The following is a 133,192-nucleotide window of genomic DNA, read 5'->3' as shown; positions in this document are numbered from 1 at the left end:
GAGACCCTGGGAAAAACCATCAGTTGGGGTTCAGATTTGGATTCTCGAACTGACTCTGTTACTGTGTTACTCTCAGTTCTTCCATTGGGTCATCAGTGTTTAAATTCCTACTTCTCTCTTTACCTCTTCTTGGCCCCCTAGACTGCAAGCACTATGCTAGTGAGTGTTGTGTCTTACTTGTTGCTAGATCCCTACAGCCTAGCAGTGTCTGGAATGTTGGGTGTCAGTGAATAAATGCTCTAGGACTCAGGAGGTTTCCATTAATGCCGGTGTCTTGGGGGGTGATCTCCTTTATCCTCTGAGATTGTTTATTTATTCATAGAGGAAAATGAGATAGCAGTGATGTGTTCTGGGAGCATTGCCTCTCTGCTTCCCTTCCTAGTGCCTGCCACTGTGGACATGCAGCCCAATCCATGGGGCTTCTCATTGGCTCAGGGCCCCACTCCCAAACTGATTTGTGCAGGGTGAGCCCCAGAGCCCCTTGCTTGAGTGTCTGCCCAGTGCTGGTCGCTGGATGAAAACCTCTCTTGTTCCACTCAGCACAATGTCACCATTATAGCCCCTATCCAGGGAAATGACACATGGCTGTTGGTCCACCCTGGGCCCCAGAAAGCAGATAGAGGTCTGAGTGGTGGCTACTGGGGAAGGAGAGTTTCATGGCTGGATGAAAACCTCTTCTTTTGTTGCACTTTCTGGTTTTTGTTCCAAGGCGCCAGGCTCCTACCGGCACCCAGGCCACAGGTTTGGTGTCAGCTGTCACAGAGCCCAGAGCACAGTTGTGTCTGCAGGAAAAGGAGCGTTTGTTCTTATGCCCCAGTGCTGCACATCCCCACCCCTAGGATCCTTCAGGAAAAGAGCACCCTTGGCTCCTTAAGTGAGGCTCACAGGCAGAAGTACCCTCAGAACCAGTCAGGGGAGGTGTGTATGTGAGCTGACCACCTGGAAAAGCAGAGCACTCTTGTTCCATCTGAATGCCAGGAGCCATCAATTCAGTGCAGTGTGGCCAGGGGAACATGGGCCTGGAGTGGCCAGCTCTTCAGACTTTTCAGGAAAACCCAGGAATCCAGATTTCAGCTTTTGATTTTAAAATATTGGTAAACAAGTCCAATGGTTTTAAAACATTGCAGGGGCCAACTAAAATACCCCTGTGGGCTTAAAACTGGCATACAGGAACCCTGAGAAAAACTGTGGGCCTATGAAGACTTCTAGAGAGTCTGTCCAGCTGGGTGCCTCTACCTGGGGGCCAAGGTGATGCCCATCTTTTAACCCTGCAGCAGGGACTAATTCTCTTTTGAAAGAGTGCACTGCCTTTCCTCTCTTCATCTCTAGCATGCAGGCTGATGCCAGGGTGCAGAGTGCCAAGTGAATTTCTTAGCCTTGGAACTAGAAGAACTTTAGAGCTGAGAGGAGCCCAGGACTTTAGCCAGGCTGGTCCCTTTGTTTGTCCAATGAGGACTGAAGCCAAAAGGGGAAGAAAGCTTGCCTGGAATCACAAAAGATCTCAGAGGCAGAACTGGGGAGTGGTGCCAAGGGCTCTAGACTTCTGTGACATACAGCTGTGAAACCTTGAATGAATTATGTATTAAGGGCTCAGTTTCCTCATCTGTAAAATGAGGATGAAAGTAGTACCCAGAGGATTAAGTGAAGTTTGTAAAGTGCTTAGTGTAAAAGTACAAGTTATTGTAATCAAGGTGCATTTCCTCTGGAAACATTGTCAGATGCTTATGGAAATATTAAGGAACACTGAACTCTCAGCCGCACATCCAGGCTGCCCTCTGCAGGGTCTATGTAAGCCAGACCGTTGGAAATGGGGTAAATTCTGCCAGCTTCCTCCTTCCCTGTGGGGACACACCTGATGCCCTCGAATACGAAGACTATGGCGCTTTCAGCTCCTGTTACCCACAGAGTCTGAGAAAGGGTAGCAATTTGTAGTTATGTTTTTTAAAATTAAATAGTGCCGTTACTTTGTCAGAAGGACGAACTGTTTTCTCCTGATCCAGGTAGGCAAGACCTGAGTCTTGGGCGCATTTCTTTTGTATGACAATAAAGTCTTTATCCAAAGGAGGGCTTTGGGAGCAAATAGGCCTTTGGTCCAGGTCCTACAAGCACGTTTCATGACTGACTGAGGCACGTTTTGACTCCTCACAAGTGCTTCCTTAGTGAGTCACATGGCCTATCTCTTGCTCCTGCAGGAGCCGATATAGGCACTACTGAAACTGGGATCGCGTAATTTCCCTAACCCAGCAAAGCTGATGTGATTAATTCACTCTGGGAGCCAGTGTGTTTGTCACAACTCCTTTGATGGCAAGTGATATAATAACAACTCAAACCAGCTAAAACCAGAAAAGGAATTAATAAATTATTAACTCAAAAGGTAACTCGGGATTTGAAAGGTGAAGTTGGATTTAAGATAAGCTCAGATTCAGGAACACAAAGCGGTTGCTACTTTCTTTCCATCTCCTCACTTCACCCTCCTCTGTTCAGTTTTCATCTTCAGGTGGTGCCTCAGTCTGTGGCAAAGAAGGCCCCAAGGCTTGAGGTCTGCACACCTTTACTGCTGGTGGGAATTCAGGTAAGGGTAAAGCACCTGATCTAAGAGTAAGGGAGATGCTGAGAAACCGCCCCCCACCCCTTGCAGCCAGGTACTGTGCCTGAAGCACATCATTCAGTCCTTACCGTCTAATGAAATAAGTGCTGTTACTCCTGTTTTGAAAGTCTCATTTCATGTGGTGTATTAGTTTGCTATTGTTGTCGTAACAAAATACCACAGACTGGGTGGTTTAAACAATGGAAATGTATTTTCTTCTGGTTCTGGAGGCTGGAAGTCCCCAAGCCAGGTGTCAGCAGTTACTCTCCTCTGAGGCTTCTCGCCTTGGCTTGCAGGTGGTGACCCTCCTGCTGCCTCATCACATGGTCTTTCCTCTGTGCACCTGCATTCCTGGCATCTCTCCCTATGGCCTAATCTTCTCTTCTTATAAGGACACCAGTCAGATTGGAATAGGGCCCATCCTCCTGCCTCATTTTGACTTATCACCTCTTTCAAGGCTCTGACTCCAATACAGCCATATTCTAGGGAACTGGGGGTTAGGGCTTCAACATATAAATTTTCGGGGGATACACTTGAGCCCATAACCCTCCAGGTAAATGGGGAGGCTGAGGTTCATACTCAGGGAGGCTGAGTCTAGCCGCGGTGCTGTCATGCTTCTGCCACAGCTCACAGTGGTGCCCAAGCAGGCAAGTCTTCACAACCCAGCGCAGCAGAGATGTAGCAAACAGGAAGTCCTTGGACATGATGTCCTGGGAACAGGCTTGTGGAATACGTGAGTTTTGGCTCCCTGAGGTGGGGTGGGGTTAACTCGGCCCTGCTTGATTGTCAGAGTACTTGTGTTTTCTTTTCTCTGAAGCATCTTCAGATTTTTTTTCCTTTGGTTTTCTAAAGAACAGTCATCATGAAGAGACTGAGGGAATACATGTCTTTCCTCTGCTCTCACTTATGTTGAAGGGAACAATAATTGGCAAAGTGGAATTCAGGCTTGTGGTGAATATGTAAGGTAGGTTTAGATGTGACTCAGGCCAACATCGGAGAAGGCAATGACACCCCACTCCAGTACTCTTGCCTGGAAAATCCCATGGACCGAGGAGCCTGGTGGGCTGCAGTCCATGGGGTCGCTAAGAGTCGAACACGACTGAGCGACTTCACTTTCACTTTTCACTTTCATGCATTGGAGAAGGAAATGGCAACCCACTCCAGCATTCTTGCCTGGAGAATCCCAGGGACAGGGGAGCCTGGCGGGCTGCCGTCAATGGGGTCGCACAGAGTCGGACACGACTGAAGCGACTTAGTAGCAGCAGCAGCAGGCCAACATATTTGGAGAGTTATGAATTGATCTGCATTTGTATTAAAAGCATAAAGTTGGTCTTTATTTGATACTGATAAATAGAAAAGTCAGGAATAAATCAATTGAAAGAAAAGTATCACATAAATAGCATTAAGTAAATATTAATAAATGATGAAAATTGTGGAGGTGGTGTTTGAGTGACTGAAATTTGGGAAACACTAGGACAGCTTCCCCCAAGGAGGAAACACTTTTGGACATGGGCATAGATGTCACCTTAATTTTTTGACCTGATTCATCCGTACATTTGGCCCTCACTTACCTCAAGGACTAACCATGGGCGCGACTGCAAGCCTTTGGTTTTTCTGCCTGTGCTCCTGTGCCAAAAATCACATTGGAGGCCAGGTGAAGAGGCATGTAGATGCTTGGGTGATAGAGGCCAGCCCTAGTCGTCACGGCTTCTGGATTTTATTTATTTAGTCTTGCTTTAGGGCTTCTGAATAGCTTGGTAGTGGCTCGCAGCTCTGTACGTAAAAGCAGATGTTTATCACTGTGTGATCAAGAGTTTTAGCAACTTGACATCTGATGTGGAATGAAGTATTTAAAATTTAATTACACATGGGGCATTAACAGAATTGGCATAACTTTGGAAGCTCACTTCATAATTGCTGTGAATTTTAGCAGTACTTTGTTGCCCTTGAATTCCAAGCCCTTCTTCTCCACATTTGGCTCCATTCAGTGGCCAGCTGCAGCTGCTGACACCGTCCACAGCCGGTCCTCGGGTTTCCGCACCAGGTGACGAACAGCTCTGGGCGCAGGAGAGCTGGCAGCTTGTCCTGTTCTGCTCAATGCTCAGTGGGTCTGTTTCTGTGGCTGCAAAATGCAGCCATTGCCTTGTCTTTAAGCTCTAACCTTCTGTGATTTCTGTGGTCCCTAGTTTTGAGTTCTGCTTTATTAATGTAAGGTTGCCCTCCAGTGTCCAGAGAAGTCATGTGCACAGGGAAAGGGCTCCCTTCTAGAACTTCAGGAAGTCAGACACAAAATGTTGCCATCCCTGTCCAAAATAGAAAGATGGTTTAAAGCAGGACTTCTCAAACTTCGCTATGTGTGTGAAGCACCCAGCGGTCTAATTAAAATATGGGTTTGGATTGAGTAGGTTGGGAGTGGAGCCTGAGATTCTGCACTTGACACAAGCTCCCTGGTGGCCCCAGTGGTGCTGGTTGGGGACCACACTTTGAGCAGCTAGACTTAGAACATTTCTCCCTGCTTCTGGTAGGTGCAGTCACAGTGCAAGCCAGATGATCTTCATGTAGCCTGCGTGACTGAGAGGTGTCCTTCCAGGCCCGTTGCATGTTCTGGTCTCTGCCTGCCCTCCAGCTCCCCTTCCTTTGCGTCTCTCCGTTGTATTTTGGTTCTAGATACATCAAGCTCTTAGTCACCTCAGTGCCTTTACATGCCCTGCTCTCTGTGCCTAAAATGCTCCCATCCCCGCTTTTCCCTTGGGCACTTTGTTGTCATCCTTCAGTCAGAGCATGAAGTGAGTTCCTTTCTGCTCCTATTTTCTGGTGCCCTGTTTGTGTCTCTGTGGCAGTTAACCTCATGTGCCATCTCTTTTTCTGTTCACTTGTTTACAGTCTTGTTACCTCTTTAAGACGAGCTACAGGAGAGCTCACACCTGATTTGCACACAGTTGTGTCCTTAGTGCTCCTGCCTCACAGCAGATGCTCCATAAATAAATACTTTCTGAGTGTGTGTGTAGCCAGGGGGCAAGGAAACATTCTTGAGTTTCCTTTTATACATTTTAGCCACCTGTCTCAAGGGGCTGTGATGGGGGTGATACTTAGAGGAATCATAGAATGAGAAGTCAGGAAAGGAGCTCCTTTTAAGCCACATTTCATCATCATAGACGTCTAAATGTGAAAAAAAGTTTATATCTTAGAATGGATGAAATAAAGTAAGTCTAACATTTCTTACTTATGTCACAAAACAAACTTCATAGAACTTCTTGTAATGTGCATTGCGATTCTCTGAGGGGAGAGAGTGACTGTGGTTGAAGCCCTGTGATCGCTTAACCCAGAGGCCATTCCCCATCTGCCCTGTCTTTCTTCTTTACCAGAGGGCATCAGCCTCCTACTATTGAGTCTGAAATGCAAAAAAACAGATATCAGCTGTTTTTTGCTACAAGAGCATGGGCCTGTCTTGTAGGTCTGCCAGCAGAACCTGCAGAGAAGCCTACTGAGGACTTCTGGGAAGCTTTGTCTGCTTAAAAGAAACACACAGAGGGAAATTTCTGTCCTGTTTCTCAGTGTGATTGTGGCAGGACATGATGCCTGGCACCACAGCAGCCTCTTCTAAACCTGAGGAATCACACCTGAGGATGATGGAGTGGAGCAATGCCAAGAATCTGGGCTCCCAACAGTATCACTGAGCTGCTGAATTGACTAGCCCTGCACCTGGGACCTCTTTCTAGTTGGCAAGGTAATGTGTTCTCATTGTTAAAGCCACTTTTAAGAAGGTACTTAAAAAAAAAAACGTATTTATTTATTTAGCTGCATCAGTTCTTAGTTGCGGCATGCAGGATCTTCATTGTATCGTGGGGGGGATCTTTCGTTGTGGTGCACAGATTCTCTAGTTCTGGGGTGTGGGCTTTCGAGCATGTGGGTTCAGTGCTTGTGGCACTCAGGCTTAGTTGCTCTGAGGCATATGGGATCTTACTTCCCCAATCAGGGATCAAACCTGCATCCCCTGCATTGCAGGGTGGATTCTTAACCACTGGACCATCAGGGACGTCCCTAAGAAGGTACTCTTGCAACTGAAAGCATCCTACCTGATAAGAGTGGTTGACCTGATTTCTTCAGTCAGAGAGGTAGGAATTGGCTCCTGGCACCACCACAGTTATTATGCATCCTCTTTAAAGCTGCTTCCTCCTCTACGAGATGCAGGTAAGAATAATGATACCTCTTCGGTTGTTAACAGAGGCTTAAATGAGATGATGGGTGGAAAGACCTTAGCATAGAACTTGGCACATTTCATCAGCTATACTCCAGTACAAAGTAAAAAGTTTAGTAATAAAAAAGAACTTGGCACACTCTTGGTACTTAATAATGAGGAACTATTACTATGATTATTTTTAAATTGAAGTATAGTTGGTTTACAATATTGTGTTTGGGGTGTATAGCAAAGTTATTCAATTATATATAATATATTATTTTTTATTCAGATTATTTTTCATTATTGGTTATGACAAGGTATTAAAGTTGTTCCCTGTGTCATACAGTAAATCTTTGTTCCTTATCTATTTTATACATAAAATATGTGTCTATTAATCCCAAACTACTAATTTATTTTTCCCCCCAACTCCCTTTCCCTTTTGATAAGCTTGGGTGTTTTTTAAAATTATATTTGTGAGTCTGTTTCTGTTTTATAAATAGATTCATTTGTATTATTTTTTTATATTTCATAATAAGTGATATAATATTTGTCTTTGAGTTACTTCACATGTTGCGATATTCTCTAGGTCCCTCTGTGTTGCTACAGTGGGCAACATTTCATTCTTTTTTATGACTGAGTAATATTCCATTGTGTTTATGTACCACATCTGTTTTATCCATTCCTCTGTCTGTGGACATTTAGGTTGCCTCATGTCTCTAACTATTGTAAATGGTGCTGCAGTGAACATTGGTTGCATGTGCTTTTTTTGAATTATGGTTTTCTCTGGATATATGCCCAGGAGTGGGATTGCAGGATCATATGGTAATTCTACATTTAGTTTTTAAGGAACCTCCATACTGTTCTCTCTAGTGACTGTGCCAAGTAATACTTGCAGCAACAGTGTAAGAGGGTTCCCTCTTCTCCATGCCCTCTCCAGTGTTTATTACTTATAGATTTTCTGATGATGGCCATTCTGACTGGGGTTAGGTGATACCTCATTGTAGTTTTGACTTGAATTTCTCTACTAATTAGTGATGTTGAACATCTTTTCATGTGTCTCTTGGCCATCTGTCTGTCTTCTTTGGAGAAATGCCTGTTTAGATCTTCTGCCCATTTTTTTGATTGGGTTGTTTTTATGCTGTTAAAGCCTCTTGAGCTGTTTGTAAATTCTGGAGACTAATCCCTTGTTGGTCACACTATTTGCAAATATTTTCTCCCATTCTGTGAGTTGTCTTTTTGTTTTGTTTATGGTTTCCTTTGCTCTGCAAAAGCTTTTGAGTTTAATTAGGTCCCACTTGTTTTTGTTTTTATTTCTATTAGTCTTGGAGATGGATTGAAAAAGATAGTGCTGCAGTTTCTGCCAGTGAGTATTTGCCTATGTTTTCCTCTAAGAGTTTTTTACTGTCCAGTGTTACATTTAGGTCTTCAGTGTACTTTGAGTTTATTTTTTCTGTATGATACTGAAGAGCATTGTGATTTATTTATTTATTTTTTCCCATGGAGCTGTCCAGTTTTCCCAGCACCACTTATTGAAGAGACTGTCTTTCCTCCATGGTATAGTCTTGCTTCCTTTGTTGTAGATTAATTGACCAGGTATGCATGGTTTATTTTTGGACTTTCTGTCCTGTTCCATTCATTTATATTTCTGTGGGGTGTTTTGGTACCAGTGCCATACTGTTTTGGTTACTGTAGCTTCGTAGTATAGTCTGAAGTCCAGGAACCCAATTCCTCCAGCTCTATTTTCCTTTCTCAAGATTGGCTATTCAGGGTCTTTTGTGTCTCCAGATAAATTAAAAAATTTTCTAGTTTTGTAAAAAATGCCATTGGTAATTTGATATGGATGACATTGAATCTGAGATTGCCTTGGGTAGTACAGTCATTTTGAAAATATTGATTCTTCCAATCTAAGAACATGGTGTATCTTTCCATCTGTTTGTGTCCTCTTTGATTTCTGTCATCAGTGTCTTATAGTGCAAAGGTCTTTCATTTCCTTAGGTAGATTTATTTCTAGGTATTCTTTTTGAAGTGGTGATAAATGGGATTGTTTCCTTAATTTCTTTCTCATCTTTCATTGCTAGTGTATAGAAGTGTAACAGATTTCTGTGTATTAATTTTGTAACCTGCAGTTTTACCAAACTCATTGATGAGCTCTTGTAGTTTTCTGGTAACATCATTGGAATTTTCTGCATAGTATGCCATGTACAAACAGTGACAATTTAACCTCTTTTGCAATTTGAAGTCCTTTTAATTTTTTTCTTCTCTGATTGCTGTGGCTAGGACTTCCAAAACTATGTTGAATAAAAGTGGTAAGAGTGGACATCCTTGTCTTGTTCCTGATCTTAGAGGAAATGCTTACAGCTTTTTGCTGTTGAGTATGATGTTAACTTGGAGAAGGAAATGGCAACCCACTCCAGTGTTCTCGCCTGGAGAATCCCAGGGACGGGGGAGCCTGGTGGGCTGCCGTCTATGGGGTTGCATAGAGTCGGACACAACTGAAGCGACTTAGCAGCAGCAGCATGATGTTAACTGTGGGTTGTTGTATATGACATATATGTCATATATGTTGTTGTTTATTTGCAAAGTCACATGGAACTCTTTGTGACCCCATGGACTACAGCACTCCAGGCTTCCCTATGCTTTACTGTCTCCCAGAGTTTGCTCCAACTCATGTCCATTGAGTCGGTGATGCCATCCAACCATCTCATCCTCTGTCACCCCCTTCTCCTGCCCTCAATCTTTCCCAGCATCAGGGTCTTTTCCAGTGCATTGGCTCTTCACATCAGGTGACCAAAGTATTGGAGTTTCAGCTTCAGCATCAGTCCTTCCGATGAATATTCAGGGTTGATTTCCATTCCATTTCTATGGTTTGATCTCCTTCCTGTCTAAGGGAGTCTCAAGAGTTTTTCTCCAGCACCACAGTTCAAAAGCATCAATTCTTTGGCACTCACCCTTCTTTATGGTCCACCTCTTACATCTGTACATGACTACTGCAAAAACCATAGGTTGGACTATACAGACTTGGGATCTAACCATAGCTTTGCCTTTATTGGCAGTGATGTCTCTGCTTTTTAATATGCTGTCTAGGTTTGTCATAGCTTTTCTTCAAAGGGTCAAGCGTCTTTTAATTTCATGGCTGCAGTCACCATCTGCAGTGATTTTGGAGCCCAAGAAAATAAAATCTCCCACTTTTTCGATTGCTTGCCCATCTATTTGCCATGAAGTGATGGGACGGGATGCCATAATCTTAGTTTTTTGAATGTCGAGTTTTAAACCAGCTTTTCACTCTCCTCTTTCACCTTCATCAAGATGCTCTTTAGTTCCTCTGTGTTTTCCTGCCATTAGGGTGGTATCGTCTACATATCTGAGGTTATTGATATTTCTTCCAGCAATCTTGATTCCAGCTTGTGATTATGTTGTGTTATGTTCCCTCTAAGTCTACTTTCTGGAGAGTTCCTATTATATGTTAAAGGGTTTTTCTGCATCTATTGAGATGATATGATTATTCTTCAAAATTTTTTGAAGTGTATCACACTGATTGATTTGTAGATTGAAAAATCCTTGCATCCCTCGGAGAAATCCCACTTGATCATGGTGTAGGATCCTTTTAATGTATTGCTGGATTTGGCTTGCTATTATTTTGTTGAGGATTTTTGCACCTATGTTCATCAGTGATATTGGCCAGTGATTTTCTTTTTTCATGGTATCTTTGTCTTATTCATTGCTTTTATCTTAGTGTTTATCTTGGCAATTCAGTTGTCTGGTTTTGACTGGTTCCTCTTTATAGTTTCTAGTTCCTTGTTACAGTAATGTGCATTTCTGTTGATAATCTTTCTTAATTCCTTTAGCATTTTTATTGCCTCCTTCTTGAACTTGGCATCTAGTTGACTGGAGAGGTCTGTTTTATTGTTCTTTCAAGTGATTTTTCCTCTTCTTTTTGTTTGTTTTTAATTAATTTATTTTAATTAGAGGATAATTACTTTGCAATATAGTAATGGCCTCTGCCATACATCAGCATGAATTGGCCATAGGCATCCATGTGACCCCTCCCTCCTGAACCCTCCTCCCACCCTGCTGCCCACCCCATCCCTCCGGGTTGTCGTAGAGCACTGGTTTCGGGTTCCCTGCATCATACATCAAACTCCCACTGGCTATCTGTTTTACATATGATAATGTATATGTTTTAATGCTATTCTCTCAAATCATCCCACCCCTTTCTTTCTCCCACTGTGTCCAAAAGTCTGTTCTTTGTGTCTCCTTTGCTGCCCTGCACGTAGGATCTTTGGTACTATCTTTGTAGATTCCCTAATATATGTGTTAATATATGATATTTGTCTTTCTCTTTCTGACTTACTTCACTCTGTATAATAGGCTCTAGGTTCATCTACCTCATTAGAACTGACTCAAATCTGTTATAGTTGAGTTGTATTCCATTATGTATATGCACCACGACTTCCTTACTCATTCATCTGCTGGTGGACATCTATGTTGCTTCCATGTCCTGCCAAGTCTGCCAAGTCGCTTCAGTCGTGTCCAACTCTGTGCAACCCCATGGATGGCAGCCCACCAGGCTCCTCCAGCCCTGGGATTCTCCAGGCAAGAATACTGGAGTGGGTTGCCATATGTCCTAGCTATTGTAAATAGTACTGCAGTGAACACTGAGGTACATGTGTCTTTTTCAGTTATGGTTTCCTCAGTGCATATGCCCAGTAGTAGGATTGCTGGGTCATTATGGGAGTTTTATTCTTAGTTTTTAAAGAAATCTCCATACTGTTCTCCATAGTGGTTGTATCAGTTTGCATTCCCACCATCAGTGTAAGAGAGTTCCCTTTCCTAAGCATTTGTTGTTTGTAGACTTTTTGATGATAGCCATTCCAACTGGTGTGAGATGATACCTCATTGTAATTTTGATTTGCATATCCTCTAATAATGAGCAATGTTGAGCATCTTTTCATGTGTTTATTAGCCATCTGTATGTCTTCTTTGGATAAATACCTGTGAAAGTCTTCTGCCCATTTTTTGATTGGGTTGTTTGTTTTTCTGGAATTGAGCTTCATGAGTTGCTTGTATATTTTGGAGATTAATTCTTTGTCAGTTGCTTCACTTGCTGTTATTTTCTCTCATTCTAAGGGTTGTCTTTTTAGCTTGCTTATAGTTTCCTTCATTGTGCAAGAGCTTTTAAATTTATATTATTTTAAATAGGTCCCACTTGTTTATTTTTGTTTTTATTTCCATTCGTGAAGGATCTTGCTGTGATTTATGTCAGTGTTCTGCATATGTTTTCCTCTAAGAGTTCTACAGTTTCCGGTCTTACATTTAGGTCTCTAATCCATTTTGAGTTTATTTTTGTGTATGGTGTTAGAAGTGTTTTAATTTCATTCTTTTACATGTGGTTAACCAGTTTTCCCAGCACCACTAATTGAAAAGATTGTCTTTTCTCCACTGTATATTTTTGCCTCCTTTGTCAAAGATAAATCTTTGTCAAAAATTTGACCTTGGTCAAATCCATAGGTGTGTGGATTTATCTCCAGACTTTCTATATTGTTCCATTAGGCTGTATTTCTGTTTTTGTGCTGGTGTTAATGACTGTAACTTGGTAGTATAGTCTGAAGTCAGGCAGGTTGATTCCTCTAGTTCCATTCTTCTTTCTCAAGATTGCTTTGGCTATTTGTGGTCTTTTGTGTTTCCATACAAATTGTGAAATTACTTGTTCTAGTTCTGTAAAAAATACTGTTGGTAGTTTGATAGGGATTGCATTGAATGTATAGATTGTTTTGGGTAGTATAGTCATTTTTACCATATTAATTCTTCTAATCCAAGAACATGGTGTATCATTTCATCTCTGTGTTGTCTTTGATTTCTTTCATCAGTGTCTTATAGTTGTCTGCATATAGGTCTTTTGTTTCTTTAGGTACATTTATTCCTAACATGACTGAAGTGAATTAGCAGCAGCGGCAGCATTCCTAAGTATTTTATTCTTTTTGTTGCAATGATGAATGGGATTGATTCCTTAATTTCTTTCTGATTTTTCATTGTTAGTATATAGGAAAGCAAGAGATTTCTGTGTATTACTTTTATATTCTGGGACTTTACTGTATTCATTGATTAGCTCTAGTAATTTTCTAGTGGGATCTTTAGAGTTTTCTATGTAGAGAATCACATCATCTGCAAACAGTGAGTTATACTTCTTTTCCAATCTGGATTCCTTTAATTTCTTATGATTGCCGTGGCTAGACTTCCAAAACTATGTTGAATAATAGTGGTAAGAGTGGGAACCCTTGTCGTGTTCCTGATTTTAGAGGAAATGCTTTCAGTTTTTCACCATTGAGGATAATGTTTGCTGTGAGTTTGTTATATATGGCCTTTATTATGTTGAGGTATGTTCCTTCTATGCCTACTTTCTAGAGAGTTTTTATTATAAATGAGTATAGAATTTTGTCAGAGGCTTTTTTTGCTTCTTCTAAGATGATCATATGGTTTTTATCTTTCAGTTTGTTAATATGGTATATCACATTGATTGATTTGCATATATTGAAGAATCCTTGCATCCCTTGGATAAAGCTGACTTGATCATAATATATGATCTTTTTAATGTGTTGGACTCTGCTAGAATTTTGTTAAGGATCTTTGCATCTATGTTCATCAGTGACATTAATCTCTAATTTTCTTTTTTTGGTGGCATCTTTGTCTGGTTTTGGTATCAGGGTGTTCTTGGCCTCGTAGAATGAATTTGGGAGTTTTCCTTCATCTGCACTTTTCTGGAAGAGTTTGATCAGGATAGGTGTTAGCACTTCTCTAAACATTTGGTAGAATTCACCTGTGAAGCCATCTAGCCCTTGGCTTTTGTTTGTTGAAGATTTTTGGTTACAGTTTCGATTTTTGTGCTTGTGATTGGTCTGTTCATATTTTCTATTTCTTCTTGGTTCAGTTTTGAAAGGTTATACTTTTCTAAGAATTTGTCCATTTCTTCCAAGTTGTCCATTTTATTGGCATGTAGTTGCTCATAGTAGTCTCTTATGATCCTTTGCATTTCTTTGTTGTGACTTCTTTTTCATTTCTAATTTTATTGATTTGAGTCTTCTCCTTTTTTCTTGCTGGGTCTATCTCTTGCTCTTTTAATTGGGAATAGGTTCTGTTTTTAACTTTACTTAAATTTATCTTTGTGAATTTAGGAAAAACAGTTACCTACTGTGGTCTCAAAGGACTTTTAATGTGGAAGTGTCCTTGTGTAGACTGTGTGAGTCCATCATTTTTGGTACGAATGCCAGCCATGTCTTTTTCGGAGTGGAAATTATTCCTTTGATAGTGGGTGTGATTGGTGGTGTGGTAACTAGAGTGTGCACTGCAAAGTGTGGGGAGTCCTCTGCTTAGTTCTGTGGCTGTCACAGCCCTGTCGGGGGTGGAGTCTGCTCTCCTGTTGTTGAAGCAGAAGCTCTGATGATTGGGTTCAGTAAGGCTGCACTGCCCTTAAGTGCATGCTCTTTCCCAAAGGATATGAGTGCTGAAGCAAGTGACAGAGAATCTCTGCACCACCTGTGCAGGTGTCCTTGGTTTTGCCTAGGAGTAGCCCAAGGCCATGTTCCTTTCTCCGTTGTGGTTTTCTGAGACCTAGTGTTAGGCAGGTACTGGGGGCCAGGGCACTGTGGCTGCAGAAATTGAAGTGGTTGTGCTGCCGCTTAGCACCTGGGCTTTCGAGGTGATAGGACCCTCCCAGGGCTTGTCTACCCCAGATATGACTCCCAGCTGTGGTGTGAGGTAGGCAGGACTGGAGTGCTCCCACTGGAAAAGGAACAGCTGTGTTCTCCTCTCCAGGGTCTACTGGGGGGGTCGTGTGATTGAGGTTGTGCCATCTCGTGTGCGCACCAGCACGGTCCGGTGATGCTGGACTTGCTCCTGGGCCCACTCCTTGGAACGGGAGCCCTGATAACCGGCTCTGACATCATCCTCGACCCTGTTGTGCGTGGGCTTGCAAAGTCTGCACCGCTGGAGCTGCTTTCCTCTGTGAGCATGCTGGCAGTGGGGGGTCTTATGGTGGACTGTGCCCTGTGGCAGACACTGACAGTGGAGGCCCAGGCCACACTCCAGGCAATCTCTGCACAGCTGGACTGAGTTCTCTCCCAGGGGCCATCTGCTCAAGGCCAGGTTTCAGCACCTAGCTGCTGTGCATACCAGCAGCCCTGCCCAGATGGCATTTTGGGTTGACAATGTGAGGTCATGGTAGCCATCAAGTGCTGGTCCCTCTTTGCCCCGACTGCTAGCAAACCAGCACACACACGCTCCTTGCAAGCAGAGACCAGGCCCCTTCAGCTCCCTGTTCTGGTGAACTTCCCAGCTGGCAAAGGTGGTTTCCAGGGTGAGAGAACCTTTCCTCTTTCATAACTACCCCCCAGGGGTGCTGGCCACTTCCTGATGCCTTATTTTTCTTTTTTGTCCTACCTGGTTGTATGGAGATCTTTCTTGCAGCTTTGGTTGTATAAGAGGTCTTCTGCCAGTTTTCAGTCGGGTTCCTTTGAGAACTGTTCAACATTTACATGTATTTTTGATGCATATGTGTAGGGAAGTGAACTTCATGTTCTACTCTTGATCTCCTCTTGTGTTTGTCAGTAACTGCAACACTGATTCAGATGAAGTCAAGTGTAGAGGTGGGGGATTTCTGGCTTACTGAGGATGAGAACTCTGATACCGTGCTTCCCCATCTCTAGATTTACTACCTTTTGGAAATCGTCAGCTCACATGGGTCTTACCACCATAATTATTATTTTTTTTAATCATAGAAGCCTATTCATAATTGCAACAACCTCTTCCATCCTCTAGGACCCTGCATTCTGCAGGAAACAGTTTGGGTAATGCTTACCTGGTCAGACTTTCTTATCAAAGGAGAAACCGAGACCAAGAGAGGGCTTCTCTCTGATAGTTTTATTTTGAAAAATGTGCATGGTTCAGCCTCTCCCCATGTCACTCATTTCCACTCACATGAGAAATGACAGAAGGACACGAGTCTGGGTTGAAATTATGTGCATTTATGGGAAACAAAGATATTCAACAACAATAACAAAGCCCTTCAATCTCTCCAAGTTCTTAACCAGCAATAATGAGGCAGTTTCAATGATTGTGTCTGGCTGGGGACTTTTCTAAAAGGGTCAGGACAGTTGAAAGACATTGGCCAAAAAGAGAAGATGCAGAAAGGGTGGACATTTTAAATGAGAGTATATTAGACCTCCCTTCTGGCCCTTCATCCTATCACCCTTTCAGGTTACAGTCTCCTCCCTTCAGTCTCCTTCACCTTCCTGAACTTGGCTTAGATGCAGTCTCTTCCAGAAAGCTGTCCTTGGTCTGCACCAGCTGCATCTGCTTTCTTAGTAACGTCCACACACTTTCTCATGCTGTCTCCTATCACTTTCTGCCTCACATCTGTCGTGTTTGAGTACATGCCTTATGACACCCATTTTTAGTAGGCATGCCCCTGAGATTGGGCCCCAGGTTGATGATTCTAGTATTCCCATTGCCCTCCCACATTAAGTGCTCAGTATACAGCAGGTGCTCAGCATCAGCAGGTAGGTGCTCAGTGAGGATTTGTTGAGTTGAAGTCAGTTCTACATTTGCCACAACACATAACCTCTTGAGAGTCATAACTCATTTCCACTTCTTCATCCTTCCTTCACAGTCTGACTCAAGCCATCTCCAGGAAGGAACAGACCTCACCATCACCAACTCATGGTTGCAGATTTGGGGAGGGGAGGAGAGATGGTTAAGCTTTCATCCCTGTTCCAGAAGGCAAGGGGGCAGGAAAGGCAGCCACTGGGGAAATCAGGATGACCATGAGTGACGTTGGCCAGTGCTCCATTTGGAATCTCATAAGCAGTCATTCTTCAAAAGTTTCCCCCGTGAAGCGTGGCCACCTTTCCAGTGGGAGCCGAGGACTGGTGGGGGTGTGGCTGGGCTGCTCTACCAACCCAGAGACCAGACAACATAGGCCAGGAAGCTTCCTTTAGGACGTGGTCTGTATTACCTTTGGAGGGGTGTGTTAGAGGTTGTCTGTCTAGTTGTTCGGTTGGAGCCGTGGTGGGAACATTAGCCCTGTGGCAAGTTGTCAGGCACATAGATTGTAGTAAGGCTGAAAAATACAGGCTGCAAAAATGGGCCTCTCCTCCTAAGGGGGAGGGTCCGGAAGTTCTGGGAGCAATGAGGGAGGGTCCCCAGGGGTCCTGCAGCCCTGGCACTAACGGCGTCCTGCTGTCTCCTGCTCCCGGCTCCCACTTTCTCCCTCGGGTTCTTCATGTAGGGGCCAGGCACGGGGCCATGGGAAGTAATGATGCAGAAAAGGGAAGTGCTTTTTCTTTTCCTACCATGAGTCATAGACTTGGACTAGAGAGAGGTGAGGATTAAGGATAGAAGGAGGATTAGAGAGGTGAGGATTAAGGATAGAAGGAGGATTGAAGAGGCGAGGCGAGGCCAAGGCCCTATCCATTTGTTTATTTCTGTAACGAATAGATGTGAAACCCACATTTCTAGCTGCATCACCCCCAGACAGCACTGAGGTCCTAATGGGGGGGGGGGGCGGAGAAAATTCTTCAGGGCTCTCAAAGGTGTTCAGTGACTTGGGGAGAACGCTGTGGATCCACCTTGAGAAGGGCCCCTCTGGGGCCAGTGAAGTGTGAAAACTGCACAGTCAGCATCCTCCCTGGAGGTTGGGGGAAAGAGCCGAGAAGCAGAGAGAAGAGAGACTCCTTCAGGCACCTCTTTTAGGAAAGAGAGTTGGACCTTGGGGGACTCAAGTCAGGACAGATGTTTCAGTATAAAAAGGCTCCCCAGTAAAAGGATGGGAGTCCCCACAAATTCCTTCCCAAACCCCATTGCACTTAAAAAAGAGAAAGTAAGGAGCATAAAAATATCTTGATGATGTGGGCTTGCCTGACGGTACAGAAAAGCAAGTCTCATGGCAGGCAGTGTGTCCCATTACACAAGAGGATTATACCGAGCTTCAGTATAGAGATTTTACATATATCTTTATATAAATGCATATATATTTATAGAGCCTCTGCCTAGAACAGCCGGGCTTGCTTCTTGAGTTCATTCCTCTTCCAGAGGGCCAGCCGGTCAAACTCGGAGATGGTCATGCCAAAGACCTGGTAGAACTCTTCCTGGGACAGATGGCGCTGGAAGAAGAGGGGAGGAGACAGAGGGAACAACGAGGACATGAGAGGCAGGTAGAGGCAGGAGTGGCTCCTGTACGTTTCCTCTGGTTCTGCTGTGCCTGGCACAGTGCCTGACCCACGGAGGGTGTGTGATGAGTATCTGTCGAGTGGATGACTGTGAGTGAGTGTTTCCTGGGAGGGACCTCTGTAGTTGATCTGGCTGGAGAGGCTTTCTCTACCCAAGACTCAGGCGGGACTTCCTGAGTGCCTCTCAGTTGGCCTCCCCTTTCTGCATCCCTGCCCCATGCACTGTGTCCAGGAGTGTGTATGCATAATGTTACTGCTGTCTACTTTGGACAGAAAAGGAGGCATGTCCAAGATTTTAGGGTGTATTTCCTCTTAGTAATAAGTTTACCAAAAGAATCTGGAAGGTTTTTCCTTAGGTCAGTGAATGAAAAAAAAAATTCCTCTCCCGATTTCTCCATACCATACTCTGTTATATGAAAACAAGTATGCCACATAAAGAAACATTGTTCTTGTCTTAGTGGATTTTTTAACCCCTTTTTGCCTGTCCTTTCTCCTGTCCCTTCTGAGCAGAGTTGAAAGTTGATACAACTTTGATTTCTAAGCTTTGAGTTAGAAATATATGGCACTTAAAATGTGGCAAAATGTAAACAGTTGGTGAAGGATAAATGGATCCTCATTTTGCTATTCTTGAAACTCTTCTGGAGGTCTGAAATTTTATTTTTCAAATAAAATTTGAGGTCTGACATTTTATTTTTTAAATAAAATTTATGATTTTGTTTAAAGAGAGAATTAGATGGCCTATATCCTGCCTGAAAGCTTACTGCATTCACTTGCTCTTGTTACCAGTTATATTAGCTCATCAGGTATTGAAGGAAATTGAATGAGAATTATGTGTACAGCCACATAACAATTAACCAATTCTCTGGCTTGTTGTCACTGTGAATGAATGTTTTTGCCACATTTCCAACACTTTCTTTAGGTAAAGGTAACTTTGATATTTTTGTTAGATATCATTGGTTATATATCATACTTTTGTTAGAGATCACTGGTTATATATCTCAGTTGATTTTTTGGGTAATTAGTATTTAACCCTACCACCAGTTACCTATATTGCATTTTTATCATGCTCATATGTACGTTCACCCTTTTCTCCTTTAATTCTTCCGACCACTCTGAAAACCAGGAATTATTTCTACCCAACTGAAAAGTGAGAAAAGCAAAAGTCAGAGAATTAAAATGACTTGCCCAGGAGGGAGGGGAAGCCACTAGGTAGGTAGCAGAACTGAGTCTAGGGCTCCTGACTCCAAATGCAGTGTATGCCCACCACCCTCTTGGTCAGTTTCAAAAATACACAAAAGAGAGAAAACAGCACAATTCACACCCATGCCCCTCACCCAGATTCAGTGACCATCAGAATCTGCCACATTTTCTTCTTTTTCGTCTCATTAAGTGTCTTAACTCTAGATACTGGCACTTCACTCCTACATACAGCAGCTGGCAGCTCCAAGCATACTGGGTATTTATTTTCTTACATAACCACAACAGCATGGGCAAGAAAAAAATGACACTTCCACAGAATTACCTAATAGTTGTCCATAATAAAATTCCCCCAATGGTCTCAGAAGTATCTTTTTAGAGCTGGTCTGTTTGAATAAGGATTCAGGCAGCACCCACATGTCACATTTGGTTGTTAGACTCCTTCAGACCCCACCAGTCTAGACAGTGTCCTTCTTCTTTTGTTCATGCTATTGACTTGCCCAGATCTGTTTTACTTTCACTGAAGTGCTGAAAATATGTGGATATGAGAACATTCTCTGCCCCTTCCATAGTAAAGCCTGAGAGGAACTGTAATTTAGTCTAATCTGTTCTTTTTCTGTTGTTGGAGAGTGATGGTTACTATTGATTCCCTAGCTGGCTTTCGCCACTGTGTTAAAAAATCTTTAACACAGTATAAAGGAATTAAGCCGAAACCACTCAAGTAGCCACTGTAGGACGCACTGAGGAATCTGAGGCTTTCTTCTCTCTGTTGAGGGCCACATGGAGTCTCCTTTCTCCTGAGTTCTCAGAGCATTTAATGGCAGCCTGTCCACTTGACATCCATCACAGACTTTAATGCATAAAGACTGTGTGCACGGGCTTTAGAGCCAGGCAGATAGGAGTGTGTGGCCTTGGACATGGCACTTTCGACATCACTGAGCCTCAGTGTCCTCTCGTGACAGTGGCAGCGTGCCAGTGCCTGCCCTCATGGATCCTGTGCGGATGACTGAGATGGTGAGGGCCATGCTCTCGGCACAGTGACTCCCCGGCACTCTCGTTAGTGCAGGGATCTCTTCACGTGTCTGTCGCACAGTGTGGCCTAGTCTCCATCTCCTTTGATTCATCTCCTCCTCGTCCTCTGGCCCCGGCCACACTCACCTCCTGCTGTCCTCCAACATACCAGGCTCACTCCTGTGTCAGGGCCTTGGCGGTGGCTGTTTCCCTGGCCCAGAATGTGCTTCCTTTCTATAAAAGCATGGTTTATACTTCAAGTGTTTGCTCAGATGTCATGTTTTCAACAAGCTCTACTCAGACCTCCCTATTTAAGCCTGCAACTCACCCCTCCAGCTCCCAATCCACCTCACTCTGCTCTCCTCTTACCCCTTCCCCTCAGCCCTGTTACCTCCCAACACACTATTATTTCCTTATTATTGTATCATTTCCTTATTATTGTATCATTTACTATATGTCTCCTCACATGAGAACACCAGCTTCAAGGGGGCAGGGGTCCTTGGTTTGTTCACTGATAACACTGCAAGCACCTAGAGCAGTATCTGGTATATATAATAGGTTTGAAGAAATATTTATTGTGCGAATAAGTATCTATACTTTGAGCTCCCTGAGGACAGAGGGGTCTCCTTCTTCAGTGCCCACCCTGAACTGCTGCTGCAGGGTCTCTAGCCCTCAGCTCAGGCTACATATCAGACATCCCTGGGAACCTCTGAAGAACACTGATGCCTGAGCTCCTTCCCCACACTGCGATTTAATTGGACTTGGGTGGGACCCTGTACTAGTATTTTTAAAAAGCTCCTCAAGGGATTCTTAGAGAAGGTTGTGTTTTCCTGGGTGTCTAGGAGCAGAGCAGTTGGTCATCCAGGATGAACCAGGCTTGTGAACATTTTCATCCCTAAATGCTGGCTCCTCTGAGCTGCTGAGGGAGCTGTCCCCGTCAGCACCGGCAGACACTTACATGGGGAGAATCACCAGCTTCTGTCCCTGCTACCCCAGCCTGCTAGAGCTGGAAGGACTCACAGAGCCTCCTGGCTGCCCACACCCCCCTCCTATGGCTTCAACCTTCTACTCTGGGCAGATTCCTTAGCTGTCAGGTCAAGGGTGTCCCAAGAAGTGCTGAGCCTCCTCTCTTACAAGCCTGCATTCAATTCCACAGACAACTCCTGACCCTTCTCCTAGTCCAGGCCCTGTGGTAGATGACAGTGTGTCAGACAGAGGAGATGGATGGCTTGATGAGCTGATGCAAAGGAGAAAGGTACTGGGTCTGTGCTCTGGACAGACGGCTGGAGGAGGCTGGAAGAGAAGGTGAGTGACACACCCTGAGGAAAGCTTTGGGGAGGCTCTGGGGCACAGGCGTCACTAGAATGGAGCCCTGAGGAGTGAAGGGGCTGCTGAGATGGAAAGGGTGTTCCAGGGAGAGGCAGGGAGGGAAGGGACAGGGGGTACTTCTGGAGTCGGTGTAAGCAGGGACTGGAACTCCACGCCCAGTGGACTGGACGGCTCGAGAGCCCAAGGCCATGCTCAGGCCTCGTCTGTTCTATATCGCTCGCTGTTGCTCCTCCCTCCTTGTCCACCTGGACCCGCCCACCCCAAGTCCATCCAGTTCCTCCCTCTCCCTGGAGGCCTGTGTCAGCACAGCCAGCCTTGTGGTCTTCGAGTAACAGCACAGAAGCTCTGGAGAGCTTTCTACTCAGCACACTGCTGGATCCCATGTCAAGGGCTCCGTGTGTACTGCCTCATGTATGTCACTTGGCAACCTGAGGGAAGCATGACAATCACCCCTTCTTACAGAGGAGAAAGCCAAGGTTTGGAGAGGGGCCAGTTTGTCACGTGGCCAAGCTGTCCACCTAGGGATGGTAGCATCAGGGTTGGAACCTAGGGAGTCCTGCCCGAGACTTGCTTATATGTTTACCCTCTGCAGAGAACTGTCCCCATCCTTTCCCACTGCAGGCACTGGTTTTCTATACAGTCCTGTGTAACGCCAGTGCTGTGTTTTACCTTAGCACACAGGCTGCAGGCCCTTGAAAGGCAGGAACCAGATTCAGCTCCCCTCTTACGTCTGCAAAAGTATCAGCCCAGTTTGGAGACACGCTATAGCTGTGCATTACAGATGCTAACTGAATCAAGAGGCTGCACAGAACAGCAAGGAACAGCCTGGGCTAAGGAAACCAGGTAGGAGTCTCTGCTTTTTCAACCAGCTGTGTGACCCCTATGTCATTCATTCTGTCTGTCCCTCCCGAGCTGGGTTAGACCAGTCAATTTCTGCAAGCACTTCAAACCCAGAGGCTCCTGCTCAGTTTCTGTACCTACCTCTAAACGTGTCCGGTCCACATCCTTGGGCAGTCGGTTTCTCCCTCTTGTGGTCACCAGTAGCAGTTCATAAGGGTAGATCTGAGGAGAGAGGAGGGGGTGTTTGTAGGCTGGGTGAGGGTGGTGGCTGCGATCCCTCTTCTATCCAGGAAGGGCCAGAGATGATCAAGTCTGGAGGAAGCACTGGTGCATCCTCTTTGGGGTTTCCTGGCAGCCTCAAGACACTGTCTCCCAAAGGCAAGCCCCCAGAGTCCTCGGATACTGCCAGGGATGAGCGTGGTGTGGGAGCAGAAGGGTTCCTGCATGTGAATGTCTCATATCTGTGATTGGCAAGCCTCCAGGAAGGTCTCTGAGGCCTGGGGGAACTGTCTGGTTTCAGGAGGCAAGAGATGTAGGGCAGGATTCAGGGAAAGTGCCCAAGGAGGGACCGGAAATGCTAGTCCTGAGAGGACCCTTGGGGTTATTTGTCGATGTTCCCTTCCCTGCATAGACAGTGCTGTCATCTTCCCGCTCGTCCCCAGTGTAGCAACTTGCAGGGTCCCAGAGACCCCCAGGGTCTATGTATCTTTACCTTGTACTCTGCAGAGAGAAAAGAGACACACAAAAAGTAGAAACCATCAGTCTTTGCTTTGCATCCCTACACTGGCTTCTGGTATAGAGACCCTGTCCTTATTGAATTCATCCCAAATCAAGGCTGGTTTGAATACAATGGAGAAAGGGGTTGGGCTGATCCAGGGACAGGTTTTTAGAGATATTTAGAATAGACATAAGAAGAGCCTGGGGGCCATGAAACACATGGGTGAAGTCCTTCATCTTCCAGGGGGATTCCTCCAGCGTTTGATGTGGACCTGCCTGAGCCTGCTTACTGGAGCCAGATGAGGCTGGTGGAAGAGCATCACAGCGTGAGGCTCATGGAATTTTTTCTGGGAACAATGTGTCTGGCTCTGAGTGTTTCCCTCCTCCCAGGGACTGGCAGGCAACTCCAGCTCAGCAGTACTGGGAGAAAAGCAAGCACTCTGTGATGGCTCTGGGAATCCAGATGGGACAAATGGCCTGGAGATCACCCAAGGCCAGGGACCTGAGAGGATGAGGGAGGAGCGGGGGAAAAGGGAGGGAATGGGAAATGAAAGGGAACTCGGGGTTTAGATAGAGCCCAGGGTGGGGCCATAATCGTTTGTCAAATGGGCCGTTGTGAGCAGTGCATGATAACGAAGTCCCAGGAGAGGCCCACACTAACCTCGCATGCCCCAGTTGACGGCGTTCATGCTGTCGTAGTGGAATAGGTCTGCGCTGGGTGTCTGCAGGGGAGATAGAAGCAGGGCTGGCCTGAGGTGGGCTCACCTCTGCCTCACTCAAGTCCCCACCCATCTCCAGAAAGTGGACTGGAGCTGGTGGGACTTGGCGCTGCCTCAGAAACCTCAGTCTCAAGTTGGGATGATTTAATTTGCTGCCATGTGCCTAGGCCTGGCACATAGTAGGCACCCGTAAATAGGCATATACTGGTGAACTGCAGCATATACTTTCTTTCATTACTCAAGTATCATTTTTTCTATGAGATCTACCCTGACAACTCTATCTAAAATTATAAGTCGCCCCTTCCTCAACTCGCCACCCTTCTTGTCCTGCTCAGCTTTCCCCTTCCTTCCCACAGCACTCACTACCCTCTGCTGCTGCTGAGTCACTTCAGCCGCGTCCGACTGCCAACATAGTGTAAGGTGGTCTGTGTGCTGCGTGCTGCTGCTTGCTTTCTCTTTCTCCCTGCAAGAATACACGCTCCAAGGGCAGGGGTTTTTGCTTGATTTGGTCACTGGTATTCCAAGCACCCAGAGCAATGCCTGGCATACATCAATGGCTTTCAGTATAAACATCTGTTCACGAACAAATGTCCAGGCCCTGGGTGTGTTGAGGACAGGGTCTGTCTGTCCCCTGCTTGGGAGAGGGGATGGTATTAACACCAGCCATCACTCTTCCATGGAGCTCTATCCCTTTTGTGTGCTTAACCCTAAAATCATCTCTTACACAGTTAAGTCTCCCACTTCTGTCCTTTGCAGTCTCTTCTCTACACAAGGAGGAGCCCATTAGAAATCTGAGTTGGATGGTGCAGCACACCCGCGGAAACCTTCTGAGTCTTTACCAGCGCTGGGCCCTAATGACACCTGTCTGGCTTCATCTCCACGCTCCCTCCATCCCAGCCTCGTGTCCTCTCCACCGAGGGACTCTGACATGGTGCTTGCCTCTATTTGGGTGGCTCTTCCTCATCTTGGACAGGTGAGGTCGTCCTTCCCTGCACGCAGGCCTTTGTTTAAATTCACCCCTCCTTTGACCTTCTCCAAATACACATGACTGCTGACTTCAAGTCACACATGCACTTACAGGTCACCTGTCTCTCCAGCTAGAATGTGAGCTCCATAGGAGCAGCAAGTATGTTCACCGTAGGACCCCCAGCATCCTGAACAGTGCTGGCCCTTGGTAGGTGTCAGTAATGAATGTCTGTCTTAATGTCCCTTCCCTCCCCCATCCCTTGTCTAGTCACAGAGCCTCTCCTTTTGCCAACAAGCCATTTTTATTCCCTTTCAGTCCTTAAACCAACTCAGCTTCCATGAAAGTTTTACGCTGTAGGATATCTAAGAGTTTGGACGGCTCCAGGCCACAGCAGGTGAGTCAGCTGGCCTGAGCTCGAATCCTGGCTCAGCACTTTCTAGGAATGAGAGCTCAAGCAGGTCACTGCACCTGTCTGTACCTCCATTTCTTCATCCACAAAATAGCTTATTAAGAACAGTAACTACCTTGCAGGGTTATAACAAGTGAGTGCTTGTACAGTGCTCAGCGTGGAATAATTGTGCCATGAACACTAGGGGCTCCCAGCCCTCCCATGGGGGCTCTTTTGTCAATGCACCTCTAGCCCTAAAGCCTCTGTCTAGGTTTCACCCGTTTGTCATCACCAACGAGCGGATGCAGGAATTGTGAACTGCTTGGGGATAATGTCCTCAGTGCATCCTCTCTTACTTACCCTGTGCAGCCCGTTTCTTCTGTAGGCAGGCAGGGAGGCAGATTTAGAGATGAGGGGATCTGAAAAGGAGCCAAGACAATTACCAGAAGTCCCAAGCCAGGGTTTCCTCTCCCTGAGGTCATCTGGGCAAATGGCCAGGGTTACTCCCCACTTTCATAGGAAGGGGCATGGACAGGGGCTGCCAGCTCCTTCCACTGCTCTCCAGGCTTACAACTGACCATCTCAGGGGTGCCTCACCCTGGCAGAATTCAAGGCCACCCCGAAGTACCCACTCACAGAGTCTTTTGGCCTTAAGTGCTCACATGTACACTCCTATGATGGACCCATGTGTCCTGGCCACAGGGTGGTTCTGAACATAGGCCCTGGGATTGGAGTCGAGCTCAGAACTCAGACAGGCAGGCTTGCACATGGGTGGAAGGTGCGTATGCTCGCTCTTTCCTCTGGGAGCTGTTGGGCACAGCAGCCCTGGTTCCAGAACCAAAGATGAAGGCCCACCATCTGACAAACACACGGGGTGGACTATGTCAGATGAGGACTGTGCTGGAACACCCATGCTGAATGCTCATCACAGCTCAGGGGGCCCTGCAGCTGACTCGGCTCTGGCCCTCACGCAACATGATGGTCTGAAGGTAGGGTGGGCAGAACATACCGCTGTCGGCCAGGTAGTGGGACCGAGGGGCTGCAAGAGAGAGAAGTTGGAGGTCAGTGGAGTGACAGAAACAGCTCTCATTCCTGGGCCACCCTGGCCGGCAGGGCGGAGGGCGTCTTCAGTGCCTCTTCCCACTGGTCAGCTTCTAACTGCTGCACCTGCAGCAGGTCCTCCCTCCTCAGGCCAGCCCAGAGCAGGCGCTGTGTGATATTCGCTGCACACATGCCATTGAATGGAGCTAAATTTTGACCAGCACTGATAGAATGCAGAGCCCAGAGCCAGGGGTTGAAAACAGTGCCCCTCAGTGGTCAAACAGGGAGACAGCTCATCAGTTCATCCCGGCTCTGCCATTAATAGATGCCCAGCTTCAGATTAGTAAACCACGCTTATCTGTAAGATAGGGAAGGACAGTGTCTCCTTTATAGGGTTCTTGTGAAAGATAAAGGGCACCATACAGTAAATATCAGCACGGTGTCTGACAGATACAAACCCTCAATAAAACTGGCTTTATCATCATCACTACCACAGTCATCTTCGATCTCACCTGGAATCAGGTGCAGTACATACAGCAAAGAGGGGAAAAAGCTTATGGCCTGAGTGTCTCTGTGTTGGGTCTGACTTTGGGCAAGGGGTCTCTCCTCTATGAAGTGGGTGGTAATAATCCCTCTACATTCTGGGTCTTTGTGAGGACCAGGGCTATAGTGTATCTGCAAATGCCCAGCACACTGGATTATGATTGGTACCTTTGTTTATCCATCAGATATTGAGCTGAGACAGGACTTCCTGGCAGGACTGAATCCCACAGGGCTAAGCAAGAGATGAGGCAGGCAGAGTCGTGTGTGGGTCCAGGAACAGGGAGGAGCCTCTCAGGGCAGAATGCTTGAACCAAGCCTCTGATTGTACACTGCCAGTGATGGAAGGCTCAACTACCTCAACAGTCAGCCCTGTTTATCTTCAGACTATTAGAAGAGTTTTTTCTTTCTTTACATGGCACCTGACTGGAAGTCACAGCTTCAGACTGACCCAAAGAGGCAGAAGTGCCTCCTCAGGTCAGAGCATGGTCTTTAGCCTGTATTCTAGACCCTGGTGAGGCTGTGTCACTTAGGGAAGAACTGATGGGAAAGAAAGTGCCCCCTCCCACCCCCACCCAGCAGGCTCTGGGGCAGTGCTTACAGCCATTTAGGGACACATCATAGCCAGCTGTGTGCAGGGCCTCCCGGCTGCTGGTGGAGCTCCGGGGCGGGGTCCAGGGGTCTGCATAGGAACTGGACCTGGCCTTCATCTCTTCCTTCAGAATTAGTCTGCCGATTCCACTCTGGAGCTGGGGGTGGGAGAGGAGGAAGATGAAGTTAGAAGGAAACAAAGAACACTGGGCTGAAACAGGCCTGGGGAGGGCTGAGGGGCCAGACTCTAGAGTGAACCTCTCACGTTTTTTGCCTTCCCCGACGTGTCCCTCTACCTTCGTAGCATCCATGTTTTCTTTAGGGGGACTGCATTTCTCTACTTCATAAGTAGTCCTGTGGTCAGGTCGGGGGTCCCTGGTGGTGGGCACAGAAATAAGGCCTGGCCAACAACAGCATTAACCCTGTCCACAGTGATTGGTTCAGCGATGGACAGATGGCGCTAGCTAGGCCAGGGAGAGCCTTCCTGGGACTCTTGGAGTTGCTGGCACCCAATTTTTAAAAAACAGACATTTTTTTTGGGGGGGGGTGAAAGTCACAAAACATAAAATTAACCATTTTAAAGTGTCCACAGAATACAGTGAGTGGCATTTAGTACATTGCTGAAACTGTGTAGCCACAACCTCCACCTATTTTCACATCATTTTTATCATTTTACCCCCAAAGAAGACCCTCTACTCATTAAATGATCACTCTCTTTTTCCCCCTTTCCTTCTAGGCCTTGATAATCACCAGTCTCGGTTCTGTCTCTGTGGATTTACCCCTTCTGGATATTCCATATACATGGAATCGTACAGTATGTGGGCTTTTGTGTCCGGCTTCTTTCTCTAAGCATAGTGTTTGCAGGGCTCATATACATTGTCCCACGTATCAGCACTTTATTCTTTTTGTAGCTGATACTCTGTCATATGGATATGCCACATTTTGTTTATTCATTCGCGAGCTCATGAACATTTGGGCTGCTTCCACCTCTTGGTTATTGTGAGTGGTACTGCCATGAACTGCGTGTATGTTACTGAGTACCGGTTTTTAGTTCTTCTGGGTATATACCTAGGAATGGAATTGATGGGTCTGTGAACAAAGAACACCTCCTGCCACATCAATAAACAAAGGATGTTGCAGCCGTCAAACCAACCTCTGCAGCCACCCCCGCCCCCAACGGTGCACCCTGAGGGGATTCAGAGTGGAGTAAAACAGGATACTGGCCCTAGATAGCTAAGGTGCGTGTCAGATGAATCATTTCAGTGAGCCCAGACTCTTGCATCTTACCATACAAAGAAAAGGGCTAAATTCATTAACTTGAGATGTTTGTTTTTCCCTTAATTATAATCTTTTGATGTTTGACTATTTTTTGTCTTGTTTTACAGAAACTCCTTTATCTCCTGGTTCCTCCCTTACCTCTTCAGAACTGTGCCTCAGAGATTTCTGAGAGCTTAGGTCCTTAGTGTCTGCTGAATAAAACATAATTCTCAATTTTTCAGTTGCATATATATATATATTTTGTCAACAGTTTTGGCAGCCACTAAGGGACCCAGAGCAGACTTTTCTCCTCTGCCTGAACTCTAAAGGCTCCAGAGCCTAGGTACCAGCAGAGATTCTTGGGCCTGTCTGCCTCCTCAGAGTCCAGATGAATTTGGGTGAATCTCTCCTGTTATTGGGCTTCCCTTGTGGCTCAGCTGGTAAAGAATCCACCTGCAATGCGGGAGACATGGGTTCGATCCCTGGGTTGGGAAGATGCCTTGGAGAATTCCATGAAGTGTATAGTCCATGGGGTCGCAAAGAGTTGGACATGACTGAGTGACTTTCACTTCACTCTCCTATTATTGGCTGATGATCCTAAGTTTTATTCAGTGGTGTTAAACTCCTCACTGGAAGAGAGATAGGTTATCCTTGAAACTTAGTTTCAAGAAGAGGTACCTGGGTTATCTGTCTGAAGACACTGTGAAGATTTTTTGCCCAGTTTTAGACACTGAGCGGGTTATCCTCAGTTGAAATACTGAGGAGACTTGGCTCAGTTTTAAGACCCTGAGTAAGGTTAGACGGAGTAATTATATAGACTGGCTTGCCGTTTTTCCTTGAATTGGATGCTTAGAGTTTGTCAAAATAAAAGTGAAGATATCTCAAGAGAGCTTTCAGCTCAGAAGGAACATCACCTCCTGGCTGGCAATGGCTTTCTCAGGAAACCAAGGAACTTGTGGGAGTGATAGAGGCAAGTCTTCACACCGTGCAGCTGTACCTATCAGGGTAACTCACTCTTTTTACTTAGAAACTTGCTTTCCATGGACATGCAAAAGAGCTGACCACTCCATACTCCAAGCACCCACAGTGGTCTCAGGCTACTGAAGGGAGAAACCAAAACATAGGGCTAAAAGGACTCCAGGCTAAAATCTAGAGGAGTTAAGCTCACATCAGCACATTGGCTCACCACCAGCCATCACTAGTGATTTTATTTTGACAAACTGACCTTGGAATGGGGAATAAAGCTTTCAAAACAAAAAGAATAAGGATCGACAGGTTGCCAGCCTCTAAGACCCGAGCCAGATTTCTGCATGTATGAAACTTAATATTTACAAGTACTTACTTCATTAGGAATTGAAGGAACTCTTGTCCTGAAAATGACTAAGGCAGGGGATGGGGGTGGAGAGGGCCTCTTCTATTGAGTACACAGTTAAATTAGAGAAAACCGTCTTGATAAAACATCTTTACGGAATTCTGACCTTAAAGAAACAAAAGCCCTTCTAGGGAGAACCTGCATTTCTGTCCCTGTGTCTTTGAGATGTAAGTATTCTACCTGATTTTCTTAGGCATTTTGTGTATGTGTCATCAGTGTGGGCCATATTCACATTTCTTATTTTTAGAAACTTGCAGGACAAAGACAGTTGCTTTTAATTATCAAAAATGGTCTGCTGGCTAAATGATATTAAGTCTTTTTCACAAAGAGCAAGGCCATAGTAATCTGAGCAAGCAAATTTAACTTATTCCAACTGTTATTTATAAACTAGTAAGTTTATACTGTAATACCTGATTTATAACTAAGTTTTTAAGGTGAAACTAATGTAAATATACATATACATTACACGAGGTGTCTCTACCTCCAGAAACACTGTCAAAATTTAATTTATAAAAGAATTCTATTTAATTAGCTTAAAAGTAAGTGCTTACAAATTAAATACTTTGATGCTTTTGAACTGTGGTGTTGGAGAAGACTCTTGAGAGTCTCTTGGACTGCGAGGAGATCCAACCAGTCCATTCTAAAGGAGATCAGCCCTGGGTGTTCTTTGGAAGGAATGATGCTAAAGCTGAAACTCCAGTACTTTGGCCACCTCATGCAAACAGTTGACTCATTGGAAAAGACTCTGATGCTGGGAGGGATTGGGGGCAGGAGGAAAAGGGGACAACAGAAGATGAGATGGCTGGATGGCATCACCAATTTGATGGACGTGAGTTTGAGTGAACTCCGGGAGTCGGTGATGGACAGGGAGGCCTGGTGTGCTGCAATTCATGGGGTCACAAAGAGTCGGACACAACTGAGCAACTGAACTGAACTGAAACAAAATGAAACTGGCCAGAATGAATTTCACGTTCATCTAGGAAATATTCAATATTAAATTAATACCTGATATTAAAGCTAACTTAAGCTTGCTGGTTTAATTAAGACAGACATCTCTTTTGTCAGGCTTTACTGAAGGTCAGTAAGTTCATGTTATTTCTGTTGCAGCGTTTGTCAGCAAAAAAAATTGGTATAATGATATTTTTGCAAGTTATAAAAATAAAGGTAAATGAGATTGAAGTTTTCAGGTGAACCCTTTAGGAATAATTATGATTTGGTTTTTTAACTGCTTTTGAACTGTGTTATTGGAGAAGACTCTTGAGAATCCCTTGGACTGCAAGGAGATCCAACCAGTCCATCCTAAAGGAAATCATTGGAAGGACTGATGCTGAAGCTGAAACTCCAATATTTTGGCCACCTGATGCAAAGAACTGACTCTTTGGAAAAGATGCTGATGCTGGGAAAGATTGAAGGCAGGAGGTGATGGGGATGACAGAGGATGAGATGATTGGATGGCATCACCAGCTCCATAGACATAAGTTTGAGTAAGCTCTGGGAGTTGGTGATGGACAGGAAGCCTGGCGTGCTGTAGTCCATTGGGTTGCAAAGAGTAGGACACGACTGAGCGACTGAACTGATGATTTGGGTGTATTGATTTAAAATAGTTTCTGCAGATTTTTGGTAACTGAAAACTTTAGAGTTTTTCCTATTAATTTTAAAATTGTTCTTTCATATTGGAGGTGATTTACCATGCTGTGTTAGTTTCAGGTGTATAGACAAATGATTCAATTATACATATAAATATATCCATTTTTCAGATTCTTTTTCCATAAAGGTTATTATAGAATATTGAGTTCCCCGTGATATACAGTAGGTCAAAAAGACAAAACATTTCAAAAACAAATACAAATCACTTATAGAAAAAGAATCTCACACAACCTGTCAAAAGCAGTATTGCAAGAAAACTTTGTTCTCTTAACAGAGAGAGGAACCAAATCCAATCTTGTGCCAGCCTACTTCTAATAGTAATATGCAGTTACCTGTGTTTGTTTTTGAAATTGTCACTTTGGTGACAACTGGTCAAGTAAGTATTGTTTCACAGTGATCTATGATCCTGTTTGGCCAAGTGGTTTGAAACCTTTGTGATATTTTTGACAAATGTCCCAAATAACAAATTCTAACTGAAGTTATTTGATCCCTAGCTAACTCCGGGATGCTTCAAAGAGATTCTGAGGCATCTCAAGAAATTGGTATTTATTTGGTATGCTATTAATAAATCAGGGGTCTCCATCCTCTGGGCCATGGACTGGTACCTTCTGTCAGATCAGTGGTGGCCAGATTAGACATAAAGTGCATAATAAATGTAATGTACTTTAATCATCCTGAAACCATCCCCCTGGTCCATGGAAAAATTATCTTCCATAGAACAGTCCCTGGTACCAAAGGTTGGGGACTGCTGTGTTAAATTACTTGAGAAGCACTGTCAAGGTTATATTGTATGGATAAATATCATTAATATAGATATTCCAAAATGTATATGGAATTCCTGAAAATCTGATACGTCCTACTATAAAGTTATAAGCCATAATTCTAGTTATCTTAAAATGTTCTATATCACAAATATCCAAGTATCTTGTCAGTTATAATAAGTCAGATCTTTAACCTTGCCATTTTAAGTCTTGTTGTTTATAGACAATCACTGTTTTACTCTGACACTTCTATAAAATGAAAATCTTAAAAAAGATTCATTAAAAATGACTTTCAATAAGCATAAGTTTCTGATAACTTTTAGATCATACTCCTGAACTGGGTAAGAAATTTAAAAACGAATGGAAAACCTAACAACTTCATCTAGATTAACAGGAATTAATTACATGAGACTGAATGAATTGATAAATATGATTGATAACTTTGACTTTTTCTGATACATACTGATTTTTAATTTCTGTTTTTCAGAAAAACTTTCCTCTTATACTATGACCTACAGCAAATTGGTAAAGTATACCTTTGTAAACAAAGATGAAACATTTACCTTTGTTTCTCTACCTGATCCTTCCAGAATTTGGCTTTTCCAGCTGGATTCCCTGTGGACTTGATGACTTGTTTTGACCAGGTTACACCTAGTTATACTAATGACTCTTCTAGTTTGTTCTGTCTTGTTGTTTTCAAATTATTTACACTTTGTGCCTCTCTCTGCTGCACTATCAGTTTATTAATGTTACCAGCTGTATTGCTATATTCTGTTTTATAAGATTGTTATCTCTTACATTACCAACGTGTGATCAAGCCTCCAACAAATTTAATGTTATCTCAAGGCAGTTGATCATGTCCATAACTCTACACACAATAATTGTAATAGTGCAACTCTAGATATGGGAAGAAGGGACAAGGGAAAACATCTCCTGGATCATAACAGACTAGCAAGACACACGGCCCAGAGACTTTTAGATGATCAGTAGGGCCTAATCCAAGAAAAATGAGCACATTCAGCGGCCTGTCAACAGAATCTTTGCCTGACCTAGGAATGCACCTTCCTGGCACCAAGGGACAAAATCGGTCATGCAGTGCCTCCAAAATTGGTCAAATTTATTACCAAGAGGAAGCACTGTGAGCAAAGAATGTCACCTGCCATATCAATAAACAAAGGATGTTGCTGCCACCAACCTCTGTGGCTCCTCTCAGTGGTATACCCTGAGGGGATTCAGGATGGAGGAGGACAGGATACCGACCTTAGACAGTGCAGTTTAGACAGGTGCAAATTAAGGAATGATTTCAGTGAGCCCAGGCCCTTGCATCTTCCCATACATAGAAAAGGGCTAAATTCATTACCTGGAAATGTCTGTTTTTTCTTTAGTCTAGTCAGCAGCAATCTTTTGATGTTCAACTTCCTGATTATTTTTTTTTTTTTTTGCAAAACCTATATATCCTGGCTCCTCCCTTACCTCTTTGGAACACTATCTCAGAGCTATCTGAGAGGCTGAATCCTGGGGTTAGGTCTTCAGTATATCTGCTGAATAAAACATAATTCTTACCTTTTAGGTGGTGTGTGTGTGTTTTCCGTCGACAGTTCCTGTTGTAATTCTACACGGTAACTTGGTGAGGGCCACAGACTCCCTCAGCAGCCGCACCACCTTCCATTCCCACCAGTGACATATAAGTCACTGGTGCCCACTGACCACCTGACGGCAGGAATAACCTACAGCTAATCCTACCAGCTGACTTTTCTGTTATGCCAAGTTTTGCATTTCTTTTTTATTTTATCATAGTTTGAGTTTGGTTTCTGTCCCTCACAAATGAGAAACCCTCATAACATGCCCCGGCAGCACCCCATTCAGTGGTGTGGCCTGCTCACCTTGTGCATACTGCGGTCGAAGTCGTCCTCCTCTCCTCCGGATGAGAATCTCCTGGCTCGGGGCACTGCCAGGAAAGACAGCTAGGGTCAGCCCCTGCCCTGGGGAGAGGGCGTGGGCGGCAGAACAGCCTTCACAGGGGCTCTCTGCCTGGTGCTGCCACTTTCTAGACGGGCGACCCCTCACAAGTGCACTTTCGTGAGCTGCCTTTACCGTGGGCCTCCCTGTACTGAGACACCCAGTGTCCCTGCCCATTCTTAGGCTAGAAAGCGCCAGCAAAGCTAACAGCCCAGAGCTAATAAGCCACGATGTTAGGACTCTTGCTGACATTGGCAGGAAAGGTGTTCTCTCTGCCAAGGGCAGGGGGTCAGCCTGGACCCGCCAGAGCTCATCCTGGCGTGAGGACAGTCAGCCTGAGGCTGCAGCCACCCAGCCCTGAGGACTGCTCAGGTCCTGGTGGTTCCCACCCACCTCTAGATCCAGCTGTACCCCAGAAACTTCTAGTCACCTGACCCAGGAAATCCTTGTTTCGCCTCAAGCCTTTTGGAGATTTTAAAAAATATTGTTTCTCCTTTTTCTGTGATTGAAATAGTCTCATCTAAGAGTCCCCTCTGAACACTCTCCTGTGGACACTGCCCACTCCTCCACTCTGGGTTACAGCTGGGCTTGTGTTGTAATTCTTTTCCAAATGGAGAATTCTTTGAAGGTAGGGCAGGGTCCCCTCTGAGCTCCCATGAAACTGCTCAAAATGGACATTCATTACTAAAGGTACATGCTGAAGCAAAGTGGCACTTAATGACAGCTCCTTCCCATACTTGAAAGGAACACCATCTGGCGGGCTGGCACCTTGAGGACCATTAAGACCCCCCACCAGGTGCCTACGAGAATCTTCCAATGCCCACAGTCCTCTCTTTTCCATTTTCCAAACCATTTCCTACCTACAGCCAAAGTGGTCTCTTAGAAACATAAATCTGATCACGCCACCACTTTTAACTTCCTACTATTTTGGATAAAGATCAAAATCTTCAAGGCCCTGTGGTATCTGGCCTCTCACCCCCACCCCTGCCCTTCCCTCTCTGAGCTCAAGGTTAAGCTGACAGCCTTTCCTTTGCTCCAGTAGAGCCCAGCCTCCGATCTTGCATCTCTGCAGCTGTGTTTCTATACCCTGTAGGCTTACCTGCTCCTCACCCTTCCTGTGGCAGCCGAGGCTCTGCATTTAAGAAGCTTTTGTCATCTTCCAGGCTGCATGGCACGCCCCTGCCATCAGCTCTCTACCTGCTGTACCTCGCCACCCTCTCCAGCTGGGGCCTATGTCTTGTCTACAAGGGCAAGGACCTGCTCTAGGTTGCTTTCCAGTGTCTCCTGAAGGCCCATGACTGCCCTCAGTACATGTTTGCTGAGTAAATGCATTATTGTGTGAAGGAATGGCGACTGTCTGTCCTAGCCCTCTGAGTCCCTGGCGTGGGTGACAGGGCTCTGGTCCTGGCTCCCTTGTGGAGGGGGGTGGTACCTTTGGGGGACCCGTGGTAGGTCCAGTACTCAGACTCCGTCGCGTAGTAGGGGTCTGGCGAGTAGGCTGGACTGTACTTCGAGGCCTGGCTGATGTCTTCACTTGTTTTGCTCTTGGTTGCTGTCGACAAATCACCTGCAAAGGACCCGGAGAAAGAGCTTCAGGGAGGCCGATGTCCTAGACACACTGTCCCTTTTCACTGGGCTCCAGCCCAGGGGAGGGAAGCCACATCCAGGCAAGGGTCTGGGACGTGAGCGTTCCAAGCACTTGTGAAAGTGCTTGGAAAAGCACTGAGGTCAAGCCTCTCATTTCACAGTTGGGAATCTGAACACCTGGTGGGGAGGGCCTTGCTCAGACCACACAGCGAGTGGGACCGGAACTGGATCAGAATGAACATGTCTCAGCAGTGGTTCCCACTCTGAGCACAGGCAGGATCCCACTCCGAGCGCAGGTAGGAGTCATGAATGAAGCAGGTTACAGTGCAGAGTCGTGTAGGCTACAAGCTTAGTATTCCTAATTAAGGAAGTCTAGGGCAGGGGAGGGGTCAGGGTATCTGACTGGTAAATAAATTTGGGTGCAGGTGGTCCACAGGCCATTCTGTAAGAAACACTAAATGGATGAACAAATGAATGAAGGCACCCTCAGCCCCTTCCTCATCCACACCCTGTCTACAGGCCTCCAGGTATGTACTCCCAGGACATGGTGACAGAGAGCAGCTTAGAGCAGTGGTTCCCAAGCTGGGCTGGACATTAGAATCACCTGGAGAAACTTATAAATACACAACTTGGATTAAGTCCGGGGTGGGGCCCAGGAACCTGTATGCATCCCATGGGATTCTCACGGACCTCCAAGTTTGAGGACAAATGCCTGGGAGCGTCACTCTCCCAGGGCCACCTGCATTTGACAAGGGTTACTCTGATCATGGACCTTAGGACACCACCCATCAGGGATAGGTGGGAGTGGGGGGCGGTGAGGTGGTGGGGAAGGACATAGGGGATACAGGCCTTCCTTGCCCTTTTGAAATGACACCCCCCCCCCCCCCCCCCCCCCCCCCCCCCCCCGCCCAAGGCCACCATGAGTGAGCGGCCAACACGGACTGGGTTGCATCCTTGTCAGCGTCCCTCTCAGTGGCCCTGCCGAGCCACCTGCACAGGTTATTAACTGCCCCTCCCCCTGCCTGGCTGAGCCCTCTCCGCCCCTGACCATACCATGCCGCTTGTAGATCGGGGGTTTCCGGTAGATGTTACTTTCTCCAGCTGCCAGACAGACCAGGGAGGGACAGTGGGAAGGAGAGAGAAAGACAGGAGAACAGGATACAGCAGTTGGTCAGTCGGTCCCAGAAGAGAGGTGCTTAGCAGCTTCTCCTGAGGCTTTTCCCACCCCTCCCCGTGGACTTCCTCTTCTAAAGCTGAGCCTCCAACCTCATCCCATCTGGTTCCAGGAAAGATGAGGGGAAACGGGGTGGATGGATTCAAACGGGGCTGAGGCAGGGGCTTGGGCTGGAATGGTGGGCATGCAGGTAAAGGCAGGCTTGTGCTCAGCAAGACTCCATGCGGGAAGGTGCCCCCACCTCCATTCAGCGGCCATGCTTCATTCCGCATGGACGTCCCCAGAACCTTTTCGCCACGGTTCCGCACTCTCGCCACCCCCACCCTCCACCCAAATAAACCAGATGAGAACTTTCTGGGGCAACTGAGAATCGTGTAGAAGAAACGGCAGGACCAACTTCTGGGAAAAAGTGAGTGGGCAGTGAAAACCTGGCTCAGAGTTGGGAGACCGGGGCCTAGGCCTGGCTCTGCTGAACTTAGGGTAAGACCTTTTCCATGGGCCCCCACCCTCTGCCTTCCTCTACCTTCCCATCACTTTCACTCATGCTCACCACCTCCAGCTGCTCTGGCCTGCTGCAGGCAGTGTTTTAGGGCCTTTGGACTGGCTGTTTCCTCCACCCAGGATGTTTAACCCTGCGATATCTTTGGCTTCAATGTCACCTCCTCCAAGAAGCCCTTCCTGACTACCTCATCTAGCCCAGCCTCCTCCACCCTGTCACTTTACCACAGTGCCCTGTTTTTATTATGTTTAGCATCCATCTCCTGAAATTATACTTTTACTTATTTGTTTACTTATTTATTACCTCTCTCCCCACATTAGAACTTAAAACACCCCGAAGGCAGGGACTGGGCTGGTTTGAGCACAGCTGCACCTTCGGGATCCAGAACAGGGCTGGCTGTCCGGAAGGAACAACTCAGCCTCCAGGAAGCTAAGTCCCGGTCCTGAGGTCACAAGCTTGTAAGCAGCAGAATTAAGGATCCAGTCCCAAGAGTTCTGGTGCAAAAGCCCATGATGTGGTTACTGCCACGTCCCATCACAGCCCTCAATCCTTCTAGGCACTTCCCTGGACTGCTTCCTGGTGGTCCCGATCAAAGTTGGTTCTGTCTTGTGGATGGGCTAAGGTTAGTGGGCGTGTTGGCGCTGGAGGCGGGCTACTGCAGGTGACTGGTTAGGGAGGGTCCCCAGCACGCATTTCTCCTCGTTGCCGGTGACCCCACGGAGCATGCACCCATGCCGGGAATTCCAGGCTGGCAGCCTACCTGGGATGTGAAAGTGCTTGGGAGCCTGGTAAGAGGTCGGAGTGGAGGACCTCACATCTAACTGGCTATGGTATGGAGAGCTCCGGCCACTCTCGGGCCCTGGAGCGCGCAGGCAGTGGTCCCCAGAGAGAACAGAGGCACAGAGAAAACAGGCATTAATGCAGCGGCGGCAGTGACGGCAGCAGCGAGGTGGCGACGGCGGGATGCGGGGGTGCTGTGCTCTCATGCACGTGTTGGCAGAAACAGGCTTGGCCCCGCTGTCCTGCTTCACCCCCAAGTCAGATTTTGTGGGTTGTGAGAACCAACAGCACTGAGTGTCTTTGCCCCTCTTAGCGCCCCACCTGGGCCACTCCCTTAATTACCCTGCCCACTTCATCCCTAACCACTGAATGGCCCTTGGTTGAGCCAGGCCACTCTGGTCCTCTGGTCCTACCCTCTGGATGGGGCAGGACAAACGATGGAGATGCAGGTGTCTTCTCTCAGCCAGGGCGGCTGGGCGGTCTGCCACTTCCCCCGCCCCCAACCCCAGCAGCACACCACCCACCTCCTGCGGCATCTCAGTGCCACGTATCCCTCCTCTTCCCCTGCCAGGGGCATTGGCGGGGACTTGGCGAGGCCTGGGTGCCACAGGCCTCCCGGGAACCATGCTGCAATGGAGATGTCCCACGGAATCCCATGCTGTCTCCACAGCTGGGGACGTAAACCACGGTGCTGTCCCTTGGCTTTTCCTGTCCCTTTGGGGGCTTCCCCCTTCCTTACCGGAGCGGTAGTAGTGATGAGGTGAGCGGGAGAAGGTGGGGGACATGCCCTGCCGGCTGTAGGTGGGGGAGTCGATGTATCCTGGGCTGGAGGCCCGTCTCTGCCGGAGGTCCAGGTTCTCATAGATGTCCTGAAGGGGAGGAAGCAGGGCCATGAGCAAGACCCGCACTCGGGGGGCCTGGAGCCAAGGGTCCGGCAGGCAGCAGGGAGAGTGACGTGACTCTGGGATCCCCGGGGGCTGAAGCACGGGTGCTGCCCTCCTGAATACAGACGCCCCCTCCCTGGGTGACGTGTAGCCCAAGAGGCTGCAGTGGCTTCTCAGGGCCTTCGCCTGCTCCCACACACCCTTGAATGCAACCCATAGGTCAAGTCCCAGGGATCCTGACCGAGGATCACAGAAGCATCAGGGAGGCCATCCCTGGAAGGAAGGTTCTCCCCTCCGTCTCTGCCCTTTAGTCACTGCCACTTCCTCCGGGTCATGCTCTTAACTCTCCCCATCTCTGCTCAGGTTGTGGGAGCACCTTTGGAGGCTGTGCAAGAGCTAAATCAGGAGTCTGCTTGGTCAGCATAAAAGGATACGATTCTAGAAAAGGTCTCCCGGAACCAGCTTAATTACCTGGGAGTAGGGAGATAAGGTTCCCAGCGACTTGGAGGCGAAGTGTGAAGGCAGCCATGGAAGGAGCGAAAGGAGAGAGGAGGGTGAGAGGGAGGGACAGAGAGTGGTTACACGGAGCAGAGAGAGGCCTGCAGCTGCCCTGCAGCCCCCCACCCCGGGTAACACTTCACCTGCCAGGATGTCAGTGGTGCTCATGGGTGGGAGGGAACCTTGAGATCATATCCCTGAGAGGGGACGAGGGGGCTCAGGGCCCCTCAGGAAAGGATCGGTAGGGTCTTCACTGGGACCCCAGCTTCCCCACTGCAAGCTCAGAGCCAGTCCATGGCCCTTCCCTGTCCCTCTATCAGTTCACGCCCCCTCTGTGGTTCAGAGGACAGGGCCCAGGGCAGGGGTCCCAAATGCAGGGCCAAGCAAGAGCCAGGCTGGTGCCATCAAGGCAGGAGTTGGGCCGGTGGGCAGGGAGCAGGAAGCTGGGGATGGAAGGCATCACCCGCAGAGGGGATGGCGCTCAGCTCCAGGGCACCCAGGCCAACCCCAGCCTAACACAGCTTCTTGTTTCCAAGACAAGACAGAAGAACAGACACCTATGTGAACTCTCCTAATGCCTGAATGTTGATAACTAATTTACATTTTAAAGACACTCTGTGAGTGAAACAAAACAAATCTGGCGCTGGCCTGCGGCCCCCTGTTTGCCATCTCTGGCTTCAGGAGACTCAGCCTCTACCAAATGCTTGGTTTCCTTTTACTGGTCCATTTCAGAGGCCAGAACTCAGAAAATCTCAGCTCTTAAATCTGGGCTCTTAAACCAAATGAAACCTCATCCTCCTTAGAGAGGAAGGGGTCAGCAGTGAAGTGGGGACAAGGCCAGGGCCCCTTCTAAAGTGCCAGATGATCTCAGCGCAGGGGCCTGGGATGGGTTGGACACCTCCTGGGATGTCTGCTGCCAGAATCTCTGGTAGCAGGACCACTGCCTGCCTCAGAGAATGGTTTCTCTTGTCCAGCGGCCATTTAGTTATTTCAAAACCCTTCTGATGCTGCCTTTTTATAAGAGTGTCTCTTGCCCTGAGCACAGGCCAGGGGCAACACCCAGAGAACCTACCTAACCAGGGTTTATAAACTTAACTGGCCTCTGAGCCTGGCTGGTGATGAGAACTAGAGGCTGTGTATAAAACCTCTCCACGGTAAGAGGAAAAACAGCTCAAGCAATAAGTGGTCACAGGTTCTTGGCTTTAATGTTGGGGTTCTCAGGGTGTAGTGGGGATCAGAGAGAACTGGGGAGCTGGTGTCTTGACTACAGAGGGTGCTGCTCCCCATCTCCAGGTGGTGGAAATACTGGGGTTGTGTTGCCAGCTCTGATTTTTCAAGAAAAGCCAGATTTTGGATGAAATGGCTTGATTTTTAAGTGTTGACTATAAAAACCAGCTTGAAAGAGTCTGGGGGCCACCACTATGGAGGCCTCAGTCTCTGTGATCGAGGGGCCTGGGGACCCAGTGGGCTCTCCTCTCCTCCACCGGCCCCAGAGAGAGGGCAAGACCCCATACCTCTCCATAGCCACACCTCTCCAGCATCTCGTCGGACGTGTATCTGGAATGAGGCTCGTAGGAAATGAGGTCAGGGCGTTGTACCTCGTAGATTGACTTAACCTTGGGGAGAGCTGCCAGGTCTTTGTAATTAAGGATCTCATTATCCACTTTAGCCTGAGGAAGAGGGAAATGGAGAGGAAAGAAGCAGAAAGATAAGCGGGAAAGGAGAGTGGAAATAAAAGCCAGGCACAGAAGGAATAAGCCTCTTTAGTTAAGATGGCAGACTCAGAAAATGTGAAAATAAGGCAGGTTATTCATTCCACCCGGCTGACGGTCACTGAACACACGTGTGTGCTATCCTGTGCTGTACAGGAATGACCTTTTCTAAATGTTAGGTCACTTCTGTGAAAGAAGGGTCAACATTGTTCCTATTTTTTAGAATAAAAAAATGTTTAAACTTATATGGAAACACAAAAGACCCTGAATAACCAAAACAATCCTGAGAAGGAAAAACAAACCTGGAGGAATCAGGCTCTCTGACTTCAGACTATACTACAAAACTACAGTAATCAAAACAGTTTGGTACTGGCACAAAAACAGAAATATATCAATGGAACAGGACAGAAATGCCAGACATAAACCCATGTACCAATGGTCAATTAATCTACCACAAAAGAGGCAAGAATATACTATGGAGAAAAAGTCTCTTCAATGAGTGGTGTTGGGAAAACTGGACATCTACATGTAAAAGAATGAACTCAAACACTCGTTAACATCATATATTGCTGTTGCTGTTTAGTCACCAAGTCCAACTCTTTGTGACCCCAAGGAGTGTAGCCCACCAGGCTCCTCTATCCATGGGATTTCCTAGGCAAGGAAGTCCCATGAGTTGCCATTTCCTTCTCACGGGGGTCTTCCTGATCCAGGGATCAAAACTGTGCCTCCTGCATTGGCAGGCGGATTCTTTATCACTGAGCACCGGGGAAGCCCAACATCGTACATAAACTCAAAATGGACTAAAAACCTAAACTTGAGACCAGATAATATAAAACTCTTAGAGGAAAACAGGCAAAATACTCTTTGACATAAAGTATAGCAATATCTTTTTGGATCTACCTCATAGAGTAATGAAAATAAGAGCAAAAATAAACAAATGGAATCTAATTAAACTTAAAAATTTTTGCACAGCAAAGGGAAATCAAACAAAATGATAACCCACAGAATGGGAGAAAATATTTGCAAATGAAGTGACCAATAAGGGATTAATCTTCAAAATACATGAACAGCTCATATAGCTGAATATCCAAGAAAACAAAACAAACAATTCAATCAAAAAATAGGCAAGAAATCTAAGTAGACATTTCTCCAAAGACATACAGATGGCCAAGAGGCACATGAGAAGGTGCTCAACATCGCCAATTATGAAAGATGCAAATAAAAAAAAAAACTACAATGAGATATCACCGCACACCAGTCGAGTAGCCATCATCAAAAAGTTTACAGCCAGTCATTTCTGCAGAGAGTGTGGAGAAAAGGGAACCCTCCTACATTGTTGGCGGGAATATAAATTGGTATAACCACTACAGAGAATAGTACAGAAAGAGAGTTACCATATGATCCAGCAATCTCATTCCTGAGCATATATCCACAGAAAACCGTACTTCAAAAAGATACATGCAGCCCAATGTTCACTGCAGCGCCATTTACAATAGTCAAGACATGGAGGCAACCTAAGCGTCCCTCAACAGAGGAAGGGACACACACACAGTGGAATCTCAGCCCTAGGAAGAGGGAAATAATACCATTTACAGCAACATGAATGAGCCTGGAGACTGTCATACTAAGCGAAATAAGTCAGACAGAGAAAGACAAATACCACATGATATCACTTATATGTGGAATCTAAAAAAAGGATACAAATGAACACAACAGACTCACAGACTTCGAAAGCAGACTCATGGTTGTCAAGGTGGAGGGGAGCGATAGACTGAGAGTTCGGGACTGACAGATACTCACTAGTATATACGGAATGAATAGCCCACAGGGACCTACTGTATAGCACAAGGAACTCTACTCAATATTCTGTAATGGAAAAAGAATCTGAAAAAGAATGGATATGCATATATGTACAGCTGAGTAGCTCTGTTGTACACCTGAAACTCACACAATATTGTAAATCAACTATTCTCCAATATAACATAAAAATTAAATATTCTTCCTATTTTCCAGATAAGGAAATTAATTATAGCCCCAAAGACCCTCTAACTTGCACCACTTAGCCAGTAGGGTTGAATCCAGCCTTCCAAGCCCACACAGTGAGGGCATCCTTGAAGAAGATGCTGAAGATGTAAAGACGGAATTAATCATGACAGTAAACACCCGTGAACATGTGATGACCATTTATAATAAGCCAGACTGCATCCTAAGTCCCTTCTATGGATTAACTGAGTTAATAGAACCCCCAGCTCTAATAGTACATACTAATATTACCCTCATTTTTGCATAAGGAAACAGGCACAGAGAAATCAACGAACTCACCCAAGGTGACATAGCTAATAAGTAGCAGTACTAGAATTCAAGCCCAGGCAGTCTAGCCTGGGAGCCTGCCCCTCCACTGGCCTCTCCTGGCTCCCCGGGACGGTGAGGTTGCTGCACTCAGAGAGCTGCTCCTCGCACTGAACTGAAGCGAGCCTCTATCGACCACCTGACTTCGCCTGAATGCAGCCACCTGGAAGAGCAAGGGTTGAGGGACAGCTTCCCCTGCTGGGGACAGCACCCGTCTCATGGCGCCCGGAGCCGTGTCCTTTCTGTGTCTGTGTCCTCCAGCCATTCCCTGTTTCTGGTCCCAGTTTCCACTGTGGTCAATCAGAGTCTGTCTCCCGAAACCACTGTGGCTTACAAGGTCCTGAGGTGAGGTAGATTAAGAGAGAATCCAGGGAGACTATTATTCTATAATATTCTCCCAGTACCTGGGGGGCGGAAGTCTCAAGAGTCAAGACTGCCATAGAGACAGCAACTTTCATAAAGACCTTAGGACTGTTGATATTTTAAACACTTCCCAAGGCCCTTCCACTCCTCCATCCCCATCCCATCCCGCTGCTGTCTGGGCACTGTGCTGTTCACTGTCTGCTCAGCTGAGACCCACAGCCCACTCCTCCTGGCCCTGCTCTGAGGCCCCATGGACTGTGTTACAGGCGCTCTGGTTGTCAGCTGGGTTTGGTCAACAGGGGACGCCCGCAGGCTGACACTGAGTGGAGAGAGGGGCTGTGTCTATGTCTCCCCTGCATGGCCCTGCCCGCCCTTAGTGGCCTTGACTCCTGCTCTGCCACAGCTCCAGCCTGGCCAGTCCTTCCCTTCAGGCCTGGGGTGGCAACACCCTTCGCCACAGTAGGTCTCATGGGTGCCCTGGTCCTACCCATGCTTTTGTACATGCTCCCTTTACACTCACACCCCTTGAACCATGCCATCTTATTTCTGCTAGACCCTGCCCAGGTCAGATGCCCATGTCTGAACCAATCTGGGGGTTTGTGGGTAAGAGAACCTTATCAGGAGACTCCACTTGCTGAATTAACTGCTGCCTTTTGTCCTGGGATGCTAGATCTTGACCTTGAGAGCTCTTGGCATCTTACAGACTTGTCAATATCAGAGGCATCCTAACATAATTAGCAGGAAGGAAGGAAGAAAGAGAACACATTGGGCTGGGGATGATTCTAGCAGTCAGTGGGGAGTGGAACACAGTTTGAAAGAACCTGCCCCTCCAGGTTCATGGATCATCCTAATACCAAACCTCCATACTTATGAACACGAAGCCAATACTTGATCTTTCTGCCTATTACGAAATGCCCCAGAAATGGCCGAGTGGATTCTTCCTTGAATTTGGAAACCGTGCTTGCAATGGTCTGACTTAAAACAAGGCTCACATGACAAGGGCAGTCCCTTCCCAGAGCAGCTGGAGGTGAGGGCAGGGGAGTACAGGAAGGGAGACACACAGGCCGGTGCTGGGCTGCCAGGGGCGACTGGTCTCCGCAGAGAAGCCCCCATTTGGAGGACGCCATGGCGGGTGCCCCCAGCTCCTGCTGTTCATCTGGAGTGGGGCTGCTTCTCCAAGGGGCAGCTCTATGAACTCGGAACTCCAGGGTGAACGTCATCAGGGCCTAACTTACATCACAAAGTTCAGGGGCTCCCCAGGGAGGGGACGGCCAGGGGCCAATGGCATTCTGTGTCCCTGTGTGTGTCTGAGCTCCCATATCCTGGTAACACTCTTCTAGAGACATGCTCATTTTTGTCAGTGACCTTCTCACCCTGTAAGCCCTGAAACTAAGCTCATTAATCCTACTTTGGTCTGACCCCATTCACAGCACCAGGGGGACTATTAGCTCTCTTGTTCTGGACCGGAATCTCCAATGAGGACAGCCCGTGATCAAAGTCACTTGTCTTTTGTGGGAGCCATATGGCTATATTGACCCATATTGAAGTTGCAGTCAGTGGTAACTCCTGTCTCTTTTTCATTTGAAAAGAGAACGAAAGGAGAGGAAATAGTCTCATCAATGGACATTATCCAGGGATCAAGGAGGAAACAATGGGGGTCTGGAGTGAAATGAAGATGAAGCAATGGTGGGCTGCTGGCCGTCTCTAGAGCTTCTTATGAGGAGTGGGTTTCCTGCTCTAGACCACTTCCCTCATTTCTGGTCTTCGTGGCTCTTTGACCTGAGGAAGGCTGCAGGGCTCTGGAATCTGGGGGCTACTGACTGTGGTCCACTCTGGCTCGGCCCACCCCCACCTTTGTGACCTCACTTCCATTTACTTCTCAGGCCTGAGCTAACTGTTTCTTCCTCAGGAGTCTTCTCCCAAATGATCCTAGGCTGTCAGGTCCCTCTGTTCAGCTGCAGCATCAGCAGAGCACCCCGCACATTTTCTTATGAGCACTTATTAGAGTGCCATCTGATTATCTGTGGAATTATGGGGTCAGTGTTACGAGGACAGGCAGCAGGTGAATGCAGTTCACCAGAGCCCAGCACTTAGGCCAGAGGGGACACTGGGTACCCATCTGCTTAATGAATGAATGAATACATTACACATCCAAGGGGCATGTGAGGTCACCGAACTCAACTCTTTCCTTTCTGCCACATCCCTGCAAATGAGAGGCGTCTCTGTGTTCGAAGCCTCTGGAGCTGGGAACTCAGACTCAGGCGTGCAGTTTACTCCACCCTTGGACTCCTCACATGATCAGAAAGCTCTTTATGTTTGCAGAGCCTTTACAGCCATGTTTCCACATTCCTATGGCTTCTTCCTCCTGTCTGCCTCTTTACCACACACCATCATCTCCACAACATCCCACCCAAGACCTACTCCGAATACCACTGTGATCCAAGTTTTCTTCTTGCCCTGGTCCCAGTGAGTCTTGGGAAAGAGGCATGTCACACTGGTTTCAGAGCTCCTTGTGAACGGAATGTGATCCCTGTAACTATCACGAGGCTGCGGGCTCCACAAGGGCAGGGCGCGTGTTGCCCCCGGGCCCTGCTGCATTCTCAGGACCCAGCACAGAGCCTGGCACAGGACAGGCACACACGAGATACCAGATGGGTGGAAACCTGACTGCCAACTTCGCCTGTCTTCAGAGACTCTTTGGGGCTTCCCCGGCGACTCAGCAGTAAAGAATCTGCCTGCAATGCAGGAGACGGTGGGTTTGATCCTTGGGTCAGGAAGATCCCCTGGAGGAGGGCATGACAACCCACTCCAGTATTCTTGCCTGAAGAATTTCATGGACAGAGGAACCTGGCGGGCTAAGTCCATGGGGCCACAAAGAGCTGGACATGACGTAGTGATTGAGCACGCATGCAGAAACTCTTTAGTTACTAGGCCCCGGGGAAGAAAACGGGTTAGTGGCTGCAAAGTGATACGTACGCAGATGACTCGGTTGGGTGACCCGATGCTAGAGCCAGGGGGTGAGATGGAAGTTTCGGATGTCCGCCGATGCTGTGGGAGAGAGGAAGGCAGAGGGTGAGAGGCTGCGCCTGCCGCTTGGGGGGGCGGGGCGATGGGGTGCAGTTCTTTGGGACACATTAGTGGCACTGCTAAAAGCACTCTCTAGCTCTTTCTGCACTACCTCTTTATAGTCTGCCGATTAAACCAACGCCTGACTGGACGAGAGTGGAAATGCACAGGGCCTTACGCGGTTGGACAGAATTTGTTTCTCAAGTATTTTTAACTGGCCTGTTAGATAGTAGTGAGAGTCGCTCAGTTGTGTCCGACTCTTTGCGATCCCATGGACTGGAGCCCACCAGGCTCCTCTGTTTATGGAATTCTCCAAGCAAGAAAAATCTACTCATAAAAACTTGTCATTTTGGCTTATCCTAGTCAATAATGTATTTACTTTAAATGGATAAAACTGGTTAGCCTCATTCTTTAGCAGTTTGTTTATACAAAATGGAAAGGTATGTTAAATGCTGCGTAATTTGCACAATATGCTGATTCTTTTTATAGTGTACCCATGGCAAAATGACATCAACCTAAGTGAGAAACTTAAAAAAATCTTTCTCTGAACAATGGCAATGATGGCTTAATGGCTCCCTTAACAGAAAAGCACTGTGTTCATCTTTGGTGTGCTTAAGAGAGTGGTAGCAAGCGCGGTTAAATAGTAAACAAATTGGAAATCAAGGTTCACTATGTGATTTTAGGCGTCTCGAGTTCCTGATCTGTGCAATGAGGGGCTTGTCTTAAGGACTGCTACATCCCCTTCAGGATCTCTCATCCTACGAGGTAAAGCCACTAGAGAAGCCTGTAAAGCATTCTAAGTTGGGCCCCACGGCACCGCTTCCCAAACGGAGATCACGGACTACTGTGTCTCTGGGGAGATGAATTTAGGAAAAAATTTGATAATACTGAGTCATAGAGTGAGAGAATAAAATGTAAAATTCTATTTCAATCCTCTTGGTTAGATTAAGGAAGAAATCTTAATTTGGTCCTAATACATTTCAATAACAATTGCTAATTCTGTTCCTCAACTCTCTCCCCCACCTTTCTTTTTTAGAAAAAAGAAAGTGCAGGCAACATGATTAGCTAAAATTTCTAGAGTTAGTCTTCTAAAATATTTCATTTTCAATGAATTTATTTTAGGGTTGCCTTCTATTTATAGAAAGCAAAATACTGATTTTCCACTGGGTGATACAAAGTCTCATTTAAAAATAAGTTTGATTAACTAAAAAGGAGTAAGTGATTTCAACAAAAAAAGAAGTACATGATGATATAAATGGTACACAGATACAGCAAAAAGCATCACGTTTGTAGACAGGTAACTGAAATTTGAGAAGTGCCAACAAAGAGAAGGAAATTGTGGAAGAAAAGGACAAATATGTCTTCTTACACCTTAAAAAGGAGAGGCCTTGGAAGAAATTGGGGAAAAAACTCATAGCTCAAAAAAATTTGCATCAATAACCAGCTCTTTCACAAATGGAACAGACGAGATGGCAAAGGGTATAGTTTAACCAGCTGGTCAGAAACTGTACACATGTGTTTTGAGTTGAGATTCCAGCAGGTAACTTTCATAGCGCCCCAAAAGCCGAGTTAATACCGGGGACCAGGGTGGAGAGACACCTTAGAGGTCATCGGGGGCCCCCAACACACACCCCAGGGCTCCCTTCCACAGCATCAAGGACTTGGGAGCCGTGCCCCACCCCTCCTGCAGTCCTAGGATCAAGAACCCAGATTCATGGGCCTTCCTGGTACAGTCATTCAGAGGGACACAGGACCTCAGCTGCTCCAGCATGTGTCTGGGGAGGCCGGCTGTGCTCCTGTCTGGCTGCACGACTTGGGGACAGTCATCACCCTCTTTAAGGCCCTGGTTTTCTCACAAGCAAAGATAAAATTCCTTACCCATCTGCCCTGCGGTGTTAAAACAAATCAGAGGGTGGCTGGTGAAGACGCTTTGCAAACTGTCAACTTCTGTGACAATTTTAACCACTATTATTAATGAATGACCTTAGGCTGGGGAAAAACCACGGCATCTGTGCCTCATAGAGGCCACCATCCTGGCGAGTAATGAGAAGGGTGTAGCCTTGCCCCAGAAACATGAAAAACTCATATTCATACAGTGCTTTACAGTTTTCAAAGTGCTCTCACATCCAATGTCTCAATCCCTTCAAAACCTCCATGAGGTGGATGTTACTGTTAAGGAAATCCAAGAATACAGGCACACGTTTGAAAGCGTGCACACTAAGGCGTGATTCTCTAGCAAAGCGCAGTGCCTCCAACCTGGGACTAGAAGTCTGGTTTGGTATCATCACCACCTTTGCTTACCTTTAACTTCTTCTCTGCCCGGGCTGCCTGCTTGCAGATGGGGTGCCAGACCTCAGAACCTAAGGGACCAGGAAAAAAATAAAAATTTCAGACCTTTCACACCCACCAGAATCCTGGGTTTCTCCCCATGCCCACCTCCATTTACTCCCCTGTCAGCACATGTGCCTGACAGCAGCCAGGAGGACCTCCTGGTTTTCCTGGATCTCAGCTGCAACATCGCTCCAGCCACCCACACACACTCTGCCTGTCCACACCCTGCCCTTCCCCAAGGTCCACATCTCATATGACATCCTGTGAACCTTCTTACCTGGCAGCTGCGAGTGACTTGGCTCTCCTCTGTGATCCATCATTCTTTGTATCATTCCCAGCACATATGGCCTTACAACATAGTAGCTTGTGGATTTATCACCCCAACTAAATTAACAGATCCTTGTGGGTGGGAGCTGAGCTTGCTTCCTTACTGGGTCTCCCACAGCATCCAGCATGGGGCTTTGCTCTCAGCAGAGGCTCTGTACATGTTTGTGGGGTGATGAGATGAGTGGATGATTGGCAGTGAGTGACACAGAGCAGGTGGTCAATAAACATTTGTCGAATGAATGAATGACAGTGGAGGTGAAATAAAGGGACAGCCCGTATGAACTCCAGCCTTCCTCTCTCATCAGAGACTTAGGACAGTCTACCAGAGCTATCACGTTCAAGGGGAGGAGGTGTCATGACGCATATTCTGCTTCAGAGCACAGTCCTGACCTGCTAAATCCTAAGAGACTTCAGACTCCTCAAATTCAGTATATTCGGCTGCCCATGTTTTCTTGTGTGTGTGTGGGGGGGTCCAGTTGGCCAGGCCCCAACCGGACAGGCCTATTTGGAAAGGCATGAGCAACAGGTGGCCAGTCACGTGTTGAGAAGAAGCCCCAAATATCACACATTCCCCAAAGAAAGGACAGGTGTCCTGGATTAGAAGGAAAAATAGGAACATGTTATCCCTCTGGTGCTACTGTTCCTGTAATCAACCCTAAAAGGAAAGGAGCCAGCAAATGGCTAGATTCCTGAGCTCCCAGATGGCATTTGTTTGTCTGACTTTGTTTTTAGAATATCTTTTCCATTACAGTTTGTTGCCTGGAACCACTAGGGCTGGATACTAAGTAAGTGACAGCGGGTAGTGTAAGGTTGAACAGTGAGGTGGAGACAGGAGGGGCCCAAAGTTAGCAGCCCTTCTGGGCTCTGCTCCGTCCCAGTTTCTTCATCTGAGTAATAGTGAGGTGGGCTTTGGAGGGCCTGAGACGTTATTTTCATCTCAAAAATTTGAATGCCAGGGCCAGTTTTGTCACTTGAGGGACAGGGATCTGATTCTTGTTTGCTGATGTTTGCAGGTGTTTGCTTGCTGACGCTAATTGGTTCTGCATGAGTGTATTTCCTCCCAGTGAAAAGTGCAATGGCTCTTGGAACCCAGTAGGGGGACCCTGGGTCTGCAGCTGGAGCCAGCAATCTTAGGGTGTGTCCACTACCAAGTGATGGGTGGGGACCCCAGCTTTGGGAATAATTAGAGAGAGCATTTCCAGGTCCTCTCTGAGTTGCCTCTGAATCTACCAGCAGTTGTTTATTGCAGTGGCTCTGGCAGGAAGCACATGTTACAGGTCATTGTAGGAAATGGATGAGGGGGACACAGATGTCTCAAAAGGTCATGAGATTAAGTGAGAGAGACACAGGGAAGGTAAAGGGTCAGACGGAGGTTCTCACGGGGGGAAGTGAGGCGCAGAGGGAACAGGTCAGACTAGATGATCTCTCCAGGCCACAGACATATCTGTTCTGAAATAAGGCTGAGCCACAACGGGCTTCAGTATTCTCCATACAGGAAAGCAGATTTTCATAAGTAGTGTGTGTGTGTGAAGGGGGAGGGAGGGGCCAAAAGGAAGAAATAAACTGTAAGTAAATAGTTATAATCTTTAAAAATTAAAAAAAAAATAGAAATTTTTAAAAATCAGAAGTTTGGGTTTTGGCAGTATATCATTTAAATTAAAGAGGGAAGGGGGACTTCCCTGGTGGTCCAGGGAGACGCTGTGCTCCTAATGTAGGGGCCCGGGTTTGATTCCTGGTCAGGGAACTAAATACCACATGCCGCAACCAAGACTGGGCACAGCCAAACAAACAAATTTATAATACATATATATATATATATATATATATATATATATATAATATAAATAAAGAGAAGGGATTTGTTGGAGTTAGTGGCAAACTTAGATAAATGAAGGTAAGAAAAGGTGATTTGTTCATAAAGACCTCTGTGAGATTATGGTCTGCATATGTCATCAGTCAATAGCTTTCTTCCTAAAATAGTACCTGATGCAGATGAATGAATGACTGGTTGGAGCCTATCTTTGTATTTTTTTAAAAAAGAGAGACAGACTGATATGTACCCACAGGATACTGGTGACCAGGATGGGGAGGGGCCCCAAAATTAGGCCTTAAAGCAGGGTCTTCTCCATGGAGAAGACGTAACAGAAAGGAGGAAACGACTTTTGAATATTTCAATGCCTCTCCAGGGGAAGAGAGATTAACTTGCTCAGTGAGTCTTACAAAGCAGAACAAGGATTAAGGGCAGGGGAGTGGGAGGTACAAGGTACTGGGTATAAGACAGGATCGAGGTTGTACTGTACAACACAGGGAATATAGACAATATTTCATAACAACTGTAAATGGAAAATAGCCTTTCAAAATCGCATAAAAATGAATTAAAAGACTTTCAAAAATTGAAAAAAAAAGTATTAAGGGCAGAAGTTTCAGGGAAGGAAAATTTAACCTTTAAAGACTGAATGGGTTCACTCAGAGAGTGAGCCTCCTGTTCCTGGCAATATTCAAGCACACATTGGGTGTATAGTTGCTCAGCAGGGACATTTTTGAGGAGACACATCATGTAGTAGTTACCCTAATAGATGTTTATTATCTCTCCAAACCCTTAGAGTTCATGAGCTGAGCCACAGTCAGCTCCCAGTCTTGTTGTCGTTGACTGTATAGAGCTTCTCCATCTTTGGCTGCAAAGAATATAATCAATCTGATTTCGGTGTTGACCATCTGGTGATGTCCATGTGTAGAGTCTTTTCCTGTGTTGTTGGAAGAGGGTGTTTGCTATGACCAGTGCATTTTCTTGGCAAAACTCTATTAGTCTTTGCCCTGCTTCATTCCGCATTCCAAGGCCAAATTTGCCTGTTACTCCAGGTGTTTCTTGACTTCCTACTTTCGCATTCCAATCTCCTATAATGAAAAGGACATCTTTTTTGGGTGTTAGTTTTAAAGATCTTGTGGGTCTTCATAAAACCGTTCAACTTCAGTTTCTTCAGTGTTACTGGTTGGGGCATAGACTTGGATAACTGTGATATTGAATGGTTTACCTTGGAGACAAACAGAGATCATTCTGTCATTTTTGAGAGTGCATCCAAGTACTGCATTTCGGACTCTTTTGTTGACCATGATGGCTACTCCATTTCTTCTGAGGGATTCCTACCCGCAGTAGTAGATGTAATGGTCATCTGAGTTAAATTCACCCATTCCAGTCCATTTTAGTTCGCTGATTCCTAGAATGTCGACGTTCACCCTTGCCATCTCTTGTTTGACCACTTCCAATCTGCCTTGATTCGTGGGCCTGACATTCCAGGTTCCTATGCAATATTGCTCTTTACAGCATTGGATCTTGCTTCTATCAGCAGTCACATCCACAACTGGGTATTGTTTTTGCTTTGGCTCCATCCCTTCATTCTTTCTGGAGTTATTTCTCTACTGATCTCCAGTAGCATATTGGGCACCTAATGACCTGGGGAGTTCCTCTTTTGGTATCCTATCATTTTGCCTTTTCCTACTGTTCATGGGGTTCTCAAGGCAAGAATACTGAAGTGGCTTGCCATTCCCTTCTCCAAAAACCGCTAGAGCATTCAGGTATGACCTAAATCAAATCCCTTATGATTATACAGTGGAAGTGAGAAATAGATTTAAGGTTCTAGATCTGATAGATAGAGTGCCTGATGAACTATGGAATGAGGTTCGTGACATTGTACAGGAGACAGGGATCAAGACCATCCCCATGGAAAAGAAACGCAAAAAAGCAAAATGGCTGTCTGGGGAGGCCTTACAAATAGCTGTGAAAAGAAGAGAGGTGAAAAGCAAAGGAGAAAAGATATAAGCATCTGAATGCAGAGTTCCAAAGAATAGCAAGAAGAGATAAGAAAGCCTTCTTCAGTGATCAATGCAAAGAAATAGAGGAAAACAACAGAATGGGAAAGACTAGAGATCTCTTCAGGAAAATTAGAGATACCAAGGGAACATTTCATGCAAAGATGTGCTCGATAAAGGACAGAAATGGTCTGGACCTAACAGAAGCAGGAGAGATTAAGAAGAGGTGGCAAGAATACAGGGAAAACTGTACAAAAAAGATCTTCACGACTCAGATAATCATGATGATGTGATCACTAATCTAGAGCCAGACATCTTGGAATGTGAAGTCAAGTGGGCCTTAGAAAGCATCACTACGAAAAAAGCTAGTGGAGGTGATGGAATTCCAGTTGAGCTGTTTCAAATCCTGAAAGATGATGCTGTGAAAGTGCTGCACTCAATATGCCAGCAAGTTTGGAAAACTCAGCAGTGGCCACAGGACTGGAAAAGGTCAGTTTTCATTCCAATCCCAAAGAAAGGCAATGCAAAAGAATGCTCAAACTACCGCACAATTGCACTCATCTCACACGCTAGTAAAGTAATGCTCAAAATTCTCCAAGCCAGGCTTCAGCAATACGTGAACCGTGAACTCCCTGATGTTCAAGCTGGTTTTAGAAAAGGCAGAGGAACCAGAGATCAAATTGCCAACATCAGCTGGGTCATGGAAAAAGCAAGAGAGTTCCAGAAAAACATCTATTTCTGCTTTATTGACTATGCCAAAGCCTTTGACTGTGTGGATCACAATAAACTGGGGAAAATTCTGAAAGAGATGGGAATGCCAGACCACCTGACCTGCCTCTTGAGAAATCTGTATGCAGGTCAGGAAGCAACAGTTAAAACTGGACAGGGAACAACAGACTGGTTCCAAATAGGAAAAGGAGCACGTCAAGGCTGTATATTGTCACCCTGCTTATTTAACTTATATGCAGAGTACATCATGAGAAACGCTGGACTGGAAGAAACACAAGCTGGAATCAAGATTGCCAGGAGAAATATCAATCACCTCAGATATGCAGATGACACCACCCTTATGGCAGAAAGTGAAGAGGAGCTAAAAAGCCTCTTGATGAAAGTGAAAGAGGAGAGTGAAAAAGTTGGCTTAAAGCTCAACATTCAGAAAACGAAGATCATGGCATCCGGTCCCATCACTTCATGGGAAATAGATGGGGAAACAGTAGAGACAGTGTCAGACTTTATTTTTTTGGGCTCCAAAATCACTGCAGATGGTGACTGTAGCCATGAAATTAAAAGACGCTTACTCCTTGGAAGAAAAGTTATGACCAACCTAGATAGTATATTCAGAAGCAGAGACATTACTTTGCCGACTAAGGTCCGTCTAGTCAAGGCTATGGTTTTTCCTGTGGTCATGTATGGATGTGAGAGTTGGACTGTGAAGAAGGCTGAGTGCCAAAGAATTGATGCGTTTGAACTGTGGTGTTGGAGAAGACTCTTGAGGGTCCCTTGGACTGCAAGGAGATCCAACCAGTCCATTCTGAGGGAGATCAACCCTGGGATTTCTTTGGAAGGAATGATGCTAAAGCCGAAGCTCCAGTACTTTGGCCACCTCATGCAAAGAGTTGACTCATTGGAAAAGACTCTGATGCTGGGAGAGATTGGGGGCAGGAGGAGAAGGGGACAACCGAGGATGAGATGGCTGGATGGCATCACGGACTCGATGGACGTGAGTCTGAGTGAACTCCGGGAGATGGTGATGGACAGGGAGGCCTTGGTGTGCTGCGATTCATGGGGTCGCAAAGAGTCGGACACGACTGAGCGACTGAACTGAACTGAACTGAAACCCTTAGAGATTCTGCTTCCAATTTAACAGGCACCTCTGTACAGAAAAAAAAAAAAAAAATTGCCGCATTCAACAATCTGGACCAGAATGTAGGTTCTGCAAGGAGCAGGATTCACATTTGTTTTATCTACAGACAAACCTGACGGGACCACAGATTCTTAATAAATACTGAATGAATGAAGAAACAAAAGAAACACGATACTTGATTTTAGGCAGTTGAATTCTCTGAAGTGGACTCAGAGATTTGGACAACTGGTATTGTCTAAACTCTGATATGACAGCTACAATTCCAGATTGAGTGTCTGTAAGATTTAGCAGATTAGGGCTTGTTAAAATGGGACCTGTGGACCACCTGCCCTGCAGCCTGGTGAAATGCAGAATCCCGACCACTCCCACCCCACCCCCAAGAGTTCCTGAAGTCAATTTTCTAGAGGGGGGCCTGGCAATCTGCAGTTTTAACAAGCTCCCTAGGTGATTTTTGATTCTAAATTGGAGAACCACAAGGCTAACTACCAGTTAATACTTCAAATCTGTTACCCTGGAATGTCATGGGGTAAAGAAACCAATGCAACACGACAGAGCTCCTCACCTGCAAGACTTCCACACTGTTAGTTAGACTAGTGATTTCACGACTCACTCTCCCATCCTCTGAGACTATCACCCACAATTCCAGATTCTGCAAATGTTATGGAAGTGAAAGATTAGCTATTTATGATTCAGCTGACTCAGAGTCAGACATCTAAATCTCTAAAACAGTCCCTCAGCTGAGCGTTAAGGCTGTTCTGAGTCCTGAGTAGAGTCAGCATTCAGTTTTACCTGTCTGACTGGTTACAAAACACCTCACCCCTGTAACATTTTGGCTTATTCAAGGTTTGGGGACCCACCCCCATCTCTGCCAGACCTGTAAATTCCATGCGCCAACATCTTTCTTTCTTTCTTTTTTTTGCATGAGTGGAGATTTATGAAACCCAGAGCTGGAGCTGGCGCCACAGTCTTCCGGAAGCCCATCCAGGCTTATAGATGTAGCCGGGACTGAAACTGGCCCACCTGAAGGTTCTGTTTGGCAAACACAGTGTTTTTATTTCAAAGTATTTTTGCATATGAATGTTCTTAAACCCTGCAGGAGGCCAGGGACCCTCCCTGCTGTCTGCCTCCCTGCCCTTCTTACTCATTTAAGCAGGCATTTGAGATTTCAGCCCCTGATCCCAGCCAGACTGTTAGGTTTCTTCTCTGGACTTCTCTGGATTATAACAAGTGAGGTTTCTGAGTTCCACCTTTATGTTAGAAGCACTATTTCTGTGAAACAGCCTTGCTAGGACGTTGGAAAGGCTCTTTTAAAATCCCCACTCAGATAAACAAGTGTGGCATATCCATAAAATGGAATATTATTCAGCTGTAAAAAGGAAGGAGACACTGATGCATGGTACAATGTGGATGAACCTGGAAAACATTATGCTAAGTGGAAGAAGCCAGACACAAAAGGCCACATCTATATGAAATACCCCAAATATGCCATCCAAAGACAGAAAGCAAACTGGTGGCTGCCAGGGGCTCAGAGGAGGGGAAATAGGGAGCAACTGCTTAATGGCTGTGGCTTTCTTTTTGGGGTGATGACAATGTTTTGGAACTAGATTGAAGCAGTGGTTGCACAGCATTGTGAATGCACCAAAAGCTACTAAGGGGTTCACTCTAAAATGGGTAATTTTATGTATGTGAATACTACCTCAATTTTAAAAAATTCCCCACCCCTACCACTAGGGGACGCTTCTGTAGACCAAAGGACACTGTTCACTCATTACTAAGGGTTCTAGTCTTAGCAAGAGAACCGTGAGTCAGCCTTTCTGTTGAATTTGACATGTAGTAATAACAACTGAGTGAGTGAGTGAAAGTTCCTCAGTCGTGTTGGACTCTTTGTGACTCTTTGCCACTGTAGCGCACCAGGCTCCTCTCTGTGGGATTTTCCAGGCAAGAATACTGGAGTGGGTTGCCCTTCCTTTCACCAGAGGATCTTCTCAACCCAGGGGTCGAACCCAGGTCTCCCGCACTGCAGGCGGACTCTTTACTGTCTGAGCCACCAGGGAAGCCCAGTAACAACAGTGTCATCATTATAATCTTGGCCACTGGGAAATCTTCACCATATACGAGGCAGTTTATACATTATTTAATGTAATATTCCTCAAAGGTTCAATCCTGGTTATGACACCTACTAGTTTCTTTGCCTAGAGCAGGTCAGTGACCGCTCCGTGCCTCAGCTTCCCCATCTAGAACAGAGAGATGGTTATAGTGCCCGCCCTGTACATCTGCTATATGGATTAACGCATTAATACGTGTAGAGCATTGAGAACCATGTCCGCCAAGAGCAGGCACCATGTAAGTGTCAGTTGTTGCCGCTCTTATTTTTTGTCAAACCCCGCTGGCCAGGATCTAGTTAGGGTGAGGGGAAGGGAGTAATGGGGAGACCTGCATGGGGTGGGTGGTGTTTACTCTCCTCCTCCCAGAGCTGGGGCCTGGCTGGGCGAGGGGCATGCAGCAAGCAGAGGGTGGTTGGGCAGGTGCAGCCACTGAGCCGAAGCCTGGCATGGCAGCCAGCACACTTTCTGGAAGGCTGGGCTGGTGCCCAGGGATGAGGGCACTGCGGAGAAGTGGAAAAGACCAGTTTGCCTGGACCTGACATGATCAAGTAGGCCTGAAGCTTATTGAAAAGTCTGAAGGAGGAAAGTGCTTGGCCACCACGACGCTGGTTACCATAGAGGAGAGCAGCAGCACAAGGCAAAGAGAAGGGGCAGCCTGGAGGTGCCTAGAAATTCACAGGTTGCTAACAAGAGTAATAGCCCTGTAATTCAAATGTATTGAGTGCTTCGTCAATGTCAGGTGCTAAGTAGTCTTATTATTCTTATTGTCACAAATAGTATTTAGAGACTGCCTGTGCCAGACTTTATGTTACAGACTTTACAATAATAGTGACTGAGTAAAAAATAATAATGATCACTAACATGCACTGAGCCCTATGCTAGATATTGATAATGATGATGATATTAACAGCAGCCAGCATTTATTAGTTATGGCTCAGGGGAATGGCCCTTTGGATGTGACTGGGTGTTTACCACGAGCTTGGGCTGGTGGTGGCAGGTTTGATGGGAAGGCTTTTCTGTGCATTTGGTCATTTAATCATCACCAGAGCCTGGTAAGATAGGGCCTGTGGTTATCAGTGTTTCAAGACGGGGAAACTGGAGTTTGGGGAGCTTAGATGTCTTCCCTGCTCACCTATTGCTGCCTCCCCGCCAGTGTCCACACGCGCCCAGAGTTAGGCTCCTTGGCATCACTTTGGGGCTTCTCTGCTGAACCGGGCAGGAGATGCTGCCTCGCTGCTCCCACGGTGCCCAGGAGCTGGCCACACCTCCTTCCCCTGACAGGGAGGCAGTCAGCCTAGATCTGCACAGGGGAAGCCACACACAAAAGGAGCAGAGAGAAGACCCACCTGCTGCCCCCCGTGCGCCCCTCAACCCAGCTGGGCTGCTCCTGGACACTCCCAAGTTTTGTGAGCTCATCAGTCCCTTTTTACCTGATGGCATTCGAGTTGAGTTCCTGCCACCTAAGGAGTCCACACCAATAAAACATCTCATTGAGCTAAAACCTGAGTATCTGACAAGTTCTTGACTTCCTCAGCAGGCAATTTTGTTTCCTAGAAAATAGAGGAAGCAACCAGGGAAATTGCTACTCTAGACCTAATTCTGACCAACATGGACAAATTGGCTGGTGAAGTTGATGTGACATGTAACTGGCGAGGAAACGGCCATGTCGTCTGGAGTTTGTGGTGCAAGGAGCAAGTCGGAAACAGACTCTGCATGTACAAGTCTTAAACTACCACGCTATATTTTCTATATGATTCAAGATGTTTGGTAACCCTAAACATCTAAAAAAAATTACAGCTCATCAAAAATTAAAATGTACTCTATTTAAAATGAAATATGCTTCGAAGACTCAGACTTGAGGAAATATCAATTTAGTACAGTTAGGCTATGTTTGAAGAGTCTAAAATTATGTAGCAGGATTGGGGAAACATAAGATTTAAAGTTTTTAAGCATGACTCCTACAACCTAAGCTGTCAGTAGAGAGATTCAATTTAAAATAACACTGCTAAACTACTCAATTATAGCAACCAATGTTTCATTAGTGCTTTTTAAAGTGTGGTTTGATGAGATGTGGAGATGATGACAGAGGGCTGGTGTTCCACCATCCATCATGATGGGCAGCCCTCTCTTGAACAATCTATGAGCTTAGGGCACCTCTTATGAGGTACTTGTCAGGGGGAAATGAGGCCTCAGCTAAATATCAAAGGCTTCTCCAGCTGAGCCAGAAAGACACACCTCCTCGTACCAGGACCTTATATCATCTAAACTGGAAAAAAAAAAAGTTATCTGAAATAGAGTCAGTTTTCCAAGAGAAGTGTATGGTGTAATTACCAAAGCGTTCAGGGCTCTGTTTGGGATTTGCATTAAAACAGAACTAAAGCTTTTTTCACTTTACTTTAAGCCATAAACAGCTCTGAAAAGTTGATAAAAGCCACACCCTATCCTTAGACAAACCCAACCATAAGCAAACTCCGGCAAGCAATGTCAGAGTTATTGAATGTTATTGAATTCAGAAGGCCAACTGTGAACCACAGGTTAAGAATTCTGATAATAAGTGGAAAAAAAATGCCTCTAACAAAGCAAGACAGGCTACCTAACCTTGGCTCAGAGATGTAACTTTTCTAAACTTTCTTGTTCTCTGAATGGAAGATATGAATGGCTTTCAGTTCACAGGGTTTTAAGGATAAAATGAGATACTGTATTTAAAACTCAGAAAAGTGCTTGGCACACAGTAAGTGCTCAGCAAATATCACCTGATGGCATTTATTCTTATTATTGTTAGGACTTATGATTTGTTACAGTATTTTTCCTTAGCAGCAAGATTTGTCCTAGGGTTCTGTAGGAGATTTCCTGCCTGGTGTGCTTTAATATACAAGTGATAGCAGAGACCTATTTTAAAACATACAGCTGAAATCCTGTGTTTCTAGTGTTATTCTCTGTCTCCGGTCCTCAGAAAAGGAAAGCATCTAGTGTAGACAGAAGGAGAGAAAAAGGTCCATCTTTCCGTTTTCTGGGGCACGGGCACAAGAATAAGACCAAAATCTATCTCCCGAGCCACATTTTGGGTTTAGAAAAACTCCCACTGATTTAGCAACTGTATGCAACTTTTGTGATATTTGTATAAGTTTTGCCCATAACCCACAGCATTTTGGCAAAAATTTGCTGGACAAAACCGGTGACCTAATTTCTTGGTGAAGCCCAAATGAAGGGTTTGGACAACAAACAGATTAGAAACCTGGCATCTTTACAAAAAGACTTAAAAGATGAATGCACAACAGAACATGAAACAAATGAAAGAAAACTTGCTCTTGTCTCCTGGGGCCCCGGAAGTTCTTATCCAGACAGATGTCAGACCTCTCCCAATTAGAGCCCATCAGAAAGCCATCACACAGTAATTAGAACACAAACAAACTGACCCAAATGTCCTCCTGAGTAACATAGTTGCCAGTAACATAGTGTGTCCTGCCATGGGGGACTTGGCAAGACTGGGTTTATAAGCTTTGCAGGCTTCCTAACCCACCCTCTTATGTGCACACTGTTCTATGGGGCACTTAGCGTCCTCACATCCACCCTGCCCTTTAATATTCTGGAGGCCCTCACTTGCTCTCTGTGCAGGGGGTAGGTGGGCCTGCCTCGGTTTCTCTACCACATAAAGCTTCCTCCCTTTGGGCCTTTGCACCTGCTGTTCTCTCTGCCTCCACACTCTTCCCTCCCCTCTGCACCCTCCCACCTCCTACTCAACATCAAGATCGGGGCTTGAACGTTCCCTTCAGCAGCACAACTTCATCAGACCTCCCAGACTAGATGAGGAGCCTTATAACATACTCCAGTTATTTCCAAGCTTCCCCGACAGTCTTATCACAGCTTGTGCCTGAATGTTTGCACTTCTGTTTGATTAAGTCAGTCTCCCGCTCCTGACAGTAAACTCCACCACTGAAGCCAGCACCCTGCCTCGTTCATCTCTGGGCACCCAGCACATAACAGAGAGCCTGGCACAAGCATGACCTCAGCGTGAATGTTTGAATGAAAGACAGTGACAGCTTCCTCATTTTACAGGTGAAGGAAGAGACCTCAGACAAGGAAGGTATTCTCAAGGTCACAGCTCCTTAGCGGAAGTGCTGGTGCCTGGACTCAGGAGTCTTCTGAACTGGTCCCCACCACTCCTGCGCTGCCTGGGTGGACAGCGTTCTTGCTGTTTCTGGGAAAGATCATTTTGAGTCTTGGTACCCTGCCCAGGGAGGGTGTCCAAGGCTATCACAAGCCCAGTTCCCAGTGGAAGCAGAAGCCCCTGGTGGCTGCCACCTCTGAGATGCCCATAACCCAAGTCAGCAGGACTCCAGCAGTGGATGGCCCGGGACCCCCTCATTCTAGGATCACTCAGCATCCCTCGAGGCGGGTCCCTGAATGCCCTGTAATTACTCCCACTCTCCCAGGAGCCAGGGAAGCAGGGAAGGGGATAATTAAGGAGGAGGGTGACAAAGCCTTCTTTATCACCAAGAATGTCTCCACCTCCTGGAGACATTTGTGCACTCTCTCTCCTGATCACAAAGCTACTCACTTCATCACTTAACTCTTCAAACAATCTGTGAAGTTCTGGTCTAAAGCAGGGCTTGGAAGATACTGGAACAAGAGGATGTAAGCTCCAAGAGGGCAGGACACTTGCTTATGGCCACACCTCCGGTTGTTAGAACAGCACTGGATACATAGGCGGCGCATCTGCTGCAGGAGGGGACTGAGAGCTTCCCGCACGTCCGGACCTTGGTGGTGGTGGTTTAGTCCTTAAGTCATGTTCAGCTCTTGCGACCCCATGCACTGTAGTCTGCCAGGCTCCTCTGTCCATTGTTTCTCCCAGGCAAGAATACTGGAGTGGGTTGCCATTTCCTTCTCCAGGGGATCTTCCTGACCCAACGATCGAACCCACGTCTCCTGTGTTGGCAGACAGATTCTTTACCATTGAGCCACCAGGGAAATCCAGGGATCTTACTATACGCTAGATTATAGTGACTGTTACGACCTCCTTTTACAGTCTAGGAAATAGGGTTTAGAGTTTTAAAGAGGTCAAAAACTTACTAAACAGCGGAGCCAGGATTCAAAGCACCAAATGGGCAAATATCAGCATTGGGAATTCAGACAGGAAGGGAGAGATCTTAATTTCCAGTGATATGAACATGAGGACAGTTTCAACATTAGCAAAGGGCTTCACCAGAGAAGGGTGAGAGGAATTTGTTGTTGTACAGTTGCTAAGTTGTGTCCAGCTCTTTGTGACTCCTTAGACTGTAGCACGCCAGGCTTCCCTGTCCTTCACTATCTCCTAGAGTGATCAAACTCATGTCCATTGAGTCAGTGATACCATCCAACCACCTCATCCTCTGGGGAGGGGAATACAGGCAGGAAACTTTCAAACCAAGTGCCAAGTCTAGATTCTCGGGGCTCATGAAGATCCCATGCAGTGTGCACTCACAGGGGCTTCCCATCACATAACACAGGGTACTGCAGTAGGAGCCACTTAGGGACCCAGGCACTGAGGGACCGGTGCTTCTGGAAAGAGGGAGCCTAGTCCCTGCAGGGACCTGAGTAGCTGTCAGGGCCTGGGTCTCAGGAGGAAAGATGGGGAGAGCTCTGGGGTGGAAGTCATAAGGCCAGGTTCCCCACCTTTGCCCCTGTATCCTCAAGTTCTCGTGCGGATCTCTTCTTCTTTCTGGGGCTCACTTTTCCCTTCTATACAATGAGGATTGTTACTTCACAGTCTAGAGTGACTCCTGGGGTCTATTCACCTCTAACACCCGTATGACTGTCCATACAAGTCAGTGGTTGTAGAGTCAAAGCATCTTAGAGACGGTCCCCTTGCCCAGTCCAGCACAGGAAACCATGTTTTAGCTTTCCTAGCAGATGGTATGAGATTCTGCTGAATAGCTGTGGGCTAGTGGTTCTCAACCCAGGTTGATCATGCCTCCTGGGGCAATGTCTGAGATATTTTTGGTTGTCACAACAAGAAGATGTACATTATGCATTTAGTGGGCAGAGGCCAGGGACGCTACTGAACATCCTGAAATACACAGGGCAGTCTCCACACCAAAGAATGATCTGGCCCCATATGTCAACAGCGCTGAGGTTTAGAAACCAGCTCTAGGCAAAAGGGATTCATTACATCTTAAGGCAACTCCTGGCGTGGGCATGTGTGGCTTGGACAAGCTTGAGAGGAAGCTATGCTCCTTGTAATAGCCTTTCTGACCTTCCATTTGCCTTGCGAGGAAACCAGGAGGAAGGTGTCTCCCAAAGAAATGCCCTCTCCAAGATGACTATTCAAACATCTGCAGATAGCTAGCACAGAAATTCAGCCAACAGTGATCAGCAGTCAAGTGAGCACACAGGGGTCAATGACAGGGCTGAGGGGCCAATGTCAGAGGCAAGGTTCTCAGGGAGGTGGCCGATGGCTCAATGCAGGCTGGAGGGGACCAGGTGCAAACAGAAGGCTCAGGGGGTTCGGGGTAGGGGACTAGTGAGCTTGGGTGGGGGTTGGGGACATCTGGGGGGCTTTAGAAGTGGGCAATGCCTATAACTTGGCCTACAATGGTAGGAGTTCTGTGAGTGAAGAGTGGCTACTTGGAGGCACCAGGACCATGAGATCATTTGAGGGTGAATACCATCCCTGCCAGAAGGCCCAGCCTAGCCTGTCCTGTGGAGAAGGCAATGGCATCCCACTCCAGTACTCTTGCCTGGAGAATCCCAGGGACGGGGAAGCCTGGTGGGCTGCTGTCTATGGGGTTGCACAGAGTCAGACACGACTGAAGCGACTTCGCAGCAGCAGCAGCAGCCTGCCCTGCCCTCCCCTCTCACCTCCTGTTGCACCCGGCCACACTGGCTCCTCTTGGCCTCCCACACTTGCCACTTCTTTACCCCCGCTCCCTCACCCCCACCGCCAACCAAGAGGCCGGCAGATTCTACGCCCTTAGGTTGGCTAATTTCATCCCTCCCCTCTTTGCCCAGTTAACAGCCACTCCTCTTGGAACCCTGGCCCCTCACCAGGGACCCTCCCAGCCGCCCCTCCCCACCCCAACATGTGCTCTCACAGCTCACACTCCTTCCCTCCGTTCAGCTCATCACAGCTGACAGTTATCTGTGTGGCTACTGACCATGGTCCACCTGCCCCGCGGACATCAGAGCCACGGGTATAGGCTTGGAACTCACTGTGGACCCTTCAGAGTCTGCTGGTAGGTATCTGGGAGTTTTTGAATGGATGAAGGAACGGTTGCCAGTTGGCTCTGGCAAGCTGAAGTGTTGAGTTTGTTCAAGGCAGATGGAGTCCTCACTGAGAGTGTCTTAAATACTAGGCTGAAGTGTTTGCATCTAACTAGTGGGTCCAGAGGTCTCCCAAAGACCCCTCAACAGGGCTCTGCTGAGAACACTGATGCCTGAGAAGGAGGGACTGGGCAGAGGAAGGAGGACTGAGCAGTGCCTGGAGACTAATTAGGAGGCTGGAGCAGGACTCCTGGGGCCAGGGGGCTGGACCCTGGGAAGTGGCAGAGGAAAAGCAGCTCTGATTGGCTTTTTGGCGACTCTTGGTTCCCTCGCATTCATTTTGCTCCTTCCTGACAGGGGCGGCCAGGCAGTGGCTGGGTGTGATGCTCTGAGATGTGGAGGGAGGGGTGGGAGAGGGAGGAGGCGGTAGGCGCTGTGACGGTGCAGACACTGCAACCCCGTCATCCTCCTGGTCTCTGACCCCTTGGCCTGAAGGAGCTCAACCTCCCACCTCGAGGCGGAGCCAGGAGAGTCTGCTCAAGAGAGAACTGCCAGGGAAGCAGGCCAGCCAAGCAGCGGGGGGAGGCGCACAGGAGGAAGGCAGATTACAGGTCACTTCACATTAGCCACACCGGCAACTTTCCTGAACCACCCAGAGAGGGGCGAATGAATCACAGAGTTGAGGGCAAGCCAACAGCACAGACAGCACCCGGACGGAAGGAGGCTCTCTCTCCTTTCCAGTCAGAAGCGGAGAGGAATGCCTCCCCGAGGGTCAGATTTGCTTACCTGTAAGGTACATCTCCTCCCCCTCGGTGAACATCTGGTGGCAGCGCACACATCTGGCGCAGGTGGGGTGGTAGTGCTTCCCTCCCGCCTGCGGGAATAAAAGATGAAAGAGGAGGTCAGCGCCGTGGCCGCCGTCCAGCAGGGCAGGCCGAGTCTGAACGCTTCCTGACTCACTAGTGTCAGTGGCATCTTCACGGCCCTGAGGCTGGCTGGGATCTACCCAAGGGAGTCCCCCAGAACAATCTAAACATTTGCCAGAAGCTTGGTGATTCCATACCACGGGCATCTGAAAGCTTTCAGCGGACCTGCCTGGACACCGTCACATCTATCCCAGCAACGGAAGGGCCATTTGGAGGCCTCTGCTCCTACTGCCTTACTTCCTGATGAGAAAACAGTCTTACTTTGATGACATCTCAGCATTTCCCCAACAATGGGCCCTTACTGCCAGTGGTTCAAGACATGTTTTAAAGGGATCCTCAGGTTTAATAACACTGAATTCATGGGGGAAAAAAAAAGAGAGAGAGAGAGAGAAATTTCCTTTTCAATCCTCTATCTATCCTTTTGAGTTTTTTCAAGGAGAAAATATCAGTTTGGTCCAGAGGATAACATCTATCCAAACCTTACTGATCTACCTTTTAAGGCATGAGAATAGGTAAGAGTCTTGAAGCCTCCACTAGAACACCATATTTTAGTTACTGGCAACATGGCAAGTGACCCTGGTTTTCCTGTTATGTTACACAAGTTTTCTTATTTGCTAGAGAGCCAACTTGAAGATAAGATAAAGCATTAGGTAAGAATGAATACATGAGGCTCATAGGCATGGCAAAAATGGTGAGAAGGCACAGGACAGACACATTTTTGGGGCTCACTGGACAAATGAGACCCACAAAGCCAGGACCTGTGGGGGAAGTCTCTGACCCCCAGGCCAGTCCCATAACTACTGTGCTTGGGAGCCTCTGCCCCAGTCTGGCATTGATAAGCCCCCTTCCTTATTTCCATTTTGTTTCCCTACACATTGTTTCAAGTAAAAATGGAAATGATCTGAAGCTGAGAACTCCTTTCTAGGTGGAAGAGAGCGCCTTGGAAAAGGTTGTGACTCAAGGTCCCACTGGAAGCCAGTAGCCATGTGGGAGCTGCTCCCTGGAGGGCACACAGTCCTGACACCACAGCCTAACCGAGGGCCCTTCCCTGGTGGCTCAAGAACTGCTGTGTGGAGGAGCTTCAGGCAGCAATGGGGTGGAAGGTGGGCTCATTTTGAAGGTATATGTTTCAGGTTAGGGCAAAGTTTTTTGGGGGGATATGTTGTTGCTGATGTTCAGTCCCTAAGTCGTGTCCGACTCTGCAACCCCACGGACTGCAGCCTGCCAGGCCACCCAGTCCCTCACCATCTTCTGGAGTTCACTCAAGTTCATGTCCACCGAGGCAGCGATGCCATCCAACCAACTCATCCTCCCTTTTGGGGGGATATGCTTGGGGGAAATTGATGGATACTGGGGTATATTAAAGGACCCCTCCCCAGCCATCACTTGGTCTGATGCTAATAGGTTCCTTCCAATTCAAACATTGTAGGGACTTCTGGCCATCATTGGTTAAGGCTTCGCCTTCCAGTGTAAGGGAGGGGGTGGGTGTGGGTTTGAGTTCCATGCCTGGTCAGGGAGCCAAGATTTCACAGCCAAAAAGCCAAAATATAAGAGCAGAAGCAATACTGTAACAAATTCAATAAAGACTTTAAAAATGGCCCACATCAAAACAATCTTAAAAATATTGTATTATAATTGCATAATGCTGAAGGCTTATCCCCAAATCTTGTATGTGTGTTGGGTGGGGGGTAGTTGGGCATGGGTTTATCTATTTGGGAGATACTTGATTTATTCTAAAAATTAAGCAAATGTATGGAAAGCGCAGGCTTTTTAAAAAAGAAAAAAAATCCCAAATCCCTTTTTTTTTTTTGGAGTCTTGGCTGTTTGCATGGCTCCCACTAATGAGAGAAGGTCCTTATCATCACCAAAGCAAACTGTGCTCAGACTCTGGAAGGACCTGCTATTTTCCCAAGCTGAGATGTTGTGGGACTGACTCTCCCATACCATGACAGGGATAATTGCTTTAATTAGTAGTCTCTTCCTACTTTGTGTCTCTTTATCATTTCAATTATAGATCTGTTTCCAGAATGGCAACAGTGGGTTGGCAAAACTGAAGCTGGCATCTTCCTAAATGTCACACCCTAGCACCCTGCTCTAGCCGAAAGAGGCTCTGTGCACATCTCAGAAACTCTGCCAAGGATGGCACGGAAGCCACCTGAGGAAGCGGGAGGGAGGCCACATAGCCGCTGGTGCCAGCACAAGGGGAACCAGTCAGGGGGAAGAGATGAGACATTCTGTTAACAAGCCAAAGTCCAGAACACAGTGTTCAGGACAAAGAATCAGTAGCTGGAAAATGGGCCCCCTTGGTGAGGACTGAGAACCATAAGCAATGTGAGGCAGGCAGCATAGGACCCCAGGGCTGTGATTCTCCCCAGCAAGGACACAGACCAGCAAGAAAGGAGTGTGGGCGGCGCTCACCATGCTGAGTTCCGTCACTGAGGAAGGGATTGTGGGGTGGCCTGAGGTGGGAAAGGGACATGGAATTTAATTAAGTGCCTACTGTGTACCCAGAAACATACCAGGGCCCATAGCAGGAGGCTGTTGCTTTGGTCTGGCCAACAGCCTTCCTCCTTCCTCCAGAAACAGCATCAAGCTTTTCCTGGGTGGGAATAACTACTCATTCCCCATGTCAATCTATGTGGTTATTCCAACGCTATGGTCACAGTGACTGGTTTGGAGACAGGCCTGAGGTTCTCCAGTGAGAGCCAGTCCCAGGATGCTTGCTGAGCTATTAGGAAAGAGAAAGCTCTCCTTCCACTGGAAATGCTGGCTGACAGGATGGAAGCCTAGAGTGACTGGTGTCTGATTTCCCCATCATGCAGGAGAGAGAATAAAGCCAACCCAGAAGAAAGTTGCACCAAGAGGGCAAGATATTCAAACACATTTGTGTGAGTGCTGGGTCCAGCTGTGCCTGAAGCAAGGACTACTCCTGGGTTTTTCACTATGGGAGGTGATAAATTTCCTTTTTGGTCTGAAGTAGTTTCTGAGTATAGTTTCTGTACTTGCAACCAAGAGAGTCCTGACTAGCTATAAAGGAAAACACACTCCTGTGTTTGTCCCTTACTCTCAGACTACTACCACACTCATAATACTTCTGACACCAGATGTGTGGGCGATTTTCCTCTCCCACACCAAGCAATTCTCTGTGACACCAGCTGAGTGTCCTATAATTTAATTGATTCTGATACTCTACCTGGACAGAGTGTGAGACCCCACAGGTTAAGGGCTCAGGCCTGTCTCCCCCACATCACTGTTCCCCCAACCCCAATATAGGTAACAGTCATTAGGTCCCAGGTTGCCACCTATTTCTGACTGACCAGCATTAAACTGGGGTCCCCAGGACCCCCATCTAGGTTTATTAATTTGCTGGAATGGCTCACAGAACTCAAGAAACAGTTATGGTTACTGGTTTGTTATAGAATGATAGAGATGAACATTCAGACAGAAGAGGTTCACGGTATATGGGGAGGGGCATGGGGCATCCACGCCCTCTCGATGTGTACCACTCTCCCAGAACCTCGGGTGTTCACCCACCTGGACACTCTCTGAACCCTGTACTCGCGGGATATTCACAGAGGCTTCCTTGCATCAACAGGATCCATCATTAACTCAAGTTCTAGGCCCTCTCCCCTTCCCAGGGGATGGAGTCGGGGCTGAAAGTTTCAAGCTTCTAATCATGGCTTGATCTTTCTGGTGACTGGCCCCTGCCCATGAGTCACCTCATTAGAACAAAAGATGCTCCCATCGCTCAGAAATTTCTGAGGGGTTTAGGAGTTCTATGTTCAGGAACTGAGGTCAAAAACCAAATGTTAGAACAAAACATGCTCCTGATGTTCTTATCACTTAGGAAATTACAAGGGTTTTAGGAGCTCTGTGCCAGGAACCAGGGGCAGAAACTATTATATATATTTTCCATGATTTCACACTGGCATATCTACTAGGAGTTAAATAACAGTAGTATCCTCCATTGATAGGTAAAGACTCAAAGAAAGTGACTTGCTTGGTTTCATGGCTAGAAGAGATAAAACTCGAATTCAAGTCTGTTTAACTCCAACTGTGTATTTTCTCGACATCCCACTGTGTCAATGGCCCTGGAGAACTGAGAGTTGTGGGCATTGGTGTGGAATACAGGAGGCTGGAGTCCTAGGTATCAGCTCTGTCTTTACCAGAAATACAGCATATGACTTTGGAAAGAACCACATGTCTCAGGGCTCACTTTTCTCATCTGTAAAGCAAGGAGGGTGAACTAGTTGACTGTTAAAAGTCTCTTCCAGATCTAAGAAAAAAAAAAAAAATCAATACATCCAAGATGCTAATGGAGCCTCATACAAATGGAATCAATGGAAACCCAGTCACAAGAGCTGCCCAAGAAGAGGGGGCTCCAACAATGCTGAATGACAGTAACACTTGGGGGAAAGACAGGTGCTGACATGATTTCAGAGCAGCCTGGAAATGCTGGGACAAATTCCTGTCTGAGGCTCTGGCCCTGTGTGTAACTGAAGTCTCTTCCTTCTGGAAAGAAAATCTGCTTTTATGATTTCTCAATGACATATGCCAATGACATATGGATGTGTCTGGTGGTGAAAGTAAAGTCTAATGCTGTAAAGAAAAACACCGCATAGGAACCTGGAATGTTAGATCCATGATCAAGGTACACTGGAAGTGGCCAAACAGAGGTGGCAAGAGTGAACATTGACATTTTAGCAATCAGTGAACTAAAACAGACTGGAATGGACAAATTTAATCCAGATGACCATTGAATCTACTACTGTGGGCAAGAACCCTTTAAAAGGATTGGAGTAGCCCTCACAGTCAACAAAAGAGTCCGAAATGCAGCACTTGGGTGCAATCTCAAAAATGACAGAATGATCTCTGTTTGTTTCCAAGGCAAACCATTCAATATTACAGTAATCCAAGTCTATGCTCCAGCCACTAATTCCAAAGAAGCTGAAGTTGAACAGTTCTATGACGACCTACAAGACCTTCTAGAACTAACACCAAAAAAAAAAAAGATGTCCTTTTCATCTTAGGGGACTGGAAGGCAAAAGTAGGTAGTTAAGAGATACCTGGAGTTAATAGGCAAGTTTGGCCTTGGAGTACAAAATAAAGCAGGGCAAAGGCTAACAGAGTTTTGCTAAGAGAACACACTGGTCATATGCAAACATCCTCTTCCAACAACACAAGAGACAACTCTACACATAGACATTACCAGATGGTCAATACCAAAATCAGACTGTTTATATTCTTTGCAGCCAAAGATGGAGACACTCTATACAGGCAGCAAAAAACAAGACCAGGAGCTGACTGTGGCTCAGATCATGAACTCCTTATTGCAAAATTCAGACTTAAATTGAAGAAAATAGGGAAAACCACTAGGCCATTCAACTATGACCTGAATCAAATCCCTTATGATTATATAGTAGAACTGACAAATAGATTCAAGGGGTGAGATCTGATAGACTGGCTGAAGCACTACTGATGGAGGTTCGTAACATTGTATAGGAGGGTGTAATCAAAACCAGCCCCAAGAAAAAGAAATGCAAAAACACAAAATGGTTGTCCGAGGAGGCCTTACAAATAGCTGAGAAAGGAAGAGAAATGAAAGGCAAAGGAGAAAAGGAAAGATATAAGCATCTGAATACAGAGTTCCAAAGAATAGCAAGGAGAGCTAAGAAAGCCTTCCTAAGTGAACAATGCAAAGAAATAGAGGAAAACAATAGAATGGGAAAGACTAGATATCTCTTCAAGAAAATTAGAGATACCAAGGGAACATTTCATGCGAAGATGGGCTCAATAAAGGACAGAAACAGTATGGACCTAACAGAAGCAGAAGATACTAAGAAGAGGTGGCAAGAATACACAGAAGAACTATGCAAAAAAGATCTTCATGACTCAGATAACCACGATGGTGTGATCATTCACCTAGAGCCAGACATCCTGGAGTGCAAAGTCAAGTGGGCCTTAGGAAGCATCACTACAAACAAAGCTAGTGGAGGTAATGGAATTCCAGTTGAGCTATTTCAAATCCTAAAAGATGATGCTGTTAAAGATGCTGGGAAAGACTGAAGGCAGGAGGAGAAGGGGATGACAGAGGATGAGATGTATGGATGGCATCACTGACTCAGTGGACATGGGTTGGAACAGCCCTGGGAGATGGTAAAGGACAGGGGAGTCTGGCATGCTGCAGTCCATGGGGTCGCAGAGTTGGATACGACTGAAAGTCTGAATGACAACAACAGGCCACTGACCCCACTACTTGCAGGTGCCCCTGCCCACAATTCTGCAGACCTGACAAGTGGTTCTCCTGAACGTGACCGTGTCCCACACGCCACAGCTTTTTCTCAGCCTGCATATCACTAACTGCTCTTGCAGAATCTGCCCAACACTCTGATTTACTTTCCATCTTTTCTGGAGTTCTGTCCTCCCAGCACCCCTCCCCAGTCTCACCCAGTCCTGCATCCCTTAGCACTCCTCGTCTTTTTCTGACTTCTCAGTCTCCTTCTGCACTCCTGCGAGCTGCCACTCCCCATGTTACCTTCAGCCCTCTTCTCTCTCTCTAAGAAATCCTGATGACTCCCAGGGTGCTGACTATTATTCAGATCTTAGCATTTTGTGAGACTGTTCCCTCCAGGCCTGAGCTTTGTCCCTGACCTCTGGTCCACATTCTCACTGTCCTCTTGAAAATTTCCTGGAATTTCAACCATACTCCTTCCCAAAGGGAATTCATGTGTTTCTGCTCAGATCAGTCTTTCCCTGCCATCTGCACTTCTGCAATGGCAATACCAGACTTCCTCTCACCTGGGCTTGACACTTGGGTTCAACCTTTGGCCTCTTCTCCCCTGATGGCTGCATCTAAAGTGGCCCCATGGTTGCAAAGCTACTGGAATTCAACTTCCATAATGTAGACAGGCTGGTTAACCCTGCCACTGGCACGGTACCTCCCGAGGTCTTCTTCTGGGTCTCCCGCTTCCAGTTTCCTTCCTTTAAATTTAGCCTGTGGACATCATGCTATTCTCCAGGTGCAGCTCGAAGCAGGTCACTTCTGCTTGGCCTTTCCCCAACCCCCTGCTGTCCTGTGAATTACAGACGCCTAGCCCTGGTATCAGGCCTCAGAAATCCGGGCGCAAATCCTCCATGTACTTCTGTTTCATGCTTTTTCTCCACATTGCACTCCTACTGCTCCTTAGAAATGCCTGATGGCTTATCCACTCTGTGCATTTATCTTAGTCTCTGATTCCCTATAGTCTCTTAATGGAAATCTTACAATGTTGCTCTTTGGTTTAAAATTCTCCAATGAATTTCCACTGCACTTGCTATAAAACATACACTCCTAAACAGGCCTACAAAGCTTGATATGATATGCCCTTTATGATCTACTCCATTTTCCTTTAGCCCGATTTACAGAACTCAGCCACACTGGCCTCCCTCTGTTCCCTGAAAGGGTCAAGCTCATTCCTCCTCTAGCCCTTCACAGGGCAGCTTCCTTCTCACCCTCAGGGCTCAACTACAGTGCATCTCCTCAGAGTCCCTTCCTGGCTGCTACACTTTCTCCTGAGCTGAGGCTGTAGGATACTTCTCAACACACTGCTGACTCCAGGCAACCTTGGTCTCCCAGCCAGATTTGTCAGAATTAGTGTTCTGTTGTCCCTCGGCCACTGTCAGATGAGAAAATGTGGGCCTAGAAAGACAAAGATATTCACCCCAAAATCTGAGCATGAGTAAGCAATTGAGTCAATATTAGCCCCAATTATTTGTACTCTTAGGCTACTGTTTTTTCATTTTTTGAGATCTGAACAAAATATGTACTTTAGTTAATAATACTGTATCACATGTTAATTTTCTGTCTTTTTAACCAACAATATTTCTTTATAGTCTCAGAACTAGATTAGGAGTTTCAAGCCTCATTCAAGTTATTTTAATCACTAAGATAATAAATTTTCTAGACTTTTAGCTGTTATTCTAGATGCCAAAATACATGAAACTATATCAAAATTTTGAGTGAATATAAATTAGAAAGCTTTTGTATACATATATATAAATAGAATGTATAATATAACATATATTTTTCAGAAAACTTTAGAATTTTTGCCAAGCAAGAGAATTTATGACATTTTGATTCTACTTGTTTGACTTGGTATGAATAGAATGCTAGGCCACTGTTTTTAATTTGCACCAAACTCTTTCCTGCTTCTGACTCCTCAAGGTGGGTGGTCCCAAGGCATGGGAAGACAGCTGCCTGGGCCCAGAGTGTGGGAGGGAAGGCCAGGAAGGCCAGCGAATGGGCGCTCAGGGAGGGGCTCAGCAAGGGTGCTGCAGGTTGTCTGTCACTGGCAGAGCGAGCTGTGCATCAGAAGCAGAGGAAAGTTGTTGCCATGGTGATGGACCAGCCAAAGAAGGGCTTAGGGAGCAGGCTGCTAGACAAGCTGGTTCATAAATCAGCACATTACTGAATGCTTAAAAAAATAAAGGCTCTATCCTTCGGGCAGGGCAAAGAAGAAAATCATAATTATCACTCCCCAGTAATCTATCTGGGTCTGAATCCAGAGAAACAACTGATATTTCCAATACAACATTTTTTGAACAAGGAGTAATTTCGTCCAGCTTCTTCTCATTTGGGGGGTACCTACAGAAGCAAGGTTATCTGCTCAAGGTCATGTAGCAAGCTGAGGCAGAGAAAGCAGGGGAAGTAGAGGCTAAGGAAAAAGGGGTGTGGGGTGACTTTTCCCTTCTCCAGGGATGACTGCGGAGTCACAGGCCACCTGCTCAATCATCTTCACAGTTACTTGTACCCACTCACCTCCAAGACCCTGCCGCTGATGTATCGGTCACAAGTCTCGCACTTAATGCCAAACTGGGAGTGGTAGTCAGACTCGCAGTACGGAACGCCATCCCTGCAGAGGAAATCCACACAGGAAGAGGAAATTAGGGGGGTCTGTGGGGGTGTCACGTGGAACTTCCCAGACCCAAAGATAACTGTGACTGGACCAAGATTAGCAGCACTCAGGTAGCTGTTCAAAGTGCAAAAACTGCCCAGACACCCCTCAGATCTACAGGATCAGACAGACCCTGGGGTGAGCGGGCTGGGGGATCTGCATCTTGACAAATTCCCCACGCATGCCTGGAAAGTACTGTTTGCTGCTGGCTGTGAGGGTCCCTCACTCTTCTTCCTTGCTCTCTCCTCAGATTTTCCAGACCTACTCTCTTCCCTTTACCCTAAAGGACTCTTTTAAAAGGTCATTTAAAAAATAAAGCTTCCATTTAGAATAGGTAATATCTGCATTTGGCACACTGCAAAGGCACAGGGGGGAAAGTCTGTACCCTCCTCAGTCTCTCCCAGTTTCCCTTCCAGGAGGTCATCAATGTGATCAATTTTTTTTGCATATTCTTAAGGGTTCCTTTTCTAACAAAACACTGGTACAAAACGAATCATATGACTGTGCTCCTAAATCAGTAGAAAACAGGAACCCTTGCCTCCCCAGTCATCTCCTAAGTGCTCCATTCTTGCCCAGTGCTTATAACTTACTGGGCAGTAATAAGATGATTGTTAGTTATTCTTACACTATCCCCTACTACAGTAGCCACTGATATTTACTGCTTGGTATGTGTTGGGCTCTCTGATGGTACTTTACATAGGTTATTTCATTTAATACTTGCAGCAGTCCTATGAGGTTGGAATTAGATGTCTTCCTATTGTGTGGATGAGAAAACCCAACTCAAATGATCTAGTGCTGGTTCAAATCCACATGGTCTGGTTTCTCAGCAGGCTGTCATGAGACTTAAAGGATGTGGCTCCAGGGTGTCCCAGGGCTCAGCACAGCCTCTGTCCTGGGGGATCCCCATGATGGCTGACAGGTGTCCCCAAAGGACGTCTGGGTTCAGCTTTCAAGGGCCAATGTGGAGGTGACTGGGGGCATCAAAGCACTCAGCCCAGCTTGGTCCCGGCCTAGCTCTAAGGCCCAGATCTGATGACATCTCTCTGAGGTGCCGATGACATCTTCTGTATGGGACAGAACTCACTCACACGCACAGAGGCCTTGGACCAGGCACATCCATGCTGCTGCCCTGAGGGTACTGCTAGGATCCCACCCTGGGCAGCAGGGCCGTCAGTGCTTCCTGAAGGAGAGGCAACATTGAGGACTGGTGCTTAGCAAAGCCACGAGGTGACACTGTTGTTTGTGGGTCCATGAGACAAGCCTCCCTCACCCTCAACCCTTTCACACTGGGGGGTGGGAGGGTAACCCTGCAGGGGGATAAAGTCATTTGTCAGGAGGTGGGTGCAATGAACCAGCAAAATTTGGTTATAAATGCTAACACCTCCTGATTTGGGCCCAGGGAATCTGCATCTTCACAAGCTCCCCACGCATGCCTGGGAAGCACTGTCTGCTGCTGGATGAGGTCTTTGGGAATTTGACATACATGATTCTAAAAAAAGGCAGAGTGTAAAAATTAATATTTATTGGGTATTGATTAGGTACAAAGCACAGATCTCTGAACTCTATGAGGGTTCTTCTTTTTAGCCCTGTTTCTATAAATGAAGAAACTGAGACTCGGAGAAGTTGAGTCTCTTGCTGAGGTCAAGTGGGCTGGGCTTCTAACCTGGGCATCAATACCAGACCCAGCACTGCTAAGTACCTTCCACTCTGCTGGCAGATGGATGAAGAGCCCAGAGCCCAGCTGCAGAGGCCTAAGGCGTGGTGGGTAATCTGGGTTGGACCTGCTCATAAGGAGCTCTGAGCAAACTTTTACTCCCCCAGAGAATGTGGACTTGAACTCACAGACTCAAGGACTCCTGGCTGGCATCTCACCAAAGGAACACCTTACTTGGCAGGCACAGAGGTGCATGCCAAACTCCCACTAACATGCATTCAAAGTGCTCGGGCTGTGACCTCAACTCACCTCTGCAGCCTTGGACTTCACCTGTGCACACGCCCAAGTTCCAGCAAACAGGATGGATGTGGCCAGCAAATCCCTGCCCTTGCCCAGGCTGGGCATTCTGGCTACAAGCTCTCCTTCTTTGCATTTTCAAATCTTATACCCCTTGTCAACATCCAGCCCAAATATAACCATCTTCCATAAAGCTCTCACATTCCAGATACCACTTCTGCTAGTTAGAAGTGAACAGTCACAGCCACAGCCTGTGGCTTAGACCTCTGACACAGACAAGGGTTGTTTGGCTAGTACCTACCTCCCTTTTTGACAGCAGCAGCACTTCGCCTGAGTTCTGGGAACCACCCCTTCACACTCACAGTTACAAAGGGCTGCTCTCTGACTCAAGGGTTTAGATCCTTCTGGCCAGTGATTGGTCAGGGATGAGCATGTGACCCAATGGAGGCCAAATCAGAGGCAGCTGTGGGACTTTTGCTGGAGTTCTTAGGAAACAGGCCTTTCTCTCTCTTTGCCAGGTTTATGAAGCTGCTAGAAACAAAGCTTGGAGTTGTTGGTAATCATCTTTGCTACCAATTGGGGAGGTCCTGCTTGAAAATGAATCAGACACAGAGGAAGGCAGAGCTGGGAGAGACAAGAAAGACTGGGGAGAGGGTGGGGCTTCTGAAGGGCTAATGACAGCTTTAAGCCTCTGGATTCAGCCATGCCAGAAGTCAGAATGCCACTGGCCTTCCCATTTCTGTGAGTCAATAAATTCCCATTTTTGCATTCAAGGGAGTTTGAGTTGGGTTTTCTGTCACTTCTGATTGGAAAGGTCTTAAAGAACAGAACTTCTCTTGAGCTTTGAATCACATTGTACCCCCGAAGTCATCATATTTTATGCATATAGCCTCTCTCTCTTATTTCTTGACAGCAGAACCAGCCACGCTACAACTTTAATGCTCACTACATCCTAGCATCAGATCAAAGAGTGATACTAGAAAATGTCTGGATCATAGCGTAAAACGTTCTGAGGGCTAGTGGCCCTAACTTTTTTTTTTTAGGTACTTGAGTATGTAAATATGGTCATAAGGGCCTGGCACAAGGGGCCTTGTCTAGTGCTCAGTGTTGGGGCTAGGCCATCTCTCCTGACAACTGTGTGTCCATCATCTCTTAACGCATTTCATTCAACAACTGTATTATCGACTTTGGGTCAGGCATTGTGCTACAGGCTGCAGTGAATTAAACAAACTCCCACCCTGGTGAGGACAGACACGAAATATAGTCACTGTGGCAATAACTTCCTGAGACTCAGTTTCTACAGCTTTTCAAATAGGGGTTAACACCTCATGGGGGTAGTTATGGGGCTTAATGTGATCATTTGTATAGAGCAGTTATTACATTCCTTGTCCATACTAAAAGCTCAATAAATGATAATTAATATTATTATCCTTATTAAAAAGGTAACATGGTTAAATATACAATCGCAAATGGTCTTGACCTCCCCGAAGGAAGCCAATAGGGCCGATGAGGGCCACTGGGAGGGCCAATGTGGAGGGCCTTGTAAGAGGTGGTATGAAGCCAGTTCTGAGGGGAGGGTATGGGACCTCAGACCAGAGGAAGGGGAGGAGCAACATGCTCAGAACAGAGGAGAGCATCTGAGAACAGAGGAAGCACCGAGTGAGAGCCCATGGTGAGGGGTGCCGTTTGCGGCTGGAGTGTGGCAGCCGGACAGAAAGGGAGGGAGATGCTGCTGGTGACTCAGGCCAAGGGCCATGTGGGGCCAGGCCTGGGGGCATGCAGAGGTCAGGCAGGCGGGGCAGGGGAGAGACCTACTTGCTGATGTACTCCCCAGTGAGGATGACGCTGCAGGTCTGGCATTTGAAGCAGCTGACGTGCCACTGCTTGTCCAGCGCCAGGAGCGACTGGCCATGCTTGATCTCCTCCTTGCACCCAGCGCAGTCTGCAAAGACAAGAGGACCCGATGAGCAAAGCACCTCGGGCCCTGGGACCCTTGCTGTGGTCTCGTGCCCAAGTCTAGGCAACCCCTCCTGAATGCTGGCTTTTCTGTAACTGCTCCCACCTAGGTACTGGCACCAGTCGAGACTATGTCAGGTAAGCAAAAGGCCAAAGGCACCCTGGCCTCTTGACAAGGGGTCCTGGTGTGAGGGAGAAAGACCTCATAGGGTTCCTCCAGAAAGTTCCTTGCTGGGCATCCTGACCATGGTTCATCCAGAGTGGACCCAGAACTGCTCCTAGCCTGTTCTCAAGTTGCTAACAAAGCTCACACAACTCTCTGTGACCTGGGGACCTGCAGCATCAGTGTCACCTGGGAAATTGCAAATGTGTAGAAATGTGGGCCCCATCCAGATCAACTGAATTTTTAACTATTTTATTTTAATTGAAATAAACTTGATTTACAACGTTGTATTCATTTCAGGTAAGAGCAAAGTGATTCAGTTACACACACACACACACACACACATATGTAATATATTCTTTGTCTTTTCTATTTCTTTTGTATTCTATGTCTTTTGTATTTCTTTTCTATTATAGGTTGTTACAGGGATTAAATATAGTTCCCTGTGCTATACAGTAGATCTTGTTGCTAATCTATTTTACATGTAGTCGAGTGTATCTTTTAATCCCCAAACCCTAATGTATCTTTCTCTTTCTCCTTTGTTAACCATAAGTTTTTCCACGCCTATGAGTCTGTTTCTGTTTTGTAAATCATTTGTATTGTTTTCTTAGGTTCCACAAATAAGTGGTAGCATATGATATTTGTCATTCTCTGACTTATTTCACTTACTGTGATAATCTCCAGGTCCATTCTTATTGCTGCAAGTAGCATTATTTCATCCTTTTTTTATGGCTGAGTAATATTCCATTGTATATATACACCACATCTTCTTTATCCATTATCTGTTGATGGACATTTAGGTTGCTTGCATGTCTTGGCTACTGTGAATAGTGCTACAATGAACACTGGGGGGCATGTATCTTTTTAAATTAGAGTTTTCTCCAGGTAAATGCCCAGGGGTGGAATTCCTGGATCATACGATAACTCTATCTTTAGTTTTTTTGAGGAACCTCCATATTGATCTTCGTAGTGGCTGTATCAATTTACATTCCCACCAACAGTGAAGGAGAGTTCCCTTTTCTCCATAGCCTCTCTGGCATTTGTTATTTGCAGATGTTTTCATGACAGCCATTCTGACCGATGTGAAGCGACACCTCATTATAGTTTTGATTTGCATTTCTCTAAAATGCAAGAAATTTGAGCAACTTTTCATGTGCCTGTTGGCCATCTGTATGTTTTCTTTGGAGAAATTCCCATTTAGTTCTTTTACCCGTTTTTTTTGACTGGGTTATTTTTTTCACATTGAGCTGCATGAGCTGTTTTATATATTTCGGAAATCGAGCCCCTGTCACTGAATTTTATCAAGATCTCCAAGCACAGCAGAGTTTGAGAATCCCTGCTCCAAGCTTAGGTTCTACTTTTTCTCACCTTTAGGCTCATATGCTCAATGGTTTGTGATTTGTGTGCTTTTGGTTAAACCTATTCTCTTGCCTAGCACCATGCTCAGCACACAGTAAAAGCTTAGAGTAGATGTTCTGAATGAGCAGCCCTCCTAACACCCAGGCAAAGGATATAACTTACCATGCACACCTCCTCCCTTATGTGACTACAAACCAAACATCTGCCTCCCTAAGCAGTGAGGATTAAAGAGTCTGATGAGATTGTTCCAGAGCAGAAAGGCACCCTTGCCCTCCGTTTCCATCACCCTGGACCATGCACTGAGGCCAACAGAATGTAGCGGGGGCCAGAGGCTGCCTGTTGCTCAACAATGTCTAGGGAGGGGCAGGAAATGGAGGCAGGGTCCGGGGTACTTGGGAGATGCTGGGAATTCAGGCTTAGCTGACCGGATGTCCCACTCTGGAGGAGGAAAGGGTCAAGGGGCAATGTTTACCAGAGCACAGGCCTTCTTCTTGGCACCAAAGGCAAATGCACACTTGGGAGCAGCAGAGGAGGAGAGAGACACACAGCAAGTTGGGAGAGGCTGGCTGAAGCTCTCTCATCCAGCTGGAAGCCAGTCCTGGAGAAGAGATGAGGCGTCTGTGTCTCTAGAAAGGGGGTGTGTCCAGCACGCTGTGGAAAGTCTGGGCCCTGACGAAGTGTGTGTATGAGTCAGCTCCCATAGTCCATGCCTCTTGGCTACACAGCACCTTTCTAATGTCTCAGCGCAGGCTGGGGGCAAGAAGGTCTCCCATTGCAAAATGCTTCAAGTCCCAGGTCTTCAAATGGGGGCTGGTAGAACAGATTTAGGGTTTCTTTCTTTTCCTTTTTTTTTGTCTCCTAAAATAAGTCAACTTCCACTCCATCCCAATCATCACAGTCTTCAGAATGTCATTGTTTAGAGGTCAGTACCCCCTCTTCTTTTATAGATAGATGGCCTCTGAAGTGACTTGTCCATGCTCTGTATAGGAAAACCCAAGGGCTCAGGCATCTGGTCCAGCTTTCTAGGCCACAGGTGCTGAATTTGTGTCTCTGTGGGCTTTCTTGATAGGGTTAAAAGATTTCACAGAGGCTCAGAGTTCACATCAAAGTCCCACCCAGCACAGTAATCCTCAGCATTCTCAACAGGTGGGCTGCTGCTGCTGCTAAGTCGCTTCAGTCGTGTCCGACTCTGTGCGACCCCATAGACGGCAGCCCACCAGACTCCCCCGTCCCTGGGATTCTCCAGGCAAGAACACTGGAGTGGGTTGCCATTTCCTTCTCCAATGCATGAAAACAGGTAGGCATCTTCCTCTAAATCACTGCCTCCTGGGGTGAGCAGCTCACCCCCTGTTGCCTCTGGACCGGTAAGACTGTCATGATGTCCTTTTTTTTTATATGAAGCTGAGGCCTGAATTCTTGTGACACCCCCTATTTTAAGCAACCAAGGATTATCTACCTCTTACTCTAAATGTGTTTCTTCAAATCTTTTATGATAACTACAGTTTCTCTCTTCTCCTTTATCTCCCGCACTTCACTTTTCCTTGCTTGACGTTGTCTGAGAAAATTCACTTGTGGATTCCATGGAGATAGAGAAGTTACTGGTTAACACCACCATTGTCTATCTTTTCAATAAACCTTACTCAAAGAGTTGCATCCTTTTGTGGTCACAAAAGAGATGAGTTCCATCTCTTTAAGTTGCAGTGACATATCTGATATAAATTGGCATCTTGAATTAAAATTTAGGAGATGGTACAGTATAGTGGTTAGATGTTGAGCTGAGAGGTTAGAGTGAGTGGAGAGAGGCTGGCCAAGGGGAGAATCCCAGCTCCCCAGCTGACTAGGTGTACAACTGTTCAGGTCCAGCTTCCTCATCCGAACATGACTGGTATAAAGATGAACTGAAGTGAGGCCTGGAAGGACTTTGCACAGGGCCGGGCATGTATGTACCCAATAAGTGGTTATTATCATTATTATACCACATTCTCATGGTTTTTAACTCATACTCTGTGCATTATCCAATCTCTGATATAAGGTCAGAAACAGTATCTCTGATGTAGGGAAGGCCTGCTAATTCCTCCTGAGAATTCTGGCACACCTATTCCATTTTTTCCCCCCATATTATATTGTTCATCCTCCACTCAACTGGCTTCAGATGAAGGATCTTTACCAGGATCTTTTTCCCCCTCTTCTTCCAACTTTTACTTATGACCAACATTAGAGCTTCAGGCACTGCATCCGGGAGCCCATGGACCTGGTGTAATAAGCAAGGTCAGGACACACCCTGCCCCAAGCTGGATTCTGCACAGCCAGCTGTCCACTCCATTCCTCATACATTCTTTATTCCAAAATTACCACCTTCAGCTGGCAATAAGCACGATGCACCTGCTCCTCCTAAATCCCTCTGTTTACTGGAATCTCTGAAGACCCCAGACAGTTATTTTTAGCCTTTTCTGACTGTGTCATTCATTACAGCAAAAATAGGTGGGTGTGTGAGTCATAGCAAGCTCCCCACCTTGTTTTAGGCAACTAATCAGAAAGACAGGACCCTTCCTATTAGCAAGTCATGTCTCTAGTATAGGGTGTTAAGGGAGTAGGCGCCAAAGCCAGACTTGCCTAGGCTCACACTCTGGTTCCATTACCATTATCTGAGTGACCTGTGACACTCTTAGAGTATCTGGTTTCTTATCTAAAAACCATTGCTCTTGTCTCCCTCCTAGAGTTGTGGTAATGATTAAATGAGACGTTTAGAAAACTTAGTGCAGTACTGACAATAGTAATGGCCAGTCAATGCTAGCAGCCGTGATGCCAGTAGTTTTGGTGGTGATGGTACTACTGCTGCTGACTCTTTGCACTGAGGTCTGCGCAGTGCCCGGCACTAGGAACAGTCCATGTCAGCAAAGGTGACGTGTTGGTGATGGTGCTGGTGGAGGTAATGGTATTCAGTGTGACGCTGGTGACTGTGGGGATGGCAGTGCTGGTGGTGCGAGTGGTACTTACGATGGTGATGGCAATGGTGCTGGTGGAGGTGGTGGGGATGCTTCCACCCCTGATTCTTCTCAGCAAGGTCTGTGCAGGGCCTGGCACTAGGGATAGTCAGTCAGTGTTAGCAGTGGTGATGGTATGCTGGTGATCATGATGGCGGTGGTGATGGCACTGGTGTTGGTGGAGGTGGTGATGTTGCTTCCAACCCTGATTCTTCTCAGCGAGGTCTGTGAAGAAACAGTTTTCCTGCCTGTGATAAGTAACATGATTCCCATCTCTTGACAGTTCCCAAGTATTCTTCTTGATCTCTTCTGAGTAGATACAGATGCTGCTTTTCCACAGTGTCTTGACATTCCAGGAATGAAAATTCACACTCCTCTGGCTCAAACATATAGCAAGTCTTTCATCCTTCATTTTCCTTTTCCAAGCTATGTTCATCATCTTAGCACTCTTTTGAATCTTGCTTTAGTTTCCTCCATCCCTGGGGGACTCAGAAGCCCTTTCAACCTCCCCTCGAGTCAGGAGACTACTTTGTGTTTGCAGCACGGACAATGACCACCGTTGGGGAAAGAACATTTCTCTGAAACATGTGCCCCATAGATCCACACACTGATGTCTAGATTCGTGAGTAGCAAGATGAGCCATGATCCTAGGCATTCCCCTGGAGACTGCCCACATGCTCACTGTTCTTCTGTACTGACTCTTCCTTCCCTTCTTCCACCTCCTGATCTGAAGAATTATGGTGGAGACATTTAGCAGCCTCTCCTCGTGGACATGCTCCCATGCAGGCCTCCCACACGCAGCTGAGGAAATCTCCCACCTGCCTGAGATCCCCAAGGCACACAGTAACACAAAACACAAGCTGAGCGAAAAAACAGCAGATTAAGGAATTTATTCTCAGTTCTCCTCTGGCATGTTTTCTAGATTAGACCGCCAAGCCAACAAACCCCTCACTTTATATTTAGAGAGCAGTTTACACACTATGATGTATGTTAGTCTGATTGCCAAATACGGATACATTTGCTTTCCACTAAGTTGGGTAAACTGAGCCACAGGGAGGCTGCATGACAGGTATGCATCACACAGAAGGAACACAGCCTCCTGACTCCAGCTGGCTTCTCTCTGTGGCCTCACACGTGGTCTCACTGGGGTCCGAGTACCTGAGCAGCATCAGCCATGGTCCTGTGGTCCTGCATCCCAGCATTCCAGACTTTCTGTCATTCTGGATGATGCTTTCAAGCAGTTATGAAGGATAATAGTGTGTGCACTCAGCCTTAGCCACCTCGAGATGGAAACCTGCTCAGAGCAGCAAATTTTCTCGATCCCCACCAAAGACACTGAAGGAAGGTCTGGGAACAGGTCTGAATCAACTGAAAGGAGGGAAGGATGATGCAGGGAGCCCCCCTCAACAGGCTCCCTTGCTATTGGAGCCTCCAGGAACTGAGTCCTGCTGACTTGGGGGAGGTGGTTCTGTGCTCACCCTCTTCGAGTGGACACAGCCCCAGCATGCTGACTCTGCTGGTGCCGTGGCTGACAGCCCCCACGTGGTGCAGTGATGCAGCCCAGGACGCTAATGGGCTTTCATTGATTCTGCCGACAAAGCCAGTGAGAATGTCATGTAATATGAAAGAATGCTGGAGCCCAACCTGGCTTACGAGACCCTGGGTGTGTGTGTGGGCACATGCAGTGAGGGGTCCGAGAAGGGCGTTTTGCAACAGTGATTTAGATATCTTACAGCTAGACAAGCTGGAATGGAACGGACATTCCACAAATCAGAATGACTGTTCTAAAGTACACCTCCGATCCTCAGCTCCCCTCCATGCCCCAATCTGTGTTTTGGTGATAGAACATGGCCTTTATGAGTAGTTCTCAGTTTTAGGAGCAGCGAATGAATCATTCAGGAAGCTTCTTATGATCATATATTTCTAGGTCCCATTCCTACAAGTCCAAAGTGGGCCTAGAAATCCGTATTTTTGCCAGTTTTGCAGTGAAGCTAATGCTGCAGGCCACAGGACACACCCTAAGAGACACTAAGCACAGCCTTTGTGGCTTTCTCCCATATTCCATCTTTTGCTAAGATATGTCTGCATATAGTTTTTGTGGAATTTGTAAGAATTGAGAGCCACTGGTGGAAAACACCTGATCGGCTTTGTTGGGGTGCTCCAGGCAGCATGGACCAGAGGGGAGATAAGGAGGCCCAGTCACCCCAGGAGAACCACCCAAGTGGCTGAAACACAGCCCAGGCTATCCCTGTTTACTGTTGGACAGTCTGTTTTCCCTGCCTTTGTATGTCGGGAAGCTCATGAGTCTGGGCTGTCTGCCAAGTGGGTCACACTTCAGGAGTCCTCCAGGGTGGGAACTGCCCCCACTTCCCTCCAGGCTGCAGAAGGGAAGTGGTTAATGAAACTGGGACAGGGGGGCCCTGGGAGAGGTGCTTGCAGACGGGGAGGCACCCGGTGGGGAGGACTCACGGCTCGGTCCACGGATCTTGATGGGCTTACTGCTGGTCATGGACTGGGAGCACGTCTGACACAAGCATTCCTTTCCACTGAAGGTCACCTTGTCTCCAATGGGGAAAGGCTTCCTGTGAGGAGGAAGAAGAAGAAATTCAACACCTCCTCTCCAGAGGGCTCTGTGTCTATAGGTGACTTGAGGACAAGTGCTTGAAGATCTCTGGAGCATATACAGCACATACAGAGAACCAGCTGCATTCATGGGCTGTTCCCAGGGCAGAGCTAAACCACTCAATCAGGATCGGGACTGGAAGGAGATCCAGATGGGCCATTTACATGATTTTTAAACATTGGGCAAATCACAACACTTATTTGAGCTTACATTTCTCTTCTATACAACGATGGTGGTGGTGGCTTAGTCACAAAGTCATGTCTGACTCTTGTGACCCCATGGACTATAGCCTTGCAGGCTCCTCTGTCTATGGAATTCTCCAGGCAAGAATACTGGAGTGGGTTTCCATTTCCTTCTATACAATAAAGAGGCTAAAAACTCGTCCCAGGGGTGCTTCCTTCTGGAAGGATGTCTTCCCAACTTGACTGATCCCTGTAAGTCAGGAAGAACTCAATCTAATTTGCCAAAACATCTTCCTTTTACTCCCCAGGACATCCATAGAGAACCTCTTCCTCTGCTCACCTGCCTTTGAACAGTTGGGAGTTCCACAGCTCAGGAATCTCAAGCTTGTCCTGTCCTGCCTCCCTAACTAAATATAAACTGTTTAGAACCCTCAGCACAGCCAATCCCATCACACAGCAGCTCTTGCTCATGTGGTCTAGAATGGCTGTTAACATGGGTTCTACAGCCCTTACATTAGCAACGTGAACAATGGTGGGAGTGCTGGGGAGGGGGAGCTGTGCTCTTGTCACAGCCCAGGCACTCACTGCTGGTAAAAGGACGTGGATCATGACCTTGAGAAGACACCATCTCCATGGGGCTTCACAAAACCTCCACTTTATGCTATATTGACCCTACTGTGCAAACTTCCAATGGTTCTGGCATTCTAGGACCTAAGGGCTAGGGTTTTAAGGGCTGGATGAAAGAATGCATGCCACTGGATGATATTTTCTTAGGTACTGTGTCATTAGTCTCAATCAAAAACCCCAAGTGATTAATTACTCTAACTGATAACAAAGAGGTGGTTATTTTATGAGAAGAATAATTAATCTATAGATTACTTTCCCTATTAAAAAGTACATACATATACTCCAATAGTGCTTTACTTTGACTTAGAGCAGTCCATTAAATGTTAAAATATTGGTGGACAGGGTTGAGGTTTTCTTTATTTTTTGTCTCCTTAATATGGTATTTGGTATACAGTGGGTCCTTAAGGTACATTTGCTAAGTTAACAAGTGATGAGGATGCTTGGGGTGGGGAGGAGGCGGATGGTGAGCTTTCCATCAACTGTCAAAGGTCTCGAGAATGGAGAGAGTAACATGGAAACATATACTCTACCATATATAAAATAGATAGCCAGTGGGAATTTGCTGTATGACTCAGGGAACTCAAACCAGGGCTCTGTAACAACCTAGAGGGATGGGATGGGGTGGGAGGTGGGAAGGAGGTTCAAGAGTGGGGGGACATAGGTATACCTATGGCTGATTCATGTTGATGTATGGCAGAAACCAACACAATATTGTAAAGTATTATCCTTCAATTAAAAATAAATAAATTGTAAAGTCTTGAGAAGGTGGATGATGAACATTATGATAAAGAAAAGAATAATAAAATCAGACACAATTTGGTACCAGTCACTGAACAGTCTCTGCAAGTACCGTCTCATTTATTTTTCTGAAAACCTAATGAAGTTGGACTGGTTTTGATGGCCATTTTACCAATGAAGCTGAGGCTTACAGAGGTGGGGTCACCTGCCAGGGTCGTGGAGGAAGGCTATAAATAGACATCCCAGGATCACATGTGGCTGAGGATGTGAGTGCCTGAGCCAGACTCGTGGATTCCACACTGAGTCTTGAGAGGCCATGGCACTCAGTGGTTCCTTTGGGGCCTTTCGATGGGAAATAGGAGACTTGAGTGTAGGGGCTCAGATCTTTACTCTGCCTTCATCTTGGGACAAACTAGTGTTTTGTATTAGACCACATCTAATAGACAGGATTCAGCTGCTGAATGTTCAAAACCATTTGCTTGTCAAGTCCTTCCACTCCTGAGATTCCAGGAATGAGAGTGTTCACCCTGAGATCTGCCTGGGAAAGGCCATTTCTCCCCTTCCCCAGGGACCTAGGGAGAGGGTCCCAGCCCTTGCTAGTCACCCACTCACTTGCACAAGCTGCACACGAAGCACTTGGGGTGGTAGGTGCGGCCCAGCGCGGAGATGACCTCGCCCGTGATGAAGTCCCGGCAGCTGTCGCAGCGGGTGCCGTAGAGTTGCTGGTAGTCCTGGGTGCAGATGTACTCCTGGTTCTTAAAGAAGAAGCCCGACTGGGCTAGGCCACAGCCACACACTTGAGGAAACAAGGAGGGAAATAAAGGCAGGTGAGTTCAAGGAAGGGTCTGCGAGCAGGAGGTTCTTGCTGGGGATGAGGCTGGAGGATGACTCAGTTACAAGCAACCAGAGAATGGTGACACATGGGAACTCACGGGCCTCTGGGGCCAGTGCTTCTTAAAGGATTGTCTGAAGCAGACTTGCATCAGAATCACCTGGCGAACTTCTGGAGATGCAGCTGCGGGGACCTGAATCAGACTCTCTGGGGTTGCAGAGCCTAGGCACCTGCATTTTTAGCACAACTCCCTGGCTGACCCTGATGCGCATTGCTGCTGCTGCTGCTGCTAAGTCGCTTCAGTCGTGTCCGACTCTGTGCGACCCCATAGACGGCAGCCCACCAGGCTCCCCCATCCCTGGGATTCTCCAGGCAAGAACACTGGAGTGGGTTGCACACTGACACCAGCCATGTTGTACAATCCTCTTAAGATATAGGCTGTGCGGCTCACACAATGCAACACAGCTAGGGAGCTAGGGATACCATGATCCAATAAAAGAATCATTCAGTTAAAAATTTCCTGAGCATTTCCTATGTGCACGAGTCTGTGCTAGATGAAGACAACTTAGAATGTCAATGGGATATATGATTTGAAGATTGTAATCTGTCCACATCATAGTTTATAAGTCTTCTGGGATATCCTGGTGGACAAGATGAAGTAAGGTAGGACGGAAAATAGAAGAGCACGTGGACATAATTATAGGTGTCTGAACTGAATCATGGGGGACCCTCTCCCCCAAAGGACTTAAAAATGTGGGAAATGAGATTGCCCTCTGAGAGTTATGAAATCAACACATAATGGGAAGAGCAGAAAGAGGCTGTTTCCTTCAAGATATCGAATGACTCTCAGGGCCACCAGAACTGCTGAGTATATTGACCCAGTTAAAACAAGGATGGGTCAGCCAGGAAGGGACCAGTCAGCAACAGAGGAAAGCAGCTGGAGAGCTCTTTCAAATCCCCCTTGTTCAGAGTTTGCATTCTCCAAGTGACTGTCTGACAGTTTGACTTTCTACATAGGTTGCCTTTGGGAAGAAGCAGTTGGTCAGGGCAATGTGAACTGATACAACAGAGAGTTACAAGTCTTGTTTATAGTAATAAACAGGCACTTAGCTTTAATACATCGGTTTCCCAAAAATGTAGTTAGCCTGACTCAAGCTTTATCAAGTGTGATCCGTGGTGGGGATCCTTGCACAAGCCTACAAGTGCAAGGACCTGGCCTGGACTGGGTGACATCACCCCAGTAAATACCCTCTCATCTTTAACAGGCAAAGTTGTTTTCCAAAAGCAGCTTGGTTAAAGGTAGGAGGGACTTCCAGGTGAATGTCAGAAGTATTTCACAAGTGTTTATTTACTCTGCAGGCCAGAGGTAGGATTAAAGGGCCAAGTTGAGGTAGCAGGGCAGCTTCAAAGTGAATTCACATGTCACAGCACCAGGGAAAACAGTCTAGGTCAGTGACAGACTCTACTCTGGAAGTCTGACCACCTGGTCTCTGGTCTTGTCACTGCCACTAACTCTCTGGGTGACAATGACCTTGGCCGTCTGTAATCTGGGGCCTCTGTTCACTGCTATGCAAAAAGCAGAAACTGGACAAGAAATGACCTGAGATTTTCTTCTGATATTGACATCCTGTGAGTCTAGAAGAAGGGGAGCTTTCTTCAGGGCTGACTATGTGCCTAAACATTTAAAACTCTGTATGAGGTAGAGCTGGAGGTCCATAGAGACCAGCCCTGTAAGGCTGACGAGTGGAGGAGGTGGTGGTGGAGGTAGCAAGTGGGGAAGGGTCCGTCTTTCATCAGGCTTCATCTTTCATCAGCATTCATGAAAACTCATCGCATCAAACAATGCCTGGTCTGGAGGGCAGGCAAGGCCAGAGAACAGGCTGTTCTGGAGTGTGCAGGTGGCAGATCGATTGATGGCTGTGGAATTAGTTAGGTCATGGCCTACGACCTTACTGGAAAGAGCTCCTGTTTTTTCCCTTCTTTTCTCTCCTTTGTGTCCCCAGCCAATTCTACTCCCAGAGCCACCTCTCCCAGTGGAGAAAACCAGGAGGCCATACAAAAACTCGGAACAATCAGTTCCTTCATTTCCCCCAAGGAGCTGAAGGAGGAAGTTTTTGGTAGAAAGGATGTAAGAGTTGATAAGAATTCCAGGGTTCCTGGAAATACAGTGGGGAACACGAGGTGGAAGGTAGGCTGGACTAGCTTGACAGATGTGTTCGAGCCTGAGCAGAGGTCTTCATTCAAATAACAGGAAAGGCCACGGGAAGGGTCTGCAGTATGGAAGTGACATGGAATTAATATACCCAGGGCAGTCATTTTGTGAATCAAAAAGTAAGTCTTATAATTAAAAGAAAGATCATACAGTCTGACAATGGGACAGAACATGAGAACTCAGAACTGCTTCAAGAAAATAAAGAATGAAAGCTCACTATAAATATAATGCCTAGAAGAGGCTTTACACCCAGTCTTACTGTGTTTCAGTGGAAAATGTACTATTTTGAGGGTCACTGGACCTTCCTCCATATTTCTATTCTAGCATTCAGGTGCTGTGTGACTTTGAAAAAGTGACTTCACCTCTCTGGAGTTCAGCTGCCTCATTTGTAAAATGAGGGGGCCATGTGGTAACTGAGGACACATCCAGGTCTAAGAGTCTAGGATTCTGTCATATAATTCTGTTGATTTTCAACTTTTCAAATGAGACAGTTTTACGGACTTTCAAAGTGTTAGAAGGTCCCCTGAGGGGAATTTCATTCATTATTTTAAACATTTAAATTGTTAAATATACATACAGAAAACGTAATAAATATACTACACTGTAGACTGTACACTGTAAAGAAGAAACATAAAATACGCCCCCAGGTATCCATTACTGAATTTATGAAACAACATTACCAGCACCTTGGAATCCTGTTCATCACCCTAAGAATGCCTCCTTTCCACACTCCTTTCCCGAATCATGAGTTTATCAATCTCTTTGCTTTTCTTTACAGTTTTACTACCTTTGAGGTATCCACAAATAATATATTGTTTAGTTTTGCCTGTTTATGAATTTTATACAGATAGAATCATATTGCATTAACTCTTCTGTGTAATTTACTGCTTCGTTCTCTCAGTGTTATGCTTTTGAAATTCATTCATGTCGATGCACCTAACTGTGTTTCCTTTGTTTTGCTGTGCGTATTGAACTGTGTGACTATATCACAACTGATCTATTCAAACTGTCCTAGATACAACTTCTTTACAAATATCAATACATGATTTACAGATTCTATCTTTCATTCTATTTGTTTACCTTTTACATTCCTGATGATCTATTTTGAAACAAAAAGGTTTTAAATTTTGATGATGTTTAATTTATTTTTCCCCAGTTGCTTTCTTTGTTATCATGTCCAAGAAGGCTTTGCCTTCTAATGTCACAAATATTTGCTTCTATATTTTGTTTGAACAGTTTTGTAGTTTTAGCTCTTACCTTTAGATTTTTGACTCACTTTGACTTAATTTTTGTGTATGGTGTGAAGAAGACTGCAATTTCATTTTTTTGTGTGTGTGTACATATGTTCAGTTTTCCTAGCATCAATTGTTGAAGGCTATTATTTCCCTATTGAATTATTTTGGTTGTCTTGATAATATTCAGCTGGCCATAACTATAAGACTGTATTTTCAAAAATTAATTAATTAATTTTTGGCTGTGCTAGGTCTTCACTGCTGCTTTCTCTACTTGCGATGAGCAGGGTCTACTCTCTAGGTGCAGTGTGTAGAGGTCTCACTGCAGCAGCTTCTCTTGTGGAGCACAGGCTCCAAGGCATGAGGGCTTCAGTAGTTGCAACACATGGGCTCTGGAGCATTGGCTATTATAGAGCACTGTTGAACAACTGGGCTCTAGAGTATGGGCCCAGTGGCTCCACGGCATGTGGGATCTTCCCAGATCAGGGATCGAACCCATTTCTCCTGCACTGGCAGACCGATTCTTTACCACCAAGGAAGCCCAAGGGTTTATCGTTGCCTCTCATTTCTACTCTATTGATCTCTATGTCTATCATTGTACCACACTGTTGTGTTTATTGTAGCTTTGCAGTAAGCTTTTAAAGTGGGAATTTTGAGTCTTCCAACTTTGTTCTTCCTTTTAAAGATTATTTTGGTTATTCTATGTCTCTAATTTCACATACATTTTAGAATTAGTTTGACAATTTCTGCAAAGACGCCAGTGGGGATTTTCATAGGGATTACATGTGCTATGATCTGAATAGTGTCCTGCCTTGATTTGTATGTTGAAGCCCCAAGCCACAACATGATAGTATTTAGATAGGTGGACTTTAGGAGATAATTAGGCTTACATGAGGCCATAGGATGGGACCTTCATTATGGGATTAGTGCCCTCATTAGAAGAGACACCAGCAAACTTGCTCATTCTCTTTCTCATTCTCATCTTCCCTCCTTCCCTCCCTCCCTCCCAGAAAATGTGAGGACACAGTGAGAATGGACCTGTCAGCAAGACAGGAAGGGAGCTTTCCATAACCTGACTATGCTGACACCATGACCTTGGACTTGCAACCTCCAGAATTGTGAGAAAATACATTACTGCTGTTTATGTCACCCAATCTTTATTTTGCTACGGCAGCTTGAGCTGACTAAGACAGCACTAAGTTCATAGGCGGACCTGAGAATATTTCCTTCAAAACAAGATTTCTGATCCATGAACATGGTATATTTTTTCACTTATTCTTTAATATTTTATAGCTTTCAAAGTATAAATTTTATGCCTTCAATAAATTTATTCTTATGTATTTTATTTGATACTATTGTAAAGGGAATTGTTTTCTCAATTTTATTTTCAGATTGTTCATTCTAAGTATATAGAAATACAACTAATTCTGGTAAACTGATCTTGTAACTTGAAATCTGATCAACTTGTTACTTCTAATAGTTTTTTAGTGCATTCCTTAGGATTTGTTATACACAAGATCATGACATGGGCAAATAGAGATATTCTTACTTCATTTTCAATCTGGGTGTCTTTTATTTCATTTTCTTGCCTAACTGACCTACCATGAACTTGCAGTACAACGTTAAACAGAAGTGGTAAGAGCAGACGTTTTTTCTTATTAATATTTTTGATCTCAAAGGGAAGCAGTCAGTCAGTCTTTCACCATAAGGATGATGTTAGCTGTTGGTTTGCCTTTGTTCTTGAAAGATAGTTTTGCTGAATACATAAATTTTTAGGTACTTCTTTCAATACATAAAGATATTATTTCACTACTTTCAGATTTCCTTGTTGCTACTAAAAGTTTAGCTGTCAGCTTATTTACCATTCATATGCAGATGTCCTGGCTCTTCTCTCTGGCTACTTTTAAGATGGTTTTTTTTTTGGGGGGTGGGCGGGGGGTGGGGGGAGGTGATCTGCAGTTTCACTATGATGTGTGTAGGTAGATTTCTTTTATATTTTCCTACTGGGATTTATTGAAGTTTCCTAGATTCAAGGATTTGTGTCTTTCAACAGTTCTACATAATTCAAAGATGCTATCTCTTCAAATATTGTCCTCCTACTCATGTTCTCTATTATATCTGTAGAACTCTGATTAGATACATGTCAAACTCTCTCACTATATTCTCCATGTATGAACTTCTCTTTTATTTTTATCACTTTCTTGTATTTCTGGGCTATACATATATACTGCTCTCTTTACTGAATCTTAAAGTTTATTGTCTTTTCAACAACATCTGATCTGCTAATTAATCCATACACTGAGTTTTAAATTTTAAATACTATACATTTTTATGTCTAAAATGTATATTGTTTCTTTTTCAAATCTGTTGTTGTTATAACGTATTGTCTCTTGTTCATTGTTTTTGCTGGCTTCTCTTACTCGTTTAAATGTATTAAAAGTACTTATTATACAATGTCAGAAAACTTCAATCTATAAAGTGTCCAAGGTTCCCATTCTAATCATTCTGCTGGCTTTTTCTCATTATGATTTGTGTATTTTTTTACTGGAGTTATTCATTATGATAATAATGTTATCTGTAGAAACTCTTTGAGATCTAGAATAAACCTGACCTTTGCCAAGTGTGGGATCACTTTTAAATTGTTTCACTTTTAAAAATGCCAAATGTATAGCATGAAAATAGAATGTAAATCCATATAAAGAGTGGGTACAGTTAGACATTTTGTTACAAGTTTCGCTGTCTTATACCCAGTGCCTAAGTTGGTACAGGAAAGTTTCAGTGCTGTTTCCTTTTCTGGTTTACTTCTCATCCATCCATACATTGGGAATAATCTTTAGTAGGAGGAAATTTAGTTTTACTCAGAGGTCTCCTGTTAGAATCCTATGTTGGTCAGGCTCTAGGCTTTGACTTCTATTCTCTATGATCCATGTAGCCATCAAGGTAAAAGCTCAAGGTCTTCAAGATTTAGCATAAAACATGAGGATTAAATCTGGCATTAGCAGTCACATCAGGATTTCTGCTTTTATTTTATTTTATTTTTTACCTCTGCAGATTCCTTCCTTTCACGTCAGCACAGCTGTGCATTTTAAAAGGGTTCTAAAAGAAATTCATAGAAATTTAGGGTTATTTAAATTTGGAAAACTCAGCACTGGCCACAGGACTGGAAAAGGTCAGTCTTCATTCCAATCCCAAAGAAAGGCAATGCAAAAGAATGCTCAAACTACTGCACAATTGCTCTCATCTCACATGCTAGTAAAGTAATGCTCAAAATTCTCCAAGCCAGACTTCAGCAATATGTGAACTGTGAACTTCCTGATGTTCAATCTGGTTTTAGAAAAGGCAGAGGAACCAGAGATCAAATTGCCAACATCAGCTGGGTCATGGAAAAAGCAAGAGAGTTCAAGAAAAACATCTATTTCTGCTTTATTGACTATGCCAAAGCCTTTGACTGTGTGGATCACAATCAACTGTGGAAAATTCTGAAAGAGATGGGAATACCAGACCACCTAACCTGCCTCTTGAGAAATCTGTATGCAGGTCAGGAAGCAACAATTAGAACTGGACATGGAACAACAGACTGGTTCCAAATAGGAAAAGGAGTACGTCAAGGCTGTATATTGTCAGCCTGCTTATTTAACTTATATGCAGAGTACATCATGAGAAACGCTGGACTGGAAGAAACACAAGCTGGAATCAAGATTGCCGGGAGACATATCAATAACTTCAGATATGCAGATGACACCACCCTTATGGCAGAAAGTGAAGAGGAACTAAAAAGCCTCTTGATGAAAGTGAAAGTGGAGAGTAAAAAAGTTGGCTTGGAGCTCAACATTCAGAAAATGAAGATCATGGCATCCGGTCCCATCACTTCATGGCAAATCGATGGGGAAACAGTGGAAACAGTGTCAGACTTTATTTTTTTGGGCTCCAAAATCACTGCAGATGGTGACTGCAGCCATGAAATTAAAAGATGCTTACTCCTTGGAAGAAAAGTTATAACCAACCTAGATAGCATATTCAACAGCAGAGACATTACTTTGCCGACTAAGGTCCATCTAGTCAAGGCTATGGTTTTTCCTGTGGTCATGTATGGATGTGAGAGTTGGACTGTGAAGAAGGCTGAGTGCCAAAGAATTGATGCGTTTGAACTGTGGTGTTGGAGAAGACTCGAGTCCCTTGGACTGCAAGGAGATCCAACCAGTACATTCTAAAGGAGATCAGTCCTGGGATTTCTTTGGAAGGAATGATGCTAAAGCTGAAACTCCAGTACTTTGGCCACCTCATGGGAAGAGTTGACTCATTGCAAAAGACTCTGATGCTGGGAGGGATTGGGGGCAGGAGGAGAAGGGGACGACCGAAGATGAGATGGCTGGATGGCATCACGGACTCGATGGATGTGAGTCTGAGTGAACTCTGGGAGCTGGTGATGGACAGGGAGGCCTGGCGTGCTGCGATTCATGGGGTTGCGAAGAGTCGGACATGACTGAGCGACTGAACTGAACTGAGGGTAACTAATCCTTATATCATTTACTGCTGGAAACAAAAATACTCTCCAAATAAAGCTGACATTGAAAATATTCATTAAAATGATAAATGTTTTGGTCTTAAAATCTCCCTTAAAAGATTTTCTATTATCTCCCTATGGTAGACTGTCAAAATGGCCAAATTTTTCATTTCTCTGTATTCACATCATTGAAATCTCATGTTGCAGCTCCTCCCACAAAAGTCAAAGTTTATTTCTCTACGATCTTGAATCTGGGTTGGCCATTTGACTTGTTTTGGTCAATGCGACATTAACAAGTATAACACAAGGTGAGGCGCAAAATGGTCTTGCTTACTAAAGCCTGCTCTTTTGTCGCATTTGGAACTCAAAGACTACCATGCAAATGAGTCCAAGCCAGTCTGTTGGAGGATGAGAAGCCATATGGAGGTACTCAGGTCTACAGCCTGCCAACCACTGCCAGCTGACCCATCATATTATAATGAGGTGAGGAGAGATAAGCAGAGCCAAATCAGATTGGAATAACTGCCCAGCGAACCCAGAGAAACATGAGCTAAATAAAAGATTGTTTTAAACTATTAAATTTCGGCTTAAAGCAAAAGAAGAAACACAATCTCTTAAGAATATAACTGTAGATTCATAGCTCAAACCTCCTTATAACAATTTTATTGTCACTACTCTTTGTCCTGTCTCAGTTTCTGGGGATGTAAAAATGGTCACACAGCAAGATACTCTCTCAGGTCAACTAGTACTAAAGGGGTTTGCCAATTCTCAATATAAAATACAAACCACATAGAACTTTGCCAAGATGGAGTAGAAGGACAAGAGCTCACCTTCTCATGAAAATACCAAGATCACAACTAACTGTTGAACAACTACCAACAAAAAACCATTGGAACCTATCAAAAAAGATACCCTATATCCAAAGAAAAGAAGAAGCCACATCAGGATGGTAGGAGAGGAACAATCATGATCAAATCAAACTGCACAGTCCCTGGGTGGGTGAATCACAAACTGAAAACCAATTATATCACAGAGTTTCTCTCACAGAAGTGAAAGTTCTGAGCCCCACATCAGGATCCCTAGCCTGGAGGTCTGGCATCAGGAAGAGGAGCTCCCAGAGCATCTTTTTTTTTTTTTTTTTTCCAAATCATCAGTTTAATTTCATGAACTAGTCACATGTGACACATTGCCAGACATCATTACAATTTTTAGCAAATTACACTGAACCACACTTTTTTTTCTAGATGACCATTTAAAAAATTTTTTATTTTATATGTAGATAGAGTTAACATCTATCCTTCTGAAACTCTTCAATATACCACACTAACAAACTGGAGAGTAAAAACCTTATGATTACCTCAGCAGCTGCAGAAAAATCTTTTGATAAAATTCAACACCCATTTATGATAAAAACTCTACAGAGAGTGGGCATGGGGTAGCCTCCCTCAGCACAGTAAAGGCCATATATGGCAAATGTACAATTAACATCATATTCAACAGTGAGAAGCTGAAGGCACTTCCTCTAAGACCAGGACTAAGACAAGGACGTCAGCTGGTCACCTTGATTCAATACAGTTTCGGAAGTCCTAGCCATGGCAATCAGAGAAGAAAAAGAAGTAAAAAGAATCCAGATTGGAAAAGAAGAAATAAAACTGTCACTGTTGCAGATGACATGATACTATACACAGAAAATCCTAAAGATGCTACCAGAAAGCTATCAATACTACAGCTCATCAGTGAATTTGGTCAAGTTTTAGGATACAAAATTAATATGCAGAAATATGCATTCTTATACATTAACAATGAAAGATCAGAAAGAGAAATTAAAGAAATAATTCAATTTACCATCACATCAAAAAGAATAAAATACCAAGAAATATACCTACCTCAGGGGACAGAAGAACTGCTTTTTGAAAGCTGTAAGAAGCTGAGGAAAAAAATCAAAGATGACACAAACAGATGGAAAGATATACCATATTCTTGGATTGGAAGAATCAATACTGTCAAAATGACTATACTACCCAAGGCAACCTACAGATTCAAGGCAATCCCTACTGAATTACCAATGACGTTGTTCACAGAACTAGAAGAGAAAAATCTTAAAACTTGTATGGAGACACAAAAGACTCCTAATAGCCAAAGCAATCTTAGGAAAGAAAAATGGAAATGAAAGAATCAGGCTCTGTGACTTCAGACTACATTACAAAGTTACAGTCACCAAGAGAGTATGGTACAAAAATAGAAATACAGATAAATGGAACAGGATAGAAAACCAGAAATAAACCCATGCAGCTATAGTCAGTTAACTTATGACAAATTGACTATACAATATTGGAAAGACAATCTCTTTAACAAATGGTACTGTGAAAACTGGACAGCTACATTTAAAAAGTGAAATTAGATCATTCTTTAACACAATACACAAAAATAAGCTCAAAATGGATGAGAGACTTAAATGTGAGACTGGACACTATAAAACTTTTAGAGGAAAATATAGGCAGAACATTCTGACATGAATCGTAGCACTATCTTTTCCAATCCATCTCCCAGAATAATGGAAATAAAAACCAAAATAAACAAATGGAACCTACTTAAACTCAAAAGTTTTTGTAGAGCAAAGGAAGACCACAAACAAAACAAAAAGACAACTCACAGATTGGGAGAAAATGTTTGCAAATGATGTGGCTGACAAAGCATTAGCCTCTAAAATTTACAAACAGCTCATGATGCATAACAGCATCAAAACAAACAACTCAACCAAAAAATGGGCAGAAGACCTAAATAGACATTTCTCCAAAGAAGACATACAGATGGTCAAGAGGCACATGAAAAGATGTTCAACATGTCTAATTAGAGAAATGCAAGTCAAAACTACAATATGATATCACCTTACACCAGTCAGAATGGCCATCATCAAAAAAAAAAAAAAAAAATCCACAAACAATAAATGCTAGAGAGTGTGTGGAGAGAAAGGAGCCCTGCTACACTGTTGGTGGGAATGTAAATTGGGACAGTCATCATGGAGAACAGAATGGAATTTTTTAGCTTTGTTTTTTCCTTAAAAAACTAAAAATAGAGCTACCATATGACTCTGAAATCCCACTCCCAGGCATATATCCAGAGCAAAACGTGATCCAAAAGGGTACATGCACCCCAGTGTTCATTGCAGTGCTGTTTACAATAGCCAAGACATGGACGCAACCTAAATATCCATCAACAGGGGCATGGATGAAGAAGATCTGGTACATATATATAATGGAAATCACCTAACCATTAAAAAGAATGAAATAATGCCATTTATGGCAACATGGATGGACCTAGAGATCGTCATAGTGAGTGAAGTGAGTCAGATAGAGAGGGAGAAATATTATATGACATCTCTTATATGTGGAATCTAAAAAGAAATGATACAAATGAACTTACTTACAAAACAGGAGGAGAACCACAGACTTGGAAAATGAACTTATAGCTGCCAGGGGGAGGGATGGGGGAAGGGATAGTTGGAGAGTTCTGGATGGACATATGTACACTGCTATGTTTAAAATAGATAGCTGACAAGTGTAGTGACCTAGATGGGAGGTGAGTTTGGGCAAGAATGGCTACATGTGTATGTATGATTGGGTCCTTTTGCTATTCACTTAAAATTGTCACAACATTATTTGTTAATGGACTATACCCCAATACAAAATAAAAAGTTTTTTTTTAAAAAGAAAGCAAGAAAAAAAAATATTGTCAAATGACTACACTACCCAAGGTAATCTACAGATTCAATGCAATCCCTATTAAATCACCAATGGCATTTTCCACAGAACTAGAACAAAAAGATTTAAAATTTGTATGGAAACACAAAAGACACCAGATAGCCAAAGCAATCTTGAGAAAGAAAAATGGAGTTGGAGGAATCAGGCTCAGACTTCAGACTATACTATAAAGCTATAGTAATTAAAACAATATAGTGCTGGCACAAAATCAGAAATAAAGATCAGTAGAACAGGGTAGAATGTCCAGAGATAAACCCATGTACCTATGGTCACCTAATCTAAGAAAAAGGAGGCAAAAATTTACAATGGATAAAAGTTAGTCTCTTCAAAAAATGTTGCTTGGAAAACTGGACAGCTACATGTAAAAGAATGAAATTAGAATAGTCCCTAACACCATACACAAAAATAAACTCAAAATGGATTAAAGACCTAAATGTAATGTTGGGTACTATAAAACTCTTAGAGGAAAACATAGGCAGAACACTTTCTGTCATAAATTGCAGTAATATCTTTTTCAATCCACCTCCTAATGAAAATAAGAACAAAAATAAACAAATGAGACCTAATTAAACATAAAAGCTTTTGAGCAGCAAAGGAAGCCATAAGCAAAATGAAAAGACAATGCTCAGAATAGGAAAAAATATTTGCAAATGAAGCAACGAATAAGTGATTATTCTGAAAAATACACAAACAGCTCATGTAGCCCAATATCAAAAAAACAATCAAATAAAAAAATATGGGTGGAAGAGCTAAACAGACATTTCTCCAACAGCACTAATTATTACAGAAATGCAAATCTAAACTACAATGAGGTATCACCTCATACTAGTTAGAATTGCCATTATCAAAAAATCTACAAGCAATAAATACTGGAGAGGGTGTGGAGAAAAGGGAACCCACTACTCTGTTGGTTGGAATGTAAATTAGTGTAGCCACTGTGGAAAACAGTATGGAGGTTTCTTTAAAAAATTAAAAATAGAACTACTCTATGATCCAGCAATCCCAATCTTGGGCATATATCCAGAGGAAACTATAATTCAAAAAGATACATGTGCCCCAGTATTCCCTGCAGCACTATTTACAATAGCCAGGATTGGAAGCAACCTAAATATCCATTAACAGAGGAAACAAAAAAGAAGATGTGGTAATAGATAAGTAGACTACTACTCAGCCATTAAAAAGGAGCAGATAATGCCCTTTGTAGCAACATGGATGGACCTGAAGATTATCATACTAAGTGAAGTAAGTCAGGCAGAGAAAGACAAGTATCATATAGTACCACTTCCACACAGAATCTAAAAAAATGATACAAATGCACTTTTTAAGAAAACTGAAACAGACTCACAACCTTAGAAAACAAACTTATGGTTACCAGAGGGGAAAGGTGGGGGGGCGGGGATGAATTTGGAATTGACATATACACATTATTTTGAGTTTGGAATTGACATATACACACTACTATATTTAAAATAGATGACCAACAAGGACCTCCTGTATATCACAGGGAACTCTACCCTATATTCTATTATAATCTAAATGGGAAAAGGCTTTGAAAAAGAAGATATATATATCTATATATATATAGATATATATATCTATATATATATAGATATATATATAACCGAAGTACTTTGCTTACACTTGAAACTAATAAAACATTGTAAATCAACTATACTCCAATTCAAACTAAAAATTAAAAAAGGAAACCATATAATTAAAATATATTCCATATAAGCTTCCATAGATAAATTAGGGAATATGTATATGAGATTTACTAGCTCAGTGAAGAGTCCAGTTAGATCCTGGGGAAAGAAATCTGGGACTTTACTTGATGGCAGAGGAAGTCAATCTCAGATGCATGAGGCTGAGGTTAGTAGCAGGTACTAAAATGAAAAGATCTGGTGGTTTCAACTGACCTTAAATTCAATATATATCAGTGGTGTGAAGTGGTTCCACAGGAAGTTAATTTAGTATTAATCACATTAAATAAATGTAGTCCCTGCTGTATTTGGCAGACCTTGAGAAATGTGGTCTGTTATGAGCTTTATGCTTTAGGGATGATAGTAACAAACTGCAAAGAATCAGGGAGGAAGACTCTAGGATGATTACACAAGTTGGAATCAGTTCAGATGAAGCCCAGTTTAAGGACCTGCAAATAAAATTGGGTGTGGGAGAGACCTGACTACAAGCATTGTAGGGCAGCCATGGGGAAAAGCAATCACAAAGAGCTCATAAAACCCCATGAAGACAAATCTAAAGCCAGCAAGGGGAAGTTACGGCTTAGAGGTCAAACATGCTCTAAACCCAAAGGACAATCCAATATCAGAATGGCTTCTCTGTGGAACAAGAAGCCTGGAAGAAAAGTTCAGGAAGTGGAGGCTGGAGCGGTGTTAGTCAGGGACACGGGGGAGGAAGGGTGGCCTGGTTTGAGAGGGCCCACAAGGCTCCTTCAGCCCAGTTCCTGCCACTAAGTGAGCCTTCTTTGGGAATGCTTAGCTCGCTTGAGCAAAGGTTTAATAAATTATCCATGGATAAGCTGTCACAATTAGAGGTTACCCAGCATCCGTCTGCTCCCAAATTACAAACCTTATTGAAGTTAAGATGTATCTTCTCCCTTGTTAAACCTAACCTCTGAGGACTCTCACCCTATCTCAGAGCCATGCCAAATTTTAGCCATGACAGTTTTGCCCTTTCATTGGCTCTCAAATTGATTTATCGGCACAAACCAGGAGTCTTCTCAAATGTGTAAAGTAAGCTTGCAGGATTGCCATTTTCCTTCTGGGTCAGCACTTCCACTCCAGGGTCTCCAGGCTCCCTCTCCCACCTTGTATCCCACCACATCCCTTACTCTACCCTCTGTCTCATGCCACGCTGCTGAAGAGAGAATTCTTATAACCAGCTTAAGAAGGATCTTTTTCGGCCTTTGTAGGTATCTTAACTACCTATGTTTGTTTGTTCTGCCTGCCCTGTGGCATGTCCTGGGGTGAGGATATGGCCAGGAATCTGAGAAGGGAGTTGGGAGACTGTGCCTCCTACCTTGACAGGTGAAGCATCTGATGTGGAAGTGGTTATTGTGGACACGAACCACCTCCCCTTTGCAGGTGTCTCCACATCGGTAGCACTGGATGACATTGGAGCTGCCCCGGGGACTGTAAGGATTCTGCTGATATGGAACTGTAGAAAGAAACAAAGAGGTCACCATCCAGAAGGCTCTTTTTCTTTAAAAAGTCTGCCATAACACACGATTATAATATTAACTGGCAGAAAAAGCAGAAAGGGTGAGCATGATTAGCAAAATACCTTTAATACATCATTAGGCTGAGTATGCCAAGCTAAGACATCTTTAAAAGGTGAGTGGCATTAAGACAAGAGTTTATAAATCTACTTAAGCAGGCAGAGACTTCTGAGTGAACATAACCTTTTCTTGCAATAATAGAGCCCAAATTCACAAATGAAAAATGAAAGAGTAAGTAGAGTATTGCAAGACAAATGATCCGGAAATACTGTTTCTTGGGAGATCTCTGGATCACTACCAAGCCCCAAAGGGAATTCAGGTCTTGCCATTGACTCATGGGTCTTGAGGAAAGGGGTGGCTGACTGCCTCCAACTAGCCTTTCTGTTGACAAGTTCCAGCTCCTCTGCCTCTCAGTTTACACGTCTATGAAATGAGGATGCTCAATAGCGGCTGACTTTCTGAAAAAAAGGCACTCGGGTTGGAAGGAGGTTGATGACATGACTTACCTTACAACTGCCTTTGAATAGCACTTTCCATAACATTGAGAACACTGTCAAATGTGTGTGGTTGGGGGAAAGAGCTGGTGGAGACTATAAAGGGGCTGAAGTCACTGGGATGGCAGTGCTATGGTCAGCATTTGACGATACTGTAACCTACACTTGCCTTTTGAGGCTACTGATCTCTTGCTTAGACTTTCTCATAGCTTCTTTTCTAGATATTCTTTCCCTGGAATATACTTTGCATGACCGTTCTATAAACTGGTCATCTAGTATTTTATAATAGTAGGTGCCTGTCTAGAAGTTTCAGGGTCAGAAGGGATATTAATAGCTGTCTGGTCCAACCTCTATATATAAATTGTTGAGACAACCTTGGCAGTGAGGAACCCAATCTTCTCTTTTGGAGGAAGCCCCTAGGGGTCCTGGGGAGAGAATCACTCAATTCCTCAGTTCTTACTCAAGGCTGAAGTAATTGTCCACAAATTTATGCTCATATCCTATTAGGAGAAGGCCCACTCTTGTCCTAATTATAAGGATGACTGGAGGGGAATTGGGGTCCATCATTTAGACATGTAGACTTTCTGGTTAAACTCTGAATAAGCATAAGTTAAAACTGTACTCAAAATTTTAACTGCCAAGGAACCTAAAGAACACCTAGATCAAGGGTTCTTGACCTAGTGTGGTAACTGGTATGTCTGTTTATTGAAATTTGAGTCTTTTATTCTTGGCACATGGAGGACTACACATAGTGTCTTGCTTGACAATGAAACATGAATGAAAATTGTGTATCACTTCCAATTGGAAGCCCTAGGAGCCAGTATGGGATCTGCCATATTGCCTTTTCCATAGCCCAGCGACCAGTGATATCCCAGATGGTGTACAGGACGCATCAGCTTGGATTCCTGATGGAGAAGTCCTGCAGCAGAACTCTAAGCTGACCCAGGATGAACGTCGATCATGAGCAAGGAGGAATTTTTCAGCAGAATTCTAAGCTAATCCAGGATGAACGTCGATCATGAGCAAGGAGGAATTTTTGTCGTCATAGCCTCTAAGGCTTTTTTTTAACTACAGCATACCCTGATATCTGATACACCTGATATCTAATATTTCTAATGAAACATAAAATTTGGTGTTATACACATTATACTATAGTTTTCTTCAGATTCTCAAAGATGATCTCCACAACTGATCTCATGTTCCTTACACCTTTTGAAGATAAGGAACAGAAATGCCGGACTTTCAATTACCTCCCACATCTTGGACCATAAGTGCACTGAAGGGCAAAAAGCTGGTGGATTATCCCTGAAATTGCTAATACTGACAATTTTTATCTGAGGTGGGAGAATAATATCTTTCCTATAGTCTTTTTCTCAAGAAGTTCACGTCCTTTACTTAATGTTTCTTATTCCTGTCTTAAATTTAAGATGAAAAGTTAAATGAGTTAGCTAGTTAACTAAATCATTAATTAACTCAGAAAATGAGTTAATACATGTAAAGCATTTCAAAAATTCATAAAGTATTCCACAAATATATTTCAGGGCTCCACTGGTATCTTGACCATCACATCCTCCCCAGAGCTCAGAGCAATCCTTTCCCACTCCCATAAGATCCACAAACATTCTCCTTGGTCTTATTATTATTATTTTGCTTCTTTTTCTAATTCCTGCTCAGTGTCCCCTGAAAAATATTTCATTCTCCCATCTCCCCCAAATTTGTGAGAAAAATATAGATTCTGTTTATATGAGCAATGTAATGATCTACTATTGCTGAGGGAAGTAAAACTGTGAGTGTGAAAATAAAATAAGAAAAATAGTATAATCACCACCATCAATGATGAGAGCTCTTGAAAGGATCAAAAAGTCACTCCAGAATCATTACACAAATTTCATCTACCTCTCCTCTGTTTTTTTAAATTTTTTATCTATTTTTTTCATAGTCAACAAAAGAGTCCAAAATGTCGTACTTGGGTGCAATCTCAAAAATGACACAATGATCTAGGTTTGTTTCCAAGGCAAACCATTCAATATTACAGTAATCCAAATCTATGCCCCAACCACTAATGCTGGAGAAGATGAACTTCAATGGTTTTATGAAGACCTATAAGACCTTCTAGAACTAACACCAAAAAAGATGTCCTTTTCATCATCAGTTCAGTTCAGTTGCTCAGTCGTGTCTGACTCTTTGTGACCCCATGGATTGAAGCACGCCAGGCTTCCCTGTCCTTCACCAACTCCTGGAGCCTACTCAAACTCATGTCCATTGACTTGGTGATGCCATCCAACCATTTCATCCTCTGTCGTCCCCTTCTCCTCCCGCCTTCAATCTTTCCCAGCATCAGGGTCTTTTCCAATGAGCTGGTTCTTCGCATCAGGTGGTCAAAGTATTGGAGTTTCAGCTTCAGCATCAGTCCTTCCAATGAATACTCAGGACTGATTTCCTTTAGGATGGACTGGTTGGATCTCCTTGCAGTCTAAGGGACTCTCAAGAGTCTTCTCCAACACCACAGTTCAGAAGCATCAGTTTTTCAGCACTCAGCCTTTCTTAGGGTCCAACTCTCACATCCATACATGACTACTTGAGAAACCATAGCTTTGACTAGACGGATCTTTGTTGGCAAAGTAATATCTCTGTTTTTTAATAGGCTGTCTAGGTTGGTCAGCTTTTCTTCCAAGAAGCAAGCATCTTTTAATTTCATGGCTGCGGTCACCATTTGCAGTGATTTTGGAGCCCCCCAAAATAAAATCTCTCACTGTTTCCATTGTTTCCCCATCTATTTGCCACCAAGCGATGGGACTGGATGCCATGATCTTTTCATCATAGGGGACTGGAATGAAAAAGTAGGTAGTTCAGAGTTAAGCTGGAGTAATAGGCAAATTTGACTTTGGAGTACAAAATGAAGCAGGGCAAAGGCTAACAGAGTTTTACCAAGAGAATGCACCAGTTACAGCAAACACCCTCTTCCAACAACACAAGAGATGACTCTACATATGGACATCACTGGATGGTCAATACTGAAATCTGGTTGATTATATTCTTTGTAACAGAAGATGGAGAAGCTCTATACAGTCAGCAAAAACAAGACTGGAAGCTGACTGTGACTCAAATCATGAGCTCCTTATTGAAAAATTCAGACTTAAACTAAGGAAAGTAGGGAAAACCACCAGCCCTTTCAGGTATGAGCTAAATCAAATCCCTTATGATTGTACAGTGGAAGTGACAAATAGATTCAAGGGATTAGATCTGATAGACAGAGTGCCTGAAGAACTATGGATGTGACATTGTACAGGAGACAGGGATCAAGACCATCCCCAAGAAAAAGAAATGCAAAAATGCAAAATGGTTGTCTGAGGAGGCCTTACAAATAGCTGTGAAAAGAAGTGAAAGGCAAGGGAGAAAAGGAAGGATACACACATCTGAATGCAGAGTTCCAAAGAATAGCAAGCAGAGATAAGAAAATCTTCTTAAGAGAGCAACGGAAAGAAATAGAGGAAAACAATAGAAAGGGTAAGACTAGAGATCTCATCAAGAAACTTAGAGATACCAAGGGAACATTTCATGGAAAGATGGGCACAATAAAGGACAGAAACGGTATGGACCTAACAGAAGCAGAAGATATTAAGAAGAGGTGGTAAGAATACCAGAAGTGTACAAAAAAGGTCTTCATGACTTAGATAACCACGATGGTGTGATCATTCACAAAGAGCCAGACATCCTGGAGTGAGAAGTCATGTGAGCCTTAGGAAGCATCACTATGAACAAAGCTAGTGGAGGTGATGGAATACCAGCTGAGCTATCTCAAATCCTAAAAGATGATGCTGTTGAAGTGCTACACTCAATATGCCAGCAAATTTGGAAAACTCAGCTGTTACCACAGGACTGGAAAAGGTCAGTTTTCATTCCAATCCCAAAGAAGCAATGCCAAAGAATGTTCAGACTACCACACAATTCTGCTCATTCCACATGATAGCAAGGTAATGCTCAATATCCTTTAAGCTAGGCTTCAACAATCTGTGAACTGAGAATTTCCAGATGTACTAGGTGGATTTAGAAAAGGCAGAGGAATCAGAAATCAAATTGTAAACATCTGTTGGATCATAGAAAAAGCAAGGGAATTCCAGAAAAACATCTACTTCTGTTTCATTGACTATGCTAAAGACTTTCTGTGGATCACAACAAATTGTGGAGAATTCTTCAAGAGATGGGAATACCACTTTACCTGCCTCCTGAGAAACCTGTATGTAAGTCAGGAAGCAACACTTAGAACTGGACATAGAACAATGGACTTGTTCAAATTGGGAAAGGAGTATGTCAAGGCTGCATACTGTCACCCTGCTTATTTAACTCATATGCAGAGTACATCATGAGAAATGCTGGGCTGGATGAAGATTGTGGGAGAAATATCAATAACCTCAGATATGCAGATGACACCACCCTTATGGCAGAAAGGGAAGAGGAACTAAAAAAAAAAAAAAGAGCCTCCTGATGAAGGTGAAAGAGGAGAGTGAAAAAACTGGCTTAAAACTCAACATTCAAAAAACAAAGATCATGACATCTGGTCCCAGCACTTCATGGCTAATAGATGGGGAAACAATGGAAATGGTGACAGACTTTATTTTCTTGGGCTCCAAATCACTTCGGACAGTGACTGCAGCTATGAAATTAAAAGATGCTTGCTCCTTGGAAGAAAAGCTACGACGGACCTGCTACTGCTGCTGCTAAGTCGCTTCAGTCGTGTCCGACTCTGTGCGACCCCAGAGACAGCAGCCCACCAGGCTCCCCCATCCCTGGGATTCTCCAGGCAAGAACACTGGAGTGGGCTGCCATCTCCTTCTCTAATGCATGAAAGTGAAAAGTGAAAATTGAAAGCGAAGTCGCTCAGTCCCGCCCGACTCCTAGCGACCCCACGGACTGCAGCCTACCAGGCTCCTCCATCCATGGGGTTCCCCAGGCAAGAGCACTGGAGTGGGATGCCATCGCCCTCTCTGATGACGGACCTAGACAGTGTTTTAAAAAGCAGAGACAAAGGTCTGTCTAGTCAAAGCTATGGTTTTTCCAGTAGTCATGTTTGGATGTGAGAGTTGAACCATAAAGAAGGCTGAGCGCCGAAAAATTGATGCTTTCAAACTGTGGTGTTGGAGAAGACTCTTTAGAGTCCCTTGAACTGCATGGAGATGAAGCCAGTCAATCCTAAAGGAAATCAACCTCAAATATGCATTGGAAGGACTGATGCTGAAGCTGAAGCTCCAATACTTTGGCCACTAGATATGAAGAGCTGACTCATTGGAAAAGACCCCGATACTGGGAAAGATTGAGGGCAGGAGAAGAGGGCAACAGAAGATGAGATGGTTGGATGACATCATCGACTCTATGGATATGAGTTTGAGCAAACTCTGGGAGATAGTGAAGGACAGGGAAGCCTGGTGTACTATAGTCTATGGATTTGCAAAGAGCTGGACACAACTACGTGACTGAACAACAGCACTTATTTATTTATTCCTTTTGGTCTTTTGGCCGCCACACTGAGCAGCATGCAGGATGACTCCTGAACCAGGATTGAACCTGGGTCTCCACAGGAAAAGCAACCCCTGTTTCCAGGGGGATGTGAATCCTAACCCCGGCCACCAGGGAATTCTCTCATCTACCTCTTCTAACTGATCTCAACGTATTTCTCAAGAGCCAGGTTGCAAAATCAATTAATTTTTTGTGATTTGATTTTCTAGGAAGATTGTTTAGTGATCCTGGTTTTCAGGCAAAACTCAATCTATGAACCATTCAGATAAAAGCCATAAAATCAAGAGGTGATGGATTGGAGGTCACATGCTACAACTAAAGATCCTGCATGCCCCAACTAAGATCAAAGATCCCATGTTGCAACTAAGACCTGGAACAGACAAATAAATAAATATTAAAAAAAAATTAATACATGGATCATTGGTTCAAGTTCTTCCAGACTGCTGATATAAGCCGTGACTGTAAATGGGCAGCGGATGTGTAAGAGTTGAGCTTACAGACCTTTTCTTATTCAGACAGTGCCAGTAGGAACTGTGGGGGTCAAGGGAAGTGCCACTGAGATATGCCATGTCTGCTCTTGCTTTGGAAGCCATCTCATTTCCAGTAAGATTTTGCTGTGCTCTTGGCTAAGTCAGCAACTTAGTCTAATCTTATTCTGTGAGTGTATGGGGGGTGGGGATGGAGTTGTCATTTCTTCCTTCCAATCTGTTAACACCCTCTGAAACTCTAAAATTTTATTGTTGATTTTCTGCTGGCTATTATTTCCATGAAGTTTTATTTCAGAAAGTACTAAAATTCAGTCATGTGATTTATAACATTTATCTTACGGGCCAATAACTTTTGAATTCCAAATTGACTTATACATGAAGTTTTGAGCTGCTTCATGCTAGGAACTGCTTATCTTTTAAAGCAACATTGGAGAGCAGGACGTTAGCTCTTCAAAGCCTCAAAGGACATTAGCTCTTCTCACTTGTTAAATAATCCATGAAGTTAACAAGTTTAGACATATGGGTCATATGATATATTTCTAAAAGGCAGGAACCTCTAGCTTCCGTTTTATGCTATTTGGATACACTTTGTTATCCAGGAGAGACATTTCCAATTACTGGTTCTTAAGCAGTGATGTCCAATAGAATTTTCTGAGCTATGAAAATGTTCTATATCTACACTGTCCAATGTAATAATTGCTAGCCATATGTGGCTGTTGGGCACTTAAAATGTGGCTAGTGTGACTGTGGTACTGAATTTTTAATTTTGTTAATTTTAATTAATATAAATTTACATTGAAATAGCCTCATGTGACCAATGGTCACCAAATTGGACATTTTAGCAGCCTTATAGTTTCACAAATGGAACACAAGGCATTAAGAACGAAGAAAAAGAAATTAAACTTGGTTGAATCCTGTTTGTACAAAAATTACATGTACAAATTAATTTAGGAATACCACCTCAGACTTAAATTATTCCTTTATATCCCTGAAGAGCTTTAAAGTTGTATTTAAAAAATTATTTGCCATAAGAACCAGTTACATGCAGATTCACCCATTCTGAATTTGATCTGGATACAACAGGTTCTGAGAAGAGAAATAAATACTGATTTTTTAAAAGCACATTTTCTTCAGGCACTGTAAGACTTAATCTTAAGAATAGTTAAGATTGAGATTGTTCTAAAATTAAGAACAATCTTAATCTTTCCAAGAATGAAAAAAAGATAATCAGTTGTCAATGGCTGTCAGAATAATTTTTTAAGAAAGAATTTCAGCTGATCAGTACCTATGAGATTAAAATTTAAGGTTCTATATGCTTACCAAATCTTTAGTGTTCTGTGAGAAAATACATCTTAATTCCACAACTAAATTTGTGAGTAAAGCTCTTTCCCAAATGCTACCAAGGAAGTTTAAAACTGCTGGAGCTAAACAACATATTGGAAAGGGAGGGGTGACTGCCCCTCAGAAGTTAAAACAGGAGCACAACAGTTGAACACAGCAGGAGACAAATTTCAGTATCCGGTTCCCCCTCCTGGCTCTTCCTCTCTCCCTGTCATTCCTGAGCTCATGTTTCTCTCTCTAATAGGTACTGCTGGGGGTAACCCGGGTTCCAATTCATTCCCTTTCTGCGGTCACCTAGTTTTCTACAGGATTGCAAAATCTTGCAACTTTTCTGGCTTCAATTCCTTCTTTAGTTATCAAGAAGATTGGACAAAATGATTTAAAATATCTCTTCCAATCAAAAACTGCTTCTGTCTCTGTGTGTTCTTTTCTCTGCCTCTCTCTTTCCCTCCACCTTTTCTTTTCTCCTCTAACTGGTCCCACTTTTAAACTAGACTGTGCTGCCTGTGATCAGATTTATTAGTCTCTCTTAAAAGCAGATAATGGCATGATTCTTCTTTCATAAACAACACCGCTGCTGCTGCTAAGTCGCTTCAGTCGTGTCCGACTCTGTGGGACCTCATAGACGGCAGCCTACCAGGCTCCCTCATCCCTGGGATTCTCCAGGCAAGAACACTGGAGTGGGTTGCCATTTCCTTCTCCAATGCATTAAAGTGAAAAGTGAAGTGAAGTTGCTCAGTCGCGTCCGACTCTTTGCAACCCCATGGACTGCAGCCTACCAGGCTCCTCCATCCATGGGATTCTCCAGGCAAGAGTACTGGAGTGGGTCGCCACTGCCTTCTCCATAAACAACAAAACCTAAGTCAAATGTTCTCTCTACTGATGTGGCACTGGCACAAATTTTTTTCCTCTCCTGAGGGTCACTTGACTTTGTAGGTAAAAGTGTTCCCACATTCTAACTGAGTCACATTTAAAACAATCTTTAAAAGATATTATACAAGCACCTATGTAATGCTGGGGTATAATTAAAAGAGTGACAAAACTGACATGGAGATAGTATAACAACTGTGAATAACTGGCTGGAGGTGTAATAAAAACAGTAGAGCTTCTGTCTGAACAGCGAAACATCAAGCAGAGAATCAAGTGGTTCAGCAGTGAGCTCTCCGTAGCCCAGGGCTGCAGAAAACAATCGAGTGCAGCAGCTGGCACACGCCGCCCAGCTCCCAAAGTACCCTTAGTGTGTTAACAGGTATTCGCTAAAGACCCAGGAGGAGACTCAAGTGAGGATCCAGGCATTTCACAGGTAGAAAGCTATCTGCCTGGGTCTGGATCTAAGAGTTGTCTGGTAGTTCAGAACAGGGCCCTTCGGTTTGATTTTGGAGTTGAATCAGAACGCATGCACCAACCCTGTTTCCTCTAGTAAGACCAGAGAGACGCAGGTTCTCTGTGTGGCAAGGGGTGCTAAGAAGCTAGAGGCACAGAAGTTAAGAGTGTGGATGCTAGACTCAGGAAGGCTGCATTTATGGCCCAGTCCTGCCACTCACTCACTGTGTGAACTTGGCCAAATCATGTGACACTGCTCTCAGTCTGCTCATCTCTAAAGTGGGAATAACTGGTCATTTGTGAGTATTAAATTACCTAAATGATATGCAGATGCTTAGTACACTGGCTGGCATGTCACTTAGGCTCCGTAAGGTGGAAGCAATAATTAATATTAAAGAATCCTCAGGGCTTTCCTGGTGGTCCAGTGGTTGGGAATCTGCCTTGAAATGTAGGGGACACCAGTTCTATCCCTGGTCCAGGAGAATCCCACATGCCTTGGAGCAACTAAGCCTGTGCATGACAACTGAGCCAGTACTCTAGAGCCCGTGAGCCACAGCTACTGAAGCCTGGAGCCTGTGCTCCACAACAAGAAAAGTCACTGCAATGAGAAGCCTGCACAGAGCAACAAAGATCCACCACTACCAAAAAATAAAATAAATAAATACATAGACCTTTAAAAAACACAAAAAAGAATCCTTAAAGTCATGTACTCCAACTGCTATTCAATGCAGGGGTTCTTTCTAAATCACTAGCCCTACCAGCTTGCCACTGAGCTTTGCTTGAGCATTATTAAATCTGTTTTTGGACCAGTCCATCTTGGGCAAAAGTTTTCGGGTTTTCCCTCCCTGCTGACTGTCAAGAGAAAAGCCCTTGGCTGCAGCCCATTCCACTGTAAGCACCTCCTTTTACCTCCCCAATCTACAAGTTTTCTCTGTTTATAGGTTTCTTTGAGCTGCAGAGGTGGGTAGCTGACATGCTTTTGATATATCCTGCAGTGGAATGTGTGAACTGGGTGTTTCCTGTAGTGGGAATGAGAGGTTATGATCTATGTTGTCCTGGGGTGGTGTATTTTGGGCGCATCTGCTGTTTCCAGGGGGATGTGTTAGCGTGCTTGTCCTCTGTGCATGCTTCGAGTAAGTGAGTAATTTGTTTCCTGAAAACTCCGATAGGGAGACTATGAGAGCTGCTTTTGGTAACCCCTTAGGGTCAAGCATATGTCATCTGATTGTGTCATTAATATCTCTGTTCCTCCCACGAATACCTGGAACCAGACTCTAAGCGCTGAGGTTTAATATTACAACAGGTGGGCTGGGGGTTAGTGTTCCAAGATGCAGAAGCATCTTGGAGGGAGTTTGGAATGGAAGGTATGCATGAAGAAAATGGAGGGGTAAATGAGTAATGATAATAACAGATAATATTTAGAGAGTGGTTACTCCAATAGGAACTGTTGCAATTTACATGTCATCTCACAGGGTTTTCCATAATTCTGGAAGAGCTATTATTATCTTTATTTTACAAAGATATTATCTCTATTCTACATATTTTATTATCTTTATTTTAAAAATGAGGAAACAGAGGCCCAGAGAGCTGAGGTCAGTTGTCCAAGGTCATACAGTTAGTAAATGGTAGAGGTAGGATTTGAACCCAGGCAGTCTGACTCAAGAACCTGTGTTCTCACTACTGAGCCCTACTGCCTGCCATGCAAGAGAGCCAATGGCAGCTCCCTCTAGGGAGAAAGCAGCTTTGGGGGAGGTAAAAAGGCACCTAATTTCTTTCCCTCAATAGCAACCATCCATTACTTAGCTAAATATTTATATATATATATATCTGTGTGTGTGTATGTCTACATATGTGTATATGTGTATTTGGGCTTTCCTGGTGGCTCAGACATTAAAGAATCTTCCTGCAATGCAGGAGACCCAGGTTTGATCCTTGGGTTGGAAAGATCCTCTGGAGAAGGGAATAGCTACCCACTCCGGTATTCTTGCCTGGGAAATCCCATGAACAGAGGAGCCTAGAGGGCTACAGTGGATGGAGACACAACTGAGTGACTAACACTTTCACTTTTTTTCATATGTGTATTTATGCATATATAATGACCTATGGATTTTACAAAGATTTAAGAATAATGATGGCGGGTACTAGAGTGCAGATCAGGAAACCAGGAAGAGTCATCTTGAGTTTCTGGCAGATGCTGAGGAAGCTGTGATTGCTGTCCCCAGGCCAGGGGGTGTCAGCCTCGAGCAGCTTCCCTGGGGTGGGCAGGTACAGCCTGACAGGTGTGCGTTGCGGGTGCCCTGGGACAGGTAGGCTCTGCAGGTGCCAGCAGCTGTGCAGAACAGAGGCAGGCACCCTCTGGGAGTCTCACAGATGGCCCCAGCCTGGCCACAATTTCCGGAATCAGCAGGTCAGTAAAACAGTCTGTCATCCCAAGACAATATTGTAAAACCTTTGCTGCAACGGAAAGTCCTCCAGAGCCTCCCTCTGCCAGGCTCCTCAGCAGGTACTGTGGTCACAGAGTGAAGCTGGCAACACAGTTCATGCCGCTTTCTCCAGCAACATGTTGTCAGGACATGTGTCAGAACCACATGCTCTTGGCCAGACAGACTGCTCTTGCCTGACAGCCAGCTGCCACGCTACAGCGACAGCAGAGAGGATCTGGGCTAGACCCGAACAGCCTTCCCCAGGGCGAGCATCACGGGTCAAGAGGCTGGAGCTGCAGTCCATGAAGAGATGGATGGATAGATTTCTCACTTGTGAGTGAAGTTAACTCAATAAAATGAGAACGGCATACTGGTTATTCATTTGCAAATTTAGAAAGTCGGCTCAGGTATAATGCCATAGAGTTAACTTTTTCCTTTTTTAAATCCCAAACTGTGTACTTTCAATTGAAGTTTAAAGATTTAAAAACAAACAAACCAAACTCAATTCTTCCTTATAACCAACTTGGTTCCTATTTCAAGACAAGCAGAAGCTAAGTTTGGGTTGGTTTGCCCCTCTGCCCCCGTGCTCACTCCCCTCCCCTCATCTCGTTCACTGGGGCTGTGTCCCTGCCTTGGCTCAGAGGGCAGGTAGCACACAGCCTCTTTCTAAGGACTCAATGAGATCTGTGTATTCTCTTCTTTCCCTGAGATCCTCCTCCCCAATTCTGGGCCAGGGAATCAAGTTTGTTAGCTGTAGGGTAAAGGAGCCCTTTCTCCCCTCCCTAATTCATGGTTTCTTCAGAATATTTAGCTTTGTAATAAACCCTTCCTGTTCTAAGGGCACAGACGGCTGAGATTCAAAAGCCAGGAAGCGACCCCTTTTGTCTCTGCCTTGCTGTCCATCCAGTCCCTGAGGCAGTGCTCCCTGAATGAAGGGAAGGCTCAGGAAGGTCGGGAGGGGGAAAATACCAGTTAATGTTTCAAAAATATCGTCTTGCCAAACTTGGTCATAGGGTTTTATGAATATAATATACAGAGCTGTGTAAGAAGGACTGAGGAACAGACAAGATTTGATGGAGAAAGGGGAAAAATCCCAGCCTTGGTGGTTTTCCCACTTTGGAGTGGCTCCTGTCAATTAACACCAATTCTCTTGTCACCGCTGACTCTGTCCTCAATACCTTGACCAAGCCCCCAGTCAGGGATGCTGAGGAGCTGTGAAAATAGCTAACAACAGCTAACATGAATTAGGCAAAAAATCACTATGTGCCAGCCCTTGTGCGTCACACCTACCATCTCATTTAATTTTCACAGCCACTCCATGAGACAGACACTATATGATCTATCTTATATTTTACATATGGGCAATCTGAGTCATGGAGAGGTCAATTCATCTGCCTGAAGCCACACTACATGTACACGGGAGCGTTAGGGTGCAGACAGGCATCAGGAGGACTAGGAGATGCTCCGTTTTCTCTCCTCTCCTCGGGGCAGCCCTAGCAGGGTCTCCTCTGCGCAGCAAGACTCTCCTGAGAGAAATAAGGGGATCTGCCAGGCACCCCCAACAGGGAGAATGGTACTGCCCTGTACTGTGGCCTTGGGGTACCCTTTCCTTATCTGAAAAATACTATTTGGTTTTCGTCTGGGGCCCTGGAAACCATATTGGAAATAGAGGAACTTCAGGAAGCCAGCAATTGTCTTTGACTTTGAGTGACTCAGTCCCTTGGCCTCTGGGCCAGAGGTTTAAATACTTATACAGTGTTTACTTCCCGAGACTCTGGCAGGCCATCAAGCTCTGATAGGTTACAGGGAAACCCAAGGAATAGCAGCTGTCACCTGGGTTCCCCTTTATTTCAGATTTTTAGTATCACAGCAGAGAGCACAGAGAAAACATCTACATGTCTGGAGGTTTCTCTCCCCAACCCCCGACTTTAAGCTATGAACCCTTTATTGAAATGATGAGATGGCCGCTAGGCTATATTGATTCTATTCCAAACCATGCTTGGAATGCAAACACACGATGACCTGGTGGCCATTCAGGGAAATCCCCCACACCAGGGCTGCCTGGCTTTGGATGTGGCTCCCAGATGAGGTTTACTTGTGAGGCCTGGTGCTGGTTTTTCAGTCCTTCCAGATCACCATGGTTCCTACCTCTTCCTTTTGCCTCACCTCTAGTCAGCTTCTCTCCTATGCTGCCACGTGCTTGAAGGCCCAGGTGTGACTCCTGCCTAGGGCTCCAGAGGTGCTGTGACTGCCTGTGGGTAGGGCCTGGAGAGCCATCTGCTTAGAATCCCCAGTCTCCCCAGCGTAGCCCCCAGGGCACTTCTTGCCGTATCTCATCACATTCCCAGCTTCACAGATACCGACTAGAGGCTCAGAGAAGGGAGGAACTTGCTCAGGGCCCCCACCATGCTGGCCATACCAGGACCAGCAGGAAAACGCCTTGTTTCAGATCAGGGACAGTTTGCAGGGCAGGTCAAAATGAGGTATAGATGACATAGGTCAGGGAATACTCAAAGGCAGCCCATGCAGCCTCAATTCTGAAAAGACACAGGTCTCCCAGAGACCAGAGACCTCCTCTTTGGTACCTAAGGTGCTTGTCCCATTGCTCAAAGCTCCACAGGGCCCCCCTGTTGGCCTCTGCAGTCATCTATTCACTGGAAGCCCCTCCAGCATGATCACCACCAGAGGGGCTCCACTTACAGAAACAGGACCTGCTGGCCAGGCCCTCTCCTGCTTTCCCAGGGCTGAGAGGATGGCGTACTGCCATTCTACTACATGCCATCTCCTTCCCTCCCTTTCTTCTCTTCCTCCTTTTCCTTCCTTCCTTCTTCCTCCCTTCTCTCTCTTCCTCCCTCTCTCCTTTTCTCTTTCTCTTTCTATCCCTCTCTCCTCCTAAGGTTTTTCTTAATATCTGGAGCTTCCCTGTCAGAGGGAACCAATCCCTTCTAGTCTTTACTCTGCCATTAACTCTTGGTGAGGTCTCAGGCAGGGGCTCCTCAGTTCTGGGTCACTGTTTTCCCATCTATAAAGTTAAAGGGTTGCACTTTTCATCTCTCAGTTTCCTTTCAGATCCAGTAGTCTATGCCTATTAACACAGATGCAACACAAAACATCTTCAGGGGCTGGGCACATAAAGTCAGTGAAACACCATCCAAGGGGTTCAACTGGAGACACTAGGCCACCAGAAGGGGAAGAAGCTACTGGGCCCCAGTGGATTATTGTTATACAAAAACACATCAAGGTCCCAAAGAGGGCTGTCTGTGGGAGCTGGATTCTGCCTGTGGGCCACCCAAAATGTAGGATTTTGGATCCTTGCATCCAGATGGATAGATGACCACAAAGTCACTTCCAATTACCATCGAGAGAAGTTACATGGCCACTACATGCCTGAAGGATCTAGAGGAATAGAACATTCCTGAAATGAGGTCTTGCAGAGCCCCAGGCTGGATAAGGGAGCACCATGCAAGCATGTCACTCTCAAGGTCTTGATGACATTACTTAGGGACAAACAGAGGTTTTCAAACATTTTTTTGACCATGATCCACTGGAAGAAATTAACTCTAAAAAGTGACTGAGTACACAAACATGGGACATAAATGTCTCACAAACAAAGCTAATTCTTAGTATATGTAATATGTACTAATATTTTCTTTTTTCTTTTCCCTCCATTTTAATACTTTATGCCATTTCATTAAAAATTTTTGTTTGTAACCCAATAATATGTACATGACCAGAGGTGAAAGGAATGATAAAGATTATTCTTAGGTTTGTGGGGTAGCCAATAAATGGTAGTCATTTATTTTATGTGACTATTCAAACTAAAATTAATTACAATTTAAAGAATTTTAAAATTCATTTCCTCAGTCACACTTGACACATTTCAAGTACTCAATAACCACGTGTGGCCAGTGGCAAATATACTGGATAATACAGGGAAAAAAAGTTTTCATCATATGTTCTATTAGATATCCCTAACCTAAATCTCTTGATGAAAGTGAAAGAGAAGAGTGAAAAAGCTGGCTTAAAGCTTAACATTCAGAAAACTAAGATCATTGCATCTGGTCCCATCACCTCATGGCAAATAGATGGGGAAACAGTGGAAACAGTGGCTGACTTTATTTTCTTGGGCTTCAAAATCACTGCAGATGGTGATCGCAGCCATGAAATTAAAAGACGCTTACTCCTTGGAAGGAAAGTTATGACCAACCTAGACAGCATATTCAAAAGCAGAGACATTACTTTGCCGACAAAGGTCCGTCTAGTCAAGGCTATGGTTTTTCCAGTAGTCATGTATGGAAGTGAGATTTGGACTATAAGGAAAGCTGAGCCCTGAAGAATTGATGCTTTTGAACTGTGGTGTTGGAGAAGACTCTTGAGAGTCCCTTGGACTGCAAGGAGGTCCAACCAGTCCATCCTAAAGGAGATCAGTCCTGGGTGTTCATTGGAAGGACTGATGCTGAAGCTGAAACTCCAATACTTTGGCCACCTCTTGCAAGGAGTTGACTCATTGGAAAAGACTCTGATGCTGGGAGGGATTGGGGGCAGGAGGAGAAGGGGACGACAGAGGATGAGATGGCTGGATGGCATCACCAACTCGATGGATATGAGTTTGAGTGAACTCCAGGAGTTGGTGATGGACAGGGAGGCCTGGCATGCTGCAATTTATGTGGTCACAAAGAGTTGGACATGACTGAGTGACTGAACTAAACTGAACTGAATCTAAATCTCACAGTCTGGCCCAATGAAGAAACCAAGGCCAGGGTCCTTCAAAGAAATAAATCTGAAGCTGTGGATATATGGGTTGGCATCAAGTGGACATAGTCTCAAAAATGTCTGCCAGGGGTCACAAGAAGAATTCGGATGAAGAATGGGTCCCCTGCAGATTTATCCTCATTATAGGATTTACAATTCAGAGTCCATCCTGCAAGGTGGTGTACCAGAGCATTAACTTTCACAGAAAGACAGAAGCAAATTTTCACTACTTGATGGGGCTTTTATGGAGTAATTTCTGTAAGCTTGAGAGAAAATAGGCTCTGGAACCTGTTGGTACTGGGTTCAAATCCAGGCAGATTGGATGAAATTCAGCAAGGTGCTATGTCCCAGAGCCTTAGTTTCCCCATCTGCAAAATGGTGATAATAATGTCTACCTTTCAGAACTTTTGAAAGGAGAAGTTATATATATATATAAAATGCCAACAGATCATCTAGTATATTGTAATTGCTAAGTCAAAGTTTTGCTATAATAATAATGGTAATGACAATTGTGGTAACAATTTAAAAATGAAGCTGAATATTGTGGAGAACTAAAGATAAACACATCTCTCACTACAAAGGAAATTCCAGGGATGGAATAGAGGAGTTTTGTTAAAAAAAAAAAAAATTGTATCTAATGCTAAACCAAGTACTTGGTACTAGCAGGCACTCAACTCATACTTGCCAAGTAGATGAATGACTAAAATATATCCCTAAATGCTACAATCTCAGGCATAATTGGATAAAGGAATCAGAGAGATCCAAACATGAAGTGCTAAGATTCTCACGAATTATTTCTGATTGGGTAGGGGAGGGGAGAGAAAGAAAAGAAATTGGAGAGATATCATTTATATATATTTTTTAGTAGGTTGTTGATACATGGTAATGAGATGAAGAAGTCAACATACACAGTAACCAAGGAAAAAGAGAGAAGACAAAGACCAAAAGTAATAGGAGGAAATACAAAGAATATACTTTCTTCTGAGATTAAAAACTTTTTTAAAAACAAAGATCCTCCATAAAAATCAGTGAATGAAAGTTGCTTTTTTATCTTTAGGAAGCAAAGCATCATTCAAAGTTTCAAACTGAATTTGTATGGTCTGGGGAAAGCGGGGAAAATGTTTACATTCTGTGTGTATCAGCAAGTAGTTCTCAGTTATTGTTGGTCCATGTATCATGCCCTACAAGCTGCTTTTTTTTTTCCATCCATAAGTGTAGTGGACATCTGCTGTTTTGCCTTTTCAGCATCTGCTGTCTGCTTCTTCTGGCAACATAACCTCTCCTTCCCATGGGGAACCCATTCTGTGGGGCTTGGTGGGCTGAACCTGTGCCAACACCGATCAGCAAGTAGACCAGTCTGGCCACCCAGAGAACCCCATCTTCTTTCCATGTGTGACTGGCTGACCTCATCACCTCTGGGGTTTTTCTACAGGGGCTCTTGGAGAAGCCATCTGGGTTGCTACGTCAGGAGGAGGCAGTCTGAGGCCCCTGGCCCCATTCTGCCTTCAGATCAAGAGAGAGCATTATACAGATGGAGAGAGTGAACAAGTCCCTGATGTATCATTTGAATCTGTGGATAAAGATGGGCCTGAAGCCACTGTACTTCTGAACTTCCTAATTATACAAACCTATATAGTTCAGTTCCTTTTTTTAAAAAAAAAAAATGAGTTAGTTTGAGTTGGGGTTTTATCAGTTGCAATGAACTACTTTATGTCCTCAGTTTTCCATCAAAATAAAAATCTGCTATTAAACAAGCATTCCAGGAGCACTCCATACTGGATCTCATGTATCTAACACGGCCTGTAGCATCTTGCTGAGGACATGATGAACCAGGTGGCCACGGTCCTTGTCCTCACATGACTCACACTCCAGTGGGGGAAACATTGGGAAAAGTGCTGCAGGAGAGGAAGAAGAGGCCTGTAGCAGACACGAATGATGCCATCCCGATGGCCATTCCTCTCTTCATCTGCTAAGGGAACCTCTCTCCTCTGCAGGGAACCCATTTTTGCTTATCATCCCCTGAGCATTCATGTCTTTCAGGAATGGCTGTGACCTTTCCTGGACTCAGAGAAGGAACCTTGATTGGTGAAAACAGATTCTAGTACTCTCATTCCTTTGCCAACTGATTAACTTAGGCAAAGGCATGTACACATTCTTGGCCAATAAGACATAAGGAGAGGTTGGGTGGGGGTCCTGGGAAGGTTTTCTTCCCTCTTCCTGGCCTCTGGGATGCTGGAACTCCAGCCCTGGTGCCTATGATGAACTCTACAGGGAGCCATCCAAGATGGAAAAAATCTGGGTGCCTGAGGATGATGCTCAACCTCTGAACTAACCTGTCTTGGATCTGTCCCTCCTCGGACTCACTGTCCTATAAAACAGATGTGTCTAGATTGTTTAATCCACTTTTAATTGGGAGCTGCTACTTATTGCTGCAGGCACTCTATGGAACTAAGGCTATGCTATCGGGTCATCTGAGCCATCAGGGAAAGCCTCCTGAAGCCACTCGGAAGATGGGCAAAGCTAGCCAAGCAGGGGCAGGGGGTGGGATGTGAGATGAAGCGGTCTTAGAGCAGCAGTCAGTGGTGGAAGCAAAACTGGAACTCATTCCGTCAAGGTGCTTTTTGTTATGAGAGTGTTTCTCAAACTGACCAGCTAACCACCTGCTTCAGAATGTCCAGGGGTTGGTGGGTGGGGGAGATGGGCGTGGATGATCAAAATGCAGATCCCTAGGCACTGCCCCAGACCTACTGAGTCAGACTTTAAAATTTAAACAGGCTCCTCTGGAGAGTCAGAGGAGTCAGTGACTTGGGTTAGTGACTAGAAGACTCATACACTTTGGCACTGAGATGAGAATTTTAGAAATCCTGATATATTAATTTGTATCAAAGTGCCATCATAGAGAATGTGCCAATATCCTTCTGAGTATTACAAAGTATATTTTCTCTGATACGTTTGCCAACCTTCACAAACATTAAAAAAAAGTCAACTGGCATTGAAATAATGTCCTAATACAGCTAGATTAAACACACATTTAATTCACTCAGCCCTGGCAGATGGTTTTTCTTTTCTAAAGTTGTCATTTCTTTTAGGAAGAGCTGTTTCTGGTCTGTTATTAGAGCCACCCCCCATCAGGCAGAGATGCACAACACAGGCGGTCGTGCAGACAGGGAGACAAACAAAGGTATTTCCCCTCTCTCTTTATCTAGTATATTCTGAGGAGCATAGCTGTGATGTCTCAGAGCCAGCTTGTGATGGTGTTACTTGCCCAAACCAAAGGCAGTCCTTCAGCATGATAAGCCCTGAAATCCTTTGTTGGCCTCCTCACATTCACTCTCATGGTTCACTCATCACCAAGCTGTGCAGATGAACCCCTCACATAGCTCTGCCATTCAGCTCATCTTCATCTCCATCAGCTCCGGCCCAGTGACAAGCATCTTTCCTCTGGGCTACCACAGTGGCTTTCCTACCATACCTCTTTTCTGCACCAGTGGTTCTCAACTCTGGGGCAATTCTCCACTCCTTCTTGACTACTCCTGCCAGGAGTCATTTGGCAATGCTTGGGGACATTTCTGATTGTCACAAATGAGGGGTGTGTGTGTGGGTATGATACTGACATCTAGTTGGCAGAGACCAGGGATACTGCTAACTATCTTGTACAACATAGCTCCTCTCCAACCCAATAAAGAATTAACAGACCTAGATAGTGTCAAAGTTGAGAAATCCTGCTTTAGATGTATCCCTTATGCCCAATAGACCTCAGGTCAAAGGCCTTTTTCTGACTTACCTTCACAGTACAAACCCTACTGTTACTGGTTCTCACAGTTCTGGGTACCCTCCCTTGACTGTATTATTTTCAGTATATATTGATATAACAAGTTGTGATTATTTGCTTACTCTATTTCCTCCATTAGACTCTAAGCTTGATGAAAGCAGGGATGCTGTTCATTGAGCTCACTTCTCTAGTCAGGCCAAGCACAATATCAGGCACGCAGCACATTTATAATAAACACTTTTAAAATAAATGAACTTACTTTGTACAAATTCATGTACAATCATGGAACACAATGGTTAGCATAGGTCCTGACTACTAGAAAATTACATTCTTGTAAGGACTCTTTGAAAGATTCATATTTAAGATAAATGTTTTGAAGTATAGGAAAATCACAATGGCCACAGGTTGGAGAGTCTTTGGTTTTAGGACTCCTATACACCCCTGAAATATTATTGTGAACCTCAAAGAGCTTTTGTTTAGGTGCTTTACAGCTATTGATATCTATCATATTAGAGTCACATCTGAGAATTTTTTAAAAAACAAAAAAACAGAAGCACACATTCCATTAGCTGTCAGTGATGACTTCATCAGACCTCACCTCTGAAAACTCAACTGTACCCTCATGAGAGACAGAGAGTGAAAAAGGCAGAACATTTCTTAGGATTGTTACAAAAATGGTATTGATCCTGTGGACCACTCAGAGGGCCTCCAGGAGTCTCAGGGGTCCCTGTAACATGTCTGAAAACTGTTGCACTGTAGGAATCCTAATGTTTTAGAAATAACTTCCTGCAGAGGAATTAGGGCAATTGATTCCTACTCAGAAATGGCACATCTGAGTTTGTCCTTACAAAATGGAAGGCATGGGGACACCAGCAGAGACACGCTCCTCTTCTGCTGACCCAGTCTATAACTATAGCAGACAAACTATGGCTCGAGGATCAGTTCTGGTCCACTGCTTGTCTTTGTGTTTTATTGGAACGTTGCTATGTCCATTCATGGATGTTTTGTCTATGGCTACTTTTGCACTAAGATAGCAGAGTTGATAGTTACATCAGAGCCTACAGGACTTACAAAGCCCAAGAGACTCGCTATCTGGCCCTTTCTAGAAAAAGTCTGCCAACTCTTGTTCTTTAGAATATTTATGAAGGCAAATGCTTCTGTCAAAAATAAAATTGATGTTGAATGACATTTTTGCATGTACCCCTCCGCCCCTAAATTGGACTGGGCATTAGTGAGTGAATAAGGAAGGTAAGAAAGAACACATCTCTGTCAGGTGGGATAAAAAGGCCATCAGCTTGAGACCTTTGCTTCTAATCCTCCAGCACACCAGGAGACTTAGGATAAGTCATCCCAATCTATTTGGGGATGCTGAGGGGGATGGACTACACGGGGAAAGCATTCCAAAGAGTTAGAGCTGCTCAGAGATGAAATGAGCTGCCTTTCCAGACAGTGAGTTTCCCAGATGTGGAAGCTGGTTGAGGTTGCAGGATCAGATTGACAGACAGGGATCAGATCTTTGGGAATCAGATGGATGATTGTATCAAATCAGGGAACACAAACTCAGTGCTTCAGGGGTAGGAGGTCATATAAATGAGTGAGTGGACTGGGATGAAGGGAGTGAAAGATGTGGCCAAGGAGGCATGGTTCCTACTCTATTTCAACTGACCCCTGCCATGTGGGGATATGGGCTTGGGGAAACCAGAAATCTGGATTTTAAAGTCTGGATTTTAAAACCTCTCGGTGCTTATAGTTTGGCTCAAATACCCCAAAATAAAGAACAGTACATGAGTCAAGTAAAACATGTGTATGGATCATTTTGTCACCCAGGCCACCGAGATAAGATAAACTTCAGGGCCTTTCCTAGCTTAAATATTCTTTGATACTAAGAGAATAAAAGAAATCCTTTATATTTATTATTATTATTTTTAAATTTCAGTGTGTCTTGACATCTTATTTCATGCACATTTCTGTATTCAAGAGCACAGTCAGGGCTAGAACCCAGGACTTCTGATGCCAAGTCCAGTGCTCAATGCTATGGCTGCAGGATCCACTATGCCAGAAAAAAAGACCTGAACTTAGCAGAGCAGACTGGGTGGAATGAAATGGAAATGGACAGTGAGGGCGGAAGAGCCAACTAGGCTGAGTGAGCAGGGAGAGAGCTTAGCAGCAGGAGGTACAGTAGATGTGCGCAGGGCAGCAGGGACTAGAAAAGATAGTCCATCTGATCCCGAGAGCAGCAACTTTGCCCAGACCTTCCCTTGATTTCAAAGGTCCAGGAGCTGATGGATTCCAGTGTCAAACTGGAGCTAGTTTGACCTGAGTTTTGGTCACTCGTGATCTAAGAGTTCTTGCAAAATCTTAAGGATGGATTAAAACTTTGAATAAAATTTTGTATAAAAGCAGTCTTAGACAATATGTAAATGAACGGGCATGGCTGTGTTCCAATAAAACTTTATTTACAAAGATCAGCAGTGGGCCAGAATTTACCTTTGAGCCATAGTCTGCTGATCCATGCTATGGAATCATTCACTGGTCTAGTAGAAATGTGACTATACTGAGTGTCCTGAGGCCATATATATTTCAAGGCCAGCTCACAGGTTATTTGGCTGGGTTATTAGACTAGATGATCTTAAAGATCCCTACACACCGTGAGATTCCAGGATGTTTTGATTTTTGCTTAAATCCTTTGAGGATTTAAAGGTAGACTCTCATTCAAGCTATGTTTGGAACAGAAAGTCTCCTCCAACAAAATGACTCCAATCATAATTACCAGCTCTATAACTGAGCATATGTTGATGGAAGCCTCAATTCATACTGAGCCAGTTAAAATGCACGGAAGGGACAGCTAACAGATCTCTCAAGTTAGAGTCCAGGCTGTTAATTACTTTTGTAAAAGAAATATATAAACATGCAGATGGCAACTGTAGTAAATATGTTCATCTACATATAAATACCAAAATCCAGCCCACTCCTCAAGGCCTATCTCATATGCAACATACTTTTAGAAAGACTTCCAGATTTCTTCCTCATCCCTGCTCCATTATCTCTCTTCTTTAAAATCTCATGGCATGTACTTCTTATGACTAAGCAGTGGTTCCCAAACCTGAGCATGCATTAGAACCCTGGATGTCTTATCAAAACTTGGATTGCTGGGCCCCACCACCAGGGTTTCCGATTCAGGATGTTCAGGACTGGGTGAGAATGTGGATTTCTCAGTTCCCAGGTGATGCTCATGCTGCTGGTTTGGGGACCACGTTTTGAGAACCATTCACCTAGAGCACAGTCTACCCTATAATACCATCACTTTTGTGCTTGCCTTGTTTCTCTAGCAGACTGTACATTACTTGAGGAGGGGTACTGTTTATATTCACAAACCCTGGGGAATATTCTGTAGGCTTTCAAATTGTGGTGCTGGAGATGACCCTGGAGAGTCCCTTGAACTGCAAGGTGATCAAACCAGTCAATATTCATTAGAAGGACTGATGCTGAAACTCAAGCTCCAATACTTTGGCTAACTGATGTGAAGAGCCAACTCATCAGAAAAGACCTTGATGCTGGGAAAGATTGAAGGCAGAAGGAGAAGAGGGTGACAGAGGATGAGATGGTTAGACAGCATCACCAATTCAATGGACATGAGTTTGAGTAAACTCCGGGAGACAGTGAAGGACAGGGAAGCCTGGTATGCTGCAGTCCATGCGGTTGCAGAGTCAGACACAACTAAGCGACTGAACAACAACAACAATTCTGTGGGTGCTTCACAAACATTTAGATACAGCCATGGGATGAGTTGAGTTAAGTTTTTGGCTAAGGTACACCTGACAGCTGTTTCCTACAAGAGGAATTTCTGGAGACCACAAGGAAAGCAAATGGAACAGACTTGTTCTCAGGAAGCAACCAGTAAAGGAAATTTCTGTGGCTAAACCATGCTGTAATAGAATTCAAAATTCCATCAAGTTCAGTATTCTGGTGGAAGACCAAAACCCAAATGAAATCAAATAGTTATACAACTTTTCCTGTACATATTGCAGCTCTAGGTACGTGTTTGCCTAAAGGGAGTGAGGTGGGATAGACAATGATAAATAATAGAAATGCTTCCCTGATAGCTCAGTTGGTAAAAAATCTGCCTGCAATACAGGAGACCCCAGTTTGATTCCCGACTTGGGAAGATCCTTTGGAGAAGGGATAGGCTACCCACTCCAGTATTCTTGGGTTTCCCTGGTGGCTCAGCTGGTAAAGAATCCACCTGCATGTGGGAGACCCGGGTTGATCCCTGGGTTGGGAAGATCCCCTGGAGAAGGGAAAGGCTACCCACTCCAGTATTCTGGCCTGAAGAATTCCATGGACTGTATAGTTCATGGGGTTGCAAAGAGTCGGACATGACCGAGTGACTTTCACTTTCACAGGTTACCTAAATACCCCTTAGAGGGAAATCAAGAAAAAAATGTTTGCTAAGAATTAGGATGTGGTGGTATTTGGAGGCAGGGCCTTTAAACAGATTATTAAGTTAAAATGAGGCTGTAAGGGTAAACTCTAATCCAATATGACTAGTGCCCTCTTAACAAGAGAAAACGAGGACACAGACACACACAGGGAGAAGCTGGCTATCTACAAGCCAAGGAGAGATGCCTTAGAAGAAACCTCGATCTCAGACTTCTAGTCCCTAGAGCTATCATTAATCATATTTCTGTTGCTTAAGTCACTCATGTGTGATAGGTTGTGATGGCAGCTCTAGCAAACTAATACAGACTCCAAACCATTATTTTAAATAGTATAGAGATATAAAACCTATCAGGGAATCAAGACCATGCAATGCTCCTGGAGTGGAAAGTGCCCTGACCATCTACTCCTAGTTTAGGCCCTAATATCTCCAGCCTGGAGGATCCCAACAGGTCCTAACTGGTCTTCTTTGCCCATTCATTTCTCTACACAGTCGCCAGAGTGATGCTTTCAAAATGCAAATCCGATGATGCTTACCCCTGAAGTGCTGAAGCGCTCACCACACTTCAGAGCATTTAACACCATTTAATGGCGTCACTTGGCTCTTGGGATAAAGCCAGACTCCTTGCCATGGTTGACAAGTACTTGCATGTCCTGGTCCCTGCCAGCCTCCCGCATCTCCTTAGACCCTCCTCACCTCCAGCGGTAGATGACAGCCGCCTGGCTTTCTTTCTTTTCCTTCCAATGCACCCTGCTTCCTCTCCACACTAGGAGGCTTCCACTCCAAAACAGACATGACACAGGTGCTTTCACATGCAGATGTGCTGTACATCCTGGAAGATTCATCTCAAGGCAGATGGCTTTCAGTCCTGACTGCTCTTGCCCCACTGCCTCTAGGCTAGTCATTGGTAGAGACTGTCTCAACAACAGCTAAAAGCACTGTTTACAATAGCCACTGGGAAACAATCCAAGGGTCCATCAACAGAAATTGGCTTAAGAAGATGTGATGTGTGTATATGTGTGTATGTGTATAAATACAGTGGAATATTACTCATCCACAAAAATGGAATGAAATATTGCCACTTGCAGCAATGTGGATGAACCTAAAGAATATCAGACTAACTACATCAGACAGAGAAGACAAATATTGCATGATATCACTTACATGTGGAATCCAAAAATACAATACAAATGAATCTATGTACAAAATAGAAATAGACTCACAGACATATTATAGAAAGTGAATTTATGGTTACCAAAGGGGAGAGGGATGGCGGTGGGGGGAGGGATAAATTAGGACTATGGGAGTAACAAATACAAGCAGATACTATACATAAAACAGGCTTCCCTAGTGGCACAGATGGTAAAGAACCTGCCTGCAATGCAGGAAACCTAGGTTCAATCCTTGGGTTGGGAAGATCCCCTGGAGGAGGGCATGGCAACCCACTCCGGTATTCTTGCCTGGGGAATCCCCATGGATAAAGGATCCTGGTGGGCTACAGTCCATGGGGTCGCAAAGAGTTGGACATGACTGAGCGACTAAGCACATACACAAAACAGAGAAGCAACAAGGATTTACTGTATAGCACAGAGATCTATATTCAGTATCCTATAATAACCTAAAATGGAAAATAATCTGAAAATATATATATATAACTGAATCCCTTTGATGTACTCCTGAAATTAACACAATATTGTAGATCAAGTATAATTCAATTTAAAAAATTTGAAAAGTAAGGGGAGTAGTAAACAGTAAAATGTACCAAGGTGTACAAGGGTGTCCTTCCCAAACTAGGCACGGGTGAATCCTGTAACAGGTACCATTCATCTGGGAATTGTAAAATGAGCTGAAGGGTGAAATTCTGGGCCTGTCGGCCAAAACGAGTCACCTGCTCTGACAGGCATGATGAAAGGGCTCTTTCTTTCTGGTCTAGCTTGCTCACTGCCCTTCAAGACACAAAGAGAAGAGCAAAGATTCTATCCTATGGTTACTGTCCTGTGTCTCTCTTTATCGTCATTTAATTATAGAGACCACGCTTTCTGAATGAGATACTGAAACGCATGACTGGACGCATGGCCTAACAATGGGATGAAATATTTGAAATGAGGACAGTTGTACATAAGGACACTAGACCCACAATGAATGGACTCTTTTTACCTTGTCCCATTTACCTATAACCCAAATAAAGCTAGGTTTGCCTTGTGCTCAATTTCTGTGCACAACTGTAGTAAATTTTAATGATGAAAAGAAACATAGCTAACAATCAAAAGTAATAAGAAAAAACGATTCAAACTTTTGCTGGATTCTCTTTCAAAGAAAGTCAAGGGAGAAGGCATCTATGTAATAACTAGCGAAACAGGTTAACTGAAAGGTTTTCTCATTCATTGCAGTAATTAAATCACAAAACATGAGTCAAGGGAAGCAAGATCATTCCACCTATTTTACAGGTGAGAAAACTAAGGCTCAGGGAACTGAGATGGCCCCAGAATCCAAATCAAGACTTCTGACTCCTAGTTTAGTGAGCTTTCTTTTCTACACTTGTGTACACACACACCACGACTTCCTTTCCACCATTCTGCATTCTAAAATACTTTTAAAAAATTTCTTGACACTAATAGCAGCAAAAAAATGATGATTGTCAATATAAGTTCAAGAAATCCTCAGAGATTCATTAACATTTAATTCCCAAACCTCAGCTAAGTGTGGCGCCCAAACAAGAAGGAACAAACATCACTCTTGCAGCCTCTCTAAACTAGATTAATGCTTCATTTAAAAAAAAAAAAAAACAAACTACCAGAATACCTCTTTTCCAGCCAAAGAGGCATTCTGTCCACAGTCGACTCCGTGAACCCTGGGACAATAATTAACATGTGGGCCAAAGGCCCAAACCCATTGGTACAGGACAGATTCTCAGATGAGAAACAGAGAAGCCCCAAATCCCACTCACATAAAGGGCTTATTGACACTGGTAGAAAGAATACAGACTACAAGGGAGACAGTGAGGCAGAATCTGGGCTATAGAGGAAATGGGTGGGAGGACGGGGTAGACTTCTTCCCTATTTCAAAGCCCCTTAGATTTTCACCAGAGCCTTCTCTAAGTTTACACCCTCAGCTGGACTTTGCTCCTGGCTAACAAGCATTTCCCCACAGCCCAGAATGATGTCACAGAAGCCAAAGTAATCCAGGTCTGTTAACACATTCCTGTGGTAAAACAGAGGGTTTTGGAGAGCTCCCGTGGACAGATCAGCTGAGGGTGATGTCCAGGTGCCCTGCACTTGGGGCTGACACCCAGGAGAGAAACCACTTCAGTGGGGCAAGGGCATGCACATCCAGAAAGCCCCCAAAAGGTGATTTGATTATTAGAAGGGGAGAGAGGAAAGCAATTAGGGCTAAAAAGCCATGTGATGGACCAGAGGTCAGAAAAGTGCTGAGTAGGAGGATGAATACGGAGACAAGCATTCATTCCACCTGATCTTGGGCCCTGTGCTGGGCGTGGGACACAGAGGGCCCTGGAGAGACAGGACAATTCCTGTGTGATAGTTAAGTTAGCCCGTGTGGGCTTCAGACTTTTTTCAACATGTAGATAAATGTAGAGCCCCTAGGTTATAGCCCAACAGACTCATAAATAGAAAGTGTCCTAGCCTTCCTAAGGACAAGATATCCTAAGATTTCCTGGAGTCCCTTGACATAAAAAGCTTTTTCTTATTGAGTATGCTACAGTGATACTAGCCCTCCTGATACCCACCAAGCCCCAGGGAAGACCTGGCTCCAAGCAGAAAGCCCGAGTCAGCACTAACAGGTTACAAAGTCCGTTTGCTAATGCTAATACCATCTTCGTTGGTGCAGTTATTTATTGGGCAATATTTACTGGGTAATTCCTATGCACCAAGGACTGGAAACACGCTGGTGGATAAAACAAGCATGTTTCCTCTCCTTTGAAAGTGTATAGTTCCACGGGAAAGATACGCATCCCTGGTGGCTCAGTGGTAAAGAATTCACCAGCCAATGAAGGAGACGCAGATTTAATCCCTGGGTCGGGAAGATCCTCCGGAGAAAGAAATGGCAACCAATTCTGTATTCTTGCTTGCAAAATCTCATGGACCGAGGGGCTTGGCGGGCAATAGTCCACGGAGTTGCAAAAGAGTCGGACATGACTTAGCGACTAAACAACAACAAGAAGCAACTACAGAAATAGATAATTCCAAAGTGTGACAAGTAGAGAGAAGAAATGAGTAAGGCTTGGGGAGAGGCAATCTGAAGGTAAAATATTTCATTTGTGATTGTGAGCAGGCAAGGATCCAGCCATGGAAGACCAGGGGCAAGAACAATGCTGATGGAGAAACAGCACGCACAGAGGTCCTGAGGCTGGAAAGTGTGTGGTGAGTTCAAGGAGGCCAGTGTAGCTGGAAAATCAGGGCCAGGAAGAGACCTGCACAAGACCATCTGAAGAGGAGGCTCTTGAAATGCACAATATCTGAGCATTCACCAAGCACTTTCCCAGGTGTGATGATAGTTGAAATAGTCCTTTGTGGTAAGCAAAGATGAATAGGATAGGCCCACTGAACTGATAAGAATATCAACAGACGTTACTGAGTTGGTAGGAGAGCTGAGATCAGGAGTCAGTTCTTCTGTTTCTAAGCCTAGGAATCTTTCACACACAACACACACACACAAATGAGTGAGTGAAAGTCGCTCAGTCATGTCTGACTCTTTGCAACCCCATGGACTACAGTCCATGGAATTCTCCAGGCCAGAATACTAGCGTGCCTAGCCTTTCCCTTCTCTAGGGGACCTTCCCAACCCAGGGATCAAACCTAGGTCTCCCACACTGCAGGCGGATTCTTTACCAGCTGAGCCACCAGGGAAGCCTAAGAATACTGGAGTGCGTAGCCTATCCCTTCTCCAGCAGATCTTTCTGACCCAGGAATCTAACTGGGGTCTCCTACATTGCAGGTATATTCTTTACCAACTGAGATATAAAGGAATAATTCAGTGTAATTTACAAATAATGAAATACATACATCTTAAAAACAAAAAGTTTTGACAAAAATATAGACACATGTAAACAACATCTCAGCCAAGAAAGGACACATTTCTATAATATGGAGATAATTTGCTGTAACCTTTCGTGACCAATCACTCCACCCCCAAACCAGAGGCAAACTCTGTTATGATTTCTATCCACACAGATTAGTTTTGCCTGTTCTTGAACTTCATAAATGGAATCATACAGTATGTGCTTCTTTTTGTCTCACTTCTTTTACTCAGCAATTTTTTTTTTTTTTGAGATTCATTCATGCTTGGCATGTATCAATAGTTGCTTTTTTGTTTTATTTTTGTTTGTTTTGCTGAATAGTATTCCACTGTGGAAATGTAACCAGATTTGCTTATCCATTTGCCCACAGAAGAACAGTCCAGTTGTTTCCAGCTTCGGAATATTATGAATTATGCTGCCTAGAACATTCCTGCACAAAACTTTCTGCAGATTTATGTTTTCACCTCTCACGGGTGGAGTTGCTGGA

General features: G+C 44.9%; 1 protein-coding gene across 1 annotated transcript; it reads right to left on the bottom strand.

The window, feature by feature from the left end:
* Positions 1–15,764: 15,764 nt before the first annotated feature.
* Positions 15,765–103,092, bottom strand: ABLIM3 (actin binding LIM protein family member 3). The gene is made up of 22 exons (XM_052643546.1): positions 102,927–103,092; positions 87,962–88,145; positions 85,649–85,761; positions 78,533–78,659; positions 74,631–74,724; positions 65,694–65,781; positions 49,536–49,594; positions 47,145–47,216; positions 41,259–41,414; positions 39,718–39,747; positions 39,102–39,231; positions 38,343–38,441; positions 36,963–37,010; positions 35,755–35,889; positions 34,247–34,311; positions 27,337–27,484; positions 26,164–26,193; positions 25,515–25,573; positions 23,742–23,802; positions 23,076–23,083; positions 22,505–22,585; positions 15,765–17,920 (listed from the first exon to the last, which is right to left on the bottom strand). Exons 1-22 carry the CDS (start codon positions 103,090–103,092, stop codon positions 17,807–17,809), a joined length of 2,067 nt encoding a protein of 688 aa, XP_052499506.1. The 3' UTR covers positions 15,765–17,806.
* Positions 103,093–133,192: the final 30,100 nt, after the last annotated feature.

The sequence above is a fragment of the Budorcas taxicolor genome, chromosome 7 (assembly GCF_023091745.1).
Source record: "Budorcas taxicolor isolate Tak-1 chromosome 7, Takin1.1, whole genome shotgun sequence".
Lineage (NCBI taxonomy): Eukaryota > Metazoa > Chordata > Mammalia > Artiodactyla > Bovidae > Budorcas > Budorcas taxicolor.
Note: the sequence above shows the minus strand (reverse complement) of the source record. Positions and strands in the feature narration are given on the sequence as shown.

Coding starts and splice junctions, on each gene's coding strand:
- ABLIM3 (XM_052643546.1), bottom strand. CDS start 103,092: ATGGTGACCTCTTTGTTTCTTTCTACAGTTCCATATCAGCAGAATCCT. Junction 41,415..47,144: donor CACCCAACCGAGTCATCTGC/GTACGTATCACT, acceptor CCTCTTCCTCAG/GCTAAAGTGGATAATGAGAT. Junction 39,748..41,258: donor AGAGGTGTGGCTATGGAGAG/GTATGGGGTCTT, acceptor TTCGCCTCCAAG/TCGCTGGGAACCTTATCTCC.